This window comes from Lissotriton helveticus, chromosome 4_2 (genome assembly GCF_964261635.1).
Source record: "Lissotriton helveticus chromosome 4_2, aLisHel1.1, whole genome shotgun sequence".
NCBI lineage: Eukaryota > Metazoa > Chordata > Amphibia > Caudata > Salamandridae > Lissotriton > Lissotriton helveticus.
The window spans coordinates 124198315-124342493 of record NC_136064.1 but is presented as its reverse complement, the minus strand read 5'-3'; the positions used below and the strand labels follow the sequence as shown (position 1 = coordinate 124342493).

At 43.9% G+C, this 144179-nt stretch overlaps 1 pseudogene across 1 annotated transcript; it reads right to left on the bottom strand.

Moving 5' to 3' along the window:
* Positions 1-48931: 48931 nt before the first annotated feature.
* LOC144752091 (nicotinamide N-methyltransferase-like) lies at positions 48932-120027 on the bottom strand (annotated as a pseudogene). The gene is made up of 3 exons (XR_013594024.1): positions 119873-120027; positions 81347-81554; positions 48932-49611 (listed from the first exon to the last, which is right to left on the bottom strand). The product of XR_013594024.1 is annotated as a nicotinamide N-methyltransferase-like (transcript).
* Between the last annotated feature and the right edge of the window lie 24152 nt (positions 120028-144179).

Below are 144179 nucleotides of genomic sequence, written 5' to 3'. Positions count from 1 at the left end.
ACCCAGCTCTCTGCAGTCACTGCCACCTCTAACCTGGGTGTAGAACCTGAGGCTGAGAGGAAGAGGGATTTGACTACTCGCCAGAAAGCTGAGCAGTCTTTAGAGCAACAACTCTCATGGAGCTCTTCCCAGAGGTTCTTTTTAATCTCCCGTCTACAGTTCTTGATGGCCAAATTGTAGTCTTTCCTTAGATTTCTTACTACAAGTGGGTCTCTTATAGGGTTGCGAATAGCCTCCTTTAGGGATGAGAGCGCCTTTCGACATTGGGGATTAAACCATCTAATCACTTGAGATTTGTTTGAGTTTTGCTTACAAAAAAATTAATCTCTAATTATTTTGGTAATTTTGGCAAAACTGGTAAGAATCAGTTCCTTCGATGATTCTAGGTCTAAACATGTTTGTAATAGGGGGAGTGCTCTTTTTATTATGCTGGCAGACAGTACGTTCGGATCTACTTTCAACCATTTAACTGAATAGCCGTTCAACTTGGCTATGGTCAGAGCTTGCTGGTTAAGCAGACTAGGAAACCTAGGTTGATGACAAATACTCTGACCTGTAAAAGTGAGACTGATGGGATAATGGTCGCTACTAACATCCACTCCCATTGCAAAATTAGACAATTGTGCACTTGAGTTATGAGTACACAGTATGAAGCCTATAACACTCGTTAAGCCTCTCCCATGGAAAGTAGGAGACAAAGCTATTGAGGGGACTACCAAGTCGTTTGCAAAACCCAGATCTAAGGAAAAAAGATGTTCGTTCAAACAATTCCCAGGGCTAGAATGGGAGAAATGCGTTAAAGGACACCCACATTCATCCGTAATGCCACATTTTACATTTTCATAGTTTGCACACAAAGAAATATTAAAATCACCGCCCCAAATCACGTTAAAGGAAGATTTACAGATTCAGGTAGAGACAAATTGTTGTAGAAGTTAACCAGTAGATACGGGGACCCTTTATACACCGTAATTCTAATGATTTGGTAATTCTCGGCTACTTTCAATTCGGATATTTCATTAAGGGGGAGGTCATTCGATAAAAAAATAATTAGGCCTCCTTTCGGTCTACCTGAAGTGAAAGGACGGGCACTTGAGTGAAACGTCTTGTAACCCTGTAAATGAATAGGGGAGATCGACCAAGTCTCCTGGAAACATACTATGTTGTGTTTACGAATTGATTCGAGCCAGGAGCGTTGGTCGATCTTCGCACGTAACCCTGCTACGTTCCAGGAAATCACATTCATAATAAAAAACTTGGTGGTTCAGTGGTGTGGGAAGGAGAAGGAACTTGAAGGGCTTCAGTTACTGGAGAGCAATCAGTGAAGGAGGGATTGTGTGAGGGATTAAGAGAGCTGGCCGCCAGTATGGCTAGGTCCCGAGTCTGTAATTTAGAGCTGCACACTAAAGGGGGGTTATAAAAAAAAACATCCAAAATCGGAACATCCAATATAGGTGCATCTACAGCGTCAGTGCCTGAACTAGATGCGGGTGCAAGGACCTTTTGGGTCTTGTTGGGCTTGACATAAAGTCAGTCCACCCCCTCTAAGCTCGAGAGAGCCATAAAACGGTTGGTAGTAGCTATGTTAAAGGTGGGGCCTGTGTTATTCTTGGGATTCAATTCGACCAAAGGTCATGGGTAAAAATAACTTAGAGCTCTTGTTGATATACCTTCCTCATAGCTATCACTGTACCAGTCTCTAATAAAGCTTGTGGCCCTGTAATCTTTAAAATTCATTATTACGCAGTCCCCTTGTACATCTTTAGGTCTTTGGCCCAACCATGGTAACCTCCTAACGTGTAGTATTTTACCATTGATGCTTGCGGGTAATGGCCTGTTGGTACTTAGCCAATGCGTGACCTTATTCTTCAGGGTCTGGTAGTTTTCGAATTGACCCTGCTTCAACTCAGGAACCCCAGGTAATACTATTAGATATGGTTCTGCTTCCGGCGGTAGGTTTCCGTGTTGCACGTGCCCTCGATAGTTTTTAGCCGCCGTTCGCCTCCCCCAAAATTATCATGCACCTGAGCACTTTTATTAGGCTGCTCTGGTTCTCGGGGTTTTCTGGGGTTGGGGATTGGGGGAGCTTGCTTTAGGGTTGACTAGTAGGAGTAGTACCTTTAGCTATTGATTGAGGCTGTCCTCTAGACGGAGGGTCACAAAGGTTAGGTTTATCTCCCAGGTCAGAGGTGATCAGGGGATACCTATTTTTAGATAGTTCTCTGAGTAAGTTCATGTTAGAAATACCTGTGGCTTGGATGGACTCTAATTGGTCTGCTATGCGCTTGACCCTCTCTATGAGGGGCAACAATAAAGATTTCATCAAGTGCTCAATGTTTTTTATGAGAGCGTCTGGCAGTAACGTGTGCAGGGAATTTAGTTCCATCTTACTTTGCGGGGCATTGTTAGAAGTTTTGGAGGGTAATGATGGTTTAGAATTTTTTGCTATGGAACATTTTTGTTTATTGCGACCTTGTTTTCTTTTTATGGGAAGTGTTGGGGCTGATAATCCAGTAGTAATAGGTTTGATGGGAGCTGCTCTTCGAAAGAGCTGTCCGTAGGTGAATCAATTCAAATATTAGTAGAAGTGCTAACTCCCGTACTGGCCAAACATTCAGTAAGATCTTGGAGTTGGTGCGGAATACCAATTATTGGTGGTAATACAGAGCCAGAAGGTGGGAAAGAGGGTGAAAGAGCTTTCTGTATGGCACCAAGGGAGGAACATTTGTTTTGCCACTCTGAGGATATACGCCGTTCAGCCTGCTCAATTTCTCGTTCTACGACTGAAACGGCCCAGGTGATGTAATTGTCCAGAGTACCTTTAAAAGAAGTGGATGTACCCCCCGCCAACAATTTCCCACCCAGGCTAGATTTCATGGTCATATTAAAAACAGCAATGTTGTGGAACGGTATTGGGCTTAATTGTTCACGACAGGTCTTACTACTGAATTCAAGGTGAAATTAATGGAAAACAAAATACGAACGTGAGGGGGGTGGCCCAGCCCAGCTCTGGACAGCCCCGACTGCCACAGGCGGCCCGCCTTTTGCCCGGGCTTAGCCCTGCGATGTCCCGCGCACGTCCCGCGATGCGCATTTGGGGGTGTGACTATATAGAGGAAGGCGGTGGGCAGTCCTGCAACTGCTGCTGCCGCAAAATCTGGCACCAAGTTCGTCGATCCTCCGGTGGACTCAGCCCTCCGAGAAAAAGGAGCATTGATGGAAGGCAGTCTCAGCCCTCTGTGAAGTCAGCCAACACAATCCCACAGGTTTCCTTACTCCTTGGTCACGAGCGGCTCCCGCGGAGCGGGAGCCGCGAGGCGTTTTCTGCTTTCGGGAAGACAGGGGCGGAAAGAGGACCAGCTGCGGCAGATCAGGGGGCCGCAAAGCACGCTGGTCCTTGCAGTCCCGCAACTGCTGCTGCCGCAAAGTCCGACACCAAGTTCGTCGATCCTCCGGCGGACTCAGCACTCCACGAAAAAGGAGCGTTGATGGAAGGCAGTCTCAGCCCTCCGTGAAGTCAGCCAACACAATCCCACAGGTTTCCTTACTCCTTGGTCACCAGCGGCGTTCTGCTTTCGGGAAGGCAGGGGCGGGAAGAGGACCAGCTGTGGCAGATCAGGGGGCCGCAAAGCAAGCTGGTCCTCGCAGTCCCGCAACTGCTGCTGCCGCAAAGTCCGACACCAAGTTTGTCGATCCTCCGGCGGACTCAGCCCTCCACGAAAAAGGAGCGTTGATGTAAGGCAGTCTCAGCCCTCCGTGAAGTCAGCCAACACAATCCCACAGGTTTCCTTCCTCCTTGGTCATGTGCGGCGCCCGCGGAGCGGGGGCCGCGAGGAGTTTTCTGCTTTCGGGAAGGCAGGGGCGGGGAGAGGACCAGCTGCGGCAGATCAGGGGGCCGCAAAGCACGCTGGTCCTCACAGTCCCGCAACTGCTGCTGCCGTAAAGTCCCGCAATTGCAAAAACAACAAGTGATGGACTGAATGTGGATCAATGTCACACACTCCCCCAGTCAAAAGATCTGGGCCCAAATCCATCGATTTTTTGCACTCCACACCACCCTGGGTTAGACAATGGCGATATGCAAATCAGCTCTGACCCTGTTGCCCCATGGGAACAGTCCAGTCCGAACTACAAAAGCCATGTCCTTCCCAGAACGGAATCAAGCATCCGAGGACCGGACCGGTTTCGAGGTAACACCTCTCTTCAGCCCGGCTAGCTTGACTCCAAGTGGTGTGGAGTGCCTGGGACCCACGTCTGGGCATCCCCAGCGCACTTAGGGCGGCAATTGCAAAAACAACAAGTGATGGACTGAATGTGGATCAATGTCACACACTCCCCCAGTCAAAAGATCTGGGCCCAAATCCATCGATTTTTTGCACTGGACTGTTCCCATGGGGCACAGGGTCAGCGCTGATTTGCATATCGCCATTGTCTAACCCAGGGTGGTGTGGAGTGGAAAAACGATGGATTTTGGCCCAGATCTTTGGACTGGGGTGAATGTGTGACATTGATCCACATTCTGTCCATCATTGTTGTGTTTGCAGTTACCGCTCTAAGTGTACTGGGGATGCTCAGACGTGAGTCCCAGGCACTCCACACCACTGGAATCAAGCTAGCCGGGCTGAAGAGAGGTGTTACCTCGAAACCGGGCCGGTCCTCGGATGCTTGTTTCCGTTCTGGGAAGGACATGGCTTTTGTAGTTCGGACTGGACTGTTCCCATGGGGCACAGGGTCAGCGCTGATTTGCATATCGCCATTGTCTAACCCAGGGTGGTGTGGAGTGGAAAAACGATGGATTTTGGCCCAGATCTTTGGACTGGGGTGAATGTGTGACATTGATCCACATTCTGTCCATCATTGTTGTGTTTGCAGTTACCGCTCTAAGTGTACTGGGGATGCTCAGACGTGAGTCCCAGGCACTCCACACCACTGGAATCAAGCTAGCCGGGCTGAAGAGAGGTGTTACCTCGAAACCGGGCCGGTCCTCGGATGCTTGTTTCCGTTCTGGGAAGGACATGGCTTTTGTAGTTCGGACTGGACTGTTCCCATGGGGCACAGGGTCAGCGCTGATTTGCATATCGCCATTGTCTAACCCAGGGTGGTGTGGAGTGGAAAAACGATGGATTTTGGCCCAGATCTTTGGACTGGGGTGAATGTGTGACATTGATCCACATTCTGTCCATCATTGTTGTGTTTGCAGTTACCGCTCTAAGTGTACTGGGGATGCTCAGACGTGAGTCCCAGGCACTCCACACCACTGGAATCAAGCTAGCCGGGCTGAAGAGAGGTGTTACCTCGAAACCGGGCCGGTCCTCGGATGCTTGTTTCCGTTCTGGGAAGGACATGGCTTTTGTAGTTCGGACTGGACTGTTCCCATGGGGCACAGGGTCAGCGCTGATTTGCATATCGCCATTGTCTAACCCAGGGTGGTGTGGAGTGGAAAAACGATGGATTTTGGCCCAGATCTTTGGACTGGGGTGAATGTGTGACATTGATCCACATTCTGTCCACCATTGTTGTGTTTGCAGTTACCGCTCTAAGTGTACTGGGGATGCTCAGACGTGAGTCCCAGGCACTCCACACCACTGGAATCAAGCTAGCCGGGCTGAAGAGAGGTGTTACCTCGAAACCGGGCCGGTCCTCGGATGCTTGTTTCCGTTCTGGGAAGGACATGGCTTTTGTAGTTCGGACTGGACTGTTCCCATGGGGCACAGGGTCAGCGCTGATTTGCATATCGCCATTGTCTAACCCAGGGTGGTGTGGAGTGGAAAAACGATGGATTTTGGCCCAGATCTTTGGACTGGGGTGAATGTGTGACATTGATCCACATTCTGTCCATCATTGTTGTGTTTGCAGTTACCGCTCTAACAGCCTGATTCATGTACAATCCGTTTTGCGTGGCCCTAATAGCGAATCATAGCGATTCGCTATTGAGGACACGCAAAACGGCATTCATGTAGGAATTGCTACTTAAATAGCGATTCCTACATGTTCTTTATTTGCGAGTAGCAATTTGCTACTCGCAAATACTCCCCATTCATTCCTATGGGCCAAGAGGCCCATAGGAATGAATGGGGAATTGCGAGTAGCAATTTGCTACTCGCAACTAAGATAGCGATTTTAAGGGTGCCAGGGGTGTCCAAAGGACGCCCTGTAGCACCCCTAAAATGCACTTTTGGACAGGTGTTGCGCACACACATGTCCAAAGGACATGTGTGTGTGCTACATGCAACTTTGAAAAATGCTTTTAAAAGCATTTTTCTGAGTTTTTGCTATTTACCGACAGGTCTGACCTGTCGGTAAATAGCGGCCCCAAAAGTTCAAAATCGCTATTTCTTGATGTTTCATGAATAGCATTTGAGGAATCTCTATTAGAGATTCCTTAAATGCTATTCCTCGCATATTTGCGACTTCTTAAATAGCGATTTTTGCATTTGGTATCATGAATACCAAATGCAAAAATCGCACTCGCAAAGGGCCAGATTCTCAGAATCTGGCCCTTTGCGAGTGCAATTTACCTACATGAATCAGGCTGATATCAGCCTGATTCATGTAGGTAAATTGCACTCGCAAAGGGCCAGATTCTCAGAATCTGGCCCTTTGCGAGTGCAATTTACCTACATGAATCAGGCTGATATGTGTACTGGGGATGCTCAGACGTGAGTCCCAGGCACTCCACACCACTGGAATCAAGCTAGCCGGGCTGAAGAGAGGTGTTACCTCGAAACCGGGCCGGTCCTCGGATGCTTGTTTCCGTTCTGGGAAGGACATGGCTTTTGTAGTTCGGACTGGACTGTTCCCATGGGGCACAGGGTCAGCGCTGATTTGCATATCGCCATTGTCTAACCCAGGGTGGTGTGGAGTGGAAAAACGATGGATTTTGGCCCAGATCTTTGGACTGGGGTGAATGTGTGACATTGATCCACATTCTGTCCATCATTGTTGTGTTTGCAGTTACCGCTCTAAGTGTACTGGGGATGCTCAGACGTGAGTCCCAGGCACTCCACACCACTGGAATCAAGCTAGCCGGGCTGAAGAGAGGTGTTACCTCGAAACCGGGCCGGTCCTCGGATGCTTGTTTCCGTTCTGGGAAGGACATGGCTTTTGTAGTTCGGACTGGACTGTTCCCATGGGGCACAGGGTCAGCGCTGATTTGCATATCGCCATTGTCTAACCCAGGGTGGTGTGGAGTGGAAAAACGATGGATTTTGGCCCAGATCTTTGGACTGGGGTGAATGTGTGACATTGATCCACATTCTGTCCATCATTGTTGTGTTTGCAGTTGCCGTAAAGTCCCGCACCAAGTTTGTCGATCCTCCGGCGGACTCAGCCCTCCACGGGGTGCCGCTCGTGACCGAGGAGTAAGGAAACCTGTGGGATTGTGTTGGCTAACTTCACGGAGGGCTGAGACTGCCTTCCATCAACGCTCCTTTTTCGTGGAAGTTAATAAGTAAAATGTTTGCCTCTAAGAGGCTGTTAAATTCGCAAGTAAAGATGGTGCAGGGACCCTGTGGGCAGTAAAAAAGCATGCCATGAAAATATTGATTATCCATTATTTTCACCCAAAAAGAAGAGGCTTCACAGAAGGAGGGAGAAAGAGAGTCACAGCCGACTTTTATATGTGATACATATGTAAGCGCAATGCCGCCGCCCCCTTTGACCGCCCTGCCAAGTTTATAGAAAGCGTAGCCTTCCAGTAACGCTGAAAGACAATCAGGGTCAGATTACAAGTACACAAATATCTCTGTCACGAAGACCAGGGAAGGAAGATGAGTGTCAATCAAATTTAAAATTCTGCATTGTACCTAATCATGGATCACATATGTAACCGTCTACAGGACACGCCTAATTTAGCTTCTAGCTTGGGACATAACATTGCTTTCTTGACGATTCCTGTCGATAGTTGGCGTACCATAGAGCTGCAGAGAATTCCAACCATCAACAAGTATGGAAATCATTCTTAACTTTTGTTTTCATGATAGTTGGCTCCAGTTGGGTGCCCTTTGCATGCTTAGTTGAGGGGTTTAAAGCCATCAGTGCATCTTGTGTATAAATGAGTCTTGGAACCACTCTGTGCCCAGAACGGGCACAGTGTCTGGCACTGGTTGTGACTGGGACACTGACGGGTGCAGACGGGCTTGCCTCAGCCATGAATTGAGGGAGTGGCTAAGGGGATGGCTAGTTCGCGCTGAGTGTGTCTCATTCCAATTGTTTGAAACAATTGGCCAAATTAAAATAGTGAATAAACTGGGGTCCAGCAACCCCCTGGTTCCTGTCCCAGGCTCACCTGTTATCTTATGTTATAAACAATTTATAATGTGCACGTTCACCAACAGTTTCTTGGCGCTAAGCGGGGTCAATCAGGTGCTGGGACAAAAAAATTGAACTTTTAATTTATTGCCCCTGACAACAACTAACAAGAAACTATTAGTAACAGAAATTTAAACTAACAAAAAAGTGAAGAAGCAAACATCTAAAATAATTAAAAAAAGGAATAGAGCTTTTCAAGACAACCTGCACTCTTGTCCAGGAGCTGCGAACTTCCCAAAAAACGGGGGCAAGCAACCTTCAAGGAAAGCAAAGTTCAGGAGAAATTCCTTTGCAGATATCAGCTAAGAGAAGGTGATGACAGATAAGGTGATGGAAAGCAAGGTGATTGCAGACATTCAAACCAAAGTAAAGAACATTACCATTACTCAATGCAGCACAACTTAGGGCATGATTTACTGTTTGCAAGTTGGGGATCCCGTCTGTCATAGGAAATAATACCCATGTAATAAGGCAGATGGAATGTCCATGTGTCTAAATCAGGCCCCATGTTTGGCTTTTAATACAGGTTGTGAGAAATAATCCATGATATGGCAAACAATCTGTCAACCTGCAGACCTGTGTAGTACCACATAAAGGAACACACCGCTGACTGAAGTAAGAACTAAAAAGCACAACCTAAATTACAAAGAGAGTCTTTGGCTAATGTAACAAATGTTCATGCAGTTCAGCCACCCTGCAGTGCTGCATGAAAAGGGAGAGAGCAGGAATGCCCTGCACAATGTGCTGCTTAGCAACAATGCATACACCCCTGCACCACGGTGTGAGAGCCTGCACTGGAGGCAGGATTGTTAGGGTGCAGGAAGAGGCACCTTGCTGTGCACCAAAACACCATCAGGGGCATTTTACTCTTTCTAATTACTATCAAAATGCAGCACACTTTGACAGAGGAAACATCAAGGGAAATAGAGATATTTCTCCTTAGTGCACCTCTGGTGGAAAGGCCTATACTTCAGATGCATTCCAAGGTCTACTGCTTTTGGCAAATTTGGAAATTTCAGAATACATGGATGTATGTGTGGGGGCACCCTCATGTCACCCATGTAACACCCTGACTAGGCTTTGCGTTACAATAGATTTACCAAGGCACACAGGGTGCCCTAATGTGGGTTGATGAGTCTCGTTGTATGTTTTCCTTGCGTGGTGCTGGGCAATGCAAAACCTATAATAAATAAGACATAGTAGGTAGTTCATTAATGACCTAAAACAAAGTAATTATCCTTGAAATCCTGATACAAGAACTGACTTCCATTAAAACCTCCATTGATTTGGTATTGGATGCACCCCTGAAAGAGATGTTAATGTATAGTCATTGATTACGGACTTGGCCAAATTCCTATCCTGGAAAGATTTTAGAGAACAAAACAGTCCAGACCCATATTAGAAACCAAGAAAGGTCATTAAATCTGCCGTAAAGCAAAAGACCCATACTTTTTTTAATTTAAAATCCTGATATTTGTATTGACCTGGCTTCTCATAATAGATATCCTTAAAATGTAAACAATATTTGTCCCGCTGATTCAGAACAAAGACTTTAAGGAGCGAGAGAGGATCTGGGAACATTCCTGGTCTACGTGAAAGGTCTATTTGGGAACCTACAGGAGGAGAGGCCACAACCACTCCTGAGGAAGACCCTACATTGGAATGGAATTGGACCGAAAGAAGTGGAGATGAACAATGGGAAAGATGGTGCTATCCCAAAAATAAATTGTGAACGTTCAGGTTCAGAACAACATAGTTTATATTGTCAGCTGGAAAGGCTTAGGATTATTCGTATAGATTGATAATAGGGGGCACAAAAGATGCTTAGGGCCACATGTATGAAACAATTTTGTATTTGTAAACATTGTGAATCACAAAATGTGGCCATTTGTGAATGTAAAATAGCCTTTCATGCTGTATGAAAGGCTTTGTAGTCACAATGTTAGGTAATTGTAAAAATTGTGATTACCGAAAACTGTGACTGTAAATATTATCAATTGTATCAAGAATTTTCTAAATGCAAACTGTGAATTTAGGGAAATGCTATTACCATCAACTGCAAGTTGATTGTAACCCTGTGCACATTCTAAGAAATATACAAAATGCATTTTTCAAAGTGCTGTGTAGAGCACTCATACCCCTAGGGCATGTGTGCGCTTTACAAGAGCAAATTCTTTTTTGAGGTGCTTCAGGCAGGACCTAGGCCCCTGGGCACCTTTGGCTTTGTATGACCTAATTTGTGATTACCAATTTGGTAATTTCAAATAGCTTAGGCGAAACCATTCGCCCATAGGTGCCTGTAGCCTGATAGGAACAGAAGGAGTAGTAGCACCTAATAGCAATTACCTATTTCCCAATTTGCTATTTTGTAATATTAAAGAATCGGTAAATCGATTGTGAATCCTTACATCCATAGCATTTTTTTGATTACCCAATAGCGTTTTGGTAAACATTAGGCCTGGAAGGTGAACGCCACTTTGTTTGTGGAGTTTGTTCAATTTGTTGCATTCTGCAGATCATTCAAAGTGCTTGCTAAAGGTAAGTTGCTTAAAGAGGAAAATATAGCACTAGACCTCTTCTCAGTGAGATTTCTCAATGCAGGTGTTAGAAATGGGATTTCCAGTTGGCTGAGGCTTGCGCCAACGTCAGGCAAAAACCACCACTCTAGTCAGGGCAAGGGAGTTACACGCCAAAGATAACCCCTGCTCACCCTCTAGGCAATGTGGCACGAGCAGTAAGGCTTATCTCGGAGGCTATGTAAGTTAAGTATTTGCGCACGCACCAAGCAACATCACCCAGGACCCCCACAAAGGAAACTCCACACAAGGTTATATATAAAAATATCCTTTGTATTATAGCAAACACATTAGATAAAATCACACACTTTACAATGTGCCAACAGGCACGGGCAGAATTTACAGGGGATATATGTACAGGACAGGGCCACAAGGACCACTGTCAGGTATAACACTTTTAGAACTAGGATACTTGTTAGAATTAGCACTTAGAAAATATAATAACTGTAACATAAAATAGAGCACACAAACAGTAACCACTGGTAAGAGGTAAGTACCACCTACGCAATCCTAACTGCCTTAGGAAAATATCACGCAGGGAATCATGAACTCACTAGCATAACCTTATGCTAGGAAAAACAACCTCCTAAGCACCACAATACATTCAGAGGTATAAAACTTTACACATGATGCAGCAATGACATTAGGCAGGTACTCACAATTGTGAAAAATATCACACAGGGCATAAACGTGTACCCCTAGCAAGGGCACAACACCAGTACTGTCCTCTAGGCCAACTTGGCCTCTCAGTGGCTAGGACGCCCTGTGTCCAGCAAGGTCAGGGCAGACTGCGCAGGCAGCCAAGGAAGATTGCGCCAGGGTACCTGGGGGCCTAAACGAAGCAGCTGCCCACTAAGTGCTGGGCAGCTGGAGATCTCCTCTGGGCTTTTTTTTCATGGAGGCAATGGGGCCCAAAACAGCATGGGAGGTGGGGAGCCTAGTGGGCTGTAAACAATAATGCCCCTGACGTTGGAGTCCCCCCTCTGGAGACTCGGGATAGCAAACTGCCCACTGGAGCCTCGGGGCTCTACAACAAATGCCCCCAAGACATGGGAGTCCCCCCCTCTGGTTACTCGGAAGGATAATGGCCCCTGGAATCGTTGGAGTCCCGCTCTGGGGACTCAGACTAACCAAAGTGCCGGGGATCCTCGTAGGCTCTAAAACAATGCCCCCTAATGACGTTGAAGCGGCCTGCTCTAAATTACAGATTCCCCCGGGGTCGTTGTAGTCCCTCTCTGGGGGACTCGAAAACAACAATGCCCCCGGGAGCCTTCGCGGGCTTGAACAGAACTGTGCCCCTGTTGACGTCGGAGAGGCCCGCTATCAAGTGGGGCCGCTCAGGGTAGAGGCACCGGCAGGGTGTGACCTCACTCCTCCTCCCCCAGCCGGCGTCTACTCACCGGCTTCCTTTCGGGGGGGGGGGAATCTTCTTTCAGCACTCCGGTCTCGTGGCGGCGGTGGCGCTCGGTCGGGATACACACGCAGGGCTCACACCGCCAATGCGGGACACCTGCTTCCCGTCTCTTCCGCCACTGCGGGACTTGGGAGTTCTCCCACGCCTTTGGCCCAAGTCCAGTGCGGGGTAGGCTCCCACCTGGGCTCTATGTCCCGTGCAGTTCTCTTCTCCCCACCGGAGCGCGGGGTAGGCTCCCGTCGGCTTCTGGTTTCCTGTGAAGTACTTCCGGGTCATCGCAGGCAGTGCGGCAGCCCGGAGGGGGGGAGAAACAGCGGATCACAACAACAATCCGGGGTAAGCAACCGGTGGTGAAAAATAATGCGGCAAGGTCCCTGGCGGGGTGGGAAAACGCTCGGGACGCAATAAATCTGCAAATAAGCAGGGTGGGCACCCACGCCGCAACAACTCAGCTAACTGGTGGGGCCAAATGCAGGGTGGGCACCTGCCTCGAAGACCAGCCAAAAGGGGGATCCCCACACCAGGGAATCCCTCTAGGAAGGGATCGCCTGCACCAGCGGCACAACGCGCTATTTTTAGGGGGAGGCCAGCACTCCCCAGGCACTGGCAGGCCACCCAAGTCCCCCCAGGTCCAGGGATAAAGTCCAAAAAGAAGTGAAGGCAGGGGGGGGCAAGGCTGGGCCCAGGGTCCAGCTCACAGGGTCCTCCAGGCAGGGAGGCAGTCCCTAGTGGTGGTATCCTCCTGGCACCCAGCAGCAGCAGGCCCCCCTCAGCAATAAGACTCTAGAACGCCAAAACCATTAATCGTGTGAAAGGGTGGCCTAGCCCATTCCAGTAAATTCTTAGAAGAAGACAACCTACCCCTTGCGGATCTATTAAAGTATTTGTAAAAAAGTCTCAGGTATCAACAATTACACTCCAAGCTGTAGAAATACTCAAAATATCAATCAAATATTCCGTACTAGTGTAGTGTATCTATTCACCCTTGAGGGTATCCCGGCACTGCAGTCTTGTGAATCTCCATCGAAGAGCTAGGTCTTGAGTCCCTGTCTAAAGTTTGCAAGTGAAGGTGATGTTTGCAGGTGAAGGGGTAGGTTGTTCGAGGACCTGTTGAGGGGGTAAATGAAATAACAGCCTCCACTGTAAATTTGGGGAAGGTGGGGGACATATGAAGGGCAAGGGAGGCCAGAGCAGTTATCTTGTAGGTAGGTGGAAGTTCACACAATGGTGGATGTATGCTTGACCCTGCTTGTGGAGGGCCTTGTGTTGACAACTCAAACTGACATCTCCTAAATTCTGGGAGACTGTGGAGGTTCCTAAAGTGTGGACTGATGTGGGTCCATTTGGGGACATTAAGGATGACTCTAGCTCCTGCATTATATATAGTCTGGGGTGTCTTGATGATTAGGCTAATGGCTCCTCCTGCTTAGAGTGCATTTCCACGGTCCATCTTGCTAGTGATGAGGGCTTGTGTGACACTTTTCCTGGTGTTAACTGGGATCAAACTTAAGGCAGAGAATACTGTATTGACCTGGCTATTCATGGTGCTGTCAAAGGTGATGCTGAGGTTGTTGGCGAGGTCAGTTGTCTTATGTGTGTTGAACGTCAGGCAGTTAGTCCTCTACCAGTCTGAGATGCATTACAGAAGCTGGTTCTGGCGGTGGTGGTGGGGTCCTTCATGAGTCAGAGAATGCATAGGATATAAGGTTGAGTTCATGGTTTCTGACGGGAGAGGTGTGGCGCCGCGGCCAGGGTGATTGATCCTGGAACCTGGGGACCACGGTTCGATCCCCGGCTCCGGCGGCAGGTTAGCCCAGCACCATGTGACTCTGGGCAATAGCTCGCTTAATCTCCCCGAGGGCCCCCAGCGCCTAGAGACCCTTACGGGTGATTGTGCGCTTTACAAATGTGGACTTTACAATGACAGCTGTGTGTCATATAGATGCTAAATAGGACAGCACTGAGAGAAGAAAATTGTGATATGCCACAGATGTTGCATCTTGTGCTTGTAGGTAAAGGGTGGCAGGCTGATTCTCTGGGTATGTCCTGTGAGGAAGGATGCATTCAATTTATGAGCATCTCCCTGGACGCCAACAAGGTGAAGTCTTCTTATGAGGGCGTGGTGGGATAAGGGGTTGATTGCCACTGAAAGGTCAGGATCAGGGTTGCTGTCTTAGAAAGGTCGAGGAGGGTTCTGATCTTGTTAGTAGAAGGTTATCAGGGCGGTCTCAGTGCTATGGTTGTCACAGAATACAGATTAGGAGGCATTGAGTAGGTTGTTTCTTTCTAGATGTTCAGCGAGCTTGTGGTTGATGGCTTTCTCAAGAACTTTGTCAGGAAACAGAAGCATCGAGATGGGGTGGTCTTTTTTGAATTTGGTGGGGTTGGCGGCGGTTTTCTTCAGAAGAAAGTCCGACCTATGTGTAATTCCATGTGTTAGTGAAGTTGGTTGTGTTGAGAATGGAGTTGATTGCACCGCTGATTTCTTGATGTCCACTATTAAGGATATGGTGGGGTCAGGGGCCCATGGGTGCCTGAGTGAATGGAGGTCTTGATGGCGGTGGTACTCTTCATGGTGAGTATATTCCAGGTACTGAGCAGGTGCCTGTGGGAGGTGTATGTTAGTGTGAAGGGAATTTCAATGTCGGGGTTTGGGGATCGGAGTTGCTGTAGATGGCGGATATCTTTGTTGTGGAACAGTTCTCTATTGTGTCATAGACTTCTTCGGAAGGGCGGACTGTGTTCTTGGTGGCCGAGGGCGAGGAAACATCTCTAACAATGCTGAAAAGTTCCTCAGCGTCGTTGGTGCTCAATGTGGTTGATCGGATCGGGGCGTCTCTTTTTTTATCCTTTAGGTTTAGGAGTATTTGTTGAGAGATGACGGTGTGTTTTTTGTGGGAGTGCCGTTATCATTCTAGTCACTTGCATTTGCATTTGATGGGCCAGAGGTCTGATGTGTACCAGCTGGCATGTTTTGTGGTTCTGTTAGCATTGGCAGGCATCATAGTTGAGACTGTCAGTGCAGTTTTAGATCTAGGCAGAGAGGTTCTAGACAGCCTTTTGCCTGGTGGGTTGTGGTGTTGGCCCAGATGATGTTGAGGGTGTCCATTCATTGGGATTCTGTTAATTTATTCCAGTTTTGATTGGATGAGCTCAGGGGTTTGGTGGTGGTACCCTGGGACCCTACTATGGTGAAGTGAATGAATGCATAGTCGGTCCAGCTGAGGTCAGTGACATGGCTGTACTGCACTCTGTTGCTGGGTGTGAAGCTCACATCCAACAGAATGTCTTCTGGGCAAAGGAGGGGTGCAGGAAAGCAGGCGGCAGGACATGCAAAATACTTTGGGGAATGAGCAGTGCAGCGCTCGCTTAAAGTGGGAAAAAAACAGGAAATGCATACAATACCAATTCAGAAAAAACATATACAAGTCTGATGGCAGAATGCTAGCTATGTGTCAGAACTCCTAAGCAGGCAATACATGTAGTATTCTCCTTATCCAGTAAATCCCACTGGATCAACAAAGGAAAATGCCCCTTACATAATGGATGGAGTAATTGGAGTCACAAGTGGAACTCCAAGATGGCCTCGACCACAAAGAAGATGTTGCATTCTAGTGTTTCAGCTTTCTATAGGTGCAGAACTTCAGGTGAAGCGCGCGGTGTAGAGGTAATGCGCACTTCACTGAAGAGATTCCCGGAAAAGGACTTGCTTCCCAGCGCTCTGGTATTTCAACGTTTTAGCAAAAACAACAGGTGATGGACAGAATGCAGAACAATGTCATACATTCACCCCAGTACAGAGATCTGGGCCTAAATCCATTGTTATTTTGTACTCCACACCACCCTGGGTTAGACACTGGCTATATGCAAATCAGCTCTGACCCTGTGCCTCATGGGAACAGTCCAGCCCGAACTACCAAGCCATGTCTTTCCCAGACCGGAATCAAGCATCCAAGCATCCAAGGATCGGTTTCTGGCTATCAGCCTTCATCAGCCTGAATAGCTTGACTCCAGTGGTGTGGAGAGCCTGGGACAAATTAGGTTTAGTGCTTAATAAGGCATATCTTTAGGTAGTGTAGGTTAGGTTAGGTATTTAGAATATCGCTTAGAATCAATTTAAGAAGATAACTGGAAAGATTTAGGACCACGAAGCAACCTGAGATGTTCTGTTACTGCGCAAGTTTGGGAGTAAGAGTTCACTTCAGATCTGACACTATGGAGTAATAGAAATAGCTAAAAGAATTTCATATGGAGCATGCCATTGCTAACAAGTTAAACAGAGGAGGAAAATGCTAATGAGTGAAGTTAAAATACCATACAGTACCAAACTTGCATGGCTGGAGTTGCATGCAGTAGATAGAAAGCAGCCCACAGGGCACCCAGCACATGGCAACAGGGAGGCAGAAGAGACTGTGAGGGGACTTGTCACAGGACCTGCTCAATTGGGTCACGCTGTGGCATCTATTATGTAGGAACATGGTAGGGAGGGGCACTGGGTGGCGGGTGGCAGTATAAAAAACTGCAGGGAATGAGCAGTGCTGAGTTGGCTCACTTCCTGTGAGAAAAACAATCAATAAAATAAATATATAAGTTCAATGGCGGACGGGTAGCTATACTGGAAAAGAAATGGCTAACAGGCTGAACAGGGGAGGAACCCACTGCTGTGCAAGGTTGAAATACTGTACACTGCCAACAATGCTTGATGGGAGAGGGGAGTGGCACACAGGCAGCCCAACACAGGGCAACAGGGAGACAGCAGAGGCTGCGAGGGAAGTTGCTACAGGACCTGCATGCATACAACGCATACATGAATAATTAGCTACCAAAGTATTCATATTTTCAAGTAGCAAATGCCTACCGAACTGTGGGGCATATTATCAACACAGGCGATAAAATTATCGCTTGCTTTATCGGCAGAAAACTGCCGCAAAAGCGGCTTTTGCGGCAGTTTTCTGCCGATAAAGCAAGCGATAATTTTATCGCCTGGGTTGATAATATGCCCCTGTGGGACTTGTCCCACTCTGCAGAGTCACCCCAAGCTTTTAGCTTTCACCCATCCTGTTTTGCAGAATTCATTTTTGTTGGCAATAGGACTTTTCACACTTTACTATTGCTAAACAGTGCTAAAGTGCTGAGCTCTCTCCTTTGAGCTTGCTAAAATTGCTTACACCTAATTGACACTTTAATGTGCGTTTAAGTTCCAGGAAAAGTGGAACTATATGTGCCTGGAGCACTTATTTTGCCACCTACTAAAGTAACCTTTTTAAACATATCTCGCGCCTGTAATAACAGTCATTTTGTGCAGTTACAAACTCCCCTTTCAACCTGGCAAAATAAATATTTTTTTTGTAATTCAGCAAAGAAACACTAGTATAATAAATAATAAAGCATATTCATGTTTCCAACATCATGTTTCTTTTTTAGTATTGCCTTTTTCATTAAATCTTCTTGAATACAGAGACCACACAATATCCATGAACAATGATCTTGATAAAATAATTTTACGGCAATAAAAACAAAATCATGACAACACATTATATTATTTTCATGCTCCTAATACATAGCTGTTTGGGATGCTCTCAATTCTTCAGGCCTGTTCCGGATAACAAAAAATCAACAAGTTCGCCTTTGACTCAGCAACAACCAATACATATATATTCTTCTGTTTAATTTAAAAACCCTGTGAATAAATGGGGTTTGTGTTGATATGTGATCAAAGTCTAAAGCGTGTGATGCATGTGGAAATTTCAAAAGAACAATAGAATCAAACCACCATGTGCTGATCACAGGAAATTAAAAGCACCAAAACTACCACAAAAATCATGTTAAATCCAAATAACCAGTTAACAACAATAATGGGCACCAAGTGTTAGCAATGTCACAGACTTACTAAGTTCCAGTGCTGTCAACATACTCCAGTTTACATAACTAAAAGTAAACTATAATAAATCTAAGTCATTGGTACGTAATTGTATTTCCTCTATTAAAATGATTGCAGTGAATGCAATTATGACACCTTTAAGTTCCTGTCTCATTTGTTTTACTGCCTGTGTTACTCAGCCTTAATGCTTCTTTCAAATTCTTTGTACTTATGTAAGCAAATAGTGTTTTTTAACAATCCTTTAAATTCTGGTTAATTTTGGAATAATGCCTATCTTTGATTTAGACTCCTTTTGATGATTAATGACTTTTGTGGAATATTTAGATATGAACACCAGTCTGTTGGATTCACCTTTAGATTGTTTTTCTGTGAGTCCATTTTCATGACCTTTTCTTCATTGTCTTCAAGCAATTTCGAAAGGTAATTTGCTTTGGATACATTATCAATTTTTACCGTGTCACAATTTCCAGTTGAAACTTAGACACAAATGTATTAGCATATTCTGGAGCCCCCGCAAATTCCATGGAAGTTCCTATGAGCTGAAGGTAAAAGTAGCTGTGGTGAAGATTGTATGTGCCTTTATGGATGGTTTCTTCGATAGTGCCCATTTTACTGCATCTATACCTTCTTGATGGGAAATGGAGGTGAACAATGATGAATCATTGATTGTCCATAATATCTTATTTTGTATGTTGTCTGCTAGAAGATTTTCTAGTTTTTGTGTAGTGCATGTGCTCCATGTTTGCATGAACAGTTGTAGAAAATATCTCTCAAATAATTCAAACAATGATTTGTATCTTAATACCATAATCAGAATTGTGGATTTATTATATTTTTGTTTATCTTTTTAAGCATGTATAGCTGTGGTCTTCTGGGATGTGTTGTTGTTATAAATGATTTAGTAGACTAACTAATCCATTCCAAATCTTCTGCTTTGTGTAGTATGGTTGCCAGAATCTGAGTCATTTCAATAGTGGGATATTGTTCTCGTTCAATGTATGTTAATGGGTCATTCACATGTTCATCAGCTTTAGATGTGTTGCATATTGTATCCATAAGAACCAATGCTCCAACTTTGTCTTCTTGCTGATTACACTTAGGGCATCAACTGAAACCACAAAAAGGTGATTCATGGAATATGTAAATTAAATTCAGCTGCTGCTTTTTCATCCACCATGCCACCTCACTTTGGACCAATACATATGGAAATCAGTTTCGATTGGACCAGGCCAGCCCAAACTGCCACTGCGCACTGCCCCAAAAGCAGTAGAACAGGAAGTCAACAACTTTGGTATTGGAGAACAGTTCAAGCCTCTGCTTGCCAATAGGAGGTAGGCTTCTTTGAGTTCATGTGTGCATCTTATTCTGCCAAGAGGGGTCAACATTCTTCTTCCAGCATGGCCATCCTATTTAGATGGAGCCTTCCAAGGTCCAGGAATTTTCATAGGAGGTGGTGGTGGTTTATCCTGTGCACTAGAAAGTAATTATGAAAATTAAGTTGGCCAATCCTAACAATTTAACTGCAGAACCCAGCACTTATTCTTTGCCTTACCGTAGAGATATTCATGAAACACTTGATGCAATGTGGAGAAACCCAGCAGTGATTGTGCAGACCTGTTTTAAGCTCATATTTAAGCTCATATTTGACTCCCTCCAATCCTACTGATATGAATTCTTCTCTGACCTGAAAATGGTCTGTGAGGCGGCTTCTAGGAATAAGCAGGAGAAACATTCAATACCACACACAAGTTAAAACAAGTAGTTCTAAGGTCCCTTCTTTTCTGTGACCTATTCCTACCCACTCAAAGCTATGACTTCACTTTGAGTCAAGGTTTGAAAGTTAAACAGATAATGTTGTTGAAACATTGGCATAGTCATAGAGAAAGGGAGTTAAAAGTGTAATCCCATCAAGGCTTATTTTTGAAACGTCCATGTAGGTCTGCATAGTAAGGCTGATAGGGCTCGGCCACTTGGCCACTGACAATAAGGCCTGCCTGACTCCTGGTAGCTGTGTCGGCCCAAAGAATAGAATATAGCATCCTTCCAGGGGGCATCCAAGCTTCTGCTCTGTACCTCACCACCCAACAGAGGACTTGACACTTTTTGCGGCCTGTTTGCAGGTCCAGGAGATCACAAGGCCACTGGTTCTCTCTGGATGCCTTCTCAGAGATGGCACTCATGAGTGGAGAGGTGACCCTTGTAGTACCTTGCTGGCATGGAGGCCAACTCCTCCCCCTTGCTGAGTATTGTTCTTGGCTTTTTGTGATATATGTCCTTAATGGCACAGTGTCCATGCACCACCCGCTGTCTGCAGCACATCAAGGTGCATCATTCTGAGGCACTGCTGATTGTCCTTGCTGGCTCTAGGTCCAACATCCAAAGGCAAACTCAAACCCACTGCCAAGTGGACACTGCCTTGGTCATCAATGCTCTACCTCCCCTGAACTTAGCTACCCACTTGGGTGGGGGTTCCCCTCTCCTTTCTTGTGGGTGCTGGTCTACTGGTCTGGGATGACAGATGCAACCCCATGGATCCTAGAATACATCCTGCCCATGTACCATGGAGTATGGGGGCCCTGAGGCTGGACATATGGCAGAGAGCACCAGATAACTTGGGGCTGGCCTTACAGGGGGCTGTCCCGGGCTAGACTGGGGGCTTTATCTGGCATACTTTGTGGGCCGAGGAGCAAATGGCCATCCTTTGCGGCTTGAGCGCTTACACCCCCTCATCCTCCTTATTGCCCCACCTGAACTGGCTTTGCCCATTCTGCCTGCTGCACCTGCACCCTGGTGGAGTATTCCTGCAGAACCTGTCTGTCCATCTGATTGGGTTGAATGTTTCCCTCCTTCTGCCAAGCCACACAGATCTCTTGCATGCTCCTCGTTGTACCACTGGACCTGATTCATCAGCTTGTTGGTGTTGGCCCCCACTCTGCTTCCACTGAATTCTGAAGTCTCCTTCCACCTTGCTGCTCTGAAAAAACTCCAATCTCTAGCTGGTCTTTTACAGCCTCAAGGGCTCTGGGTTATGGAGTTTTATTTTGCTGCAACATGATGCTTCCCTTGCTTCTCCTACCCACTGCTGTCCATGGCACCTCGTCACTAAAGCTGTGGCCACCACAAAGCCCGTACATCGGGTCTATCCGGCCACTCAGGTAACCCAATAGATTGTATACTGCAGGAGATCACAGCGGTGTGCTAGAAGCTAAAACTAATGGATACCCAGATAAAGGATCTCAACAATGATAAGAAATCCATCTGGAAGGAAATCAGAGTGTTCCAAGGCTAGCTGAATGATGTGCAGACCCCCCCCCACTATGCTGGAGTCACATGTAGAAAATTCCTCTGATCCATTTAAAGTTTGATTAATGACCTGGAAGGAGGAATCCAAAGGGATAACGTTTGCCTCTTTGGCTTCATGGAGAGGGTGGTGCTGGATGCTACACTGCAAGCACTCTATTTCTATCACCCTCCCCTGAAGGGTGACGTAGTGATAGTAGTGTTAAAACTACATTCAACACTGAGGGGAGTGCAAATTGTACCATGATGCAAAGGAGCAAACTATTCTGGGATATGATGGAGTATCTGGCCACATTCTTTTCACTGGCCAAACCGAGTTTCATGACCTCCTCTACCATTTATCACATGTTCCTAATGTTTCCTTTTATGCAAATTGCATTCTGGCCCATTAAGAATACTTCATCTGGCCCGAGCCAGAGAGTACGACTCAAGCCGAAAGTACGGCCTGACCCGGAGTGTACAGCCCGGATGCTGAGAGTATGACACGGGTGTGGGGATCCCGGCCCGACTACAGATGTGAAGATGTAACTTGTGAATGATTTCTGTGAATGTCAACAGTTGTAAAGCTAAAGTTTTGTCTCAGATTACCTTTGAGAATCAGCCCAAATATATTTAAACTGTTCAAGAGGTAAGACAGAAGATGTCTTGATTTATATAATGTCATACTTTAGGAATTCTTGTGTCTGTAAAGACAGGTGAAAGATGAAATATACATCAACAGCTGTTAAGAATGTTGCTCACTGTACCATCTACGATCGAGTGCTTTAGTGCTTGCAATGCTAGTGGCATTTCTTTTAGGATAGCCTTCTGCACAGCAGTCAGTATTTGCTCAGTGGCAGCCAAACTCATTTCAGCACTGGAAAATAAATGAAACGTATATGCAATCAGCACTGTTTTACGTTCAATAAAAATATTATGGGTAAATTCAATTGCACCTGCTAAAACCCGGATGATCATGTTTTTAGTATTTACATGTGTATGTAATTGACTTGTGGAAAGTAAATCAGATTGGAATGATCTGAGTCTATCCGTGTGTCCACTGTGTATTGGAAAAATGAGGAATAGTTAATATGAAAATAGGTTTATTGCATTGTGCACAATCTGGTATGTATGTGCTGCCAAAATGAAGAAATCCTGGCAGTGAATGCAATTTTTTTTAATGTAATGATATATAAAAAAAATGAGGTGCAAGACTTTTTTCCCATGAGAAAGTTCATATCTTAGGAAAAGGACTGCATTCAATTTCTTGAAATCGAACTTGTAGCCAAGTTCAGCAAATCCCAATACTGTGTAATCTCTTCTGGATAAATGTTGACTTAGTTCATCATCTGTGAGGTAAATGTCATCAACTTAGGACATACGAAAACGCGTCTGGGTCAATATTGTGTAGCATTAACATAATGCTCGCAGTAAATAGCCCTGGGCTGTTCTTATAGCCATTGGGAGTCTTGTGTATTCCATTAAAAACCAAGTGCACAGAAGGCTGGCTATTTACTGCGCATTAGGTCAATGTTACACGATATTAACCAAGACATGTTGTCCTATGTCGATGATATTTAACTTACGGATGACAAACTAAATCCACATTTATTCAGAGTAGATTGCAATGTCTGCTTTCAAGTGCTAGATTGTGATTGAAAAATATGTTGGAACTATTCAAGGCTTTTTGTATTTTTTTCTATTTACAAGTACCATGCTATGGGTGTTCCGTATTACAAATTACTTGCTGGCTGGACTTTATAGGTATAACATGATAAGGAGAGTCTTTATGCCAACATGATTGTGATATAGTGCAGGGGCGAGTGCAAGAGCCCATTCTGCCAAACAAGCTTGTGTAACTTGGTCCAGGACAATGGCAGAAAGGAAGGGAGTATGACATCCACACCCTGAGTGGATTTCTGCAGGAACTGTGGATGCCAGTCGATCTACGTCGGAAGAATGTCATAATACAAATGTAAGTGTTCCCAGAATATTGCTTCTATGGTGCGCTGTATGTCATCCTCGGTTTGTATCATATAGTGAGATAAAGCACTGCACAGCTCTACATTTAATTACTTTGAATCTGATGCGTTCAACTGTTGTGTGCCCTGAATTAGGTGTTTTAAAAGTTTTTTTAAATTTACATCTGTCATTCCAATAGGACTGAACTGTTAGTTTGGGGGCTGAATGTGTATGGAGAAACAACAATAGAGTTCCTGTGGGCTGCAATACCATAGAGACGCTAAGCAGAATTGTGTTTTAGTTGTTTCTTGGTCCTATAAATGGGAGCTGGGAAACGGGCACAGTACTAGCATGCCGAATGCATACCAAAGAGGTACTTAGCCCTCTCTGCCACCCCAGTTCAGACATGGCCATATGCAAATCACTCTGATCCTGTGCCTCATGGGAACAGTCCAGCCCGAACTGCCAAGCCATGCCTTCCCTGAACCGGAAACAAGCTTCCTAGGACTAGTTTCTGGCATTACAGCCGTCTTCAGCCCGGCTTGCTTGAATCCAGTGTCAAAGTGAGCAAGGGACTCAAGTCTGAGCATACCCTGCCAACTTATGGCGAACAAAGCGGTACAAAATAAGGTGGTGATGGACGGAGCATCTGAACCGATCAAATACTCACACCCAGTCAAAAGATCTGGGTTTGATCCATCACTGTTCTTTAGCCCACTCTGCCACCCCAGTTCAAACATGGCCATATGCAAATTAGCCTGACCCTGTGCCTCATGGGAACAGTCCAACCCGAACTGCCAAGCCATGCCTTCCCTGTATCGGAAACTATACATCTGCCATTCCAAAAGGCATGGACTGTTAACTTGGGTGCCGAATGTGTATGGGGAAACAAAAATAGAGTTCCCGTGAGCTGAAATTCCATAGAGACACTAAGCAGAATAGCGCTCTAGTTGTCCTATAAATGGGAGCTGGGAAGCAGGCACAGTACTAGCACACCAAAGGCATACCAAAGGCAAGCCCATCTGCGGCTGTCCATGCCTAAATGGGCCCTTGAGCTAGGACCACTGGCCGAACCACCCCAAAAAATTTGAGCTACTCTGTCGATATGCGTCTTAACCGTAGGCCAATATGCTTGGTCTTAGCATGCACAGTTTTGGGTTTTGAAAAGGGGGTACAAAAGAGCTCCCAGTGTAATTTTACTTTGACATGCGTAAAGTAGGTCAGGGCCACTGACACAATGGTTACACAATGGAGCTGAGGGCTTATAAACTGTAATCCCCTCCTCTGCCATGAAGGCAGCCTTATTAACCCAATCGAAGACCTGTTTGAGATATTGTTCCTTATGGAGACCTGGCTCCAAGAATAGTCCACACCTGATAATAATCGGGCACTCCCCCTGCCATTATATCTGTATAAAATATTGGGTACTGCCATTATTTTGAAAGAGACCTATGAATGTGAACATACACTTCTTAACATACCTGACTGTGAGAATTTGACTTTTACCATCAACCTCTCTCCGACCTTCTGATTCTTTTTTATTTTAATTTACAGACCTCCTGGGCATTGCCCAGGGTTTATGGAAGCCCTACCAGAAATAACAGCTGTTTTTTCACAGAGAAAATAATTTCAATTTAGTGAAAGTCTTTAATTCACATTTGGAAGAAACTAAAAATCCAAGGATTACAAACCTCCATCAGGATCTAGGTTGCATGCTTCTGACGCAAAGGGTGGATGGGCCTACTCATGTGGAAGGTGTCATTTTAGACCCAGTCTTCAACAATGAGCCCAGCCTTATTATTATGATTACTCAGCCAATGGCTTGGACTGGCCATGCTCTCATCTCCTTTAGGGTGGAAGGGACCCTCTCTCTGGGAGGTGTTAAGCCACCAGTGAGTCAAAGCCAGAAGTGGCCCTGGCTGGAAATACTAGCCGATTCCAGACCTGCATTAGGAACTGATCCTCGGGGACAGAGACATGGAGACTGAGTGGATCAATTACTCTCTTAAAACTGTGATACCCGAAGGCACTAAAAAAGGGAAGTAAATGGAAATCATCTCCTTGGTTTGACAAGTTCCTAATCTCTTTAAAAAAGGATGTAAAAAACTAGGAAGAAAGTGGAGAAATAATTATGCTCATAATACATAACTTGGTTACTGAGCAGCCACCCGACAGTGCGACCCATATATGAAAGGGATCCAAGCTGCATATTATGAATAACTACTACGTAAGCTGGCTACGGTCCTAAGGAGCTATTTCACATTGTAAAATCATCCTGAAAGCAGTAATTCTCTTCATAACCCCTCAGAGGGAAGCTGTAATAAACGTGCATCATGTTTCCAAAACAAGATGGCTGCATACACAGTGATTTACAAAAAGCAGGCTGAGCTCATTATACTGGGCCAGAAATTCTGTCACTGCAGAAGCGACACCATGTCTTCATACCTTTGCCCTTAACATGGATGGTGCATTTCTCAATCTATTTAGGAAAGTGAAATTGGGCTCCACACTAGACACGGCCCTTGTCCACATTCTGTCAATGGATGTCTAATTACTCTTCCCCATGATTCAGGAACGACAAAGCAGGTCCATCTCCACCATAATAGTCCCATAAGAGAGAATCATGTGTTAGTTCAACTTTTGTTAAAGAAAAACAATTCTTGACCCTGCTTCTCCAAGGAACTTCAAACCGATATTGATGATATTGGTGTTCAGGAAAGTTCTAGTGAAGCATATCAATCAGCATCTTTCTAAACATCAGGGAGACAATTGGCATTTGGAGAACTCACAGAACAGATTCCGTCCAAAGCAGAGTGCAGAGTCGGTACTACTTGTGGTAGGTGAGGAGGTGAACTTAATTCCAGATAAAGGAGGAGCCGCGACCATTATCCTCCTCGACCTGAGTGCAGCATTTGAATAAGTTGATCAATATACTTTGGCACTAAGGGTAAGGGAGATTGGCGTTGGAAGCTCTGATTTTGAACGGATACTCCATTTTCTTAAAGAAAGAGCATTCCAGATGTGTACCCTCAATGCTACTCTGAGGTGGTCCCTTTAAAATGGGGGGGTCCATAGGGCTCAGCGCTCAACCCTACCATTTTCAATACCTATGAACCACTGTTCGCCTACATTGTCAACACATTTAGATTTTAAATTGTGTCCTATGTTGACAACGATAAGCTTGTAATTTCCCTTTTGCTGAATGGTTGTTCTCAGCCTCGGTTACGCCCTTGCCTTGAAAAAGTGGCGTACTGGTTCTGGAGAATAATCCTCCCCAATATAATTTTTGGGTTGGACAGATAGCCTAGAGGCTCGAACTGTTCCCTTCTTCCCTATAACAGCCTGGGGATGTGGCTGAGCAGCTCTCCTTCAATGGAAACCCAAGCCAGAAAACTGAGCAGTTCATGTTTTGTCATGTTGAGGATGTTGAGAAAAATCCTGGCGCTGCTGCCGATGTCTTGGAGTAGAGTGGGGGCCCAGTCATTGATTGATTCACATTTGGACTATGGAAACTCCATGTACATGTGAACTCCCCATAATCAGTCCAAAAAGGCCTCCAGGTGCTGCAATAGCCGTGGCCAGAATAATTTTTCTGTGAAGAGAGCCTTGAGCGTTTTACATTTTATTTCTGCAGAGAATCAAATTCAAGGCATTATGTCTTAAACATTAAGCAATAAATGGTATGGGCCCTCATAGGGTTCTAGCATTATTGGCCAGCTATGTTCTGAATAGTTGAATGTTGAGATCTTCTTAATCTGGTCTTTTGACAATTCTACAGATGTATAAGACCAAATGAGGTGAAAGGTATTTTTCTTACCTTTCCCTCTAAGCCCAATACCAATCAGTCTGAGGACGGATACAGATGAGGTACCATCGATGCACGCTCTGACTCTCACAGCTCTGGTAAGCTTTAGGGTACCGATGCGCTTTATAAGTCAAGATAAGATACGGTCAGATTTAATCTGTCTGGAGGGGCTACTTTTCCAGTCTGAGGTCCTAATAGTAATACAAGTATCAGTTGCTTTCACTACCAGAAACTCCTGGAGATTCTGGCACACTATGGTAACTTCTGCAGCGCTGTTGAGGAAAGTCACATCAAAACTCCTTTGAAGGAGGTGGGTTCTCAGTGTCTGAGACATAGTTAGTGGTTGTAGCCACAACTTTCTTTTTCTGAAAACGGTCTTTATATATAGAGGTGTTTTTTCCCCCTTTTTATCCTCAAGTCGGATGAGCATTGCGTCTATATTTTCGGTTTCACATACTCTTCTTGTCTGCGTTCAGACCAGATATCACAGGAGTGCCATGACTGAGAGTATACACATCAGAAAGAACTGTCCTCCAAATGTTACAGTCTCCAATAGAGGGAACCATTCTGTGGGGTAAGCACATAGTCATTGTCATTCTGCAGCACACAACGAAAGAAGAAAACACCTCTCACGCTTCTATCAGTGCAGGAAGTTGCCCCTTCTTGCACAAAACAGTCCTGCCGACAAACAGGCACCTTTGTACCAAGGTAAATATTCATTAAAAAGATTAAGGGGCTCATTATGATCGCGGACGGACTTGAGTCCGTCCGCGACCATCGAGGAGGAGGGAACCTCCGCATGGCCTACGGAGTTCCCTCCTAGCCAATTAGGATGTGACCGCCACCCTGGCGGTCACATCCTCTATGTTTAACATTGCGGCGGGTGCAGCTTCAAGCTGCATCCGACGCAATGTTAAAAATGCATACATTGCATTTGTATGCAGAAAGCGACAGGCACCGCGCGGTGCCTGCCGATTACTGCATACAAATGCAGGGGGGTACCATAGGTACCCCCCATGTGCACCCCCCACCCCCCCTTCACCCAGGGGGCCCGCAACGGGCCCCCGCAGTGAAGCTCCATATGCTTTTCCACGGCGGAAAACCCGCCGTGGAAAAGCATTTCTTTTTGGGCATCCTAATATGGCTGGCGGTGTCTGAGAGACACCGCAACCATATTAGGGCTTTTCCGCCGCGGTTGTAAGCCAATCGCGGCGGAAAAGCTGCGGACGTAAACCTGGACCCACCAGCCATCCTAATGTGGCGGTGGGTCTTTGGTGGGTCCGCTGCGGTTTTTCCGTATCCTCCGGGCCGGCGGTGGCTTCCGCCGGCCCGGAAGATACGGAAAAACCGGTATCCTAATCTGCCCCTAAGTCTGATTTAGAGTTAAGTTAATGGGTTACTCTGTCACAGACGTGCCGGATATTATAAGTATGTTATATCCTATGGCACGTGGAACAATGTGGATGGGAAATCTGCAATGGAGTAACCTCTCTGCCAAACTTACAACCATTTCACATATGTTTTTCTAGAGATAATGGATTACCTGAATTCCTACCTCTATGGATGTGGTGAAGAATTAGAAAGAAGGTCTTAGTAAAAGGCATGCACAATTAGTTCTCCTTATTTTATGAACTCCTGGAATATTTGTGAGGAGTTAGTGCAGTGCAACAAGTCACTTTTCTTTGCTGCACTGCGTCACAGGGAAAAGGTCACAAATGTGCCACTTTGGCGGTCTCGGGACGGTAAGAAGACATGCCAAGACATGGTGCCAACGCAGATGTCTGGGGAAAGGCAGTCACTGGGTGTCATCCCTGTTGTCAATGGGGTAGTCCTAGCTGCCCCTCCACTCCTTTGCCACCTAAAGTCACCATCAGCAGTATGTGGAAGCCATTCACAGAGTGATAGTCGAGCAGTGTTTGAGCTGTCATTTTTAGCTGCAAAAGTTCTTATAAGTTGTGTTTTCGGACTGTGACGGGTGGCACTCAGAATAAGTATGACACTAGGTGTCACGGCACATGCACATGGGGAAGGACTGAGTGTTATGCTAAATCTGTTGGGGGTAGGTGGGACAGGGGTGGCCTCTGGACATCACTCCAGCTGCATATGTGATAGTACATTCCAGCTAAGTGCAGGTGAAGGAGATTATTCTGCAGGCAACAAAATCAGAAAAGTGCATGGAAATAGTCACAGCATGACACTCTAGTCTGCTAATTTGTTCAACTTAAGCAATGCATGAGAGAGGTGATGGGTGTCACATGTTAAGTATATTAAGTCTTACCGCAGACATTTGCTCATATCAATAATCCATAATCATTATAATTTATGAACGTCACATGCTGCTTTCTGCTTTGCTCCTTCGAGCCATCTTTATTAGGTATTTAACCAGCAGATGACAGTACAACACCCCATTCATTTCCCCTGATGGTATTTACCAAAGTGCTGTACGGCTTTGTGCCATGTGTTATTCATAAAATGCTTGTGTAGAATGGAATGCCTAGTTGTTGCTGCCCAGCAATTTAGCCCTTGTTTTTTAACCTTGACTGTGCAGAGAGTTAAATAATCATAAGGTGCTTGACTACAATTGTGCAGTACAATTCTACCTATCACTGGCATGCTGTGCTGATGTAGGCAATCAAAGCTGTTAAACTGATACTGCAAAATCCCCTCTGTAGTGTAGACCAATCTTACACCCAGGCACCACAGGGGAGAACATGGCACCGTCTGGCCAATGACCGTGAAGCACCGCAGAGGCAGCTGGGGCTGAACCCTGTCCCTCTAGTGAAATACACATGGTGTTGGGGTAATACTGCTGAATTTTTACAGGAACTTCATGGCCTAGGATTTCCAATATGTACCGGAGAAAAAATACACAGAATAATGGCAAATTGATTGTAGAAAGAGTGGATCACCCTGTGGTGGAATTTGTATTTGCTGCATTATATACCCGAAAACATGGTCCCCCTTCTCCGGTTGTTTTGCCTGAAGTGCTGAAACAGATCCAAAATTAGTACAGGGCAGCACCTGCTCTGGACCTGGGTAATTAAACTGTTGGATAACTTTTCTGCAGTGCCCGTCATAATATTGAGCAACAATAAAGGGGAAGAAGCTGCATTAGCTATATGCCAGCGCATGAGGGATTTGACTCCTGCACCCGATTCATCCGATAAACGTTCAGAGAGAGGAGGACGGTCAGGAGGGCAGATCAGAAGAAGATATGAAACCAAGGAAGGACTCACGGCACTCAACTGAATACATAATTAAGCAGGAAGAAAAACCTAAAACATCTAAACCTCAATTCCAAAAATAAAGAAGGTAGCCAGACTCTGCTTCTGAATGTGGAATGGGCATTGACAATGCTGGGCAGTGTGGTAGAAGTCACAATTGTTTACCAGACCCTGATGGATTGTCTGTATCTCTGAGTGAGTAGATTACAATGCTAACACTATACTCCAGGTCAAGTTTTCCACATTGTTTATACAAGTTCCACCTACAGTTGAAGGGGGACACACCCAAGTTCATTAATGTCCTTTTTTGTGATGAACTTACTCAAGGGTATGATATTCCTTTGGCTGAAAACATTAGCCACCTGACTTCATAATGGGTTGCCCAATTGGAGAACCTGTAAGTTTACCAGCCTTTTCTGACCTTATCCCAGAATCAGTAACGCATTCAAATGCCATTGAGTAGGCCCAAGATGTATCTCCGGCGTTATAACACAACCATGTGGGGTAGGATGGCGGTGCACCTCATCATGACATTCCATTGAGAGGAACCCCACAACCTCAAAAGCAATATTCAATGAAAAATGAAGCCAAACAAGGGAGGGAAATTGTACACCAACTTGAAAGCCAAGGTGTAACGGAAAGATGTGCTTTTTCTATGAATAATCCTTTTTTTCTGGTCATGAACCCAGATCATTCCTATCCAATAGTATTAGATTACAGACATTTAAACTCAGCTAACCGTACATTTGCAGTACAAAATGTACACAGTGCTGCACTAATGAATATCATTGTGTCGGAAAAATACAAAACAACATTAGATATCTATTCCAATCCAATAGCTTTATTCGACGTGTAAAGTCATAAAAGCGCAAACATACATTTGGATCCATTCACACGGTATCTATATGCAATTCATAGCTGCTCTAATTCAATGCATACCCCACTGATTGCAGGAAACATAAAATTGTAAAATCTATATACAAAACTAAAATGTTGTTAAAAATGAATATGTTAAAAAACGTTGTAAATACGCTACAATACATGCTACCATTATTATCAGTTAATTAAAACGGAGCAAATGATTATACACACAATGCAATACAGCCTGATAAAAATTCTGTTGGACAGATACCTCGTCATGGGACCTTGCTCTTATCTCCCACACCCACCCCAACTATTTAGCCATGGCTATAACAATCGCTTCAGTAGTGTCACTTCTTAAGATTCTTTCAGCCTCATGCACCCTACTTGTTCACAAGAGCCTGCAAATTGGAGTCAACCAGGCACAACGTGGTGCTTTATACCCAGTGCATTCAAACAATGCATGGGCCGGTGACTCTTTTCCAATCTGGCGGACCGGACACAGTTCATTTCTAGGTGTTGACCATTTGCTAGTAAACACTCTTAGTGGCAGGGTACCCACCCTGAACTGGAAGTATCATTTCCGCTCAAGGGTTTTGTTACAAAGTCCCAATATTGCTCTAGCCCCGGAGTAGTTTTGCAACCCAGAAAAAGCCCTGTAAGGGAAGAGGACTCACATCTTCTCACTATGTTGGATAAGGCCATTTCTCAATATTTGGCCTTCAAGACCTTTTTTGCTGGAAGAAATATGTTTTTGGGATCATCCCACAGAGCGCTTATGCCCATAAATGTTAGGGTTGCTCTAAGTTGTCTTAGCCATTTTTTTAGGTGCAGTGTGTCCACCTTTATCAAATCTAGAAAGCCAGCCGTGTACTCTGCAAGCTCTGGAGTAGACCATAGTCTAACCCAATACAAGGGAGGACGCAGTTTAGCTGTTTCTGTGATTAGCTTTCTCCCAGGGCTCATGGCTCCGTGTTGAGCCCAACTCTATTTAACATCTTTATGAGAACCGAGGAAGATGGCGGCCGACTTAGACGCTCGGTCGCGAGCTCCGGAGACGCCAGCAACCAAAACCTGATGTCTGCATCCCCCTAGAAGAAGAAGCAAATGGTTGGGCTTAATCAGCTATGATCGGGTCAAGGTGAGAGCTACATACCCGATAGTCCACAGACTCTAATTTAATTGAAACGACCCCTCAGGAGAGGCACTTCCTCCCTCCCTCCCTCTTTTCTCCTCTCCCCAGGTAAAGTAGCTCACCTCGGCAGCACGCTAAGCTGAGTATAACGAGGAGCTCAAAACCACCGAAACTCACCGAGGCTCAGGAGTCAAGAGAGGGCGAGCTGCACGGTGACAGGCGGTGTTGCTACGGTGCTCAACGGGCGCCTGTCAGTTGTGGTCGGGGGCTGTAGTCGGCATAGGACCGCATGCTGGAGTGGAGACAGCACGGCTTCCAAGCAGCAGCGGCAGAGCTCTGGGTGAGAGCGAGAAACGCCGCCCAGTGTTGCAGGAGGGCACTTGGAAGAATCACCTTCCCCTTCCGGGGAAGAAGGAGCGGAGTCAGCAGCGCTGCCCTCGGAGCCTGCATAGAAACACGCTGCTACGAAGGAAAACAGGGTAATCAAAGCAACCAAAGCAATAAAACAAATGATCACAATTGTAAATACAATAAGGCTAAAAAAGCTAATATCCAGTGTTTTATAAAAGTGAAAATAAGTGTAAAACTGAACAAAAACCAGGAGCACTATAAAGATTTACAAATAATACAAACATTAAATGACTGGCACTGGTATTATTACTAGATGATTAGAAAAGGAATTTGGGTTGTTCCTGAAGACAAGAACTTAACTGAACTTAAACTACTGTATGCTATTTCACAGGGGGAGGAAAAAGAAAAGGAACAGTGCCAGAACGCCAAAGAACACATTCCAGCAGGAGAGGACGGTGCTGCCTTGGAGGCAGAAAATATCAGCGAAAGTCTTACCCCTGCATTTACCCCTGCATTTACTTACACCACTAGGTCAAAAAAACCACAAGTAGACAAAACAATATTCACAGTTTCATTAGACAAAAAAGAAGAGGAAACTGGAAGATCAGTCTACTCCCTAAGAAGCCGGAATTTACCTAAACAAAATACACCGTTAATCCAAAAGAAAAAGAATATTACTCCAAGAAGTACAAAGAAAAGAAATTTACCGCGATTGGATGAACTATCAGAAAATATTAAAGGCAGAGTTTCAAAAACGAAAACCAGGGGGGAGAAAGTTAAAATCACTCCGTCTCTAAGGTCTTACTTTAAAGTGCAACAGGTACTACAGATACGAGGGGGACAACCCGTGGCAGAGATTGCAGCTGTGAATACCTCGACAATCACATCTACGGCAACCTTAGACAAAGTTGGAGGCAAGGGTAAAGAACTTACTGGTGAGAACGAAGAAGAAGAGATACCTGCACTACAGTACTTGGAGGAAAGCACAGAAGAAGAAGAAGAAGAGGAAGAGGAAGGAGAAGGCGAAGACATACAACAAAAAGCCTACCAAAAAGCCTACCAATCCTCGTTTGAATCACTTCAGACACTACATCAGCCAATATTAATAATGAGTAATTCAATGACACAACCCACAGGCAAAGAGAATGAAGCTGAACCTGAAGTTGAAGCGGATATAACTCCACAAGAACAACAAGAACAACAAGGGGAAGCAGAGAGGCAACAAGCGGTAAAAGAAAAGGATGTAATCCGGCAAGAATTACGGCCAGAGGAGCAAGACTCAGAGCAGCATACAGATCAGGCGGGTGTAAGTAAGATGGAAGTAAGTAAGATGGAAGAAATAATGGGGGCATGCTTGGATAAAATGATGGACAAAATTTTGGGGGAAATGAGAGAGAAATTCTCAATATCGGAAGGAAATCAATCTAAAATTCAAGAAGTAGTCGAAAACCTTGATCAGAAATTGAACGATTTAGGAGTACGAGTAACGGCTGTGGAAAATGAGATTGGCTCTTTAATCAAAAAAGTAGATGCAAACCAAAGAGAGATACGACAAATAAAAGACAGTGAGAGGGCCATCAAAGAAAAACTTGAATCCTTGGAGAATCAAGGAAGACGCAATAACCTCAGACTATTGAATATTCCTGAAAATTTGGAAGGGTCAGATATAAAATCATATGTTATATCTCTGCTAGAGGAGTTCTTTCCATGGGTAAAGGACTGTGAATTACCAACGGACATTCAGCGAGTGCATAGGGATGCCTTCAGGAAAAGTAAAGACCGGAAAGCCCCAAGGAAAATACTAATAAATTTCAAGACTTATTCTCTGAAGGAAAGATTACTCAATGAGGGTTTAAAAAGCGGATCTTTCAATAAAGACAACTGGTCATTTCGCGTCAGGTCTGACATATGCAAGGCAACGCAAGATAGACAGTGGGAGCTGGGGCAACACATGCAAGAATTAAAAAGTCTGGGAGCAAATGTTCAACTGAAATTCCCAGCTGCTTTAAGAATAATGTGGAGAAACAAAATGCACAACTTAAGAGAGCCAAAAGAGGTAGAAAACCTCATCCAGCAGATAAAAGATCAAATTGAAATCGACAAGATGAATCAAGTCTAATGAAATAGCAGGAGAAAATTAACCAACTCCTTGGCAGCAAAACATGAAACTGATGTAAAAAGCCAAAAATTTAAAATGAAAGGGGAATGTGAAGGCATAACAACCACTTAATATACAATAGAAAGGCTGGCGCCACCGAGCACGAAAAGGGTGGGGAATACCACCTGAAAAAAGAAGAAGGGAGGCTTCCTCAGGGTGGGATGTTTTGTCGGCACTGAACAATAAATATGTAAGATATAACTATAAGTGGGTGGGGAGCAAAATAGGGAAAAAAAACAAAAAAATAACCTCAAATTTGGTAAACAAAGGTTTTCGGAGGGGACAAGATGGTCCATTTTTCTTTTCATTTTTTTACTTTTTTTTCCTTGTGTTTTTTGTTTCTATCTTCTCCAAGTTTTTCTCTAAAACGGAATGGCGAAAGAAAAGATGATAAAAATACTCTCATGGAATGTCAATGGTCTTAGAACTCCCAAGAGAAGAAGAAGAATCTTGGAGTACCTAAAAGAAGTAGAAAGTGAGATAATTATCCTTCAAGAAACTCACCTAATAAAATCAGAATGGTCTCAAATTGTGAAAAATTTACATTGGATTGGCTCAAGCATTCATACATCACAGGATTGCAATATAAAAGGAGTGGCAATTATCATAAAAAAATCTTTGAATGCTAAACTGGAATCAGAAGAGGTTGACAGAAAGGGAAGATGGGCAATGGCCAAAATTAGAATAGAAGGCTTGTCACTTATGATAGTAGGCTATTATGGCCCAAACATTGACGACCCGACGACACTCAAGAAATTATACTCACAATTAATAACATCCACAGTCCCAATAATTTTAGGAGGAGATTATAACATAATATTAGACCCGACCGTAGATAGGCAACCTCCCTCTAAACAAAGAAATTCACCAAAGATGAGGGAATGGTTGGGAATACTTAAGAGAGATCTAAACATAGACGATATGTGGACACAAAAAGGAGAAAAAGCATACCCGTTTACTTTTCACAATAAAAAATTAGGACATAAATCTAGGATAGATTTCTTCTTAATAAGCAACTCACTTCGAGATAAGGTTAAAAGTATTGTACATCAACCAGCACACCTATCAGACCATTCGGCTGTCCAACTAAAAATCTCACTAACATAAAATTTAACTCCAACCAGATGGACTCTGGATCGATCAATTCTAACAACGGATGAGAGTGTGGAGCAACTGTTAAAATTGACAACTAATTACTTTGAAGACAATGGTGAAGAAACCTCCAAGAGAATTAAATGGGACACATATAAATCAGTAATAAGAGGGCATCTACTTAGCTTAGGTGCACATAAAAATAAGCAAAGGAAAACCAACATAAAAAATCTCGAGGCAGAAATTAAGGAAACAGAAGCACAACTGGGAGCCATCCCATCACCAATTTTTAAAGAAAAAATAGTAGAGAGGATGTGTAAGTTAAAAGAGACCGTAACAGATTATTTGGAAAATATAGTACAAGAGAAATGGGAGAACAGTAAATTGGCTAAACACGAATATGGGGAAGACTGCGGGAAAATGTTAGCCTGGAAGTTGAAAACAGACCAGACAAGGAATACTATATTATCCGTATATACCAAGGATCAATCAGCCTTATGTGAAGATGATTCCGCAATAAGACAAGAATTTGCTGATTTCTTCTCAACAATTTACAAAGAGGATACAAATACAACAACTGAGATCATTAAGGAATATTTACAAGGAATACTAATGCCAAAACTAACAGAAGAGGAAGTCGTTTTCTTAAATAAGGATATAACACCCGAGGAAGTTAGATCTGCCATAGGTAGCCTAAAGAAGGGTAAAGCGGCATGACCAGACGCACTACCCAATGAATTTTATATAGTTTTAAAAGAGCCTTTAATTGATCATCTTGCAAAAGTCATGAATAAGATATACGTAGAGCATGAAAAAACCCTGATTCATGGAACGACGCCACGATAAGTCTTATATTAAAACCAGGGAAAAATCCAAAAACTTGTGACTCCTATAGACCAATATCTTTACTTAATTGCGACTATAAACTATTTATGAGCATAATAGCGAAAAGACTATCAAAGTTAATGCCGAATCTGATTGATCAGGATCAGAAGGGTTTTATAAAGGGCAGACAAATTCAAGAAATAACACATGAATTACTAGCGACAATAGACGTAGCCATATCAGAAGAGTTACCCCTCACGATCATCACCTATGACGCAGCAAAAGCCTTTGACCGAGTAAATTGGATATTTTTAAATAATATCATAGAGAAAAATCATCTGGGATGTAACTTTGGTCATATGGTGAAAGAAGTCTATACAAACCCTAGAGCAAAAATAATAGTGAACGGGTCTCTGACAAGCAATATCAACATCCAGAGGGGTACGAGACAAGGCTGCCCCCTGTCTCCATTACTTTTTAATTTATATATCGAACCCTTAGCTTGCTCAATTAGAAATAATATACAAATAACACCCTTTAAATACAAAAACTGGGAAAAGAAAGTGGCATTATATGCAGATGATCTTATGGTGTTCACAGACAATTACAATAATTCAGAATCAGCAATTAAAGAAGTAATGAATGACTTTGGCAAGGTCTCAGGTTATCTGATAAATATAAATAAGACAGAGGCAATGAGTTGGAACAGTACGACAAAACCTGCTTTCTCAAAGGAAAAAATAAGATATTTAGGGATCACGCTAACTGAAGATCTGAATAAAATTCCCCAACTAAATTTAAACTTAGTAGTAAAAGAAATGAGAAGACTTCTTAAAACATGGTCTGGTCTACCACTAAACTTTCTGGGCAAATCAAACGCAGTCAAAATGACCATCATCCCCAAATTCACATATCTTTTTAATACGATTCCGTTGGAGTTTAATAAAGCTGCACTAAAGAAAATACAAGGAGAATTGTCCAGCTTTATTTGGTCGGAGAAAAGCACAAGAATTGCGTGGAATAAACTCAGGAGAAGGAAGAACCAAGGGGGCATTGCAAGTCCTGACATTATTGAATATTGCAGGGCATTTCAGTTTAAAAATTTCAGAACGTTGCTAGTGAAGCACGGTAATTTCCCAATTTTTTTACAACATATAACTAATGGAGAAGACTATTTCCTTTTCAAATTCGGCCATCCCAAATTTTTTAAGAAAATAAAATTGAAGCTGTTAGCTAATGCGGCCAAATTATGGTCCCAATTTAGAAGTAGTTTGAGGATCCCATACTATAGCAATTTGGCCCCAATCTGGGACTCACCGGGAACACCAGAATGCCTCAAAGATGCACTATCCAGTGTACTCAGACAATTGGGTTTTGAAAATGGGGACAACTTCTATGCGAAAATGAATTAATATCATGGGAACACCTACACACAATAACAGAAGGGAAAGTGTCAAAGTTCAAATATTATCAACTAAAGAGCTGGGCGAACACCATCCCGAAAGAAACAACAGATCCAGGAAACTTTGAAAAGGAAATGACAAAGAAATCCATAATAACAAAAGAAATATCAAAATGGTATTGGGCGTTAATTGAAGCTGAAGAGGAAGAGCAATCTATATCTGAAAAAATATGGAGAAGAGAGTTCTCTAACGAAGAGATTAATTTAAATATGATTTGGAAAAAATCTTCGGAACAATGCTGGGAGTGTGTAAGACCGGCCGCTCTAAAAAGAAATCAGCTGTTTTCATTGCATAGAGCCTACTGGACTCCAAAGAGGTTATCAAGTTTCAAAGGCGCATCAATAAAATCTTGCAGTAAATGTAGCGAAGAAAAGGCAGATGATACCCATATGTTCCACCACTGCCCGGCACTTGCGCACTTTTGGCAAGAGATTGGTAAGACACTCTCGGATCTAATGAGAATCCCAATAACTGTAAGTACCTCTCTAATTATTTTTGGGATTGCCTCAAATACCATTAGATTAAGCAAACATCAGGAAAAGTTAATGTTTGTATTGATATTACTGGCACGTAGGGAGATCTGTATAAACTGGATAAAACCAACACCCTCGTCATATGAGGATTGGTTAAATTCCGTAATTAGGATATGCAGGTTGGATGGGAAAGGCAACAGTAAAAAAAGAAAACAATACTGGGAGATATGGATAAATTATTTTTGCCCCTAAGTAATTGTTTTAAACCTTCTCTCTTGTGTTCTGATCAGTTGTGTTTGATTTCTCTTTTTTTTCTTTTTTCTTTCTTTTTTTTTTGCTTACCAATGATTAAAGCAGAGACAATAATTCCTAGGCAGGACTGGTTTTCTGCCGAGTAGCTCTAGGGCTAGCTCATTCTAGAACGTTGGAATTATTGTGCTGGATAAAGGTAAAGAGGTGAATTTTGACAGGTCTTGAAAAACAGCTGGGAAACTCCGCCCAGGTTTTCAAACAGAGATCCGGGGTAGTGAAGGTATACAACTTGAATAGACCGTAATTTTCCCCCGAACACCTTATTATTCACATTCTCCCCGCAATATGAGGTTAAGAAAAAAAAAACATCTTTATGACCCCTTTGGCGACATTGGTGGAGTCCTTCGGGGCCCAGATCGTATCCTATGCCGATGACACCCAGCTTCTTTTCACCTGCCAGAAGGGTGAAGATTTTGATGGCGAAAGTATCCGTGGGTGCCTTGGGGCTGTTTTCAACTGGTTCCAGTTGAACAGCCTCAAGTGCAACTCAGACAAATCCGAGATACTTTTTTTCGGTTGTCCATCTGATCCGGATTGGCATGGGTGGTGGCCTGCCGACATGTTCCCTCCAGCTCATTCATCCCAGTCAGCCAAGAACCTGGGAATTAAAATCGACAATGGGCTGACGCTCAAATCCCAGGTGCTGGCTCTTACAGGAACATGTTTTGGCATCCTCAGGATGCTCCGGAAGTTCTTTCCGTTGCTCTCTGAGGAACACAGGAGACAGTTCAGGCCCTCATTGGATCCAGATTGGATTATTCTAACATCCTGTATCTTGGCCTCCCGGACTACCTATTACAACGTCTACAGGTGGCCCAGAATGCTGCCGCGCGAGCCATCTTTGGCCTCCATAGACGAGCCAGTGCCTCTAGCCTATTGCAAGCTCTACATTGGCTCCCCATCCGGAAACGGAGAGCATTCAAGGCTTTGACGCTGGCATACAAAGCTCTACATGCCATGGGAGCTCAATACCTGCAAAGGAGGCTGGCTTTTTACCACCCGGCACGATCCCTGAGATCGGAGTCCCTCTTCTTGGCGGTAGTCCCCCGAATAAAAAAAGCCCGCATTGGAGGACGGTCATTTAGGCTGTTAGCTCCGCAGCTGTGGAACTCCTTACCTCTGTCCCTGCGTTCCATGCCTAATCTACTTGCGTTCAGGAAGGGCTTAAAAACTTGGCTCTTTACCTGCTAGAGACCTCCTGCCCTGTCTGGAATCGTGACTTTCTTGTTCTTATCTTTCTGTTATGTTTTGTTTGTCTATTTCTAGGTCATGTAGTACAAAGCGCAGGGACACTCCTAGGAGTAGCCGCGCGCTATAGAAGACCTTTGTAACATAACATAACATAACATCATGCAATAATGTTAGTGTTGGGGAACTCTGGTGCAAGCTAGTTATGTTTCTATGGAACTTATATTCTGAGATAGTAAGTTTAGATAAGTTCACATGCCCCCAGAGTTCTGCAGCATCTAAGGCAGAACTGATGACTTTCATATTGTAACTCTCCAGAGCAGGTCTAATTATCTTAGTATAAGAAGTGTTATATATTTTTTGTAGCACCCCAGCCAGCTGTTGATGTTTTAGGGAAGCTATATCGACCTGATGTGACCAGTTTAACCCCTCCCAAATGTTGACCCTAGATTTGTAAACTCCTTGACCTGATCCAGCACGGCGTTGTTCAGCATAATGCCCCCCTTAAAGGCCCTGTGTGGATTAAAGGTCATCAATTTTGTTTTGGACACATTGACCTCTATTACTCGACTAGCACAGAACTTTTCAAAGATTGTTAGTACCATCTGGAGACCACTCAGTGTTTTAGAAAGGATCAATGTGTCGTCCGCAAACATTAATATAGGGACTTTTTTGCCTGCTAATATCGGTGCATCAGCGGGGGTTAACCTCATAGAGTTCACTATCCCATTGAAGACAAGGAGAACAGGGGCGGGCCAGAACACATCCCTGTCAGACTCCCTTCTCTATTGGAAACAAATCTGTGACTTCATCCTGCTTATCCCATCGAATCTTAGCTTTATTATCTTCATTTAGCCTGATGATGAGTGTCAGCAAGTCAAGTTGTAGCCCCATTTCTTGTAATGGCTGCCAAAGTTTGGCATGCGGTGCAAGGTCAAATGCTGACGTAAGATCAACAAAGACTGCGTACAAGCTACCCTTCCCTAAATTAGCTGTTTTCCAACACAACAAGATAAACTTAAACACTTGGTCAATTGTGCTGGTAAGAGCAGTAAACCCTGCTTATAAGTGCGATAGGATACTACATTTGTCTATCCACTCTTGCACTCTATTGAGCACCAATCTGCCCATCACCTTTTGTAAAGAATCAATAAGGCTGATTGGCCTGTAGTTCCCTGTAGTTCCCTGGGCATTATTTATCCCCCTTCTTAAAAACAGGAATAATCTCTGCCCATTTCCAGGATTCCGGGACAGGCACGCCCTGAACAATAGCCTTTTACAACAAGTGAATGTACACGGTCCATCTCACTTTATCCTAGATGAATATATCACCTGGTATTCCATCTAAACCCTGGGCCTTCTCAGCCATAATTGATTTCAAGGCTACCTTAACATCTGTCTTACTGAAGACCGCCAGTTTAAAAAATTGATTGGCATTAGATATCTTTAACTGATATAATATTTTAAAAATATAGCATCAGGAAGCAGATATTTGACAGCACTAAGTGTGCTGTGTTCTCAAAAACAATTCTGCTGTTTACACCAGGGTTATAGGAACATCCCAGGGCTAAAGTACATTTTTAGGAAGATCATTTTATGGTAAAGCTATGAAAAAACTGATTTCACTTTAAATCAAGTTTTGAAAGTTACAGATAATGTTGTTGCAACATTGGTGTAGCCATGGAGAAAGGGAGTTAAAAGTGTAATCCCATCAAGACTTATTTGGGAAACGTCCATCTAGGTCTGCATAGTAAGGCGGGCAGGGCTCGGCCACTAGGCCACTGACAATAAGGCCTGCCTGACTCCTGGTAGCTGTGTCGGCCCAAAGAATAGACTATATCATCCTTCCAGGGGGCATCCAACCTGTGCTATGTACCTCACTACCCAACACAGGGCTTGACACTTTTTGTGGCCTGTTTGCAAACCCAGGAGATCACAGGTCCACTGGTTCTTGCTGGATGACTTCTCAGAGATGACACTCATGAGAGGAGAGGTGACCATGGTAGTACCTTGCTGGCATGAAGGCCAACTCCTCCCCCTTGATGGGTAGAGTTCTTGTCTTTTCATGAGGGCTGCCCTTAATGGCACAGTGTCCATGCACCACCCGCTGACTGCAGCACATCGAGCTGCATACTTCTCTGGCACTGCTGATTGTCCTTGCTGGCTCCAGCCCGAACATCCAAAGGCAGACTCAAACCCACTGCCAAGTGGGCACTTCCTTGGTCCTCGATGCTCTACCTCCCCTGTACTTAGATACCCACTTGGAATGGGGGATCCCCTCTCCTTTCTTGTGGGTGCTGGCCTACTGTTCTGGGATGACAGATGCAACCCCATGGATCCTAGAATACTTACTGAGGCCCACCGACCTGCCCTTGGAGTCCAGGTACCATGGACTATGGGAGCCCTTTGTCCAAGGGTAAGTCTGATGCTGCACTTATGGCAGAGAGCATTGGATAACGTGGGGCTGACCTTACGGAGGTCGGTCCCTGTCCCTGGCTGCACTGGACTGGGGGCTTTATTTGGCATGCTTTGTGGGCCAAGGAGCAAATGGCCATTTGCTGATGCTTGAAAGGTTATATCATCTCATCCTCCTTAGTGCCCCAACTGAACTGACTTTGCCCAGTCAGCCTGCTGCAGCTTCCCCCGCGGTGGAGTAGTCCTGCAGTACTGGTCTGCCCATCTGATTTGGTTGAATGTTTCCCTCCTTCTGCCAGACCATCCAGATCTCTTGCATGCTCCTCGTTGTACCACTGGACCTGTTTTCCTAGCTTGTTGGTGGTGTCCCCTACTCTACCTCCACTGAATTCTGCAGTCTTCTTCCACCTTGCTGCTCTGAAAAACTGCAATATCTAGCTGGTCTTCTACAGCCTCAAGGGCTCTCGGTTACGGTGGGGGTTTTCCTCTACAACAAGAGGCTGTGCTTGCTGCTTCTACCTACTGCTGTCCATGGCTCCTCTTCACTAAAGCTGCGGCCCACCAGAAAGCTCATACACCGGCTCTATCCAGCCACTCAGGCAACCCAATAGATTGTATACTGCAGGAGATCACAGCGGTGTGCTAGAAGCTAAAACTAATGGATACCAAGATAAAGCATCTCAACACTGATCCATCTGGAAGGAAATGAGAGTGTTCCAAGGCTAACAGGATGACGTGCAGACCCCCTCAACTGTGCTGGAGTCACATGTAGAACACTCCTCAGGTTGGATGCTGAACCCCGATGCATTTACAATATGATTACTGACCTGGAAGCCGGAATCCAGAGGGATAACATTTGCTTCCTTGGTTTCATGAATAGGGTGGAACAGGCTGTTACAGGGCACACACTCTATTCCCATCACCCCTTCCCATGAAGACCTGCCACTGATGGGACCAACACCACCCTAATATTCCTAGACGGAACAGTCAGGTGGGCAGACTGCATGCGAAGGTTCTGACACCCCACTCCACTCCCGCAGTGGGAAGACCAGATCCATCAGGGTGGTGATTGCACTCCCAAAAGAGATGTGCAGGGACAAATCTCATTTGCCACTGAAAACACCTGAAATGCCTGACCCAGATGACAAGGACCACTGGGTGCCACTCTGACCTCCTGCGTACCGACTGGATGAGTACTCACAGCTGTTATCTGGTTTCCTCTGCCTCTGCATATGTGTGTTAAAATGCCTGTGGCTCCTGACTGCATGACAGACTGTTTTCTCTGTTCTTGCTATTGCCAATGTTGATGTATTATCCTTGGTTTTTCCAATGTCAAGTTACACTGTTCTTGACTGTTCTTCTTGTTTCTATTATATCACTTTGTTGGCATCAAGCTATGGGGACCCACTTCCCTTATACCCTCTACCAATTGGCTGGTGGTGTCCCAGTGAACCCATGCGTCCTTGCTCTCCGATCTGGAGCCCATGCACGGCGTGTGCAGGGGCCCTGCTCATCCATCAATCCCTGCCTCACCCCCATTGCAGTTTCGATTGCACCAGTGGTTCCTCCCCTACTGCATATGTCCCTAAGCCTGGCAAAATCAGTTTGGGCAAGTAAAAGGGTGTACAGCACATCCAAGAAAAGTCTGCTCCTTTGCATCATGATACACGCAGTGCACAATTTGTGCTATCATCAGCATTGAAAGTAGTGTCAACACTACAGTCAACACTAAGGGGTTTACCCTTAGTGTTGAAAGTAGTCTTAACACTACAGTCAATGCTGAGGGGAGTGCAAACTGTACCATGATCAAAAGGAGCAACTTATTCTGGGATATGATAGAGTGTCTGTCCACGCCCCTTTCCACGCCCAAACTGATTTTCATGACCTCCCCTACCATTTATCAAACATTCCTAATGTTTCCTTTTGTACAAATTGCATTCAAGCTCATTAATTATACTTCATCTGACCCTAGATGAAAAGTACTGCCGGAGAGTATGGCCTGGGTGCAGAGAGTACAGTCCAACTGCAGAGATAAGGATATGTCTTGTAGATGATCTCTGTGAATGTCAAAAGTTGTAAAGTCAAACTTTTGTCTCAGCTTTAACTTTGTGAAACAGACCCAATATATTTAAACTGTTCAAGAGGTAAGACAGCAGATGTCATGAGTTATACCATGTCATACTGTAGGAATTCTTGTGTCTGTAAAGACAGGTCAAAGATGACATCTACATCAAACATTTCCCCCTGTATCCATCTAGGTAGGAGAGCTTTAGTGCTTGCAATGCTAGCCTTTGTGATCTCCTCTGAGGCTGGCACAAGAGTGATGATAATAATGGATTTCCCTTGTGCAAGTGGCCTTTTCTGTGGAGAAGTGTGGCTCACTGGTTAGAGGAGGCAGACCTGGAAGCAGAGGTCAGCCCGGGACCAGGGTTCAATTCCCGGCTCGGCGGGGTCTTGAGTCCTAAAATGTCCATGGACTCGACAATTCTCGCTCCGGTGCCTACTCGATTCACGGGTTCACACTCTGCAACTCTGGGCAATAGCTTGCTTAATCTCCACAATGGCCCCTCACAGTGGGATGCCTGGCTTTCACCTTGCGGATACCCTGCCGGGGTTATCTCACAGGGGAATACCAGGACGGGTTCCCTAAGCAAGCGCTTAGAAACCGCTCGGTGATTTGCGCTATATAAATTCCTGTACATTTACATTCTTTAAGAATGGCCTTCTGCACAGCAGTCAGTATTTGTTCAGTGGAAGCAAAACTCAGTTCAGCAATGGAATATAAGTGCAACTTATATACAATCAGCACTGTTTTACGTTCTTTAAGCCCTTCATTGCTGGTGACGAACCCCAGCCATCACGCTCCTTGGTGCTCGTGTGCGGCTGGGGTTCGTCGCGGCCCCGCCCTGTTCGTTCCGTGGCCGCACACAGGGGGAATTGCGGCCGCACGGAAGGGGTTAAAAATATTATAGGTAAATCCAATTACACCTGATAAAACCCAGATGACCATGTTTTGAGTATTTACACGTGTATGTAAGTGACTTGTGGCAAGTAAATCAGATTGGAATGATCTGAGTCTATGCGTGTGTTCTGATGTCCACTGTGTATTAGAAAAATGAGGATGAATTATTTGAAAAGAAGTTTAATGCCTTTTGTTCAATTTTGTATGTATGTGCTGCCAAAATTGAGAATTCCTAGCAGTTAATGCAATTTGTTTATTATAATGAGGTGCCAGACTCTTTTTGCCATGGAAAAGGACACTTAGAAAAACTGCATTCAATTTCTTTAAATTGAAATTGTAGCCAAGTTCAGCAAATCCCAATATTATGCAATCTATTCTGCATAAATGTTGACTTAGTTCGTCATCCGCAAGGTAAATGTCATTAACTTAGGATACAAGAAAACGTGTCTGGGTCAATATTGTGTAGCATTAACATAATGCGCATAGTAACTAGCCCTGGGCTGTTCTTGTAGCCATTGGGAGCATTGTGTACTTCATTAAAAACCAAGTGCAATTCTACATGATATTGACCGAGACATGTAACCTACGTCGATGACATTTACCTTACGGATGATGAAGTAAATCCACATTTATTCAGAGTAGATTGCAATGCCTGCTTTCAAGTGCTAGATTGCGACTGAAAAATGTGTTGGATATATTCGAGGCTGTTTTGTATTTTTTATTTACAAGTGCCATGCTTTGTGTGTTTCATATTACAAATGACTTGAAGGCTTGGCCTTATAGGTATTACATGAGAAGGAGAGTCTTTTACCCAGCCAACATGATTGTGATATAGTGCAGGGGCTAGTGCAAGAGCCCATTTTGCTGCATAAACTCGTTTAACATGGTCCGGGACACTAGCAGAAAGGAAGGGAGTATTACATCCTCACCCTGTCTGGATTTCTACAGGAACTGTGGATGTCAGTCGATCTACGTAGGAAGAATGTCAAAATACAAAGTTACGTATGTCCAGAATATCGCTTAAAGGGTGCGCAGTTGAATGTCGCGATCATATCGTGAGATAAAGCAATGCACAGCTCTTCGTTTAATTACTTGTGTGCTCGAAAGCTTTGAATCTGTTAACTGTTATTTGACCTGGATGTGGTGTTTTAAAGGTTTTCAAAAACTGCCAGCTAGTTTAATTACATCTGCCATTCCAAAAGGACTGGACTGTTAGTTTGGGAGCTGAACGTGTATGGTGAAACAACCATAGAGTCTCGTGGGCTGAAATATCATAGAGACTCTAAGCAGAATAGCACTCTACTAGTTTCTTGGTCCTATAAATGGGATCTGGGAAGCGAGCACAGTACTAGCACGCCAAAGGCATACCAAAGGCAAGCCAATCTGCAGCCTCCATGCCCAAATAAGCCTAATGGCTAGGACCCCTGGCGTAAACACTCCAAAAAAAGGGGACCTACTCTGCCGATGTGAGACTTGACCTTAGGCTAATTTCCATGGTTTAGCATGCCCAGTTCTAGGTTTTGAAATGAGGGTATAAAAGAGCTCCTAGTGTAATTTTACTTTGACATGTTTAAAGGAGGTGAGGGTCACTGACACAAAGGTTACACATATGGTTCATAGGTTATGAACTGTAGGTCCCTCCTCTGCCATGAACACAGCCTTATCAACCCAATAGAAGAGCAGGTTGATGTATTGCTCCTAATGGTCCACACCTCATAATAATCAGGCCCTCCCCCTGCCAGTATTATATCTCTCAATATAAGATACGGTTTGATGTAATCTCTCTGGAGTGGCGACGTTTCTGTCTGGGGTCTCAATGGTAATAAAAGTATCAGTTGCTTTCACCACCAGAAACTCCTGGAGTTTTGGGGGGCACTATGGTAACTTCTGCAGCGCTGTCAAGGAAAGTCGCCGCCAAACTCCTGTGAAGGAGGAGGGTTCTCAGTGTCTGTGGCATATTTATCTTTTTCTGAAAAGGCGCTTTATATATATAGAGGAGGTTTTTCTTCCCTTTTTTTCCTCAAGTCGGATGAGCATTGCGTCTATATTTTCGGTTTCACATACTCTTCTTGTCTGCGTTCAGACCAGATATCACAGGAGTGCCATGACTGAGAGTATAGACATCAGAAAGAACTGTCCCCCAAGTGTTACAGTCTCCAATAGCGGAAACAATTATGTGGGGTAGGCACATAGTCATTGTCATTCTGCAGCACACAACGAAAGAAGAAAACTCCTCTCACGCTTGTATCAGTGCAGGAAAGTGCCCATTCTTGAAAAAAATACAATTCTGCCACCAAACAGGCACCTTATACCACGGTAAATATTCATTCAAAAGCTTAAGTCTGATTTAGAGTTAAGTTAAAGGATTACTCTGTCACAAAAGAGCCTGACATTATGAGTATGTCATGTAATATGACACGTGTAACAATGTGGATGGGAAATTTGGAATGGAGTAACTTCTCTGCCAAACTTACAACCGTGTCACAAATGTTTTTTCTAGAGGTAATAGATCACCGGATTTCCTATCTCTACAGACCTTGTGAGGAATTAGAAAGTAGGTCTTAGTAAAACGCATATACAATAAGTAATCTTTAGTTTACAAACTACAGGCATATTTGTGAGGATTTAGTGCAGTGCAGCAAGTCACTTTCTGTCAGAGTTATTAAAAAAACTTAAAATGTGAGTTAGTGTAGGAGTTTTTATGAACCTTAGACCCTAGTGCCACCAAGTTTGGATGGAGACCCACACGTGATAGATACATTGTTTATCACACACATAAGGAGCAGCTACTCTGCCCTTTCTTCGCTGACCGGATAGGGAATCCCCTTTTCTGAACCCCAGGGAAGCCAACCCTAGCCCTGGAAAGTCCTGGACCTTTATGGCCGCATATGGACTGAAACATGTTGGCACTAGGGTCCTAGGACCATAATACTCCTACATTGACCCGCATTTTAAGTTTAATAACCCTGACTGACCCAAAAATAAAGTGAAACCGGGGATCTGTCAGGGATTTTTTTTCTTCATAGTCCCCCTGGTCTTCTATAACTTCAAAGAGCTTCCAACACTGTGATTGAGCCCTCCCCGACTTATAGGCATCGGGTAGACCCGATGATGAAGCATGACACCACTCGGGGTGTGAGGGTAACTAAACAAAAAGGAATTGCTTCCTTGCTCACCTGTTGGTGACCTTAAAATCAAAACATGTGAAGTCAGTAGTACTCAAAAAGAAAGGCATGTAGACTACGTAGGATGGCGTCATTGTTTAATGATTGGATTTATGCATCAACTACTCACAAACAGTTCTAATTACACTTGTCCCTCAACTTCTTATAATCAGCTTGATGTAACATGCTCAGCTTTTAATAATATTTCAGAATGATTTAAATGAAGTAATAAAGATATTATGGTGAAAATGCTAAATAAATGCCATACTCTCCTAGTCTTGCTTTTCCATCAGTGTGCCTTATGGTCAGTTCCTCTACAGGAAGATTACATTTCTCTTTCTTTGCGTGCTTTTAAAAAGACAAGATATTTATAATCTGTTAAAGAATACAACTTTTCTGAATGCCGACCATAAATGTGAAACCCCTCAATGACATACCCAGCCCCCTTGACAGCATCCTTCAGAAAATCCTCCTCCAACCAGAAAAGAGGAAACTTAACGTCACCACACATGTAAAATGTTGTTTGGAGAAGTGCAGTCATTATTAGATGTCCTCCTGTCTTTAACAGTGTAGATACATTTTTCAGAGCTTCGCAGTAGGACTTCTTGTCTGTGACAAAGTGCTCCAAACAGTGTGCCAAGACCAGACAGTCAGCCTGGGAGTGGATGCCGGGAGACAGCGGGTTACAGCTCATGACATCATGTTTGAGAACTTCTTTTAGTTTTGTTTTTAACATATCTTGCTTCTCAATCCATTTTTCACTGAAAGGAATAGATACACCTTGATTAGCATGCTTTTAGTTGCTTACTCACAATTTTTTCTAAAATATGCTGCCTTGATGGCTGTTATTTAACAATTCATAGAAATGTTCAAGTTTGCTGCCTCCACGACCAGTGCTTCAGACTTTGTACCACTCTGAACAATTTACAATCTATGAACTCATCATATATAAACCTTTGCATTACACCCTTCACTTGCTTCCAAATAAACATACTGCTGTCAATGTTGATCTTTTTGAATGAGTTGTCTGCTTGATAGAAAAGAGCATTGTGTATGTTCATGAGTAGACTCTTTAGCAATTCCAAAACTTAGGCATTTTGATCAAGTCATTGATTGATTTGTTACAACCAGTGCATCTTCCATATGACAGATTATACGTGCAATTGTAATGGGGCAGTCATTTCCCCTCGCTGTTAATCAACCTTTTAAGCAACTAAACTCTCTCACCCACACAAGAAACATCATGGGAACCAATTTCAACTACTTCCAAACTGTTCTCTGAGCACATTGATAGACTTTTGCTTGGATATCAAGATGCAAAACAAAATAGTCCCCACAGTAACTCTTTCCAGATACTGGTAACACCTAACACCAGGAGACTGGTGTCCCCCAAGTCTTGGCCCAATGGTACTCACCCCTTAACCTCATTCAGGCAGCCAGAGCATCCACTGAATCCTTTCCTCTTCAAATGTCTACCGCAAATATTACACTCAATTTCAAACATAATTTTTACATTGTAAACTTGATCCTCAAAAATATCCTTAACCCCCTCACCTCTCAGTCCTCTTTTTGATAACCCGGACTTCCCTCCCGGTGCTGATGCGCTAGCTTTCCCTCAGTGGCGTGACTCGCCATGCAGATCACGGGGTCACCTTTTTGATCTTCAGGGCTTCATCCCTTTTTCGGCTCTGCCTGATTGGTACAATATTAAAGATCCCAAACGATTTTAATACTTTCAGCTCAGCCACTGGTTATTCCATCCTGATATGCGCCCCGGAGTTAGCCGTAAACCTTCGAGAAATGGCTCCTTTCCAAGCACTCAGATTGTAAAATGATCTATGAATTGTACCCCATGCTGCTCCCTCCAGTGCGGCAGGAGAAGTCGGTGGGCCAACGCCGGTGGCAAGAGGAACTGGGCCATAGTCTCTCTCCAACAGAGTGGCAACATATCTATCACAGGACTCACCTCACACCTTGGAATGTTCGGAGCAGGGAAGCCACGGTCAAGGTCGCCACCAACTGGCATCTAACGCCGGCCCATCTACACCAAATTAACCAAGCTCACAGCTCTGAGTGTTGGAGGGGGTGCGGGGAAACCGGAGCTTTGACTCATTTACTTTGGGAGTGCAGGGAGGAGAGGGGATTTTGGGATGGAGTCCGTACAGATGTAGACAATTATTGTGAAACAGAGATTCCTCGATTCCCTGCCTACACTCTCCTAGGCTTACCTAATGCACTCACCTTCCCACTTAAATCTATATGGGGAAAACAAATGGGGATCCCCCTGGGGGCAGCTGTACATCACATCTTGTCTCTCTGGGGCTCCAAGAATAGACCCTTGCATACAGGGCGGTTGCATAAGTTGTAGTATGTGGTTGGCATGGAGCGTATACAAGCCACCCTAATGGCCTCGACAGGCTCCTTCCAGGAGGTATGGCGCCCGCTCCTTGCCTTGCTGTCACAAGAATTTAATGAAGTGACTTGCCCTAAATACCTGCCACTGCTCAGACTCACAGAGGCTCCGACTCCTGCCGGGGCGTCGCAAGATGGATAATCCATGGTATTTGTCTTTTTCTTTTTTTTGCTTGCGGCACACCGGTTCCGGGGTTTTGGGGTGGGTCAAGGGGGTGTTGGGTTAGGGTGGGCATGGGGGGAGGGGTGGTTAGATAGGAGCGGATGGGGGTAGACTTGTTTCTTGATGGCCGCAGTACAACAGGCATACATAGACCGGGGGCAGGTACTCCACTTCTGTCCTGGGTACATGTCGGTGGAATATCGAATATGTAAGCTGGGGCTTTAGGTTTTTTTGAATTTTGAATATGCTTGTTGGTTTAGGGTGGGGGAAGTGGGCGGCATGCCCAGATGTGCTGTAATGTTGTCTGCCTGCTTTGATAAACTCAAAAACAAAGTAATTAAAAAAAATAAAAAAATATCCTTGACCTGCTTTCCTTAAGAGAAACCTGTTTACAATGTCTCCTCCCTTGCGATATTGGACAACCCCAACCCCACTAAGTGGCACTCATTCACAGAAACCCATTTCAGAGTATGAAATATAAACAGGTTTACCTATTAATCTCTATCAGCACACGTGAAATCTGCAAATGAGGTACAACAAATTTACACCAGCTACCACCATCCCAATGATAACTCTCTCTTTGCAGAAAAACTGATAGAATTCAGAATAACAAAATCAAACCTGTCCTCCTAGGGGACTCCAACTTGCACTAAAAGGTAGAGTTGACAAAGCTGCTTTGAAATTCAAGCTCTATCTACTCATTGAAGATCTTTCTTACCTACACCTCACGCTCACTCATGTTAACATCCCACACTTGGATTGATAATCACCAAGGAAGTAAGCCTGAAAACAGAGCTGGATCTCAGTAGATGATCAGAGCTCCAGTTAATTAGTTCCCTCTCCTCAACATGGTGATTACTGAACACCAAAAACAACCAAGTCCATCCTTGCATCTCATGCCACTTCCAACCACAATAGGAGCACAACTACTACAACTAAACAACATCAGATGTCATGAAGAATTGACACCCAAATCTAGAGAGACAAAACATCCAAATGGTTCTCAACCAATCTAAACAATAAAGAGGGTGACTCAGACTGTCAGACAAAGCTAGGCATTATAGACAAAGACTAAACAAAATGATAACAAATTTGAAACCAAGGCAACAACCAATTTGAGGGAAAATTACTCTTCAACAAAACAGTCCAAATAAATTATAAGAGTATGTAAAACTAAACACAGACATTCCATGTCAGGCAGCAGAATTGAAAGTTGTCAAAAATGCTCACATTTATTTAAGGAGAACTCCATCCACTCAGGATCTCCGTCAGCCCCGTGCCCACACCACGTATTCAACAAAGCAGATGCAGCCATCGCACCCCAACTATGGAAGGTCATCAACATCTCCTTCAAAACAGCGACATTCCTGGAAAGCTGGAAGCACGCCGAAATCAACACCCTCCTCAAGAAGCCCAAGGCGGACCCCAAGGACCTCAAGAACTTCCGGCCCATCTCCCTGCTCCTGTTCCCGGCAAAGGTCATCGCGAAGATCGTCAACATGCAATTGGCCCACCACCTGGAAGACAACAACATCTTGGACTCATCCCAGTCCGGATTCAGATGAAACCACAGAACCGAGACAGTCCTCATCACCGCCACAGACGACATCAGGTGCCAACTAGACAATGGCGAAACATCAGCCCTCATCCTCCTGGACCTGTCAGCCTCCTTTGACACGGTCTGCCATCGCACTCTAAAGACACGTCTCCTAGAAGCCGGAATCCAAGAGAAGGCCCTTGACTGGACCACGTCGTTCCTCTCCGGCAGAACCCAGAGCGTCCGCCTCCCACCCTTCCGTACCAAAGCCACCAACATCATCTGCGGTGTCCCCCAGGGCTCATCTCTCAGCCCGACGCTGTTCAATGTCTACATGGCCCCCCTTGCACAAGTGGCCCGCCATCACAACCTCAACATCATCTCCTACGCTGACGACACCCAGATCATTCTCTACCTCACCAAGGACCCACACACCGCCAAAACCAACCTTCACAAAGGAATGAAGGCCGTTGCTGAATGGATGAGGAACAGCCGACTGAAGCTGAACACGGACAAGACGGAGGTCCTCATCCTCGGACACACCCCCTCAGCCTGGGATGACTCCTGGTGGCCGACCACACTGGGAACAGCACCAACACCCACTGACCCTGCATGCAACCTAGGATTCATCCTCGACTCCTCCCTCTCCATGTCTAAGCAGGTCAACGCCGTCTCCTCCTCCTGCTACAACACCCTCCGCATGCTGAGCAGGATCTACAAGTGGATCCCGACCGAAACAAGAAGAACGGTGACACAGGCCCTCGTCAGCAGAAGACTGAACTAAGGAAATGCACTCTACACAGGAATCCCAGCCAAACACCTACAATGACTACAACGCATCCAAAACGCCTTCCGTTGTCACCCGCCGCAGCCACATCACCCCCTACTGCGAGACCTACTCTGGCTCCCTGTCGACAAGAGGATCACCTTCAAGCTCCTCACCCACGCGCACAAAGCACTCCACAACGGCGGACCAGCCTACCTGAACAGCAGACTTAGCTTCCACACCCCCACCTGCCAGCTCTGCTCAGCCAGCCTCGCCCTCGCCGCTGTCCCCCGCATCAAACGAATGACCTCAAGTAGCAGATACTTCTCCCAATTCGCCGACAAGACCTGGAACACCCTCCCTACCCACATACGTTAGACCCAAGACCTACTCGTCTTCAGAAGACTCCTCAAGACCTGGCTCTTCGAGCAGTAGCAGCACCACCCCCCCTCCCCATAGCGCCTTGGGACCCCCACGGGTAGGTAGCGCGCTTTACAAGTACTCTGATTGATTGATTGATGTAGCGTTGGGAACACGTTCCACACTGAAAAATCTGTGTGAATGGAAACACATGGTGCACCAGAGGGCGCAGATACTCGTTTTGATTTTGCTGCAACACATGTAGATTTTCTACATAAGTGCCAACCTTCTGACCGCGAATCAAAGTGACAATACGCAACAACCTGGGTTACAAAAATCACAGTGAATGTCCTTCTAGGGACTGGAAATCATGCTAGGGGAGGCCAAATGTCACTCACACTTGCCATCTTACAAACCTGGAGCAATGCATGAGTAATTATTCTGTTGGATAGCGATTGGCAGAATTTGGCTAGAACTGATCCAAGTGGAATGCTGCAACTGCACATATCACAATAAAGACCTGCACATCTTTAATAACAGTTCAAGAGTCAGGGACAACCAAACCATCATGATTTCTTGTTGGATATTTAAATTTTCTTTCCTTTTTAGAATGTTATTGTATACTGTGAGAGGCTGGTGTGGTATATGATGCACTCTATGGCAAGTGGGCATCCTGCACCAGTCTAGACAACGTTAGAAGTTCTTTAAGTGGTAGCTGTGGATAGCAGCTTTCAGGCTTAGTCCAGAAGGAGTGTAAAGCAGCTTGTATAGATTAAATGAAAATGATCCACACAGTGTTGTTATAAAAATAGAAATTTATTGTAAAACACTGACTAACACATCCAGATATCCCCTAGCTGGAGATATACACAATATTTGCAAAAGAAACCGGCAAGTAGCACAGAATACACAGTGGTCGGCCTGGGGTGACCGAACCATATACCAAAATAGAGGTGTGCGAACCACGACTCGAGTCAAGACCATGCCCAGAAGACGTAGCGCCGAAGACCCAAGGAACCACCCAAGGTAAGTAACCCAGAGCCCCACGGAGACTGTGTACAGTGTGAGAACATGACTGCAGGATCAATGCAAGTCAATGGGTAAGTCACATTTGCAATTTTAAAGAGGAAGGACCCTTCCCAGAGGACCCCAAAGAAGCCCTTTGGAAGTCAGATGGTAGGAGAGCCACCCTACCCGTGGGTACCTTAGGAACTGTCATATAGATATGCTTTGCCTACACGCTGTGTTAAGTTAGCATGAGCTTATTAGGAGTTTAAATGCCATTTTACCTTTCTGCTGCTTTTGCACACGACACATAATTGTTACTTTAGCTTTGAGCCTAGTAGAATGTTTGGCTTCACACGAGAATAATATGTTGTTCCTCTGATATCAGCTTTGCTTGGTGAGCTGTGTCTGTACAGTGAGTGCCGAGGCCTTCAAGGATATCTCAACACAGTGGTTGTTGTGTGGTCTGATCTTCGCACATCCTAGACAGGGGTACGTTTCTCGGATCAGACTAGGGATACTGGCATAAAACTTGGTGAGAGTACAGACCAAGTCTTGAGAGATGTGAAGAACCACCACCTGTGTTGCAGAAACTTTATGAGTCTGGAAGAGCTGAGCGCAGAAGACCGGTCAGCTTAGTTGAGGTGCCTGCAGATGCAGGGAAGTGACTCCTTTAATTCAAGGGAGATTAATTCAGGTGTCTTTGATGCCCACATGCCTTGGAAGGTTTCCTGCATGGAGCACAGGCATGGACGTTGCAGGAAACGAGCAGGACAAAGAGATCAGGATCAGCAGGAGTTTTGACAGTGGCAGCCTTCATGACCAGAGCAAAGTCCAGCGTAGTCCAGACTGCCCAGATGGTCGAAGTTGAAGTGGTGTCTGAATTGGATTATGTCCCACAACGAATCTAGGGACCCACCCACAGATAAGCCCTTAAGTTCTCAAATGAAATAGATGGGATGATACAGGGGTCCCTCCCTAAGGAGGGCTGGACAATGGGTAGGATACTCCCCATATCATTTGTCCAGTTGTATCAACCTGTACTAGTTTGAACTGACCATGCATGGAAGACATCAAATCTGCCCTGCACAATGATTATGTGGCACTGGCAAACACACACACACTGACCCAATTTACTAAACCCTGTCTGGGAGGTGGTCATACCTCCCTTTGACAAGATGCCTATGTTGCTGTCTAGGCTCAACAGCAGAAGGGCAAAATAGTGTCTCTGGTCAGCAGCAGCCATGTAGTGCTGTCTTGATCTAGAAGACTGGTACAGGGAGCACTGAGGGCCCAACGGAGGACCTTTACAGTGCTTGGAACCATATCCCACACCGTTTACAGTGTGGCTGTATGATTCCAACATGTTTGATACCAAACATGACAGGGTTTGTTACAGCCAGATTCAAGATGGTCATTGCATAATGATGCGGTGCTCGTCTATATGTTATATGGCTGTCTCACTTACAACCCAGAAGATTGGATTCCGAAGGCTGAAGGGGTGTCCCACTCATACAGGGGCACTCTAACTCTTAGAACCAAGCAGCCTGCCTCCCTGTAGGGGTGACCTATAGGTTTTAGGTGCAGTGACCACAAGATTGGTGCTAAAAATCAGCGTGAGCAGTTCGTCATGCCTATTTCCCACCATTGGCGTTCCTACTGATTTTAATTATTTTATTCATATTCAGTGAACACAATTATAACTGCCCTGTTACAGTGTGTATTTAAAGTTGTAATAATTTGATGTTGTTTACAAATTTCCCCTCTCCCACCGGACTATGGAAGGTTAGAAATCCAAGTGGAAATTTTATTGCAAAGAATGGTGGAAATGTAAATTCTTGCAAAAGTGGTGTTTCATATGTTTCTATCACAGCTGGTGGTGTTTGATTAGTAAGCCTATGTACCTTCTAGTGGGTATTATGCACACATTTAATACAAACGTGTTTTGTTCTGTTGGAGGCAACTTAATTCTACATATGCTGGGAAAGGCCATGAGGTTCCAATTTTGCCTAGATTATCAGTTATCACAGGCCAGATTGTTATGTTGGTGTATAGAGACCTCCATTTCAATGGGAACCAACCTTACCAACAGAATTTGATGTCAGTGGAGAATGCTCTGTCTTAGCCATGGTCAAACCCCTGGGATCTGCGGACAGAGTAAGGGCCGTCTGAGGATTTGCTGTATATCCACACAACTAAGTAGGCATACAGCCAATTGCCAAGGAAACCCTTATGGTAAGGGGCAATGAAAAGTGCTCAATGCCCCACTCACGAGGGGAGGAAACTCCTCTGGCAAGGAAGCATTGTTTTCTTTTATTTTCAAAAATAAAATCCTGCATAGGGATTTTCTTTTTAAAAATAAAATAAACATTGTACGTTTGTCATAGGAATTAGTCATGTTGACGGAGGTGTTTCACAAATGTACAATGCATTGGTGGGAATCACTGTGACAATAGTTACTGTCAAATGCTAAACATGTTAGAAGGACATCTGACATTTCTAAATTTTGTTTGTAATTTGCTATGTCGCACTCAGAGAGAAATCATCCACCCGGCAATATATATCAATTAGCCCTTTCTGCAATGCGTGTCCCAGTGTCCTTCTTCCCACTGGGGCCAGACTTCGAAAGAACTAATAGTTAACAATATCTTCTTTGGGATCCCTGTATCAATACCAAGGCTAATGAGTCTGCAGTACCTGTTTATCTGTACCAAAGATGCTCTAAGAAACTTGTCAAAGTTTGATAATATACAATAGTAATAGTTCCATATGTTGAACTTTAGCACAATATAGGTCGGTTTCTGCTTAGTTTTCATCTCAGCTTTTCTTTGCCTCTTCAGCAGAACTGCCACTTTCTTCCATAATTCAGTATAATTTCTCCATCCAATGGGTTTATCTTAACTAAGACTGTATTTCATCACCGTATAGTTTTACCCTCTACTTTCTAATCAACAATCCATTTTACACTTCCAGTCTCTTACTCCACCATGTTTTAGTATCAAGGAGATCTTTATCTAATCCATACATTGGCCACATTCACAAATCATAGGAGCAAAAGTTTGTAGATCAGCAATCACAGACGACTTAAGCTCAGTGAAGTCTTAGTAAATAACATCACTGACCCGCCTATGTAACTATAATGGAGCTCCCAATTAAACCAGAAGACCTCTATAGAACCGGTGTCAGATTTCATTAAGCGGAACCCCATGTTCTATTATGCTTGTAATGAAATTTTTTTCTGTTCTATATAATTGATGATGACATTTATTCCAATATAGTATGCATTAACACATTTCGTACATGGTGGCAGGTGCACTTAAGATCTCCAACAATGATAACATTGTGTTTGTCTATGTTTGATGTTCTATTAATGTTTTTCTTTGAATGCTTATAACAGTTCTCCTTGCTTACATCTGGTTTGACAGTGAAGCTGTTAGAAACAAGAAAAGAAACTCTAGTGATCACTACCAACGAAGGGCTTATTCTGCAGCACACATAGAAGGAGGAAGATGCCTCAGGGATTGATGTTGTGCAGGAAAGTGTCCCTTCCTGCACAAAAACAATCCTGCTTACAAAGCAGACACCCGTGCACCATTGTGAGCCAGTGGTGGGAAATGACAGGAATGAACCATATCATGTTAAGTGAGGTGCATTCCTGCCCTTTCTCTTTCCCTATCATATGTACTATTAGTTTGTAACCTATTGTAGGAATTGTCCAGGTGAGCCACTGTAGTTACTCAACATCCTCAATGCTACATATGTAATTTGCATGAAACTGCATGATTACTAGCTATCCATACCTACACTAGAAGAAATTCTCTCTTATGGCTTACACACTATACCCCTGCCCATATGCTGCATTGCTCACAAGATCCCAGGTTCATGATGTTTATAAGTTACTTTACATAGCATTGTATGTAACATTTGATGTATTTCTTGGATATCAAACAAACAATGATATGTGAATCTGACACTAAACCAGATAGCCAGTAATGCTACAACTGCTGCCCAACTTGAGAACCCAATTGGATATATATCTGACTGTCTTTATTACCTACTGGCGGTCGCCAGTAGGTATATATAGTTAGGATTTTTTCTCTATGGGATTTTTGAAAATTCTATGTCTAATAACTTTGGCGTTTGTGGACGGAATTGGCTGAAATTTTCAGGAAAATGGCACATTTTGTTTCTGAGCAGCCCTTGAAAATTTGGGGGGGGTTCGTCAAGGGGGGGCCGAGAAAAAAGGGGGGTCCCAAAACGTGTTTTTAACATTGAGTTTTCCATAGGGCGGTTGGCCTCACTTTTAGCCCGAACGGCTGAATGGATTTGCACGAAACTTGGCAAAATTGTAGGGACTGGTAGCCCGATGTGCCTTTTGTAGGTCTCAATATATGTGCTCCAGTGGATTTTGAGAAATTAACGTTTAAAAAAAGATATATATCTGTAACAGCGGACCTGGCAGCGTCCCAGGACGCGTACTTTACGCGCAACGGAGCTTTGTGAAGCGAAGCTGATTGGTTCTCCGGCGTCTGTCAACATTCCAAACAGTCCGTAGCAGCCGCCATCTTGTCTCTCGGTAGGATCGAGAGACAAGAGAAGGCCAAAGCGAAGGGGCAAATGACCATAAGGGGGCATAGTACATTGTCGCTCACCCCCTAGGTTTGATGTGGAGGTTTTAAAAGGGCCCCGCGGGGCAAAAAAAAATAAAAATAATAATAATCGAACAGCTGAATGGATTTGCACGAAACTTGGCAAAATTGTAGGGACTGGTAGCCCGATGTGCCTTTGCTAGATCTCAATATATGTGCTCCAGTGGATTTTGAGAAATTAACGTTCAAAAAAAGATATATATCTGTAACAGCGCACCGCTTCGCGTACTTTTCGCGTTACGGAGCTTTGCGAAGCGAAGCTGATTGGCTCTCCAGTGTCTGTAAACATTCCAAACAGTCCGTAGCGGCCGCCATCTTGTCTCTCGGTAGGATCGAACAGCTGAATGGATTTGCACGAAACTTGGCAAAATTGTAGGGACTGGTAGCCCGATGTGCCTTTGCTAGGTCTCAATATATGTGCTTCAGTGCATTTTGAGAAATTAACGTTCAGAAACAAGATATATATCTGTAACAGCGCTCCGCTTCGCGGAGATAAAATTATATGTGTATTACCTAGCTGTTGCTAACACCAGTTAGCGACGGCTAGTAGAATATAGCGACCATCTTGGGCCCCACTTTGCATGTGAGTGATATTTATCACTAATGACATGCAAAGTGGGCATGCCAAGATGTTAGCGACTGGAAACAGTCGCTAACATCGCTATCTCCTATTATCAACTTTTGGAAATATTCGAGATAAGCGCGAATATCTCCAAAAGCTACCACCTGCCCTGAGCAGTTCTTAGCCATGTTATCCAATGGGAGGTGGATAACATGGCTAAGAGCATTAGCTCGGTAATGCATGAATATCGCTGAGTTTTCAGTTATATTAATGCATTGCGGTCGTTTTTTATCGTATTTCCGATAAACCTTGATAATAGCAAGGTTTATCTGCGATAATTTCTGACGGTAAAAAAATCGTTGCTAAGCATCGTTAGGGATAAATATCGCTTAACTTTGGTAATATGCCCCAACGTCTGTTAACGTTCGATTAGAAGGAAATCAGGAAGTGTTGAAAAACATTGTCTGCGCCATCTTGTCTTTTTTCAAATGCCACACTTTTGTCGTGCACGGCAGCCATTTTAGATGCCTTGACCAGACCCACTCTGTGCACGCTGTCGATCCTTAGCATGGCTCCCCACCCTCGCAAACATCTCCCCCAGGCAGTGGTCACCCCCGCTCTCTGTCTTATGCATGGGTAATAAACCTCCCCCCATCTGCGCTGCTCTTCCCTGAGAATCACACCCTGTGCCCGCCCGACACCTCCCTTTCGCCCTATTCACTACCGCACCCTCTGACACTCCTTTTCCTCTGTGTCCGATTGTCCAGGCTGGTCCTAGGGTATCAGCTAGCCCTGCAGATGTAGTTTATGGCCACAGCTGTAAAGAATCACCCCTCTTCAAAGGAGTTATAGTAGATCAAGGCCCACACTCGATGAGATCCGTCACAGCAGAAGCGTTGCTATTATCTGAAAACCATCCTGTATTGTGATTGGGGAGGGGACCGAGCCTGAAGCGGAAGATTCCAGGGATGACTCTTTGTACATCAAAGTTTTTACAATTATGTGTCACATTAAAAATATATAGCACTCCGACAAAGTAGTAAGATTATAAAACTTTAATAATTTATAAATATATACAAGAAAACAAAAATAGTAATAACATATAAAAATTTTTAGGGAAAAACAACGAAGTAGCGGTCGGCTGTGCGAATAGTCCCAACGCAGCACAACGTCCAGATTTCCGGCGTGGGGCGTCGCGGGGGGTGGGTCATCAGTAGCAAACTGTTGTGCGAATAGTTCCAAGGCAGCAGAACGCGCTGAAATCTAGATGACACGAAAGTGATGTCTAGTAAGTTGCCACCCAGCAAATAACGGCATGTGGTGTCGCGGGGGGTGGGTCATCAGTAGCAAACTGTTGCGCGAATAGTTCCAAGGCAGCAGAACGATGGCACCAAGGTGATGTCCAGTAAGTTGCCGCACTGATTTTGGTATCCTACAATGCTGCTCCGAATAACGGCGTGGGGCGCCCCGGGGGAGGCGGCGTGAACGGGCCTCTCCAGGTGGAGTGTCATCTGTTGTAGTGGGGCGCCCCTTTACCGTTTCAGTTGCCATTCCGTCCGTTTTTGGTCCACTGTGTCAAAAGCCGCAATTCAGCTGAGTTGCGCCCACTCTTGCGGTGCAGCGATAGGCGGCTGTCACAGGACTCTCAAAATGGCGGCAGGCTGTTTCCTTTTTGGGCCTGGTCCACTGAAATGGCCCTGGGACACCTTGGAAATCGGACGCTTGTCTGGTAGGTCTTGGACCCCATTCTCGAAAGCGTCCCCTCCGCCTTGAGAATTCATCAAAAGTTTTGGGGGCTCCGACTCCTGCAGGATTCTGGTGGGGAGCGGCTGCCATGATTGCTCGCGGAATGACCACGACTGAGCTACGAGATGGTGGTGCTCTCATGCTGACGCCAGCTTCAGTCTGAAACATCCAGAAACAAGGTGGGGCTTTCATCGTTTGGGAAAAAAAAAAAGTTTTCATTCAATGAAAAGTGTTGTTTTTAGGTCACATGATCAAGCCTTCCATCATTAGGAAACCAAAAGTAAAATGAACCAATGAAAAGTTTTATAAACAAGTCACATGACCTGTTATGCGGCATAGGGTGTAAAATGCGGAGAAAATACGTTGGCACGTGAGGCGGCGTCAGTAGCGGACCGATGTGCGAATAGGCCGAAGGCAACACAACGCGCCAAGATCCGGATGGCACCGAGGTGGTGTCCAGCAAGTTGCAGCACTGGTGTGGCCATCCTACAATGCTGAAAGTCGGCGTGGGGCGCCCCGTTGGCCTGTGAGTTTGCGTCAGTAGCGGACCGATGTGCGAATAGGCCGAAGGCAGCACAACGCGCCAAGATCCGGATGGCACCGAGGTGGTGTCTAGTAAGTTGCCGCACTGGTGTGGCCATCCAACAATGCTGAAAGTCGGCGTGGGGCGCCCCGTTGGCCTGTGAGTTTGCGTCAGTAGCGGACCGATGTGCGAATAGGCCGAAGGCAGCACAACGCGCCAAGATCCGGATGGCACCGAGGTGGTGTCTAGTAAGTTGCCGCACTGGTGTGGCCATCCTACAATGCTGAAAGTCGGCGTGGGGCGCCCCGTTGGACTGTGAGATGGCGTCAGTAGCGGACCGATGTGTGAATGGGGCCGAAGGCAGCGCAACAATATTTTCGGAATAGAAGACACCACTAGGCGCTGAGATTCCAAGATCCGGATGGCACCGAGGTGGTGTGTAGCAAGTTGCCGCACTGGTGTGGCCATCCTACAATGCTGAAAGTCGGCGTGGGGCGCCCCGTTGGCCTGTGAGTTTGCGTCAGTAGCGGACCGATGTGCGAATAGGCCGAAGGCAGCACAACGCGCCAAGATCCGGATGGCACCGAGGTGGTGTCTAGTAAGTTGTCGCACTTCTGTGGCCATCCTACAATGTTGAAAGTCGGCGTGGGGCGCCCCGTTGGCCTGTGAGATGGCGTCAGTAGCGGACCGATGTGCGAATGGGGCCAAAGGCAGCGCAACAATATTTTCTGATTTGAAGACACCACAAGGCGCTGAGATGCCAAGATCCGGATGGCACCGAGGTGGTGTCTAGCAAGTTGTGGCACTGGTGTGGCCATCGTACAATGGTAAAAGTCGGCGTGGGGCGCCCTGTTGGCCTGTGAGATGGTGTCAGTAGCGGACTGATGTGTGAATCGGGCCAAAGGCAGTGCAACAATATTTTCTACAATATTTTCGGAGTAGAAGACACCACAAGGCGCTGAGATGCCAAGATCCGGATGGCACCGAGGTGATGTCTAAGTTGCGGACCGATGTGCGAATGGGGCCAAAGGCAGCTCAACAATATTTTCTGAAGAGAATACACCACAAGGCGCTGAGATGCCAAGATCCGGATGGCACCGAGGTGATGTCTAAGTTGCGGACCGATGTGCGAATGGGGCCAAAGGCAGCTCAACAATATTTTCTGAAGAGAATACACCACAAGGCGCTGAGATGCCAAGATCCGGATGGCACCGAGGTGATGTCTAAGTTGCGGACCGATGTGCGAATGGGGCCAAAGGTAGCGTAACAAGATTTTCTGTATGGAAGATACCACTAGGCGTTGAGATGCCAAGATTCGGATGGCACCGAGGTGATGTCTAGCAAGTTGTGCCACTGGTGTGGCCATCGTACAATGGTAAAAGTCGGCGTGGGGCGCCCTATTGGCCTGTGAGATGGTGTCAGTAGCGGACTGATGTGCGAATGGGGCCAAAGGCAGCGCAACAATATTTTCTGACTGACACCACAAGGCGCTGAGATGCCAAGATCCGGATGGCACCGAGGTGATGTCTAAGTTGCGGACTGATGTGCGAATGGGGCCAAAGGCAGCGTAACAATATTTTCTGTATGGAAGATACCACTAGGCGTTGAGATGCCAAGATTCGGATGGCACCGAGGTGATGTCTAGCAAGTTGGTGTGGTCATCCTACAATGCTGAAACTCGGCGTGGGTCACCCCATTAGCCTGTGAGATGGCGTCAGTAGCGGACCGATGTGCGAATAGGCCGAAGGCAGCACAACGCACCAAGATCCGGATGTCACCGTGGTGGTTTCATAGTTGAGAGGCACTTCATCTGCAGTGGGGCGCCGAGATCCGGATGGCACCGAGGTGATGTCTAGCAAGTTGCTGTACTGGTGTGGTCATCCTACAATGCTGAAATGTAGTGGGGCGCCCATTTACCGTTTCAGTTGCCATTCAGCTGAGTTTCGGCTGCTCTTGATGCTACAGCGACAGGCGGCTGCAAGAGGACTCTCAAAATGGCGGCCTGTTCTTTGGATTTGGGCCTGGTCCACTAAAATGGCCCTGGGACACCTTAGAACTTGGACGCTCGATTTTTTTTTCCTTTCCTGTACATGCAAAAAAAGGTAAATGCCCGGTACGTTACACGCTTCATCTGCCACGATGAACTCTCCAGAGGAACCGAAAAAAAATATAGTTGTGGTAACTATACCATGCATCGTCATATGGAGAGGTGGCACCAATTAATTATAGTGCTGCATAAAAGAGAGATTTGGAGGAGAACCCCTGACCTTCTAGTACATTCATCAAAGAAGTGGCACTGAGAGCTTCAGAGGCAAGGGAAACGGTCCCAAATATTTAGAAGAACTTTGGAAAGATTAAAATGACATGTTTAGATTGTGGCAAATTAATTTCATGTGGACAGATGAGTGTTACTCTAATAAATACAGCATATGAACATGATCATAGTCGATGGTTGGTAGAGACATTTTGACTATATCCTGGACCTGCCCGTCCTCGCCCAAAATGGCGCCGGAATAAATGGGACTCGTAACTCCTTGTTGTGTACTGGTTGCAGAACCTTGAAATCACGAGATACGTATGCAGTTTTGAAGCACATGGCGGGCGGGGACGAGAATTGATTGAATATTTCGACATCCCTATTGATATTAAGTTCTGATGTGTTATTGATTACTGTACTGTTGAAAGTTCGAATTAACGTCACCCATGGTACTTGCCCGCAAATGTATATCTAGATAATTTTATTGTAACTGGCCCTGTCGTATTTTAATTATAAAATGTACGTCCACCGATTCCGTAACTGTTAGACACCTTAGTTCTTGCAACCTAATGGCCCGCCCGTTACGTTCCTCTACAGTGTAAATGTCTATTCATCATATACGATTACAGTTCGCTCCGTGGCAGGCCCACGTGGTTATAGGCTCGTATTTGTATAATGAAATTTTCACAATAAAGGTTTTTAAAAGAAAACATGGTAGTAGTATATACATTGGTAAAGTTTTTAATAATAGTCACTGTTTTAGAATCATTAAAAGGCAAGTGAAATAAAGCAGACCAATTACATGAAGGGTAAAAGGTATAATACGAAGGAACGCAGTAAAGATAAATGGTCAAGGGCTGTTGTGTTTTCTATTCCTGCAACATAAAGTGATCGATAAGAATCTCATATTCAGGCGTATCGGCGACTAAGACAGCAGGTCGACCCTCTTTTGCTCAACGGCTCCGTCATGGGACGAAGAAACGCTCTTTTTCTCGAAAAAAGAATATATTTTACTTGCAGGACAGTTGTAAAATTTCCGGGAAAGTACATTAGCCTGGAACATTATAACATATATTTAAGAAAAAATAATGTTCGGAAGTAATTAAAAGCGTAATTTTTAGGTGATATGACCAAGGGTTTCATCATTAGAATAAGAAAAGTAAAATGAACCAATGAAAAGTTTTATTAACAAGTCACATGACTTGTTATGCTTACGTTACGCGCTGCGCGCCCCGGATGACTTCCGGATGCGCTAACGCGGCGCGTCATATGACGCATTACGCGACAACGCAGGTCCAGAATATAGTCAAAATGTCTCCACCAACCAGCGGTCGAAACACAACCCCTTTCAGCAGGCTAAATAGTTCTGTTAAATGACAACAGAAGGGACAGGCAACAAGAACCATCAGTCAAAGAGGGGAGGGCTAGTTCTTCTCTACCGGGTTACATTGGGGCGCTACCGGAACTGATCGAATTGGTAGTCTACAGTGTTTCTGGATGTTTCAGACTGAAGCTGGGGTTAGCATGAGAGCACCACCATTTCGTAGCTCCGTTGTGGCCATTCCGCAACCAATCATGGCAGCCGCTCTTTATCGTTATTTTGGGCGGGGTGGGTGGCGGAGCCGAGCTGTTTTGCAGCCATCATTGTGTGGAGTTCAGTTCATCTCACTAGTTTTGTATTTGTCATGAGGGGTTGTTCCTAATGTTTCTATTTTAGCGAGGTCAAAAAGAGATCCCATTAGTGGCCTACTGATTTTGCTCGATTCCTTTTCTTTTTTTTTACACGATTTTTCGTTATCTGCAAAGACTAAACAGAGTATTGCGACTCTGTGTTTGTTTGTAAATAGAGAATGAACCAAAGAGAACTAATTCTAAAACAGTAAATACTTGGATAACAATCAATCAAATGGAGAGAGAAGCAGGCACGACGGATTACAACGGGGGCAAAGGCCTGCGTTAACTACCTTTCACTATCTGCAAAGAGAGAGTACTCCTAATAGAAATGAGGGGGGGGGGGGCACCATTCAAAGCAGATCAGTGTGCATAAACACGAAAATGTTTTCACTTACCACGTACTTGACATTCGACAGCTTATGATATTTGCTATTAAAAAACCATTGAAATTCACTGAAAAAACCATAGGTTATAGACCATATATAGTTAGGAATTAGCATTTACAAAACCTTGAAAATTCACTGAAAAAACCATAGGTTATAAACCATATATAGTTAGGAATTAGCATTTAAAAAACCTTATTTTACTCAAACAAAACCATTGAAATTCCATATATAGTTAGTTGCACTAACTATATATCGCGCACCCGCAATCCACTGCTGATCATGTCACATATTACATCATTCATGACATGGTCAGTGACATCACTGATGACATCACTGATGACATCTCAAATGACATCACTGATGACATCACTGATGACATCTCATTTGACATCATTCTTGTGCTAATACGATAAACCTCTTCAGACTCTAATATAACCTTAGATACACTCAGTGTATACAGACACTCACACACTGCCACTCATCCATGGAGTTACTCACACACCCAGTCAGTCATGCAAAGAAACAATCTCACCTCCATTTCTTCAACTATACAGTTAAACACACCTTACTTATTGAAACATATACTAACACATATTTACTCTCTTATACAATCCCTGATACAAGTTCACAATGATCGATACAACCACTCACTCATTCAGTGGCTCTCATGCACAGTTATTTATATATGCCAACTCTCACATGTACTGTGTTTTACATATGTACTTACTATGACATGTAGCATTGAGATATCCATTCACTCATCAATACACTCATGCACACAGTCAACTGCCCATGTAGCTGTTTCCACATGCACTCTTGAACTCATACACCTAGTGAATAAACTGCTCACACATCTATGCATAGAGTCACACACCTTCCAGCCACCCCCACACAAACTCAATCTGCCATAGAAATACTTGGGCAACCAATTAATAACACATATAGCCTCTCGTATAGCTAATGATCAACACATGCAGCAGTTTACAGAACAACAGACATAATGATGCACAAATTAAGACAGTTTAGTCACTAACCCATGCACTCAGTGAGACACATTTAATCACTCACTCATACATTCAGTCATGCACCTACTAAATCCTTCGTCCAGACACTTATACATCTACTCATTCTTCAATATGTAAAACATATTTAAACTTTACAGAAACACACAGTCACTGGATGACGTCATCAGTGATCTCATCAGTGATGTCATTTGAGATGTCATCAGTGATGTCATCAGTGATGTCACTGACCATGTCATGAATGATGTAATATGTGACATGATCAGCAGTGGATTGCGGGTGCGCGATATATAGTTAGTGCAACTAACTATATATGGAATTTCAATGGTTTTGTGTGAGTAAAATAAGGTTTTTTAAATGCTAATTCCTAACTATATATGGTTTATAACCTATGGTTTTTTCAGTGAATTTTCAAGGTTTTGTAAATGCTAATTCCTAACTATATATGGTCTATAACCTATGGTTTTTTCAGTGAATAAAATATAAATGAAGAAATACTTTTTTTTAAATACGTAACACACAAAAGTGAAGTTGGTATTCCAACACATCACTTATGACATATTCAGATTCACTATTTTCTTCATTTCTCTCTTTAATTCATCAGAGGTGTGCACTCTCCCGTTGAGGTGCATTTGCCAGGTGAGCTGAATGCTACAGCACACATAGAAAGATAACAATGTTTTACCGGATGGTTTTTGAGCAGGGAGGGGCCCATTCCTGTATGAAAACAATCCCATGGTGCAGTGGTGCCTGCATTGTGACTAGCCAGAATTATGTGAACTACTACAAGGAAATGAAAATAATGGGACTTTTAATGTTAAATATTTGTAGTCCCTGCCCTTTATCTTCTATGCAGCGCAGCACACCAAGTTGGCTTGATGCCCTGCATGAAAGTTTGATAAATCTGCCCCTAACATTTTAATTCCTAAGTCACACTAAGAGCTGCAAGAAGTTAACAGTGGTCACCAGGGTCCTGTTAACTTTCTGTTGTCGGTATTGTCTTTGCAAACAATATGGGCAGGGGTCACAAAGGTATTTCCAAGGGTCACAAGGGGCAAGCTAATGGCCATCCCTGCAACCTTAACTGACGTCCATACATTGGGGAAGCTCAAACGTTTAGTGTTTGAATTATATGATACAAAGTTCAGCTTATATCCGCATTGAATTATCTGTATTGAATTATGTCATTCTATATGTTTTATTTGTAAACGTTTTTTAGGATGTTATGGGTTAAATGGAATCCAGTCCTTATCTTAAGGACACCTTGTGCCCTATGTTTTACTAATGAATGTCTGTCTATTGCATTTGATTATATTTTGGTAATTTAAAATCAATTCTTTTCTATTGATAAACTCTATTATGCTGCTAATTGTTTTGAATGTGTCTATCTAATTTTTAAATGGCCATCATTACAGCGTCAGGAAGGTATGGCTTGCATGGATCCCCCAGCATTTTCTTACCATGCAAAACTCAAATTTAGCACAAAGAAAATATATATTCCTCCTATTTCTAGCAGTGATCAAAGCGCTAACTCAAATTTCCTACCACCCCTCGTTCCCCGGAGTAAAATTAGACCTCACTTGTGTGAGTGGGCCAAGGGCCTGCGACTGGGAAGGGCAAAAACACATAGGGATTGAGAGAATAGCACAGCGAGCTCCAATTGCTAAATTTCTTTTATGTGTCTTTGCAGGCTGTCTCTGCATTGGACACCCACATCAGTGAGGTATCATTTTTATCAAGAGACTAAGGCGGAAAACTGGGTGGTAGGACATTGCTGCCGGCGTAGTGATCCCAGGCAGAAATCGAAGGAAAATGTCATTTGTTTAGCTAAATGTAAGGTTTGCAGGGGTTTATAGATAGGAATTATTTGAGGGATCCATGCACGCCACACCTTCCTGCACTGCCCTTTGTGTCTAGTATTCAGACCTGACTGGGTTTGGTAGATTTCCATAGATGCCCGCCGAGCCCAGGACCTAGCAAAACCAAGTCTTTTTGTGATCGATTATTTTGAGCAGTATAGAATACAGTTCAGAGATACCCAAAAACACAGACCCGGTACTAGGTTGACTTTGTAGATTGTGCTACTAAGGCTCTGTAGGGCTGGCTACTGGGCGGTAACGTGTGTGATTATACAGGATTGTCTAATTTGAGCATGAGGGAGCAGATCCTTAATAACTGTCAGAATCAGCTGTTGCATCAGCACTTGATAGACTCTGATCTGACCTCTCCCCCAGAATTGGGAAAGAAGGCAGATAAATGGGTCAGAACCAGGGTGAAGCAATAGGTACAGAACCAAGGTGGTGACCAGAAAAAACAAGATCCTAATAAGGGTGGGGAGAAGGGAAAAGACCAGAAGTCTTCACAAGGCCCCCAAAAAGCTTCTAATTGTGAGGATTCCCAATCTTCCAAGAAGAAAGGCCAAAAGAAACCATGATGTAACATATGTAAACAGAATAGCCATTGGACTATTGATTGCACTAAGAAAGATGCAACTCCAGCCACCATTGCCCCTAAGGCAAATGTTCCCCCTAGTTCAGCTTCAAGTGGTGGTATTCAGCAGAAGGGTGTAGTAGGGTTAAACTTGGGTACTGAGATGGGTTCTGGCCTAGTCAGAGTGCCAACTTAGGCTGTTCTGATCTGTGATGGAGGCATGGATATGTCCTCCTCTGTGAGTCCCAGTAACCTGGGCAAGTACAGACAGCAGCCTTTGATCAATGGAAACAGGGCTTTGGCCTGCAGGGACACTGGGGCAAGTGTCACTATGGTAACACAAGATCCTGTGGACCCTGGACAAATCATACTTTCTGAACTCTACCAGGTGACCAATGCTAGCAATGTCAGGACAAACCATGCCCTGGCAGTTGTTAATCTCTCCTGGAAAGGGGTAAGTGGCCTTAGGAAATTTGTGGTAAGTGCAGACCTCCCTGTAGAATGCTTGCTTGGCAATGATATAGGGACCGCAGCCTGGTCTGAAGTGGAGTTTAGGACCCATGCAGAAATGTTAGGTATCTCTGCACATGTGTTTGCTCTGACTAGGTCACAGGTCAAAAAGTCTGACACTGAACAGGCCCTGGATTCTGGAATAATGGACCAGGTACCTGCCAAGAAAAGGAGTAGTAGGGTTAAGGCAGTGCCTTCCCCCCTGACTCAGATTGATGATCAGTTTCTTGAGGGAGATGATTTTTCTCCTGAAGAAGGACCTGTCCCCGAGGAGCTTGAACCTGATCAGGTTGAGTTCTTGGGAACAGGGGGCCCTTCCAGGGCAGATCTGAGCCAGGAGCAGCTGAGCTGCCCTTCTCTTGAACTCCTCAGACAGCAAGCTGCTGCTGAGGCTGCTGGGAATATTAGTGGCACCCATAATATCTATTGGGATGATGGACTCCTGTATTCAGAGAGTAGAGACCCCAAGCCTGATGCAGCCAGGAGGTTGGTTATACCTTTGAAGTTCAGGGGCTTCCTATTGACACTAGCCCATGATACTCCTTTAGCAGGATACCTGGGCCAGAACAAGACTTGTGTCAGAATTGTCCCTCACTTTCTCTGGCCCCACATGTCTGAAGACACAAAGGAGTTGTGTCACTCCTGTGTCACCTGTCAAGCCAGTAGGAAGGCAGGTGGAACCACAAAGGGCCCCCTGATTCCACTACCTGTAGTTGGGGTTCCCTTTGAGAGAGTGGGGATTGACATTGTTTTCCTCAGGCAGCATCTGGCCACAGTTTTATCCTAGTGGTGGTGGACCATGCCACTAGGTAACCAGAAACTATACCCTTTTGGACCACTACAGCACCTGTTGTGGCAAGAGCCCTCCTGGGAGTGTTCTCAAGAGTGGGTTTCCCTAAAGAGGTAGTATCAGACATAGGTTCAAACTTTATGTCTGGCTACTTGACTGCAATGTGGAAGGAGTGTGGAGTGGACTAAAAAGTCACCACACCCTATTACCCATAATGCAATAGTTTAGTTGAAAGATTCAACAAAATCTTAAAGCGTTTGATCAAGCGTCTCCCAGAAAAGTTTAGGGGGGATGGGACATCCTACTATCCTGCCTTTTATTTTCATACAGGAAGGTTCCTCAGAAGGGGGTTGGCTACAGCCCTTTTGAACTTCTGTTTGGGCATCCCGTAAGAGGCCCATTGTGCCTTTTGAAGGAGGGATGGGAGTTACCTCTCAAACGCCCTAAACAGGACATAGTGGACTATGTACTTGGTCTCTGCTCCAGGATGGCTGAGTACATGAAAAAGGGAACGAAAAACCTTAAGGCTAGCCAGGAATTTCAGAAAGCCTGGACAGAAAGTTGTGTTTACCAGCCAGGACAGAAAGTGTGGGTGTTGGAGCCTGTGGCCCCAGCAGCTCTCCAAGACAGGTGGAATGGACCCCACACTATTGTTGAACAGAAGGGAGAGGTTACCTATTTGGTAGATCATGGAACTCCCAGGCGCCTCCATAAGGTGCTTCATGTCAACAAACTGCAACCATATGTTGACAGGTCAGACATGGGCTTGCTCATGGCTATTGATGAGGGGCAGGAGGAAGAGAGTGACCCTCTCCCAGACCTGCTCTCACAGAACCCTGATGATGGGTCAGTAGATGGTATAGCCTTGGCAAGCAGCTTCAGTGATCAGCAGCAAACTGATTGCAGACAACTGCTCCGTCAGTTCAGACATATGTTTTCTATGACTCCAAGTCAGACTACCTGGTGCGCTCAGGAAATGAACACTGGAGACAGTCTGCCTATTAAAAATAAGATGTACAGATAACCTGATCATGTCAGGGACTGTATCAAGAAAGAAGTCTGGAAAATGTTTGATTTGGTAGTTATTGAACTCTCAGATAGCCCTTGGGCTAGTCCAGCAGTCTTAGTACCAAAGCCTCCCACCCAGCGTGGTAAGAGAGAGATGAGGTTTTGTGTTGACTACAGAGGTCTCAATACAGTCACTAGGACTGAGGCCCATCCAACACCAAGAGCAGATAAGCTTATAGATATTTTGGTCTCAGACAAATTTGTGAGTACATTTGATCTTACAGCTGGCTACTGGCAGGTCAGACTAGCTGATGAGGCCAAGCCAAAGACAGCATTTTCAACCCCTAGAGGGCACGATCAATTATTGGTAATGCCCTTTGGTCTGAAGAATGCACCTGCCACTTTTCAAAGGTTGGTGAATAAAGTCCAAACAGGCCTGGAAGACTACTGTGCAGTATATCTAGATGATATTTCTGTCTTTGGCTCTACGTGGGAGGATTACCTGGTCCCCTGAGAAATGTTTTGGAGGCCTTGGAGAAAGCAGGACTAACTATTAAGGCTACAAAGTGCCAGAAAGGGCAGAGTCAGGTTGTATTCAACCATTGCAGAGCAAACTCCAGACCATAATAGACTGGGTTGCTCCCACTACCCAGACTCAGCTCGGAGCTTTCTCTGGCCATACTGGGTACTACAGGAGATTTGTCAAGGGGTATGGATCCATTGTGACACCCCTGAATGACTTAACTACTAAAAGCATGCCAAAGAAAGTTCAGTGGACAGTTAGCTGTCAAAAGGCATATGATGAACTGGAGCAGGCCATGTGCACTGCACCAATTCTGCAAAGTCCTAACTACTCCAAAGAATTAATTGTCCAAACAGATGCATCTGAGTTGGGGTTAGTGGCTGTGCTATCACAATTGAATGATGAAGGTCAGGACCACCCAGTAGCTTTTATTAGCTGAAGGCTGACCCCTAGAGAGAAACGTTGGTCAGCTATTGAGAGGGAGGCCTTTGCTGTGGTTTGGCTCTGAAGAAGCTAAGGCCATACTTGTTTGGCACTCACTTCACTGTTCTGACTGACTATTAGCCCCTCTTATGGCTAATACAGATGAAGGGTGAAAAGCACAAAATTTTGAGGTGGTCCATTTCCCTACAGGGAATGGACTATACAGTGGAACACAGACCTGGGAGTAACCATGGCAATGCAGATGGACTCTCCAGATATTTCCACTTAGAACATAAAGACTCAACTGGTCAATGTTAGTTTAATGTCTCTGCGTTTGGGGGGAATTGTGTAGGAGAATAGGATCTGCTTACTATGGTTACCCCAACTTTTTGCTGGTGTTTCCCTGTTTCTCAACTTTAGTCTGGCTGGGGCCCTACCATTCAGGACCCCAGTCAAGCTGGTTGCTCTCTAAATTGATTGCATGTACATTAGTTCTGGCGGCGGGGGTAGAATTCCACCTTTCTAGAGGGAGAAGACATGTACACACTTACCTAACCAGTAATAGTTTAAAAGAGCCCCAGCATCACAAAATGTATGCTGCAGCCACAGACATGAATCTGACCTCCTGCTGCAGGACAAAACTCCTGTAGGGGAGGCCTGGACAAAAGGTTTAATGTCACAGGGAGGTGTAACCACCACCCAGACAGGCTTTAGTGTATTGGGGCTGGGTGGGTGCATTCAGAGAATGCTTTTCAGACAGTGCTGGGGCACACATCGGGGCAGATTTACAATTACTGGTGCATCCCTGCATTTAGGCAGGGAAGCGCCTGTAATTGTGCGCCGCAGCTCCGCCACCCTTGATGCGCCGCATTTACAAAGCGGCGCACCATGGGGCAAAAACGGCACAGATGCGTGACGCATCTGTGGCGTAAAAGCGGTGCATTGCTGGAGTTGCGTCGCAAGCGAGACGCAGCTCCAGCTGATCCATGATCAGGGGGGCCCTATGTGCACAATGCTGCGTCAATCCTTACGCCTGCTTCAAGCAGGCGCAGGGTTTTGATGCAGCATGGGCCCAAAAGTGACTGAGTGAAATCTTGTAGATTTCACTAAGCCACTTTTGGGAGGCGTTCCTGCGGCTTTACAACGTGACACATCTGGGAGATGTGTCACGTTGTAAATACCCCGCACCATGGTGCATCTTTTGCGCCGCCGCTGCGTCACAAAAGTGACGCAACGGTGGCGTAAAAGCGGCGCAAGGGACTTGTAAATCTGCCCCTTAGTGTCCCTGTGCATACCCCAGTTCAAACCAGTTGCAGGGCCACTCAGCCCCTGCTCTGGCACAAAACTGTACAAAGGGAAAAGGGTGTTACCACCCCCTCCCTGAAACCTCCCATAGGTGAGTCCCTGGAGTATGTCCAACCCCCTAACTTAGAATAAGTATAGGAACCCAGTCCTTAGGACTTCAGATTACACCAGGATGAAAATCTGCAACATATATCCAGGAAATTCGACATTCTTCTTCGACTAGAAGACAGAAGAATCTCCCTTGGGGTCAAAGAGTGACTCCCCTGTTCAAACAGGCACCAAAGAACCATCTTGCTGGTCTGCATTTCCAAGGCTCCCACCAGATTCCGATAGATTTGCGACTCAGCATACAGACTTCGAGACTTCTCAGAGGGTGACTTGAGACCCGCAGCCCTCACGAGTGACGTGAGACAGGATCTCCTGGACACCGTGCACATTTGCAAGTGCATCAACTTTTTGTGCTTTCCCGAATTTGTGCATTGGGCTACTCATAGTCCGAGCCCCGAGCACCATTTGCACCAAAGGTTGTGGGCCTACACTTCAAGAGTGTTCCGTGGGCCCGCTTCTAGCATTTCCACTCGAGGCTCATTCACTATCCCTCGTCCGTCAACTGGTGGGTCCCCATGAAGGTAACTCTTCTGTTTAATAGGCTTCCCTGGTTGCTCCAGACATACCCTGACTCCCCTCCAAAGGTTTAGTCCCTCAGACCTTGCTGGTCTGCACCAAAGCCAATCTTTGCTTTCTGCGTGGGTTGCTGTTACTAAGGCTTGTTGTGTCCAATCCGGAATCCGACACCGCAGCGCTTGACATCCTTTGTAGGACAACTTAAATCCAGCTCCTGGCCATCTTCAACACCTCCTGGTCCTCGTGGCTGAAGAGTCAAGCTTCACCTTCTTCACCTTGTAGTGTAGTTCCTATATTCCCAATAGGCTCTGCGCAGTGGAATAACATAAACGATAGTGTAGAGGTAGGACTGAGGTCAACTAGGTCTCTATTGAATATGTTAGACTTAATTGTGTGTGCCAGCTAGCTCAGAGGTCACTAGAAACGTTCTCGAGTAAACAAGAAGGTGTTAACTTTCCTGAATAGACAAGAAGGGATTAGCTTCTGACAACCATATAACATGACAACTTTGTTCCCCCGAAATAAGGAATATCTCCAGAGTCACGGAAACAATAGATATCTATTTCACTCAGTCAATCGTGCATGCTTAGTTTCACCAGGAGTGCAGAGAAATAGAGAGACAGGCGTTTTCAATAAAAGGGAAATTTATTGAGTAGTCTTCTTTCTCATGCAAGAGAAGTGAATTGCCACAATTGCAATACTTGTCATAAAGTAAAGTGCGCACAGTAAAATGAGTATTATGAAATAATACTGTAAAAGCATTTATATGGTTTCTAAGCCATAAGATACTTAACATGGATAAAATACATACAATGATAAAATAATGACTAAACATACTCAACTGGTGTTTCTAAGATACGCCTACCCCAGTGTACCTAACCTAAGCCTAGTACAGGGAAGGAGTAGATGAGTTATAGTTTTTGCCAAGAATCTGAATCAAGCATTCTCTAAGGGTCTAATCAGCTCCGTACCTTGGGTATAGAATGAAGGAGGTCTTGTATCTCTCTCTCAGGACTCAATCTCCCAGTAACCCGCGAGGGTGACAAGGAAACACTGGAGCTGGATTTCTCGGCAGGAGAAAAGACAGCGTCTCTCTCAGTGCGTCAGCAGGAAGGGTCGGCTTCCTTGGGCACTCGTATCAGCAGGGCGTCAGGCAAGTAGATAGCCGATCTGCTCCAAACCACCGTGTGTTTCTTAAGGCAGATGTTGGTATATTTATACCTGGAAGGTGCCGAGTTTGACGTAAGGTTGGGCATAAGACGTCACTAAGAACTTGCAGTTCTTTCAGGACTCCAGGAGTTTTTGGACAAATCAAAACAGAAGCACTGGGAATTCCCGGGCTGCTGGGGGCTTGGTTTGTTTAAAGAACGTGTTGTACTTTCTAGGAGTCTATGGGAGTAGCCTTGTCGTATTTGGACTGCATTGGCTATGACTTAATATGGATATGATTCTTATGCCTTTATAAGGATATGATTTGTTATAACCACATGAGGGCATAAATCGGGAATATCTAATTAGGGTCCTAGATACATTAACAGCAACCTGAAATCACCCAACATCGGTGGGAATCTTGTCATTGCCTTCCTGGTCACTGGCTACTGACACAGACTCAGTCCCCTCTGCTTTCAGGTTCTTCAGATCTTTGATCTACCCGGACACTTTCAACTTGGTCACCTGCAGCACTTTTCAGCAGCTCGCCATTGAAATCGACGAGCGAGTTTAACCTGTTGTCATCAGCAGACTGTCATCAGGACCTCCATCTATAAAAGGACAGGGGGTACAGCAGCCAGAATGGGAAAACTGCTTAATACTCATCTTAAAGTTAAAATCCCCTGAGCCCTTGCCAAGGAAGCAAAAGAGGTAGTCCGATTGGCCAGTTAAGAGAATGCCTCCAATCTGCTTGGCCTTGACTTTACGCTGGAGTGTTCAGAAGAGGAGGATCTTTCCATTGTTGCATCTTTGGAACAGGTGGGCGCGGTGGACATGGCAGACGGGGCAGACAAGAACGATGTTACAGCTATGCATGCAACATCTCCACAGGATAACGTGGGGTCCGAAGGCCCTAAAAAGGTGAAAGTGACAAAAGAACAAAACAAGCAAAACAATTTGCACTATTTCTTAAAAAAAGCAACGCTGCAATCTCCCTCTTTGAGCTCCAGCTTAGCTTCAAAACATTTAAAGGAAACCTCAGCCGCTACAATACCATTAGCTCCGGTACCAGCAGTAAACTTGGCCTCTATGAGTCATGATAACGTGCAAGGTAGCCTGAGAGCCGATCCCCTTACAATCATGGAGACATCTATTGGACAAACTCCTAGTCAGGACGAGCTGACCTCCTTAATTTCGTCGACCTTTCAGATCGGGAGTCACGTGGGGCAACCAGGTATAACAGAAACATCTGGTCAGACTGCTGTTGTCTCCAGTGAGACTCAGATGCAGCTTCAGACTCCTCTACAAAATGTGGTTCCCGTGACTGACCGAGGTCTCCTGAAGGGATTATGGCAGGGGATTTCTCTTCTGCTCCTCACGTTTTCTCCAGTCCAAATAGAGAGCCAGCTGGTGACTTTCAGATAAATATCAAAGATCATCAACGACTAGAGAAAATTGAAGAGTCAAAGTCAAGTTTTCCTATTAGACTCCAGGAGGCTGAAGCTAGGATCTCGGCTCTGGAGGACCAAATGACTATCGTAATGGGAGAAGCCAAGGGGGCGGCCAAAAGCAAGAATCTCCTCGAGAACAAACTGGAGGAATTAGAAAATCACTCCCGGGGATCCAACCTCTGCATAGTTGGAATTGAGGACTCCAAAACCTTGCAGTGGTTTAACTCATTCATTAAACAAAGGGTTATCTCAGAGTTCGAGGGTGATCTTATTATCACAAGGGCCCATCGTGGTCCTGCCCGCCCGTTCCCCCAACTCTACGATGCCAAGAACACTATTGTTAAATTTTGCAAGATTTTCGCATAAAGGAGAGAATACTGACTAAAGAATTCCAACAGAGACAGTTTGCAGTGAATGAGAATGTAGAATGTCGTATTTACTCCAATATGACTCCTGTGGCGGCGAGGAGAAGAAAGGAATTTGTGAAGATCCTGCACCTATTCAAAGCCAAGGGTCGCAAGCTTCTATTGCTCAGCAGTCTAAATTGAGAGTTTTGGTTAAGGGCAAATTGTTCATGTTCTGTCAATATAAGGTCGAGTTGTTTGCTAAATTGTTATTTGATGATAATTTGAGGTCCCGTCCCCTATAACTTATCTTTGCTGGCATTTTTCATTAATATTTAACAAATTTGAGAAATGCTGTGGGGGATAGGGGTAAGATCACTCGGGTGTAATTACATGACACCCAGGTTAGAGGGGGGTGAAATGTGGTTAGCGGGGTTGGTGGGGGGTTTTCCACATTTTGCGGGGAGGTGTCACGAGGGGTGGGGTGGGAGTATGAGGGGGAAAATGAAGTCCTTTTGTTGCAAATTCATTCAGGTTTTTTTACATCCATATCTTAGTTTGACTCTGACTAGGTTGTTAAACGGGCGTAAGTTCTGGCTTGACCTCAAGTATGGCTAGTAATTTTTTTGAGTTCACCCCACGAGCCAGGTACTTTTTAATTAATCACTCACGTATAACCCCACCACCCACTCACATTCAACCCTCACACGCACCATGCATAGTCATTGAATAAGTGCTCCCGCGAAGTCGTAGGTAGTAGCACGCCGCATCCCGTAGAGGGGTGCGAAGACCCCAATGATGAAGCATGACAGCAAGGGTCCTTTTGGTGTGTGAGGGGTATTTTAAAAACACTATGTGCTCCCCACCAGTGTAGGGAACACTTGGCGCTGATTCTTGTTGTTTATACACACTAGTTTATTGAACTACCATGGCTTAGGCAGGAGTGATCGACTTATCTTGAAATAAATTTTGCCATCCATAGCAAATACTTTAGTAAGTACAGTTTTGTGTATGCCATGTTAGGGATAGGAAAACCAGTTACCAATAACTAATACAATAGTTGACAGTAAGAACCATTCAGAATGGGACATTATAGATGAAATATGAATTATAACTCCCAATGATTTTGTTAATTCCAGTGTATTGGTCATCAGGTACCTACAGAGGTCACCAACTTGTGGCAGGTGAAATGTTCCAGATGGGAATCTAGAGTGCCTATTTCAACACCTCTTATGATTTCTATTTCATCTATTTTTGGCCAAATGATGTAGACCTTTATGTTGAATTTTGCATCCCTGCTCATGGCCTACAACTTTTCATCCTATCTATGAAGTTGTTGATGTTCACTTACACTACTGGACATTCCCGGGGATATATCTTTTATGGCATGTGCTTTATGTGCATAAAATGATGAAGTTAATCCAATGTTACACTTTATTTTTCCTTTAGTTTTAAATGGCACATTTTAGAAGCAGAAAGAGGTAACCCTTTGCACATGTCCTTTGGTCTGTCCATATGACAATTGGGCATGTCATTGCGAGGGTAAAATTGGCCATTCTCATATTGTCAGGTGTTACATTTGACACAAAAAAATTTAACATAGTAAAAATTTCTATTTGAGTTGGTCCAAAACCGTTTTGATGTGGTAGCGTTGACACAAAACAAAATAAAAATTAAGTTTGCCAAGCTACAGACCCTGCATATTGGGTTTGTCCAATGGATAGACTGCTGTAAAGAATGCCACATTATGTGAATGAGGATTCATCATTTGAAATGGTAATCCAAAAAATGTTTAGTAACCAAGTTGAGGATTGTACTTTGCGTATTATCACAAATAAAATATGGCAGGAGACAACAAGCCAAAACATAATCTCTCTATCACTCCTACTTGCTTTCAACATTCATCCCACAGGCTGAGGACATGAAGGAACCACTATATTTTTGTGTTCATGGAAGTGGTGGATTGATCAGAGCTTGATTATAACTTTTATCAGGATCTAGTACTGATGTGGAATGGTATTGGAGCATTTATGTGAGGAAAACTATGTTAAAATTGAATCATTGGTAGCTTAGCAAGACTTTGGTTCATCTGTGTTTATTACTAACTGAGTCAGTGATCATAGATGCCCATGTATATCACATAGAATAGTGGGGCATATTACCAACAACTAGCGATAATTATCGCTATATTGGCCTAGCGGCAATATTTTTATCGCCGAGCTGAGGCGATTTTTATCGCTTAGGAACCTTGCTATTATTGAGGTTTGTCTCCTAAGCGATAAAAATCGGCCGAAATGCATGAATATCGCTGAAAAGTCAGCGATATTCATGCATTACCGAGCTAATGCTCTTAGCCATGTTATCCACCTACCATTGGATAACATGGCTAAGAACTGCTCAGGGGCAGGTGTTAGCTTTTGGAGATATTCGCACTTAGCGCGAATATCTCCAAAAGTTGGTAATAGGAGATAGCGATGTTAGCGACAGTTTACAGTCGCTAACATCTTGGCACGCCCACTTTGCATGTAATTAGTGATAAATATCACTGACATGCAAAGCGGGGCCCAAGATGGTCGCTATCTCCTACTAGCTGTCGCTAACTGGTGTTAGCGACAGCTAGGTAATAGGGAGATAATTTTATCTCCGCTTTCTTGGCTTTTAAAGCCAAAAAAGCGGAGATAAACCCCGTTGATAATATGCCCCAGTATTCCTTCTTTTACACCTCACAGCAATGACATAACATTTTTCTTTTTTTAATTCTCCCCCTGCCATGTCTGCTCCACTCTATGAGCATTAGCTTTCTTTTAAGGAGATCTAAAAGAAGGTGAGAATAGGTAACCTCAGGAGGCCAGGCTTAATAGAGAGAAGGACTCTTACCCACAGCCTTGAAGCTCACAAATCAGCTTCATTATGTCACTCCAGTCCAGGGCATCAGGTTTATTCTTCAGCCATTTTTGTATCTCCTGGATGGAGTTGTCATCTGCGCAGGCAAAGGTGATCTCGTTGAAATTGTCACAGATTGGGAGAATGTAATAAGGAAAGGGACCAAAAGAAAGTGCAATCAAGGTTTCTCCTTTAAGATCACCTGTGTAGATTAGAAAAAGGTTCATGCTTAAGCAAACTGAAAACCAAAAATGTCACATGTTGTTTCAGCAAACAACAATAAATGGATTTGAGAAATTGCGTTGTGGGTTGAGGGGGGTGTGAGCCCTTCATAAGCATCAGGCACAGTCCTTGTCAGGGTGAATATCAAAAGTCAACAAATTACCTGTGCTTAACCCTCTGGCAGCTTGCCTCAAAAGCAGTCAGACTTAATTTAGCTGCAATGTATAAAGTATTTATGCAATGCTAAGTCAGTAATTAGCGTAAAACACAACACAAGAAAAATCCCAAACCGATTTCCAAAAATAGAGCACATTTTAATAAAGTGTTTGACACTGAAACTATAAAAATACAATCAGTAGAACTGGAGTTAGGAATTCTTAAAGTTTTAAGTGAAAAATATCACTTAAAGGAGCAAAGCACCAACCAAAATGGAGTGCAGTTGGGATTTATTAAGGGGGCTCTTAAAAGAAATTTCAAACTAAAAAATCTGAGACAATACATTTCAGCAAGACAAGGTAGCCAGCGGTGTCCGAGGAGGAGGCCTTGTCATCAGGGAGATACTGGAGGAGGTCATGGTGAAGATTTCTATGATCTGACGTAGTCTCTGTTTTGGGAGTCAAACATCTCCGGTGTGGGGAAGTTGGAGGATTGGTTGACAATGTACAGTGTACAATAGGGTATGGGATGGGTTGAAATCAGAGTTATGAAGTTTTATTTGCTGTGAGAGATTACACGAATCGAACGCAAAAAAGTTCAGTTTCCAGCCTATGATTTCCATCTGATCTGATGTGAGTAATCTACTGGATCAAATACTGAATATCGGTCCAGAACTAAGGGAAGACACCTTTCTCCATTGCCCTTGATGAATAGAGCATCATCCATTACTTGTAGCAACGCTGTCAACCTGCTGCAGCCAGATTCAAATCCTGACTGGTGCTCAAGGAGGAGTATGTTTTAATTGATCAAAGATAATTTATTTTGGGACAAATGTCATCAAGCTATATAGACAAAATACATAGCCACAGGCTAAACATAAAAATGTAATACTTGAAAATGATCCTTGAAAACAAGGTTGTTCAAATGCTTAAGTTATGAAGTTAGCTTAATCGCTATGAAATGAGAGAAGACATTTTTTTGAGAGCGCTGGACTCATTATAATGTGTTAGGCAGCAACTTGTCGTGCTGCACTGTGTTGAACCAAATAATAGTAAATCTGCCTCTCTGTGTCAAGCGATGACTGCGGTTGTTGAATTTCCAGATTTTCTTCATTGGAGACAAGAAGGTCAGGGTTAAGACGAGAGTCCTCCGCAGACTCTAGAGCGTTATTAGTGACAAGAGGTTTAAAGTCGATCTGGGCACTGTCTGTAGTTGAGGTATTTAAATTACAAGCGGCGGGCAATCAGGGGAAGAGGCACCAGCTGGGTGCGAACAGAGGATGCTGGTCCTCGCAGTCTCCCAAGCCCGTGTCCACGCTGAAGCAGTCCAAGGCACAGTTCCACACGTCCGGCAAATAAAACAAAGGTGTCCCAGCACAAGCCAAGGGTCAGAGTGTCAGGAAGCAAGCCGCGAACGGCTCCCGCAGAGCGGGGGCCCTGAGGCGTTTTGTAGAGGCAGGCAAGCGGCGGGCAATCAGGGGAAGAGGCACCAGCTGGGAGCGAACAGAGGATTCTGGTCCTCACAGTCCCCCGTGTCTGCACTGAAGCAGTCCAAGGCACAGTTCCACACCTCTAGCAAATAAAATAAAGGTGTCCCAGCACAAGCCAAGGGTCAGAGTGTCAGGAAGCAAGCTGCGAATGGCACCCGCGGAGCGCGGGCCGTGAGGCATTTTGTAGAGGCAGGCAAGCGGCGGGCAATCAGGGGCAGAGGCACCAGCTGGGAGCGAACAGAGGATGCTGGTCCTCGCAGTCCCGCGAGCCCGTGTCCGCGCTGAAGCAGTCCAAGGCACAGTTCAACACCTACGGCAAATAAAAAAAAGGTGTCCCATCACAAGCCAAGGGTCAGAGTGTCAGAAAGCAAGCTGCAAATGGCACCCGCGGAGCGGGGGTCGTGAGGCGCTTTGTAGAGGCAGGCAAGCGGCGGGCAATCAGGGGAAGAGGCACCAGCTGGGAGCGAACAGAGGATGCTGGTCCTCGCAGTCCCCCGAGTCTGTGTCCCTGCTGAAGCAGTCCAAGGCACAGTTCCACACCTCCGACAAATAAAACAAAGGTGTCCCAGCACAAGCCAAGGGTGAGAGTGTCAGGAAGCAAGCTGCGAATGGCTCCTGCAGAGCGGGGGCCGTGAGGCGTTTTGTAGAGGCAGGCAAGCGGTGGGCAATCAGGGGAAGAGGCACCAGCTGGGAGCAAACAGAGGATGCTGGTCCTCGCAGTCTCCCAAGCCCGTGACCGCGCTGAAGCAGTCCAAGGCACAGTTCCACACGTCCGGCAAATAAAACAAAGGTGTCCCAGCACAAACCAAGGGTCAGAGTGTGAGGAAGCAAGCTGCGAACGGCAACAAGGTGTTTACTTATAGCATACTGTAGTACTTTCAAAGCCCTTGAATGTAACATATGTGCATAAATATGTTACAAGTCTATGCTTCCCTTTGCACTGCTGGTGAAACTACCTGGGTGAATTTGTAAGTGTTAGGGGCAGATTAACAACCTCCTTCTGCCTCTTTTACATCAAAATTGCATACATTTTCTGACGCAGCGGTGGTGCAAAAGATGTGTCATGGTGTGTGGTATTTACAATGTGATGCATCTGGGAGGTGTGTCACTTTGTAAATTCCTGTACCAGAAGGAGACATTCCTACACGGGGGAATAGGGGGCGTTCTGGCGCAGGAACACCTCCTTAAAGTGGCTGAGTGAAATCTACAAGATTTCACTTTGTCACTTTTGAGCTCATGCTGCGTCAAAATCCTGCACTTGCTTGAAGCCGGTGTAAGGAATGACACAGCATTCTGAGCATAGGGTCCCCAGAGAATTCCTGGAGATGCGTTGCACTTGCAACGCAACTCAAGCAATGCACCACCTTCACGGCACAGATACATCACATATCTATGCCATTTTTGCCCCATGATGCACCACATTGTAAATACGGTACATATATGGTGGTGATGTCACAGTGCACAATAACTGGCATATCCCTGGGGATGTGCCAGTTATTATACATCTGCCCATTAGTGTTTTAATGTAGTGAATGGATTACTACACACTGATCAATGAGTCACTACAAAACTATAACAGGAGTGACAGAGTCTTTGGTGGAAACCCTTACGGGTAGCTGTCGCGCTATATAAACTTAATAAATAAATAAATAAATAAGTGTAAGGTTAGTGACCGGGGAATTGAAGGTATAAAAGACAAGTTTGCAGGTGCATAGAAGAGTGCATGCATAGTCTATAGGGGTTGGAAGCAGTCATGGCCTAAGGCGTACTTTGCTCCATGAGTACTTGGGTACTTACTCAATGATTACAGTTCTGCAAGGAGAGTGTCCGGCTGAATGTATAGCAGCTTCACTTTTAGAACAGTGTATAGATAATCACATACAGTTGTATGGCTCACTACAATATTGAAAAAACAGGGGCAGAGTATTTGGAGGGAGTGTAAAGATACAGACTGGGGAATTGAAGATATAAAAGACAAGTTTGCAGGTGCATAGAAGAGTTCATGCATAGTATAGGGGTTTGAAACAGTCCATGCCCTAAAGACCACCTTGCACCATGAGTACTTGGGTACTGGCTGGATGATTACAATTCTGCAAGGAGAGTGTCCGGCTGAATGTATAGCAGCTTCACTTTTAGAACAGTGTATAGATAAGCACATAGTGCTATATGGCTCACTACAAGAAGTAAACAGAAGTGTGTAAGTGTTTAGTGGAACTGTAAGGATACAGACTGGGCAATTGAAGGTTTAAAAGACAAGCTTCCAGGTACATAGAAAAGTGCATGCATACTCTATAGGGGTTTGAAGCAGTCCATGTCCTAAGGCCCCCTTTGCTCCATGAGTACTTAGGCACTGACTGGATGAGTACAGTTCTGCAAGGAGAGTATCTGGCTGAATGTGTAACTGCTTCACTTTTAGAACAGTGTATAGCTAAGCACATACTGCTTTATGGCTCACTACAATACTGAATCAGCAATGACAGAGTGTTTGCTGGAAGTGTAAAGATACAGACTGGTGAATTGAAGGTTTAAAACATATGTTTGCAGGTGCATAGAACAGTGCGTGCATAGTCTATAGAGGTTTGAAGCAGTTCATGGCCAAAGGCCCACTTTAATGGATGAGTACTTAGGTACTGACTAGATGATAACAGTTGTGCTAGGAGAGTGCCTGACTGAATTTATAAGAGCTTCAGTTTTAGCACAGTGCATAGATAAGGACTTTCTGCTGTATGGTTCACTACAAGACTGAAACAGAAGTGTGAGAGTGTTTGATGAAAGTGTAATGATACAGACTGTGGAATTGAAGGTATAAAAGGCAAGTTCGCAGGTGCATAGAAGACTGCAAGCATAGTCTATAGCGGTTTAAAGCAGTCAATGGCCTAAGGCCTACTTTCCTCCATAATCCTTTGGGTACTGACTGGATGATTACACTTCTGCAAGGAGAGTGCATAATTGAATTTATAACAGCTTCATTTTTAGCACAGTGTATAAATAAGCACATACTGCTGAATAGCTCACTAAAATACTGAAACAGCAATGTCAGAGTGTTTGGTGGAAATGTAAGGATACAGACTGGGGAACTGAAGGTATAAAACACAAGTTTACAGGTGTATAGAAGACTGCATGGATAGTCTATAGGGTTTTAAAACAGTGCATGCCCTAAGGCCTGATTTACTGCATGGTTGTTTGGGTACTGGCTGAATGATTACAGTTCTGCAAGGACAGTATCAAGCTGAATGTATTACTGCTTCTTTTTTAGCATAGTGTATAGGTAAGCACATACTGCTATATAGCTCACTACAATACTAAAACAGCGCTGGCAGAGTGTTTGAAGGAAGTGTAAGGATACAGACTGGGCAAAGAATTTAAAGAATGTATAATTGAATCTATAAGTGCTACACTTTTAGTACAGTAAATGTTTTAGTACTTAGAACTCAAACCATTATTATTATATAACAAAACATTTATTCTTGTAACGTCTCATAATTTAATAGAGCTTCTAAAATAATTTCATCAGATATTTCATTAATATCAATTTCCTGATTATCATTTTTGGAATTTATATGATCAAAAAACTCGACATCATCTAATGCTTCCACAAAATCAGCATCTAAGCTTTCGTCTAGGAAATCACAGCTGATATCTGCAGCACTAATTTCTTCTTCATTCGTGCTGCCTGTGAAATGTACGTTTAGCTCTTCTATTAGACTCTTGCTAATTTCCAAATGGTCTTCCATATTGTTCTATTGTTTTTCCATAATCAATTTCTTATGTTGTAGGACTTTGTACAAAAACATAAAAACTTAATTTTATCAGTTTTCCTAATACATAATACAAAACTAGCTTTATCAACTATGTTGTCCTTAAAAAAAAAATATACAAATACTATTCTCTACTACTTTACAAGGTTATATAAATATAATTATTTATATGAATGTTCTGTTTTTAAATTGTCTTAAATATTGAAAGCAGTTACTCCTTATCACTATAGAAAAAGACTCAGGCTGTTATAATAAAATGCAGTACTAAAAAAAGAACAATATGTCTATTCACCTATCCTGTTCCAAACTAGTAAATGTGCTGTAGTAAAATGCACGGAATACTGGTACACTCAGTATATATATTAACTTTTTCAAATGTCATTAAAAGATACAAACCATCTTTGCAGAGATATGTACTCCATCCATCTCTTGTTACTTCAGCTCTGTAGAAGCACAACCCATCGACCATTTTTAACAGTTAGTTATACTTACCTTAAACATAATAAATAAGAAAGAAAATATATATTATAAAATTAGCAACTGTGGAACACAAAAAAACAAATACAGTTACAATATATATTTTACAACACAAAATAATTTATAAAGCATTTCATTTGCCTTTTTTACTGTTCTCAGAATATATTGAATTTCACTACAAACAGTGAGCACAATAGCACTCATCACATAACAGCGGGCAAACAATAAGATTATCCTAAAAAAACACTCAACATTCTCAATAACAATCTAAAAAATGGAAATAAAACATATGTTAAAGGTTTTTTTCTAAGAGCAATTTCTTACGTACGTATGAGCTATCTCAAACAATCTTAAAATAACAAAACACTATCATTAATTTTCATACACTGCAAATACAGTTATTTACAAATATATGCTGACAAAATATACAGCAAATAGTCCTTCATGGTTTTACATACTTTTCTTCATTGCCAATTAGTATATCTCAAATTCTTAGCTTGGAAGTTCTTCAATAGTAATCCTCAGCATCCAACTCCCACCCTACTGATCCAAAACCACCAACATCATTTGCGGCATCCCCCAGAGCTCATCCACCAACCTGACGCTATTCAACATCTGCATGGCCACACTCACACAAGTGGCCCACCATTACAACCTGAACATTATCTGCTAAGACGACGACAAGCAACTCATCTTCTCCCTCACCAAGGAGCCACATACCACCGAAAGACGTTGCTAACTGCATAAGGATCAACTCTCTAAATCTTAACTCGGACAAACACCTACAAGGTCTACAATGAATCCAAAAAACCTCTGCTCGACTAATCATCAATGTCCCCTGCCGCAGCGACATCGCCCACCACCTGAGAGACCTACACTGGCTCCATGTTGACAAGAGGATCACCTTCAAGCTCCTCACCCTCACTTACAAAGTACTCTACAACAACCTACCTTAACAGCAGTAATCCTGAAAGGCCAAATTTTGTTCCTAAAATGTAGGCTTTAAAAATATTGGGTAAGAATTTGGTAACTCTTTAGGCAAACTTTGTTTAAAAACCAATTGACTATCATTACGATGTATCTAACCTTTCAGACATTTTAAATAAGCAGTGTAATGTTCAGATGTTGTAGAAGGACCATCATGAAAAATAATTGCTACAGCTGGAGAACCGCAGCCTTAACGCCGGGTGGCACAGGGTACGCCTAAGATGCACGGGATTCACCTGCCTTGTCAAATACAGAGACACGGACTCTTCATCTGGCGTAGAAGATGATATTTATTAACTGCAGCTAGTACAGTGGTCTTAGAAGTCGTCAGTTTAACGAGGTTCAAAAAAGACTGCCACTTAACTCCGTTGCGCACAGGTTTATATATGGTACAATACAATGCAAAATGCAATCATACGAGAGCAGGAGACATAAACAAATGTTATAAACAATGCATGAAGCCCAAAGTAACTCAAGTTTCCCGGTTGTGTTTGCTACTCGACCCCTTGAGTAAATTATCGAGTGAATCCACACAATTCGATTTACAAGCAGAGAAAACACAGCTGTATGTGTTAGAAGAATAGTCGTAAAACAGGAGAATAAATGAGACATGTAGCGAAGGACAGCAGATAAGATAACATGTAGGAAAGAATGGTGTGAGCCAACAAATAGTCCAGACGGGGATTAATCAGCTCAGACAGGAATTAGTGTACTCGGCCAGACCCTGACACTCGTTAGTAAACCTAAGCGAAGAAGCCACCTGACACGTAAATGCAGAAACGACAAAAACATTGCGTTCGCCTTGCTGCCTGAGTGAGGGCAACACAAAATGGCGGCGATTACAAAATGGAGGCTGAGCACGAACGAATTCGTAATTTACAGAACCTCAGGTCCTCCTTTTGCCATTACTCAGGCTAAAAACAAACCAACTCATGCTAATCTGAGTCGGAGTCAGCATCGATGTTCATAAAATCCTCAAGCTGTTGCTGCACCATCATCCTAATATTCTCTGCCTTCTGAGTTGCAGGTTGTGGAACACATAAATTAGCCAACAGGCCACACACTGCGGGACCACATTGAACACACAGACAACAAGAGAATATGATGGCCAAAATTGCTCCCAGGAACGTTAAAATCTTCCATCCCCATGTTGACAATATTCTCCAAAACCATCCCATAAAAGACCAATCCCCTTCGTCGTGATGAATCGACTCGGAGATGGTATGCAATTTGGAAATGGCTTGATATACTGCTGGAGCATCGTCTGGAATATAAATGCAGCAGCTAGATCCGATCAGTTTACAGACACCTCCTCGGTCTGCTAGGATCACATCTAACGCAATTCGATTTTGCAACGTCATAAGACGATCAGCCTGAAGCTCTGCTGTGATGTTACCTATTGCGCCTGAAGTAACATTAATAGTAGTCTCGACAGCACGAACCAATTGCCTGATGTGTCTGCTGTTAATCATCGGGCCCCAAAAGGGGAGGAATCCTTTAAGGAAATGCCCTCCTTCTTGGGCCGACGTGTCCGTGGCATCAAATATACCTCGGCTATATCTAATTCTATGGTGGTCTGACGGAGCCGAATATGTAGGGGGAAGAAGGAAGGCTACATAACAGGTTTCAGAAAAGTTGGAAGGGAGCCAGGTGTAAGCTCTATCTTTACAAACAAAATATGTTCCTTGAGATGGAACCAATGAAGGGAAATCAGGGGACGAGAAAATGTAGGTGTGTAAACAACTCTGCTTATTGTCAGTTTTCTTACTGTTGACTTGGAGACAAAGATTACCTTGATAGGGGTACAGTCCATACAGGAGAAGACTCACCCTTCTTAGTTTTGTCACCAAGACTAGAAACATAGTGGGTAACATTCCATCCTTCATAAGCTCTCTTCTCATCTAACGGAATTTTGCCCTTTTCTATAATCTTAGCCATCACCACTATACCTTTAATCAAAGAACTGTGGCTGAAATCCAATCCAGTCCCAGAAGTCTTTACAGGATTTCTAAGTTTGTTGTGGTATGCGGCCGAAAACATAGTCAGATAGGCCCAAGCTGAACCTTCATATGAGAAAGGGAGGACCAAATTAGGCATTCCCTTCTGTGTATTATGTGGCATAAGACCGCACACCCAACAGTCAGTCATATTAATGGCCAACTGGTGTTGGTGCAACAACTGGATGAATGTATTATTCATATATTCAGCTCTCCTTATCTGTTCATGAGGGGGTAGAGCATGCATTTTATGTGAAAAGACAGCAAGACGAGAGGGCAAAGAAGTTGTAGAGTTAGCAGCATTTCTCGTGTGTAGAACATGGACAACCCAACCTATGCAGGCTAATAAAATACACAAAAACATAAAAATACACAAAGTTACGCCAAATCGACTGCGCAATGATTTGCAATATTTCAATCTCATTTCTTGTTTCCTATTTTCCCTACCTATGGTTGTTGTACCATCCATCTTTATCTAAAAAAAATGTCGCTCACGGCAATCTTCTTCAATCACTCAGCTATGTATTTCTGTATATCCTGAGGCAGTAGCCACTTACTAAAAGAACGAAAATCTGGTTACAGTCTGAGTCTCCTACCGTGACCCTGCGACGGAGACGGATGGCACATCTAATACTAAATATCACACAAAAACAAGGAGGCAAGAGATCAGTACATATATATATATATAAAAAATGTCTTTGAATAATAGAGAAAAAGTGTTCAAAATAATCAGTTCTTCTGGTCAGCTCTCGACCTTAGGTTGTAGCGAGTTTTGCTCGGACCAGTCTGGTCCTTAAATAACGTTTTTGGATTCGTAGTGTCTATTCGAAGGTGTGCAGGCACAGCGGCTTGAAGAATGTCGTCATTCACTTTCTCAGACTGAATTCCATAGATTTGAGCATCACTGAAGGGAACAAAAACAAGGGACTGCTGCAGTATCCGATTCTCTTATACCACTGTGAATCCACTGGTCAAAGGGTAATGGCAATGGCACTTTTTTTTACAGTGCACGCCATGCACCCAATTTCGCTTGCTGACCACTTTCACAGCCGTGCGGGTGACGAGCCAAACTTGCGTAGGTGTAGACCAACGAGGCTCCAGATTCTTAGTCCGTTGAAAGTTCTTAATGCAGACCCAGTCACCGGGCAGAATGGTGTGACCTGGATCCGTGGAGACCTCTGGCAAAGCACTTTGTACCTGTTGACGAATAACACTTGATTTAGTAGTCAAATCATGCAAATAGTCAATTAACAAAGGATATGGTACATCAGAATATCTCTTGGGGCGAGGGACACCCCAGACATTAGCTGGGCATCCAAATACCACTTCATATGGGCTAAGTCCCATACGAGAGTGTACAGTAGTTCTGGTTGACAAAAGAGCTAGGGGCAAGGCATCTGGCCAAGCAAGACCCGTACTGGCTTGAATCTTAGCTAGTTTAAGTTTGAGTGTACCATTATAACACTCAACCAAACGTGCTGACTGTGGATGGTTTGCCGCATGGAATTTTTGTCTGATCCCAAAACCAGAACATACTTTCTGCATAATTTGACTCACAAATTCGCTTCCATTGTCACTCCAGACAATTCGCGGCAAACCAAATCTGGGAAATAACTCTTTAAGTAACACCTTAGCAGTTTACAGAGCAGTGTTATCTTTCAAGGGGTAGGCCTCTATCCATCGGGAAAAGGCACATACCACCACCAGAACATACTTAAGGTTATTGCATCGATCCATATGAATGTAATCTATCTGCAACACTTCAAAAGGATTTGACGGGGGAGAAAAATGACCTGCCGGAGTTGGGGTACCCTTTCCTGGGTTATGCATTAGACAAACAATACAATGCTTAACCACGTTCTCTGCACATTTTGGAATTCCTTCATTCTGCCACACAGGAGCCAAGAGCTTACAAATGCCTTTTGGACTAATGTGGGCTGGACCATGAGCCATAGTTACAACCGGTAATACATAAGCGTCCGGTAATAACCATCGCTGATGTTCCGACAATTCCGTCCAACAACGCGTCGAGTCAAACATTCCCATACTTTCTTTCCACGTTCTTAATTCCTTTTAAGTTGCTTCTCCCTGAATCGTTTTCACACTCTCATCGTGTCTTCACACATTCCAATTTCCCTAACCCAGTTTGCAGGACCTGCCATGTACATTCGAATAGCTATATCTCTAGCTGTAGTTCTTGCTACTTCGTCTGCAAACGCATTTCCACGACCCACATCATCTGTAACTTTCTTATGTGCACTGCACTTTATGATTGCTATCTGTGCAGGTAAGGTAAGTGACTCGAGAAGATCAGTCACTAACTGACCATGCTGGATCTTTGTCCCGTGAGAGGTAAAGAATCCTCTCTCCCTCCATAACCTACCAAAACTATGTGCAACGCCAAAAGCACACTGGCTATCTGTGTACACATTCACTCTCTTTCCCTTTGAAAACACACATGCTCTAGTCAAGGCTATCAATTCAGCTGCTTGGACTGAATTATGTCCGATACCTGCCGTCTCAACAATTGTGCATAAGGTGGTAACAGCATAGGCAGAAGTAGTCTCCCCATTTGGAAGCTTGAAACAAGTACCGTCTACCCATAGGATCCCATGCGGGTCCTTGAGCGGAGTGTCCTTCAAATCAATCCTACCCTTCGTTTCTTCTTCCATTCAAATAAAACAATCATGTTTTTCCTGAACATCTTTCTCATCTGGGAGTGGCAACAGTGTAGCTGGATTTAACGTGTTACATCTTTTGATGTACACATGACTCGCTAGAAGTGTCAGCTGGTATCCAGACAAACGAGCACTCGTAAGATGCTGTGTTCAGGTTCTATTCAACAAAGTATCCACTGCATGCGGAACCATAACAATGAGTGTGTTATCCAACACTAATCCAGCAGATTGTCTGATAGAAATCACTGCAGCTGCTGTGGCTCTGAGACAACTGGGCAAAGCTTTAGCTACTGGGTCTAATGTAGCGGAGAAATAGGCACATGGTCTCTGCTTATCTCCAAATAACTGTGTCAAAACTGACAATGCGCAACCCTCTCTCGCGTGAACGTACAGTGTAAAGGACTTGCTATAATCTGGGGTACCCAACACCGGAGCAGAACATAGAGCAGCACGTAGGTCGACAAAGCTTTTCTGACATTCATCCGTCCAAGGGAGCGGATATGGCTTATTTTTCAACGTTAGTTCCAACAGTGGTTTAGCCAAAAGTGAAAAATTGGGAATCCATTGTCTACAGTAGGAAGTGATACCCAAAATGGCACGTACTTCTCTCTGCGTGGTGGGTACAGACATCTGTGAAATAGCGTGAATACTTTCTGGGGTCAATCGTCTTCCCTCCTTCGACAAGAGATGACCTAGATAGGTAACCTCTTGGCGGGCATATTGCAACTTAGAGGGAGACACCTTATGATGTAGACCAGACAAATGATGCAACAACGCAGCAGTCACCTCCTTACACACATCTTCCGTATCAGCAGCCACCAACAAATCATCCACATACTGAATAAGTGTAGCGCCAGGAGGTAAGGAAAAAGCATCCAGTTGTGACTTAAGAGCCTTACTATAGATAGAGGGACTTTCACAATAGCCTTGAGGAGCTCTCTTAAATCTAAAACTTCGGCCACCAAGAGAGAAACCAAAGATATCCCTACTTTCTTCAGCAATAGGAATACTAAAGAAAGCATTCTTGAGGTCTATAACTGAAAACCAAGCTGCCGAAGCAGGAATCATCATCAACAAAGCTGTAATGTCCGGAACAACAGGAAACTGTGGCACAACAATTGTATTGACCTCCCTAACGTAAATAACAAATCGATAGACAGGAGGCTGTGAAGGGTCAGTTCTTTTAAGGATCGGAAGAACAGGAATGTTACAAACATTGCCTCTCGTCTCTTCAACCACACCTTTCTGAATAAAATCATCGACAATAGCCAAAAGTGCTCTCTCTCCATCACTGGAGATACGGTATTGGGGAATGCGTGGCATCCTCACATTCTCTTTAATTGTAACAACATACGGTGGGATCGCAAGACAACCCAAGTCATTTGGGCCTGTAGCCCAAAGACTTTCAGGAAGAGAAAGCAACTCAGATGGGAATTCGTCCCGAGACAGATACACAGAAGATGTCATTTTCTTTCCCAATGTAAGATGCACACCCGAAGGGGAACAGTACAATGTTGCATGTAATCTTTTTAACAAATCCAAACCCAGCAAGTTCTCACCGCAACCAGTTGTCAGAATAAGCGGAGCATTCAAATCATAGGGACCAATCGAAACAGGCAAGGGACAAGAAACTGGATTACGAACTGGGGCACCAGAAAAGCCTACAGAAGTATTTATTAAGCCAGACAAAGGTGCCCCAGGGAGTTTAGTATGCATAATAGAACTTCTCATCACACCAGTATCCAAAAGAAACGGTTCAGAAACACCCATAGTATTAATCGTGACATATGGCCCATTTTGATCTACTGGAATCAACACAACTCCCTCACTTCGTCCATGGCTGTCCTATTCGATCTGAAAATCATCAGCTCTTTCTTCACAATAATCGTCATTGTAATACTGCGCGGACTGAACTCTCTGTTGATCAAAATAATTCCTAGTAGATGGAACAGTAGAACGCTGTTCCTGAGAGGACACACCTCGTTCTCTACCTCTAGATCTTGGCTGAGAATTTCCACGTCCTCGTGGAGCAGACATCCCATTTCTACGCTGTAATAAAACAGGACAACTATTCTTGAAATGTCCCTCTTCTCTACAATACGCACATTGATTAGGACCCAACGGAAGATGAGGCATAAAGTACTCAGGCTTCTGAAACACTTTCTGAAACTGTGGGGGTTGGGAAAACTGAGGCTGTGCAGAACGCGGAGGATAAGCTTGCTGTAAAAGAACCTTTGTTTTCAAATCTTTATTTTTCTTCTCATGTTTCTCTTTCTCCTCCTTATCTCTATTCTCATAATATTGTGCAGTAGCCTGTATTTTAGCAGGGGAAGAGACAGCCCATGCACTTTCAAAACTCTTTAGTTTATTCGACAATTCACGAAGAAAGTGGTATACAAACTTGTCCACAAACAACCGTTGGCCGCCCTCTGTACTCAAATCCTGACCACTATGATCAATAAACGTCTCTTCAAAACGGGTGAAGAAATCCAAAACGCTTTTGTCTTTCTTTTGCTTGCATGCGGCCAGCTTATCCCAATTAACTCGCACCGCCGGCATCATAGTTTTCATCAATTCGATTATTCTGCCTGGTAGGGTGGTAATCAGATCATCGGGTTTCACACCACCCACTTGACCTGCATCAGCGGCTCTAATAGCAGCCCAATCACCACCTTATTCAGCATTATGATTTTCCCTATGAATCCGTGCCCACAATGCTTGTGGAACAACATTCCCAAACAGCATATCAATATCGGCCAAATTCATGATACAAGCGTCAACTGTTTGAGACAATTCTTTATAATATCCAGCCGGATTTTTACGAAGGTCCGGAAGAGTTTGTTTAAGCGCCAATACTTCAGACCTTTTCCAGGGTTCGTGGACCCATATACGCTGAAAATGAGCAGGGACAGGAGGCGGACCAACTACTGCGTCCCTCCATATGGGAGGAACTTCACGCATCAAATAATTCTTAATACCTTTATTTTTGGTAGGACCAGTCTTGGAAAGGGACAAAGACAAAAACATTGTTCGAAACGCAATGAGTTTATTCACCGTGTCTTCGACTCGTGGCCCTACAATAAAACCTTTATCGAAATCGGCTTGTTACTTCAATAGCTCAGAAGGGACTATATCTAACTCCATATCTTCCCAACCTTTAATAAGAGTCTGACACATGACATTAAAAACATATCTCTGTGTGGGCTCTACCCATTGGTGAAAAGAACTCATAATATCTTCTGTAGTATAGTCTAGTCCTCTCTCAATCCATTTACGAGCGAGGGAACCCAAAACTACTTTCTCGTCCGTATGACGAAGTTGACAACGAGATTGTCGTCTAGAGAAAGCCGGAGACAGATTCAAAGACCCGAGAAGAGGAGAAAAGTATTTGGAGACAGCATCAGCTAATCTCCTGTGCGACGTAGGGGAATCCCTCGAGAGAATGGGAGGCAATAGAGATGCAGAAGGTAACGGAGACTGAAATGTAGCCGGCTGATGAACAGGAGTCAGGATTTGTAGAGGTGGGGGCTGAATTGTAGGCTGTAAAAACGGAGCAGAAACAGGCAGGGAAGCATTAATGGGCTGAACCGGTTGCTGAATAATCGGCAATTGAGCAACCACTGATTGAGCAATAGGAGGGGGCAACAAAGGTGCAGTAGGATTTTGGGCATAGGGCGGAGGTGAATTCAATAAACAAGACATTAGAGAATCTTCTTCTAATTCCATACTTTTATCTGAAGAGGAAGTAGGCAACACTGGATAGCATCTATCTATCGCCATGCGATGTTGTCTTTCTGATATTTCATTCCCACCATCTGTTTCATTATTTTTAAACTCCTGAGCAGCCTCTATGATTGACATATTTTGTGCTTTCTTATCCTTTTTCGCTTGCTTAATTTCTTTCTGTTTGGCTTCCTTACGCCTAAGGTGAAAAGAGTCAAACATTGCCGGCCGGACTTTTCGTCTAAACAGAATCGTTTCCAAATTATCTAGGATGGCGGAGTCAAAACTACCATTTTGGGGCCATCTCAAAACTCCACTATTTTTCGTGTATCGGACCCATGTCTCATTAAAGGTAATGGGACCAATACCATGTTTAGAATATAACTCATAAGTGGGAGTTCCAACTGGAGGAATCGGACATGAATCCTCCAACTGGGAATCCCTTCTACAACCTAAACAACAAATTCTTTTAAACTTACTTAACCCAGGCATCGTTACTTCTCTAGGCTATTCACAAACAACAAGGGGTATAAATCAATGGAACAGTACAAACGTACTTACCCCTTGGCTTCAGTTATTGCAATGACGTAATCAAAACCCAAAAACAAAGTAAAACAAAGGATTCTGGGAGCGACCCACCAAATACTCAACTAAGGATCGTCCTACACCAGCGAAGGTCCGTCTATCGTCTCGCTTTACCAAACATCATCAGAAGGGTCCAAGGCAGGGCGACAGTCAGGGCAGCAGTCTTCGGTAGCCGTCGGAAAGGAGTAGCCGCGCTGTCAAAGACCTTCGGTCCACTTACGACATACAGGGGTCGATCACGTGGTGCGCGTCCTCGAGAATTTTCTTGCGGGGCTCCTCACGACCCTCGGGCTTAACCGCTACCTCTGAAGTTGCCCCACATTGGGCGCCAGTTGGAGAACCGCAGCCTTAAGGCCCGGTGGTGCAGGGTACGCCTAAGATCCCCGGGATTCACCTGCCTTGTCAAATACAGAGACACGGACTCTTCGTCTGGAGTAGAAGATGATATTTATTAACTGCAGCTAGTACAGTGGTCTTAGAAGTCGTCAGTATAACGCGGTTCAAAAGAGACTGCCACTTAACTCCGTGGCGCACAGGTTTATATATGGTACAATACAATGTAAAATGCAATCATACGAGAGCAGGAGACATAAACAAATGTTATAAACAATGCCTTAAGCCCAAGTAACTCAAGTTTCCCGGTTGTGTTTGTTACTCGACCCCTTGAGTAAATTATCGAGTGAATCCACACAATTCGATTTACGAACAGAAAAAACACAGCTGTATGTGTTAGAAGAATAGTCATGAAACAGGAGAATACATGTGACATGTAGCGAAGGACAGCAGATAAGATAACTTGGAGGAAAGAATGGTGTGAGCCAACAAATAGTCCGGACGGGGATTAATCAGCTCAGACAGGAATTAGTGTACTCGGCCAGACCCTGACACTCGTTAGTAAACATAAGCGAAGAAGCCACCTGACACGTAAATGCAGAAACGACAAAAACATTGCGTTCGCCGTGCTGCCTGTGTGAGGGCAACACAAAATAGCGGCGATTACAAAATGGAGGCTGAGCACCAACAAATTCGTAATTTACAGAACCTCACAGCTACAAAAGTTCTTCCTGATATTGATCGTTGAGTAGCTACAACATTTTTTATTAAAATTTTCAATTTTCTTCCATCAGCTCAACAACGTTGCAGCATTAAAATTACATACTGTCCATACCTTTGTATAGATAATGTTGATGACATTTCTGATTTACATTGGCTACACTCCATGTTTTGACTTGCTCCTCTAACTAGATTGTTACAAGACACTGATTCACAGTCTGGTAAAGTCAAATATATAAATCTTTCAGTGTCTATGTTAGTGCTACATGTAAAGAAAAAATGTTCACTGTCATGTTGCCATTTATAAGAAAGGCCAAAAAGGTTTTCAATATCTATACCTTCATCTTCCAATACAACAAGCCTATACATTAGAAATTCCTGACAATCTTGCTGAATATTCTGCGTAAATTGAGTAGAACCAGAACATATGTCCAAAACATTTCGAATATCATAAACACTTTGTATTTTACTTTTATCACTACTACATTTCTCATAAACAGAATACAACAACAAACAGAATCTTTCTTCCCGATTTTCAACAATTTGCTGTTGCAAACTTTCCAGAAAAAAAACATTAACAACTACATTAGTATAGCAGTTGACACCATAACTATTTTCAAACTGATAACCAACATTCTCTTCAACACTGTCCTTTTTCTTTTTGCTTGCAATCACAACTTCATCTTGTTTTTTTTCTGTCTCTACAACTTCACTACATATATTCTCAAATCTTCTTTTTCTACCTACCACAAGCTTTTCAAATACTGGATTTTTACCTAAATTGGGTGCATATTATCTTCTTAACCTATTATACTCTTTCACAAAATTTGCATCTGCACTAAACGTTGTCTGATCAAAATCAATCAAGTACAATCCAGATAAAGTTCTCACTCGAGACAAAGCAACATATGCCATACCCTCTTAAACATGGTACTTCCAATATTCACTAAAGCACTATCGACACTTAAACCTTGAGATTTATGAATGGTCACCGTATACGCCAAAGAAATAGGAAACTGTTTTCTGCGAACATACAAATCTTTTACAAGCAAAAACTGAGCTGAAACAAAAGCCAAAATTGTTGTACTTTTGCAATTTCATCAAATTTGATTTTCAAAAATTCAATACCATCTCTATTTACATTATAACGAAATCAACAATTTTACCCATTGCTCCATTTACTAAACCTTTTTCCACATTCAAATTACGTCGTAAAATTACCCTACAGTTTACAAATGCATATACATTATTTTCTAAAGCAGCAGTTTTACTCATCTATTTCTCTAAAGAATCCAATTTCCTCTACTACTTTTCAGTCAAAATAATAGTGATTCCTTCATTTTCTATTTTATCAATAGCTTCCAATTTTATAATTTCTTCATTTTCCAACTTTAAAATGTCTTCATTGAATATAGAACATTCACGCAGTGTTGGCATTAAGCAGATTACAGATTTGTTTACTGCAATTCTCATATATATTTTCTCAGAAACAATATTTTCAATTGGAAACAAATTGGAAAGTAATGGTCTCTGTAAAACTTCTTTGACATGTTCAGTCACTTTTGCAATTCTTATATTTTGAAGAATAGTTCCATAATCAGCATAATTTGCCTGTCGCATATTTGTAATAAGTTCCTTATTATAAAAATATGACCAAATGTTAACATTTCCAATGCTCCCCAAAGACTGTTTGGTATCTTCATGCGCCATTGTTTTAAGCACTGGTTGTCCTTTTACAGGAGTAAGTTGTAGTAGATCTCCAAAAACTATGACGTGTTTACCTCCAAATAATACGTCACACTCTGTTTTAAGAACTTGCTGCATTCTTATTCAAATTTGGGAGCATCTTTGATCCATATTAGCATATGTATGTGAGGAGCACCTCTCTCTTGATTTCTCCAAAAGAAATCCAGAACCTCTCCAAGAGGAGGATTTTTTTATTGGTGATAAAAGAGATCATAGCTTCAAATCTATGATTGAAATCCCAGCATACATTAACTGGACCCAAAGAGCACAATTCTCCAGGTGTCTTGTATTCAATATTTACTATATTTAAATATGCCTCTCAAAGAAATTGAAGTAAATCATCCCAAGCATATTCAGCACAGCTTAGAGTAAGGAACCCTGTAGGAGTTCCTAAGTTCCTTAGCATACATTTAAGTTCTCCATGAAGACTGTACCAGTACTCATTAGTACCATGCTGACATGCTGTGAGATTAATCAGCTGAGATTCCAAAAGATTATCTTCCTGCTGTACTTTATCCATAAATTCCTTTGCCAAATTATTTTGCCTATGTACACCTGTTTTCAATATATGGTTCACTGTATAAGAAAGTCCAGACAAATCACTCTCAAACAAAAGATGAAACAAATACGGAATACATTGTCGAAATCTTGGATCTTCTGCATTCAATCTTGATGTTCGGTATTCAGATGCAGGAATCTGCACAGGTCGGTCATCATATCGTCCTCCTTTTCCTGTTGGAAAAAACTGAGGGAAACAACGAGCTTCCAAGCTTTTTTCCTATACACTAATGGGACTTCCCCTTGCTACTTTCATTTGGAATTACTCAATAGTATTCCCCATCACTTCTTTGGAATGAAGTGGATGAACACTGTAATGTTCGTAGATTTCTTCAGTTCTGGACACATCCACTTTTTCAATTTGTCCAGATGCGAGTCACTATCTTCTTCTACAGTTATTTCTTCTTCTCCCACATACACATTTTTATAGTATTGATTATTTTTTACCAGGTACAACGTTGCCTTTTTCACTTTCCTAACATCCACTAATTCTTGCCAGATTTTCTTACTCTTAGTAGGAACGCCATTAACCAAATAACTAGAGGTTCATCTTCAACATTTTCTACACCAATTGTTTCAATATTTTTCTTTAAATCTAGAGGCAAATATACAACTCTTCCCTTTATTCCTCTCTGTAAATCTGAAGGAGGCAGTTTCCCTATCTTAGGCTCCATACGAACAATAGCCTGAAATGGATGCACACATGGAATAATAATAGACTCATAGGTATTTACATCCATCAGTTCAGAAGGAATATTTACCAACTCAAGATTATTATGCACAGCTCTAGTAGGCATTTTGTTCTCGTCTAATTTGTTATAACAATATTTACAAATACGCTGATCAGAACTCAAATCAAAACAATTCTCTACCAACAAATAAGTTGCAAATTCCTTCCACTCGCTATTATTTTCATTTTCACTTTTTAAATACAGATCAACAGTCCTGTTCTGATTTTTATAATGAGTTCGTCGACAACAAATACAAGAATATTTTGGCCTTTCACCTGAAATCACTGCAAACTTCGTAATTTCTTGCTCACAAATTTCTGTACTACAATGTTGTACATTCTCATCCACATTTCAATTTTTAATGTATTGATTTCTGCACTGTCTTCCTCAGGACCAAAGTAAATAACCTGAATTTCTTCACAAACATTCATTACATCTGATACAGATCCACGCAAAAGAGCACTGTTGAACTTTTTTTAACATTAGTGCTGGACTTTTTGCATAATACAATCTTTCGAATAATTTCCTCATTTGAGTATGATGTACTGCCAACATCCTGAAATGGTGAAAAACACTTCGACATACTTTTTTAGAAAGACAAGCCAGAGAATGACCTTGCAAACAAGTAATTTCCCTCACTCTGCAATGGTTTAGTCCTTGCAACATCTTAATCTTTTGTTTAACACTTTTCTTAGTATAGTTACGTAAGAAATTGCATAAAAAATCAATAGATTCCTGCCTGACACTACATATACTCCTTCAATTCCAAGTGTACACTGGATCTTTAGGACGTCTCTCTTAAACTTCATCATCTAACACCTCTTCTGCATTTCTAGAAACAATTTTCTCTTTCTCAATAGGACAACCATTTCTAACCTCATAAGCACCGCCCCTAGTGTCAACTGCACACAACAAATAATTACTCTGAAGATAACTCTCTTCATTACAAAAAGTCTCAGAACTTGAACTATGTTTCCATTCACCCAAAAAACGTCAGAAAAATGACTTCTGTTAATTACTCTTCTCCACTTACTTTTGGCCTTCATTAAATGGATTGGCTTATCTAGTGATCGAATTCAATTGAATACTAAAATAAACAACTTGTTTTGAATTCGAAAGCTTTCTCAACTATATTTTCTATACGTTTCTTCTTCTTATAAAATGCTGTTTTTTTTAACATTTCTCCACTTCCTTGATCAAATTCAACACAACTCTATTATAAAACATTCTTTTTCTAATTTCCTGAAATTGATTGTTCCTCCTTTTACTATACAGTGTTTTTTTACAAGATGATTTCCCATGGTTGTTCTCTTTTCTCTTGTTTTTCCTTTTTAGTTGAAGATACACTATTTGTATTTTTGACATTGTTCACACTACTCCTAGTGTTTGATAAGTTCTTCAAACAAAACTTCGTTCTCTTACCAGGACTTTTTTTCTTTTTGTTCACACATTGTTGTTCAGGTAAATCTTTTGGATGACTTCTCTTTAAATAATAAGCTTCATTATGTTGTTTCCTCTTTTCACTTTTTGAAGGCATGATGAATTTCTTTCAGTGTTGATAAATAGAATCTGATATGAAAAATATATATAACATTATAAAAATAAATATATGAAATATACTATTCTATTACTAAATGACTACAATGTAAAATTACTAAGTATAAAAAACAACTGTATAACTGATAACAGAAGTGCATATACACTGCATAAATCTTTCAAGACCTACATCTGGAAGAATACCTTAATGAAATTATCAGTAGTTCAACTGTTCAGCAGTGAATGGATTAGTATATGCTACTAAACGCATCACACAAGTTTGCAGGTGCATGGAAGACTGCGTGCATAGTGCATAGGGGTTTGAAGCAGCCCATGGCCTAAGGCCTACTTCAGTACTTGGGTACTGACTAAATAATTACAGTTATGTAAGAAGATTGCCTGGCTGAATTTTTAAGTGCTTCAGTGTTAGTGCAGTGAATGGATTACCACAGACTGCTAAATTGGTCACTACAGTACTACAAGATCAGTCACAGAGTGTTTGGTGGAAGTATAAGCATACAAAGAACTGAAGATATAAAGCACAAGTGTACAGGTTAATAGATTAATACATATATACTGGATAGAGGTTTGAAACAATCCATGGCCTAAGGCCTACTGCACTTCACCAGTACTTGAGTACTGACTAAATGATTACAGTTGTGTAAGGAGAGTACCTGACTAGATATATAAGTGCTTGAGTATTAGTGCACTGAAAATAATAAAATTATCACAGACTGCTAAATGGGTCACTATAATAGTGCAAGAACAGTCACAGATTGTTTGATGGACGTATAAGGATACAGAATGGAGATTTAAAGATGTGAAACACAAGAGTGCACATGGATACAAAAATGCTTATATACTGGATAAGGGATTCAATCAGTTCATCTGCTAAGGACAAGTTCACTGCATCAATACCTGAGTACTGACTAAATGATTACACTTCTGTAAGGAGAGTAACAGGAAAGAGGATGGAGTATGAGGACAGGGGTGAGTGTGAGGGCAAAGAGGGGAGAATGAGGAGACAGGGGGAATATCAGGAGATAAGGGGAGTATAAGGAGAGAGAAGGAGAGTGTGAGGAGAGACAGAAGAGTATGATGACAAAGGGGAAGTAGAAGCAAAGACAAGTGTGTATGAGGAGAAAGCAGACAGTATGAGGAGAGAGAGGAGAATGAGGAGAACAGAGAAATATAGGGAAAGAGGGGGTGTATGAGGAGAGAGGGAAGTGTAAGATGAGAGAGGGGGAAGTATGAAAAATGCAGGGAGTATGAGGAGAGAGAAGGAAGTATCAGTAGAGAGGAAGGAGTAAAAGGACAGAAAGGGGAAGTGTGAGAAGAGTGGGGTAGGATGAGGAGAGAGAGGAGGAGGTGTATGAAGAGAGAGGGGGTAGTATGTGTAAAGAGGGATGTATGACGTTACAACGCATACTTTTACAACGCCTACCTTTACAACGCAGTTTTTACCACGCATACCATTACAACGCATTGCGCTTTGGGGTGCTGGATTGTGAATAGTTTAATTTACTATTCCAACTCCAGTCCCCGTGGATAGTAGGGAAGGTTATTGGATAGTAAATTAACCTATTCCCTATCCTAGAGCGCCCCCCAGAGCAATGCGTTGTAATAGTTTGCGTTGTAAAATTTGCGTTGTAATGGTAGGTCGTTGTAAAAGTTTTGTTGTAAAGGTTACATACCGTAAAGAGGAGTGAGTATGAGGAGAAAAGAGGAGGATAAGGAGATAGGGGTGTATATAAGCAGAGAGGGGAGAGTATGAAAAGAGTGGGAGGGAGAATGTAAAGACAATAGGAGTATAATGAGAGAGGGGGTGTATGAGGACACTATGTGAAGAGTTGGAGGAGTATGAGGAGATGAGGGAGTATGAGGAGTGAAGGGGAGAGAGGGAGGAATATGAAAAGGGGGGAAAAATGAGGAGGGGGAGAGTATGAGGAAACGGGGTATATAAGGGGAGAGGATGAATGTAAGGAGAGGAGAGAGTATAAGAAGAGAGGGTGGATTATGAGGAGAAAGGTGGGAGTATGAGGAGAGAAGGGGGTATAAGGAGAGAAGGGGGAGTATGAGACAAGGGAAAATATGAAGAGAGGGCGGAGTATAAGGAGACACTGCAGTATGAGGGGAGAAGGGGAGCATGAGGAGAGTGGAGAGTATGAGAAGAAAAGGGGGAGTATGAGGAGAGAGGTGGGAGTATGAGGAGAGAAGGGAGAGTATAAGAAGAGAGAGGGAGAGTGTGAGGAGAGAGGGGGGAAGTATGAGATGAGAGAGGAGAAAAAGGAGTATAAGGAAAGAGGGGTGTGTATAAGGAGAGAGAGGAGAGTATCAGAAGAGAGGAGGGAGAATGTGGGTAAAAGGGGAGCATAAGGAGAAAAGGGGTGTATGCAGACAGAGACTACAGTATGAGGAGAAAGGGAGGATTATGAAGAGTGAAAGGGGTCTGAGGAGAGAGGGGGGAGTATGACACAAATTTGGTGTAATTCCGTTCAGCAGTTCGGGTTGTAGCCTCACTTAAAGGTCCCTATAGAAAATTGCATGGGAAAACATGTTTTAGGACCCCCTATTTTCTTGGTCCCCGCTTCACGAAACACCCCAAAACTTTCAGGAAAGGAGCGGAGCAGAGCAGGCCATTTTCTTGGAGAATTTCACATGTATTCGTCAACTGACGCCAAAGTTATTCCAAATAGAATGTTGCAGATTTCCTATGGAAACTACGTCCTAACTATAACTACCTACTGGCGACCGCCAGTAGGTAATATATATATATATATATATATATGAAACAACTGAATGCCATTTGGTAAATAAATCCGAAGGAAACTATTGCTGACATCGTGAGTGCGTTTTCATTTTTCCTTCCTTGAAGGAGAGTTGGACACAAATATATATATATTCACTGAAAAAACCATAGGTTATAGACCATATATAGTTAGGAATTAGCATTTACAAAACCTTGAAAATTCACTGAAAAAACCATAGGTTATAGACCATATATAGTTAGGAATTAGCATTTAAAAAACCTTATTTTACTCACACAAAACCATTGAAATTCCATCCACTGCTGATGATGTCACATATTACATCATTCATGACATGGTCAGTGACATCACTGATGACATCACTGATGATATCATTCATGTGACAATACAATGCATCTCCTCACATTTTAATATAACCTCTGTTTCACCCAGTGTTAAAAACAGAGTATAATTTTTGAAACCATTGACACACCAATACTAGTTACTACATACGTACTCACTGATTCCTACGTCTACACACACATTCACTCATTCACCCATACAATCATTCATACATACAATCACTCATGTTTACAACACAATCATATGCACTCATACACCTATACAGACACTCACACTCTGCCACTCATCCATGGAGTTACTCACACACCTAGTCAGTCCTGTAAAGAATCAATCACACTTCCATTTTCTACTCTATACAGTTAAACATAGAGCACCTTACGTTTTCAACCATATACTAACACATACTTACTCTCTTATACAATCATTGATACAAGTACACATTGATCTGTACAGAGTCACACACCTCCCATCCAGCCACACACACACTCAGTCTCCCATGCAAATACTTGGGCAATCAATCAATAACCCATATAGTTACTCATATAGCTACTGATCAACACATGCAGCAGTTTACAGAACAACAGACATAATGATGCACAAATTAAGACAGTTTAGTCACTAACCCATGCACTCAGTGAGACACATTTAATCACTCACTCATACATTCAGTCATGCACCTACTAAATCCTTCGTCCAGACACTTATACATCCACTCATTCTTCAATATGTAAGACATATTTTAACTTTACAGAAACATAGTCACTGGATGTTGTCATCAGTGATGTCATCAGTGATGTCATTTGAGATGTCATCAGTGATGTCATCAGTGATGTCACTGACCATGTCATGAATGATGTAATATGTGACATCATCAGCAGTGGATTGCGGGTGCGCAATATATAGTTAGTGCAACTAACTATATATGGAATTTCAATGGTTTTGTGTGAGTAAAATAAGGTTTTTTAAATGCTAATTCCTAACTATATATGGTCTATAACCTATGGTTTTTTCAGTGAATTTTCAAGGTTTTGTAAATGCTAATTCCTAACTATATATGGTCTATAACCTATGGTTTTTTCAGTGAATTTCAATGGTTTTTTAATAGCAAATATCATAAGCTGTTGAATGTCAAGTACGTGGTAAGAATTTTTTTTTTCGTGTTTATGCACACTGATCTGCTTTGATTGCTGCCCCCCACCCCTCATTTCTATTAGGAGTACTCTCTCTTTGCAGATAGTGAAGGGTAGTTAACGCAGCCCTTTCCCCCTTTGTAATCCGTCGTGCCTGCTTCTCTCTCCATTTGATTGATTGTTCTCTTTGGTTCATTCTCTATTTACAAACAAGCACAGAGTCGCAATACTCTGTTTAGTCTTTGCAGATAGCGAAAAATCGTGTAAAAAAACAAAAGGAATCGAGCAAAATCAGTAGGCCACTAATGGGATCTCTTTTGACCTCGCTAAAATAGAAACATTAGGAACAACCTGTTGAAAATAGCAATGCGTATGTATATAAGCGGCGTTCATTTGTGTTCACAGTACCCCTTGTTGATTGTTTCAATCGAGCATTGAATTGTTCGAAGTTAATTCTCTTAACGATCTTCTCTACCTGCAAACGAGGAAGAATAGGAATATTCTATCTCCCTTTGCAGATAGTGAAGGGTAGGTAACGCAAGCCTTTAACACGTCGTACCTATTTCATTCCTCATTGATTGATTGATTGTCCGAACATTGACTGTTTGGGAATTAGTTCTTTTTGGAGGTATTCCCTGTTTGCAAATAAACGTAGGAAAATCTTTGCAAGTAGTGAAAGGGTACGTAATGCGGACCGTTCTCCCCCGTTGTAATCTGTCATGCCTATCTACTCCCCACTGATTGATGCACCTTTTTCACCCGGACCATTTACTAGAGATACGTCATCTGGCCCGACCAGAGAGCACCCCTAGTGAAAAGGACATATGCAATAATAACGAAGTGATCACTGTATCCTGTTAACAGAAACTTTACCATGAAACAACCTGGAAAGAAAAAAATAGGAAAACGAAAATCAGTAGGCCACTGATGAACATGAACTTTTATTAAACAACGAACAAAGAAACGATAACATAACGTAATGATAAAACCTATTAATGTCCTAGAAACAAGAAAACGTTAAAATATGCCAGTGGTGAGAGACCAGAAAAACAGTAAGAGAAACCAAATCACCCCTCGCTGTCCCACCGCCTGCCACGCCAAAAAAATCGATAGACTAGGGAAAATGCAAGTCAGTAGAACATCCACCCCCACTCTGGAAACTTCCAAGGTGGGGCAGGGTTCCGGCTACGCCCAGCCGGGAGCAGCCCATATAAGGCAGGTCCTGCTGCCACGCCTCGGCCAGGAGATCCTAACGTAGGGTGTAGCCGGAGGAGAGGCCGAGACCAGCGGGACCCGGCCAGGGGATTGCCTTTACAACGCTGAACAGTTGCAGGGGGGGGGAATGTCTCCTCGACCCTCCCCTCTCTCTCCCAGTCCGGCCGCGGTGGCCCTTGAGAGTTGCAGGTAGTCCCGCCACATGCTCTTCCGGTCCGACCACCAACGGTCGGGGGGCCGAGGCCGACGGGATCCGGCTGCAGCCGATAAACCAAGAAACCCGTTCATGGGGCCAGAGCCAGGGGCGTCCGGCCGACATCCACCGGAAGCCCGGCCCGAAGACGGACGGGACACTTCTTTCTTTTATAATGGCTGCGACAACACTGGAGGGGGATGTCTTGCACATGCCTCCGACCCCCCCCTCGTCCTCATCGCCTGGTCCGGCCATAACAAATCTCAAGCGAGACGCCGTGGGGTGCACTGGGAGGGAGAGACGGTGCGAACAGGCCTCTCCCGCCTCCCCAGGTGGAGGCTTCCCAGCTGCACCCTCAGCGCTCCAGGCGGTGGCATCCTAACAACTACAGTGCTGCACAGTTTCGGAACGACCTAGATAACGGTTCTTCCACTGTGGCCATGCTGCAACGTCTCGCCCGGCAGGGTGGAGCCCGTCCGCTCATGTGACCCCGCGATCGCCGGTAGCTGCCGAACTCTCAAAATGGCGGTCGACCTGGCAAGAGCGGGCCCAACATAAAGAAATGGCCCGGTCACTGGTTGACTCCACCACCGTAGTCCTCCACGACCTTGAAGATTCTAGAGGAGCCGCGGGAGTCTCCGACCCCCGATGGGGAATGACTGCCATGATCGCCCGTGGAGTGACGAAACTGTATCCGCGGGACGTCGGCGCTCCCATGCTGGCGCCAGCCTCACTTTGAATTACTACAATCCTGCAGACCTTACTTCCGGTGAAAGCACAGTGTGACCCGGTAGGAAAAATTATTGCACCCCCTCCCCTTTTTGACTGATAGTTCAAACCACCGATCCTTTCCTTTGCCCTTTTAACGGAACTTTGGACTGCCTCCCCCTCTTTTACATTTTCTAGAGAAAACAAAACATTAACCACTACATTAGCATAGCAGTTGACACCAGAACTGTTTTCAAATTGAAAACCAACAACATCTTCAACAGAATCCTTTTTGTTTCTGCTGTGACCCTGCTACAGCACAGGCATTGTCCCCAGCAGTAATTCTGCAATGCCGGTAAGAATAGCTGTGGTGCCTACTGGACTCACTCACCCCCGCGGCGCCCCACGCCGTTTTTTGCTGGGCGGCAACTTACTAGACATCACTTTCGTGCCATCTAGATTTCAGCGCGTTCTGCTGCCTTGGAACTATTCGCACAACAGACCGCTACTGACAAGAATATTTCATTATTGGTGCTGTCAATTTCAATAAATCTATTGGATAATTAAAAAGAAATTGCCACGGTCTCTTCGTTGTTTAAATGTTTTTACTGTTTTTGTTTTGTTGTATATATTTATATGTTATTAAAGTTTTATATTCCTACTACTTTGTTGGAGTGCTATATATTTTTAATGTGACACATAATTGTAAAAACTTTGATGTACAAAGAGTCATTCCTGGAATCTTCCGCTTCAGGCTCGGTCCCCTCCCCAATCACAATACAGGATGGTTTTCAGATAGTAGGAACGCGTGTGCTGTGACGGATCACATCGGGTGTGGGCCTTGATCTACTATAACTCCTTTGAAGAGGGGTGATTCTTTACAGCTGGGGCCATAAACTACATCTGCAGGGCTAGCTGATAGCCTAGGACCGGCCTGGACATTCGGACACAGAGGAAGAGGAGTGTCAGAGGGTGCGGTAGTGAATAGGGCGAAAGGGAGGTGTCGGGCGGGCACAGAGTGTGATTCTCAGGGAAGAGCAGCGCAGATGGGGGAAGGTTTATTGCCCATGCATAAGACAGAGAGCGGTGGTGACCAGTGCCTGGGGGAGATGCTTACGAGGGTGAGGAGCCATGCTACGAATCGACAGCGTGCAGAGAGTGGGTCTGGTCAAGACATCTAAAATGGCTGCCGTGCACGACAAAAGTGTGGCATTTCAAAAAAGGCAAGATGGCGCAGACAATGTTTTTCAACACTTCCTCATTTCCTTCGAATCGAACGTTAACAGACGTTGGGGCATATTACCAAAGTTAAGCGATATTTATCGCTAACGATGCTTACCAACCAATTTTTTACCACTAAGCATCGTCAGAAATTATCGAAGATAAACCTTACTATTATCAAGGTTTATCGCAAATGCGATAATAAACGGCCGCAATGCATGAATATCGCTAAAAAGTCAGCGATATTCATGCATTACCGAGCTAATACTCTTAGCCATGTTATCCACCTCCCATTGGATAACATGGCTAAGAACTGCTCAGGGCAGGTGTTACTTTTTGGAGATATTCGCGCTTAGCGCGAATATCTCCAAAAGTTGGTAATAGGAGATAGATATCTTGCATGTTGTAATGCAAGTTATTGTGGTATATGGAACTCATACCATAATCTCTCAGGAAAGCAGAAACTGATCCTTTTGGGACCGCCTAAAAAGGCCTAGGGGGTGAGGAGTACTCTACTTTGCCCCCTTTTCACGTTCCGAACTATTTTATTTTACTCTCTTCTGTAATTACACAAAATACCAGCGATAAGATGCATCGGAGACACACAGTGAGAGAAAGGAGGCCGGAGATGAAGAAGACATGTCAAATACACATTGGAGATAATATAGTGGCAGAAGGGAAGTAAATATGAGTAAACTTACCATGTAACATAAAAATGTTGCACTCTATACTATAAGTCTCATTTTATACTACAATCACTTCGCTACAACCTCATAAATTAAAAATAAAAATAAATAATGTCTCAAACAATTTTTGATTTCTAAATATAAATTTATTCTTCAGAATTTTCTAAATTTGAAACAACTAGTAACATGTCCTCATCAGTAATTTCCTCTTCAATCATCTCATCTGGAATCTCCTCATTAAAAGTCTGCAATGATGATTCTTGTAACTCTATGGTCTCCAAACACTCGATAAATTCGCCATCAAGAGATTGATCAAAAAAATCATTCAAGTCATCTCCTCCTTCTGACAATATTTCATTATTGGTGCTGTCCATTTCAATCAATGTAGTGGAATCATTCAAGTCATCTCCTCGTGACAATATTTCATTATTGGTGCTCTCAATTTCAATCAATGTAGTGGAATCATTCAAGTCATCTCCTCCTTGTGACAATATTTCATTATTGGTGCTGTCCATTTCAATCAATCTAATGGAATCATACAAGCCATCTCCTCCTTGTGACAATATTTCATTATTGGTGCTCTCAATTTCAATCAATGTAGTGGAATCATTCAAGTCATCTCCTTGTGACAATATTTCATTCTTGGTGCTGTCCATTTCAATCAATCTAATGGAATCATACAAGTCATGTCCTCCTTGTGACAATATTTCATTATTGGTGCTCTCAATTTCAATCAATGTAGTGGACAATTCAAAAGAAATTGCCACGGTCTCTTCATTGTGAGCCATTTTATTTTGAAATTGCTTGCTGTAAATTGCAGAAAAAAATAATCACTTTCATTTATCGTTTTTAGTAATACATAATATAAAACTAACTTCATCAAGTATTTAGTATAACAGAAGGACTGCAAATAAATAACAGAAAACATTTTTCAAATTATCTTCAAGTGTACAACATAGTTCCCCTTACAAATTAACAACTCACCTTTTTAAAAGTAGCAGAAGTGTTAGTACTGTGTAAATCAAACACCAGAAATTCACCACCAAAAATTCCTCACAAATGTACCTCAGACAGTAGTATCACAAAATGGCTGTGGTTTCCTCTCATTTGTCATATATACATAACCAATTAACTTTCATCACACACAAATACAAAACCAAAGTAACATTTTAATTGGTTCTAAATTTCAACACTTTCAAATGTGTTTTCCCCATGCAATTTTCCATAGGACATTTACATACGTCTACAGCCTGAATGGCTGAACGGAATTACACCAAACTTGGCAAAATGGTACATCAAACCTAAGAGGTCAGGAAGGATCTACTATGCCCCCTTATGGTCATTTCCCCCTTCGCTTTGGCCTCCTCTTGTCTCTCAATCCTACCGAGGGACAAGATGGCGGCCGCTACGGACTGTTTGGAATGTTGACAGACGCCGGAGAACCAATCAGCTTCGCAAAGCTCCGTAACGCGAAAAGTACGCGAAGCGGAGCGCTGTTACAGATATATATCTTTTTTTCAACGTTAATTTCTCAAAATCCACTGGAGCACATATATTGAGACCTAGCAAAGGCACATCGGGCTACCAGTCCCTAATATTTTGCCAAGTTTCGTGCAAATCCATTCAGACGTTCGATTATTATTATTTTGTTTTTTTTTTGCCCCGCGGGGCCCTTTTAAAACCTCCACATCAAACCTAGGGGGTCAGCGAGGATCTACTATGCCCCCTTATAGTTATTTCCCCCTTTGTTTTGACCTCCTCTTGTCTCTCGATCCTACCGAGAGACAAGATGGCGGCCGCTACGGACTGTTTGGAATGTTGACAGACGCCGGAGAACCAATCAGCTTCGCTTCACAAAGCTCCGTTGCGCGAAAAGTCCGCGAACCAGAGCGCTAACCGGTCCGCTGTTACAGATATATATCTTTTTTTAAACGTTAATTTCTCAAAATCCACTGGAGCACATATATTGAGACCTACAAAAGGCACATCGGGCTACCAGTCCCTACAATTTTGCCAAGTTTCGTGCAAATCCATTCAGCCGTTCGGGCTAAAAGTGAGGCCAACCGCCCTATGGAAAACTCAATGTTAAAAACACGTTTTGGGACCCCCCTTATTTCTCGGCCCCCACTGGACGAACCCCCCCCAAATTTTCAAGGGCTGCTCAGAAACAAAATGTGCCATTTTCCTGAAAATTTCAGCCGATTCCGTCCACAAACGCCAAAGTTATTAGACATAGAATTTTCAAAAAACCCATAGAGAAAAAATCCTAACTATATATACCTACTGGCGACCGCCAGTAGGTAATATATATATATATTCACTGAAAAAAACATTTAATTTAAAAAGGAACAAAATGGGGGGGTATATTTTGCCATAGAAAGTATGATTAGTGCTGCAGAAAGAAAAATTAGGGCACATTTTGAGTGACTTCTCAAATCCTCTTCTATTTCATTAAAACATTCTGACATGCAATCTCCCAAGATGGCCACCAGAGACAAAAGAGCCCAAATGTAGCCCAAGTATCAACCAGATGTAGCCCAATGCCCAATGATAGAATGTCCCAGAATAAATAATGCGTCAGATCCTCTAAATGCCTCCCCTTCATAAAACTCTTCTGGTCGTTGTGAATAATTGGGCCAACCATTCGCTCTAACCTTTTATTAACCACATGAGCGCTAGCGAAATTCCGCTCCTGTGCTCATGTTTTAAAAAACGCACTTTACATGACGAGCTGGGCTCGTCATGAGCGTGCGAGGAGGCTACCTCATGACGAGCCCAGCTCGTCATGAGCGTCGAAGGGGTTAAGGATCTGTGTGTATATGTTGTAGTAGCTGTCAAGCAGCGATATTGGTCTGTATGATTCACATACTCTGGGTTTTTTATTGGGTTTGAAAAGAATGATAATGGTAGCCAAATCCCAGGAGGGTGGAGGGTCTTGTTTTAAGATATATGTAGAGCTAAAGAGGTCCAACAGAATTGGAGCTCAGACTTCCCTCAGCAAAAAATAAATCTCGGCGGGAATGACATCAGGGCAAGCAGCCTTCCCCTTTTTCAAACCTCTGATTACGATTTAAACTTCTTCCTGAGAGATGGGAGCCGCTAAGTTCTTTTTGTTTTTGTCACATAGCTGGGGGATTTCTATATCGCTAAAAAATGCGTCTGTCTGATCTTTGTTTGGGAGTATGTCCTCTGTATAGAGGTCCTGAAAAAACTGGAAAAATTCCCGCTCTAAGGCTTTATCTTCAGTGATATTGTCGCCCGTATCTCGATTTTTCAGATCTGTGATGTTGTTCCTAGTTCTGGCTGTTTAGGCCTTCTAGGCAAATAGTTTACAACTACCCTACCCATATTCATAATTTGCTAGTCTACTCGCTTCCCATCTCTTTTTTATTCTAAGTTCTAAAAAGTCAGCTAGTTTGGCCTTAGCCTTAACAAGATCTGCTTCTAATAGGGGCTTCGTTATGACCTCTGAAGTTTGGTGGACCTTCCCTTGAGCTTCTTTTATCTGCTCTTCTAAAAAGGAGAGTTATTTTTTCCTTTTCTTGTTTTCCAACTCATTGCGGCTAATCAGTATGCCTCTAAGCAATGCATTTATATTTTTACACCAACCACTTTCCTTTATATTTATGTAGTGGCTTATTTTGCATTTCCACTTAATTCCTGAGCTGGTAACATACTTTGGCATTTTAATTAGGCAGCTTACACGCAAGTCATATTTCCAGCGTTTACTGTGCCTCTTCATTCTTCAAGCGCACTATATCCTCAGACCTTCTTTGTGCTGAAAATTGTATGCTTACTTCCTTCAGCTTTCTGGCTTTTTTTCTGGACGTTACCTATGGAATGGAGTAAAAAACAGCTTTTTACTAATAAAAGGTCTAATATCAGTGCTTCTGACTCCTGCGCTTCTCACACTACTTCTTGAATACAGAGTACCAGCATGATGGCACAATTGAGTTCCTTGAGATCAGACGCCTCGCCGACATCTTCAATTAAATCCTAAAATCCATCTTCTGCAACCAAACGTCTTAAGCAGGATCCTCCTTCACCACCAAAGTCAGTCTCTCCTGTTTCCTTGGACACTGTACTGGATCAAATACGTGTTCTTCGTCCATTTGATGAAGAAACAAATTCTCCTTTGCAAGTCTTGGATAGTAAAAAGACATGCATGAAGTCTCATATTTCAATGTGGAACAACATGTTGGAGAGGTACAAAACGTGGCTGTCAAGGTCGCTACCATAGAAAAGGAGGTCCTCCTGTTGAAGAAATCTGCTGAAGATTTGGAAAACTGAAATAGACACAATAACCTTAATTTATATGGCTCTCCGCAGGGTTTGGAAGGTGATGAGCCTGGTAATTTCGTCTTCACCTTTATCCCAAAACTTCTGGACCTCTCTCCATCTACAAATCTAAGCATTCAGCGTGCTCATAGTTTGGGCCCTCAGTTGACATCCACGTCAGCTCCTACGGAACCAAGAGATTTAATCTTTCTCTTTTAGAAATTTACTGACCTTCTACAAGTTTTGAGCACTCTAAAGCCAAAAAACAACTTGCTTGGACTGGTTCCAAATTATTAATTTCTCAGGATGTTTCTTTGACAACTGCCAAGCGTCGTAAGGATTTTCTCGCTCTTAGTCTCTCCACAATGGGTGCAAGATACGGTTTATTTCACCCTTGATTATTTAAGGTGACTTTTTAAAACAAAACTTCCTCCTTTGATGATCCAACAGACTTGAGAAGATCCATTTATTCCCACTCTACATCGTCAATGGAAATTGCTGGTCTTTTTTCTTCTGCAACTCCGATAACTTGACTGATTTCTCTTATTGCAATATGGTTGCTCCTAGTGTTTTACTCTGATACTTTTCTCCCTACAGGTTGCTTATTGTTTGCTGACACTTATTTGTTGTTATCTGTTCTATGGTATGATATTTTTTTCTGTCTGTTTTTATCTTACCACAGAATTTGTCTTTGATAATTCCTTATATATCCATTTCCTGCTTGTTTTATACACCTACCTGTTGTGGTTTGTTCTTCATGTTGGGGTATGCCATCATCCCTTGTGTCTCACTGCTCCATGTACTTTTACTTCGAATCCCCTCCCTAAAAGGTACGTATTATAGTCTTAAAATCTCCTTTGTCCTATTCTTATTGTTACTATAAATGTCTTTTTATTAATGGTTGACTTGCACTGATTTTTTCTTACTATCCCTTCTTTTTCCCCTTGTATTTCCTATTTTTTGCCTTCACCTTCTTCATTTAATACCTTCCTCTTCTTTCTTTTCTACTTTTTTTCTTCCATCAATATTGACCATGTGACTCATTCTGTTTACAGTCAAAGTTATCTTCTGGAATGCAAAAGGTTTTATTAATTCCATGAAGAGGCAAAGAATATTATTGCATTTAACTACAAACAACCCTGATCTAGTTCTACTGCAAGAGACCCATCTGACAGTGTCAGTAGCTTGGAAACTCAAAAGGCAATGGGTGGGTTTAGTCTTAGTTTCTCCTGTATCTACGAAGAAAAATGGGGGAATCATTTTAGTACATAAACGTTTGAAATGTTCTGTTATTTCTAAAGAAACGGATTCAGATGGTAGATGGCTCATCAATTATATTTCTTTTACAGTTTTTAATATTTATGGTCCAACTCAACCAGACTCTTCCTTTTGGCCTAATTTTACAAAAGAAAATTATTCAGGATAAAGATGAGTGTTTTATTTCGGGTGGCAACTGCAATCAGGTCATGGATCCTTTCATTGATCGACAATCCCAAATTTGTTTCATACCTCACAAAACCCACAAACTCTTTCAAAATACCATATCCCAGACCCATCCTATACAAGCATGTACCCTCTTTAACCCCGACATCTCTGAATTATCCCTTTTCTCTCCCCCTCATGGCACTCTGTCATGATTAGACTATATATTTATTGCTTCTGTCCTAACACTGAACCTTATTTCTTCATCAATTCAACCCATTGTTATTTTTGATCATGCCCCGGTTGTTGTTGATTTCGATTTGCTCTGATCACATCCCAAATCTTCTAGATGGAGGCATAATAATTCCCTTCTGCAAGGATTCAGTTTTCTCCCCCTCCTTTACCTTATTTTCAGAGGAATTTTTTAATTTAAATTCTTCTCCTGACACCTCTCCTTCACTACTTTGGGATACTTTCAAGGCTACAGCTCGTGGCTTTAGTATAGCTTATGTCTCCAAGAAAAAGAAGAATTTAGTTGGTCAGCAAAAAGTTCTGCTGGCTAATATTAAATGTTTAGAGCATCACTTCTATACATCCTCTTCTGATTCTATCCTTGCAGGAACTCGTTCATTCCAAACTTGATTTTAATAAAACGTCTACGGATAACACCTACTTGATTCTTATCCGCTCGAGCGCTCGGTACTAAGGCAACCGTAACAAGTTTGGCAAACTTCTGGCTAATTACCTTAAATCTCGGAAAGAATGTGTATTAATTGATTCTATTCAGTCTTTGGATGGGGAAATCCTTTTCAAGGATCAAGACATCTTAAATGAATTCATGAAATTTTACAAAACTTTATAAACCCCAGCGTCTTCTCCACTTCCCTCTTCCATTGACTCATACCTTAATCAAGTTTTACCCCCTTCTCATGCAGATCTTGATTTTGGTCTCTAGAATCTGATCTCTCTATTCAAGAGTCCCGATGGTTTCACATGGATATTTCTGCATCCACAGATTTTCGAGGATCTATAAATCTGTGAGTGTCAAACATGTCCACCTTCCCAGAGCAGGTGTAACAAGATGAAATATCTTTATTTCATTGCCTTGGTAACTGCTTCACACATAGAAAGAGAAAACACCACCACGGTTTGCTTTTTCGAAAAGAAACTATCCTTCCAACAAATCAACATGTAGACACACTTGCACCATGGGGAAACGGTGCCTGCATTGTTGCTAGGCGCCAAAGTGTGTGCCAGTGCAGTGCAGTGTAGTGCAGTTTTGCATAGGGCTGCTCAGCGTAAATACTTGCGCCACTGCTATACGTCAAATCATTGTAATCGAGAAACCTAGGGGCTTGGGTTGCCTTGCGTTACCTTGCATGATGCAAGGGCAGCACACGCCCTTTTTAGAAATATACTCAAAGTGTAACTCTCATACATGGTTTGGGAAGGATTTGGTTTAAGGATTGCTTCAACAGTACAATGTGCAAACTACTGGGCGCATAACTAGGAGTATCATTTTATGATAAACTAGCAGCCCGTCCCGACGTTGTCCGGGGATGAAATAGAATGTCTGCAATGCTTTCAAATTGCAAGGCAATTTATTTTTAAAACGTACTCTGAATCCCCCCATCACCGGGCTCAGGCCCCGCGTTTTTTAAAAACTTACTCTGAATTGCCCCATCACCCGGCTCAGGCCCCGTGTTTTTAAAAAAACGTACTTTGAATTGCCCCATCACCCGGCTCAGGCCCCGTGTGTCCAGTGTGAAGCTGTGTCCTCAATGGAATATGGAAACGTTTGTGTCCGCTGCAGGCGCGAACAAGCTTGTGTGCTCCACCTGACGCACTGCTCCAACCGACGGCAATGTGACGCCCCACACCGCGTCAACGTGCAACACCCACAACAATGGTAAATGCATCGACCACTTGTATTGGGACGATGCCCACTCGTATTGGGACGTCTCGGCTCCATCTGACGGAAATTACACGCCCCACATCGCGTCAATGGCCAACGCCTACAACAATGGTAAATACAATGCCCCCTCGTAGTCCCAGCAGGCCGCGCCCATCGCTCTATGCACACAACCAAATGGTAAATGCAACTCCCCCTTGTATTGGAACGGCAGTCCCAGCATGCCGCGCCCAATGCTCTATACACACGCCCATGCACACGCCCATGCACACGCCCATGCACACGCCCATGGCTTTCCAGGAGAACGCCCACGCCCATAATGGACTACTTTTCCCCTAACTTTCTTTCCCCCTTATAATGTATATGGTGGCCAGTTGTATAGCCTATGTCCATCTGCTGCAACTGTCCTTTCCAATGCTGTATTGGGTGTTGTGATTGGTGCTGTGGTTCTTGAGATTACCCGCCTCAAAGGTTTGGGCTCTCTCTTTATTATATTAGTATAGATGATTAATACAAAATGTATAATATTAGGCATTCAATTATTTCTATGTGTAGCGTATTGCTATTACATCATTCCCACTTGAGCAGTTGTAAAAGTTGAAAATATTAATAAAAGCTTTATAAAAAATAATGATATTGATGACATGAGAAGCAGAATTGATCCCTGGATGATCTCATTCTCTAAGTATATCTATCAATCTTACCTTAATTCTTCAATTCCCTTTTTGCCAGAGTGGAGTTTTTTTCACCTTCCGTTCTCCAAAGAGATTGGGAGCTGCAAATACGAATCGCTGCTCCATAAAAACTTTGTATTTTTTTTAACACAGTCTTTATGTCAGATGACAGTTTTGCTACTATGTCCTGGTACAATACCCTGAGTTTTTCTGCTTCCAAAAGAATAAATAAAAAAAATCTACTGTGAATGAGCAGGGACATGAATAGTACATACCTGATGACAGGAATTTGATGAAAAGAGAAAGTATTTCAGCAACCCCATTCTCAAAAAAGCTGGATCCATGTGTTAAAAAGGTCTTCCAAAATACCTTTGCAGTAAAAAACTTTTCATGGAGTTCCTTTAGGTCCATGGTGGAGTCTCAGGCTTACCTTTCTTCCACTTTCTGCCGTTGTTACTGGCACGCATAGTATAAAGTCTGAAATCTGACTTTTAAATGATGTTCAAACAGACAGAACTCTGTGTACACATGCAACACATGACTGTCTGCGAGTTTGTACCATTTCAAAGTAAGCATATTTTATCTAAAGAATCTCAGCATTTCATTGGTGATTTGGTGCCTGTATAATGCTCTATGCAAAAAGAACAGTTGAATGCAGAAACATGTTGTACATTGACCCCAATGCTCCCCATTCCATTCCATTTTAAATCCAGCCATATGCAAATAAGTATTGACCCTGCGCCAAATGGGAGCAGTCCAGCCCAAACTTTCATGCCAAGCCCTCCCTGGACCGGAAACAAGCATCCCGGGCTAGCTTGACTCCAGTGGCATGGAAAGCAGGGGGCCCGCGTCTGGGCATACCCGTCCCACTCGGGGTGATAAATACAAAAATAACAGTTTGTGGATAGAATTCAGAACAATGTCTTCCATTCATCTCAGTACAGGGATCTGGGCTTAAATCCATTGTTTTTTTGCCCCCCCCCACGCCATTCCAGTTTGGACCCAGCCATATGCAAATCAGTCTTGACCTTGCGTCCAATGGGAACATAACAACAAAAAGATACTACCGGTCTGTACATAAGAGGCAAAGTAAGACAGAAAACTCAGTGAGAAACTAAAGACAAAGAACACAGGCCATTTGATTTTTAGGAAAAAATCCCAGGCAGAACTTCATCATCTGGGATTAGTGATGAATTACATTATCAGTGCAACCGACTCTGTGAAGTAGGCGGCTGTCATGGAATGTAACCCCAGAAGTGGAAAAAGGCCACAAATCGTTAATACATGGTGGTGCTGGAAAATTTGTAGTGCTAAAGAATATATAAAGAGTGCAGTTTAACATTGACTACATATTATACCAAATACCTTTAATATACGCTATCATAGTGTCAAGCTTAAAAACAGTGTGCTGATAGTTTTGAAAAAATAGCTATCATCCTAGGACCGCAGGATAGCTAGACTCCAGTGGCATGGAGAGCACAGGATCCAACTCTGGGCATACCAATCCTACTCGGAGTGACAAATGCAAATAGAACAATTGGCCAGGTCTAAACTTGGGTGGCATGACCCTGACCTGCCATCTTGTCCATTCCCTTGTCCTTTACCCTTTTCCCTCATTTCCCCCTTGATGATCTTCAAATGTTTCTTCCCTTTTCTGTTTTGCCTTTTCTCCATACCCTTGTATCCCTCCCACCCTCCCTTGGTGCTGTGATTGCAAGTCCCCTCTAACCCAACTTAATGGAACTCGGCTCTCCTGGTTTTTTTTGGGGGGTCTTGACCTGAGAAAATCTACTATATGTATATATATATGTATATAGAGATAACTCTAATCACTAGTATATGCAGTAGACATTTGTACTCTCTACCATACCTATGCGACTCTTTGAGTATATCCATTTGTATCTCTTGCAGTTTTTCCGGTTTGTATCTTTTATGTAACGCATGTAATCCTAAGTCCTTATGTTTTGCAACTGGTTCTTATGTAAAGCGCTCTGACACCTTTGGGTAAAGTTCGCGCTATATAAAATTGCATTAAATAAATAAAGATGGAATGTTTTATAAAGGGACCTTATATGTATTTAGCTATGCAGCACATTAGCCTGGGTGCTGAAACATCTACTGTTCTTTAACATGGACGGAAAGTTGTTGGCATCGGCATCAGTGAGGTCATCAATGACGGCAGTGATGTCAGTGCTCATTTCCTGAGTGGTGTAATATGTGGCGTCGTAAGCAATATATGCACATATAGAGAAAATATATATATATATTTGGACCCTTGGGACGAAATTTCTTTATATGGGGAGTGGGCTTCCTCAAGCTGCCACGGCCCTCCGCAGGGCCCAGGGAGCTCCAGACGGGCCACAATGTATTTATATGGGAAGGGGGCCACAGGACACCCACTCATTGGCTGAAACATTACAAAATGTGGAGGGGGCCTCCTAGCCCTTGTCACTGAGCCATAAAGGGCCCCAGGAAGCCCATCCCATGGTCACAATTTGACAAAAAGGTGATGGGGCAAGAGCTTCAAAAGGCCCCAGGAGCCCACACTAGGGCTGATTAATTTAAGGGAGGGGGGCACTCCTTGAATCCTTAATGGCCCAAGGTACCATACCAGGACATAGAGGTTTCTCTGCCTTACTTGTCTGGAGCATTTTTTATTTCCCACCAAACAACTGCAAACATATAGTCTTCTCCCAACAGGTAGGAGCTTTGAATATGTTCTCACTTGCTGGGAGTGGAGTTTTGATTGTTTCCCTGCCTGCACTGAAGCGGGCAGTGAAAGAGATCAAAATATTGGTTCAGCCGACAGGGAGCAGCACTAGGAACTGCTTCCTGCCAGCAGGAGCAATGCTGGATCGCAATGAATGCAGGGAGATGGCTCCCCTGAGTCCCCCAATAAAAGTATGGTGGTGCACCAGCGCGCCCATATTTAAATGTAGAGGGCACCGAGGTATCGGGTCCCCAAGGGGAAAATATCCCTGGCAGGGGGGCATGTGCCCCGCTCCACATAAAAATCACACTAGGCTCAAGGGTATGGGGTCCCCGGGACTGAAATCAGCACAGGGATGGGGGCTGCATGTCTCCCTTCCTCTGAAAATCAATATGGGGACTAACACAGTTCAGAGGAGGATAACGGTGCACCACCCTCACCTTTATTTAAATAAGTGTGCCCAGGGGGTAAGGGAAAAGGACTAATATTAGCTTGACAAAAGGAGGCCAGAGCTTCCCTTCCCTTTATAACAAATACAGCTGTAAGGGATGGGGTAACCAAAGCTGAACAATGTTTGCAAACCACACAGCCGCTCTCCCCTTTTTTGGATATATTTTGGGTCCTGGGGCATAGGGTCCCATGGGCTAAAGAAGCTCTCTGGGGCCTATGTTAGCCCAGAGAGTGGGCTGAACATACTCCTGCCTCCTAATGGAACAATGTGGCCCCAGGTCCCTGTTTTCATTTATTGGCCTTAGGGCTCTTTACCACTTCTAACCAGTGCTACTGTTTGTGATTACTCCGTTAAAACAAGGAAGATTGGATTAGAGCCAATTTATATATTCAATTTACTTGAAAGCCCCTTGAAGAGTGATTTAACATACCCAGACCCTGAAAATTAAATGCCAACAGCGGCCTCCAAAAGAAACAAATGATGCACCAAATGCTGAAAAATTAAAACATTCATGCCAGTCACCAAGATCTGGATTTAAAATCCATTGTTTTGCTCACTACGCCATCCTGGTATGGTCCCAGCATTATGCAAATCAGTTTGACCCTGCTTCTCATGTGAACCATCCAGACCAAAGCCAAGCCTCGTCCTCCTGGCCTGGAAACAAGCATGCTGAGACCTGTATTAGTGCATCATCCCACATCAGGCAGGCTTGATTGAATCCAGTGGCGCAGTGAGCAGGGGATCCACATCTGGGCATAACATTGCGCCTTAGGGAGACAAAAACAAAAGAAACAAACGATGGACGGAATGATGAACAATGCACACATACACCTCCAGTCATAAATATCTAGGATTATTCCATCATTTTTTTGCTCACCCCTCCAGTTTGGACCCAACCATATGTAAATCAGTCTTGATCCTGTTCCTCGTGGGTACAGTCCAGCCCAAACTGCCAAGCAAGGTCCTTCCTGTACCAGAAACAAACATCCTGGGACAGGTTATGTCTGTATTGAAAAGCAGTGTTTCATGTGAAAGAACAAAGGAAAGGTATGTGACACAACACAACATACAATAGAGTTTCAAAACACAAAAAACAACCATTTATAAATGAGCAATGTCCTCCGGCCTTTTTAAATCATAAAAGAGGCCAGACGTGGTTTGTTATTATGAGAAACAACTTCCCAATCCCATAAAGCATATAGGTTTCTCCTTCGACATCCCATTTACGAAATGAGCTCGTCATTGTACATGTTTTTTTCTAAATATATTGTATGCCCAGTTCCTTGTGAGAAGGGTTGCCCTTTTCTTTCTAATGTGACTTGCAGGCATTTTTCTGCCCTTAGACTTCTTGTGCCTGCAGCCTTTCTTGGGTCACATGGCTGGGTGTATGTGACAGACTTTAGGAATTCCTCTCAGCATAGTCCTACTTGTACCTGAATAGGGAGAGCTCCGCTCTCACACAAAGGACCTAAAACCTCCATATTGTCACTGCTGCCAGCTTGGAGCCCGGGCAGGAAATTCCATGCACTTCAAAGCCACTGTCTGGTAGATTTTCCCACCTTCAGAGGAGGGCACCAGAATATAACAAGCATTTGCGATGCAATCGGTCTCGCCTTTGGGACCTTATATATATTAAGCTATGCAGCACATTAGCCTGGGTGCTGAAAGATCTACTGTTCTTTAACATGGATGGAAAGTATGCACCGAACTACGTGACACACCAAAAATGGGAACACATGGAGATAAATATTGCCTTTAAGCGGGAAATGGCAAAGTCGAAAGCTCTGTTTTTAACATAAAATCAGGGTCTTCGGTGGTCATATCACTGAAAATACAAGATTTGAAATAAATATTATTGTATACAGGTGCTCGTGGAAGACAAATTCTATGGACTGGAATCCAGAGAATGCTAAAGTGCTTCTGGTATTTTACTGACCTCTGATGGTCGTTTTCTATCAAGATAGTTAAATAAAGGCAGTTGAACAGGCAAAAAGCAATTCAGGTATTTTACAGACCTTTACTGGTTGTTTTCTATCAAGACTGTTATCTAGAGGCAGTTGAACAGAAAAAAGTCCCTAAGAGGAAGCAGACAAGTCCTAGGGATGATCTCCAGAGCCCAAAAAGTACATACACATATACGTATTTACAAGCATTGGAAATTCAATCGGTCTCGCATCTGAGTTAGAGCTATTGGCATTGTGAATGTGTTATGGAGTGTTTGTATGTGGTGTGAAGCTGAATTGTGTTGGTTGGACTGGATTAGTTATTTGTATAAGTGTGTGACTTGGAATTGTGTGATGTGGATTTGTGCTGTGGAATTATGTGGCATTGTGTGTTGTGGAATTATGTGGATAGTAATTATGTGTATTGCGTGTACTGGAATTATGTGGAGTGGGATTGTGTGTTGTGGAGTGGTGTGTTGGGGAGTTTAAAATGTGGTGTGCTGTTGAATTTTGTGGCACAATGTCCAATTGTTTGCTATGAATTGGATAAATGTAGTGAGTTGTATAATGGTGTTGTTGAGTTGTATTATGTGGTTTGGTGTTGAAAGCTATTGGCATTATCAATGTTAATGTGATTCAGCCATGTGTTATGGAGTGGATTGGATGGATGTGGTGTGAATTATGTTGGTTGGATTGGAATTGTTTAATGTGTAACTGTAGTTTGGAGTTGTCGGGTGTTAAGTGGAGTTGTGTGTAGTGGAATTATATGGCATTGAGTGTATTTGAATTAAGTGGAGTGGGATTGTGTACAATGGAGTGAAAATATGTGAAGTGGTATTGTGTGTTGTGGCATGGCATGTATCAGAGTGGAATTATGTGATGTGGAATTTTATAGCACAATGTGGAATTATGTGCTGTGAATTGTATATATTTGGTGTGTGGTAAAATTGTATTGTATAGTTGAATTATGTGGCTTGGTGCAGAATGATGTGGGGTGGAATGGAATGTTTTGGAGTTGAATTGTGTGGCATGGAACTGTATGCAGTTGAGTGACATTATGTTGTGTGTAATTATGTGTTATGGTGTGAAGTTTGTTGTTATGTGGCACAGAGTGGATTTATGTGGGTTGTATTGATGTGGTATGGATTAGAGTGTAACTAGGTGGAGTTGAATTGTGTTGTTGAGTGGTATTATGTGGAGTGTAAATATGTTTTGTGGTGTTACACAGCTGTCTGATTTAATCCTGGTTGTATTGTCACATCGCCGGCATCCAAGTCAATACCTATACAAAACGGCTCAAGAATGCTGATTCGGGTACCAGTCACTACCGTGAGTTAAAAGACAGTCACAAGAATGTACAGCAAATTATGAAAGGAACAAACAGAAAAATAAAGGCTAGAAAATGTATGTTCTGTGTGAAAGTAGTGGCTGTGTCTTGTTATTGCACTATGTCACCCTCCCCCCAAAGTTTGGGTCTAATTGCGCTCCTGTGTCTCAGCAACCACTATCTGATGTGAACCACCAGCAAACACCAAGCACAATGTTCCAAATCCACCCGTCACTGGTCAATAGTAGACTATGAGTAATGAATGGGTGTCTCGATGACTAAAGAGCCATGAGGCACTCTAGAAAGTAAAGCTGTACTACACCGATGGTTGTATCACAACCGAACATTTAAGCAGAATTCATGTGTTCTTTTTTTAGCAAAATCACAAGATATATTAATGTTAAATGAGTTGCATATAGTGCTCAGCTACTCCGAGGAGTGTCCCAGTGCTTTGAACCTGAACCGGAACAGAGGCAGGAGAAGAGATGCCAGACACTACTGAACAAAAAGCCAGGACTTAAGATCTTTTCTGAAGGCAAGCAGGTTAACAGTCTTTCTCAGAGAAACCGTCAAGGCGTTCCACAGCTGAGGCGCTAAGCGTCTAAAAGAACGGCCTCCTATGCGGGCACGACTTATATCCGGAACAGAAGCCATGGCCAGCGAAACTGACCTAAGCGATCTAGATGGTTGGTAGAAAACCAGCCGTTTCCTGATATATTTGGCGCCAGTGCCATGGAGAGCCTTGAAGGCCAGAGTGAGCGTCTTAAAAACAATTTGTTTCCGAATTGGAAGCCAGTGCAAGGTTTTCAAAAGGTCTTTTGCACTGGCTCTCCGGTGAAGGCCAAAAATGGCATGAGCGGCCGAGTTTTGGACTATCTGCAAACGTGAAAGAAGATACTCCGGAAGTCCGAGATAGAGTACGTTGGCATAGTCCAAGCGAGATCCTATAAGGTACCTTATAGGGTGCCGCTCGTAGCCGGAGAGTGACAGAGCCGACCAGGAGTTCCTTGAGGCGGGAGAAAGCGGGAGTAAAGCGGCAACTAGCGCTTTGTGGCAATTTGGTCCCCCAGGATTGTAAGGGGCTGTGTGGACTGTGAGGGCGGGACTGCGAGTCCCAGCAGGAGTAGCGCTCAGGACAGCAGCGCACCTGCGACTCTTCCCGCCCTCCCCCCTCCTCCCTCCTCTGCTTGCTCTGCTGCATAAAACACTGCTCGCGGCTCCCGCTCCGCGGGTGCCGCTCGTAGCCGGAGAGTGACAGAGCCGACCAGGAGTTCCTTGAGGCGGGAGAAAGCGGGAGTAAAGCGGCAACTAGCGCTTTGTGGCAATTTGGTCCCCCAGGATTGTAAGGGGCTGTGTGGACTGTGAGGGCGGGACTGCGAGTCCCAGCAGGAGTAGCGCTCAGGACAGCAGCGCACCTGCGACTCTTCCCGCCCTCCCCCCTTCCTCCCCCTTCCTCCCTACTTAGCCCCGCCCATTAACGCGCACGCAGGACGCGCGCGGGTCGAAGCGCGGGGCTAAGCCCGGGCAAAGGGCGGGCCGTTTTAGGCCGTTAGAGGCCGGTAGAGACCGGACCGGGCCTCCCCTCTAACGCCCCCGCTGAATTGCCCTATTACTTACCCCACAATGGCGTCTAGAGCCTTACGGAGTAAGTCTGCTCAACAAGGCGTAAGCACGCTGGAAAAATTCTTCCCCAAGGCGAGCTCCCAAACTAGTAAATGTCACCTAGCCACGGACTCTCACCTTGAGATGGATCCCGAAAGTGTGTTTTTGGACAATGGGGAATCTCTCTCAACTGATGCTAGTACACCCATCCCTGTGGACGTTACCCATATGACACTATTGGACAGCATTGATCAGACTATTGAGTCGGTCCTTCAGCAGCTAAGAACGCCTTTAACGCAGAGGGATCGAAACTCTTCACGGCCATCTGGGACTTCTCACCATTCTGCTATTTTGGATAATATGGGATCAGACACGCCTGAAGCGGGACAGGCGGTCTTGCTTATAGACCCTGCAGATAGTGGGGTGGTACAGCCTTTAAAAAGGAAAAGGCCCAGGGAAATAAAGAGGGCAAAAAGGGCAAAAATTGATATAACTGAATCATCCCTCGAAGAAAGCACAGATATTTCAGTTTCCCCGGAGCTTGTTCTATCTGGGTCTATGCCGGATCTCATGGCATCTCCAGTTCCTGGGCCAATATCACTGGCGGCGGGGCCATTTATCTTTGGTGGGGTATCCTCTAATAGTACAGATACAATAATCAATTCGCTTACAGTTATTATTAAGAATCTGTTAACTCCCATCTCAGCTAGACTGGACGCCATAGAGAATCTACTCCAGTCCCTGGAAAACAACCACACTAGGAAAAGCCCTGGCTTAGCTACAAATGCTCCCATAGCTACCGGGGATCCACCTGGGAATAGTTCACTTCCCTCTGTATTGCCCCGGGTCTCCAATAGGGCATCGCCGAGTACAAACGGTGCGTCTGCTTCTCAGGCGCGCCCTTTGTTACCTCCAGCGCCTAGGCCCCCTGTTCCGGCTCCCAGGAGATCCAAGCCACCCCCTGCGCCGCAATTGGCGTCGCAAACTGGGGCGGTAGTGGGTTCCAAAAATGGCCCGACTGATGGTATCGCTCCCCCCCCTGATAGGCGCAGGGTGGTTAACCTGCCCCCAGAAGCAGTTCCATATACGGCAATTATGGTGGGAGTTCCTGAGATAACTGGTGGTGTAAGGGAGACCCAAGATTCTCTACGTAACAAGGTCATAAGCTGGCTTAGTATTAATAGGCCGCTGCCCCCAAACTTGAAAGGTGAGGTTTTGATGGTAAGGAGGATTCCATGGATTGGCCCTACTTTAAAGAATAGGGCAGGGGATTGTATCATTCTAAGCTTCAAGAGCCCACACGTTTCAAATTACATCTGCAATTGGCTTGTAAGGCCTGACAAGTCCAAAATTGAACTTCTACCCCTCTCACACTTCTATCCTAGTGATAGCAACACGGTGGCAGGGAGTGAGAAGGGGTGGACTAGGGTAGGCTTTGCTGTAGATGGTTCCCGCTATAGACCAAGGCTCTCCTTACCACCTGCCCAGGCTAATTTCATACATCACAACAGGTTTTCCTGTTTGGACCAGGTCGATTGACCACAAACCAGGGAAATCTTGTCTCGTCCGGGGAAGTTGGTGGATGATGTGCAAAGACGTGTGGGAGCAGGTATAGTCCCTGTGACTGAACTCACCTGGCAGGATACCGCTAAAGAGCGATTGGTTGACACGGACGATAGTCTGTGCCAACTGGGACCTTCACCTAACATCGGACCTGCCCATATTTTGCAAACTGGGGCGGCGGAGGTGGCGGGGCCTCCCGCCATTGCGGTCTGCGGCATTGGTCCCCTAGATGCCAATTCACCCATGGTCACTCCGCGACCTCCTACCGGAGGCCAGGGCAACCTGCCACCTGACCCAGGGTTGAGAATTCTCTCCTGGAATGTGGCAGGAATTGCAAACAAGGAAGGTTCTCCCAGTCTAGGAGAGGGTTTGAAGTATTTGAAATCCCTGCCAAATGGGGTGGGAGGGGGAGGCCATCAGGTGGCTTGGCAATCTGGATTGCGAGTCATACTGGGTGCCAGGCGGAACAGGTTTTCACGTGTTCACAGGACATCCAGTGTGTTCGGCTCACATGGCCTGGCAAACCTCCGTGGGCCATTGTTAACGTCTACTCGCGACCAGTGGCCTCGCCAAATGAATCACCAACCCTAAATGATCTGTCCTCTTTTTTGGGCCAACTTCCGGGAGATTTCAAGGTGGTGCTTGGAGGAGACTTCAATTGCCACTTTGAACCTCTGGAGGGTGTACTGGATGGTGCCCTTACGGCCGAGGATGACCACTGGGGGGTTCCACCCTCGTCTTCTCCATACGCCAAAGCCTGGTCCCCTCTAGCAATACAACTCATGTCCCTTACCCTGAATTGCGCACTGAGGGCGTGTAATGGTCGTACCCCTTCCGACACCCCCTCAGTGTGCACCTTCAATAGGAGGGGCCATGAGTCGAGGCTAGATTACATCATGGTGGACATTACACTCTGGCCAAAAGTCCTCGACTTCAGGGTAATAAATAGGACAGATAGTGATCATAACGCCCTTTGCTTAAATATCTTGTGCCCCTTGCCTCCGACGGACCAATCCCCAGTTGATCAGGGGGAAGACACGGGGGATTTGCTCCTCACAACAAATAGGCGCCGGGTTAAGTGGGGAAAGCTGGTGAGCTCAGAAGAGGCCATTAACAAATTATATGAGCTGGCACTTCCAAGGTTCATGGAGGTGGACGCACTTCTGGATGAACCGAGAACCCCAGATTATAACGAGAAACTGGGAAACATACACCAGGATCTAGTGAGGGATTTGGCTGAGGTATTCCATCCGGTGGTCCCAACTCGAAAGTAAAAGACCCATGTTCCCACCTGGTACACCCCCGACTGTAGGGCAGCAAAATCTGAGCTTATTGCTGCAATAAAAGAGGGGTCCGATAAGGCCAATGTACGTGACCTTAGGAAGCACTATAAATCAGTGATGGCGACTGCCAGGACCGAGTGGGATTGGAACCACTGGCAGGACCTTCATTATGCCCTAAAAGCTAGGGACGCCCGGAAATTTTGGGCCCTTGTAAACAATGGGATAGGGGAATTAAACAAAGCAATTGAACCTAACATAGCCCCCGCGGTGTGGGAGGCCCATTTTGGGGCACTTTATCAAGATACTAATTCCTGCCCGGACGTAGAGTTGCAACTGCCCCTGAGTTCTCAGGATTTTGGCATGGAATTATCCCTGGGGGAAGTGGAGTCTGCCCTAGAGCGTTTAGCAGTGGGGAAGGCGCCAGGTCTGGATAGGATACCCGGGGATCTATTCAGGCATCACCCGGACATCTGGGGCCCATACCTTCTCATTCTTTATAATGCCATTCTTGGAGGTATGGCGATCCCTGGGTCGTGGCTGGGGGCAGAGATTGTACCTATCCACAAGAAGGGATCTACTCTGCTCCCCGCCAACTACAGGCCTATAAGCCTAATAGATGTGCCCCAAAAGCTCTTTGCGCGCCTCATTTTAAACCATCTCCTAGACTGGGTCGAGGATAACGACATCATGAGCCCCCTCCAGGCTGGCTTCAGGAAGAACACGTCGACCATGGACCAAATTTTTCGCCTCCTTCTCCTGTATTGGAAGACGGTAACGCTAGAGGGAGGTCGATTGTACATGGTCTTCGTGGACCTGAGGTCAGCCTTTGACCTAGTCCCCAGGGGGAAGCTATGGGAGGTTCTGCAGAAGCTAGGAGTACCCCCCCACCTGCTTAGTACCATCATTAGGCTACATGAGAACAACTTTGCGCAAGTGAGGTGTGGGAGGGATGGAAAGCTCTCGGGCAGATTCCCGGTCCGTCGAGGTGTCAGACAGGGCTGTGTGTTGGCTCCGACACTGTTCTGTCTGTACATTAATAGCGTCATTCAACATCTTGACGCGGTTGAGGACAATGATGCCCCGGTTTTGGCAGGAAGGAGGGTCCTGGCAATAATGTTTGACGATGATACCCTCCTTCTTTCCAAATCCCCTATGGGGATCCAGAGGATAGTGGACGGTTTTGGCCGTTTTTGTCGCCAATACGGGTTGGAGGTGAACACGGAAAAGACTAAGTTCATGATCTTCAACCCCCCCACCAAAACTAGACCCAATCCAAAACTGGGGGAAACTAGTCTCGAAAGGGTCTCGACGTTTATATATCTGGGGGTATCACTTCAAGAAAACTTGGCATGGGACTCCCAGGTAGCAAGATCTAGGTTGAAACTTTCCCAGTTATCGGGCGCACTCTTGAAGGTGTCCAACAAGTCCACCTTCAAGCCTGTAAGCCCGGCTTTGGAAACGTACAGGTCCCAAGCGAAGGCAGCAGCCACTTATGGTAGTGAGCTGTGGGGACACAAAGCAGGGAAGGTTATGGCAGGGGTGGAAAATTGTTTTCTGAGACGTTTACTTGCTCTCCCGCAAGGCACACCACTCCTCCCTTTAAGACTTGACCTGGGCCTTCCCTTTATTGCGGAGGACCTACGGTCGAAACCTGTGAAGTTCTGGCACCGGATATGGACCACCGAGGAACTGTTTCACTACAGGCAGGACCTTATTCATGTCATGAGGCTGAATGCTAACTGTAAAATTCCTTGGCTGGCATTTATTAAGTCGGAACTGTTCAGCCTGAACTTGCCAGACTTATGGGATGATCCAGCTCAGGGTTGTCGAAGTATCTCGCGTAAAACCCTTGCCCAGCTGTACAAGACTAAAAACCTTGTTGACATGGTCAATGCTCATGATAGTGGCACTCTGACGGGACGTTTTATGGATTCCAAAGATTCTTATATGTTTGAACCTTTTATGGATTTTATTTATCCTCTCTTGGCGAGGAAACTGTTCCTGCAATGGAGGTTTGGCACACTCCCTACTAAAGTATTTACCTATAAATGGTCGTTAGGGGGTGATAAACTCTGTCCATGCTGTAAAGCCAATGACGAAGATGATTTGCACATAATGTTCTGTTGTCATGCCTACCGGAGCCCGAGGAGGCGCTGGCTAGCTCCTCTGTGTCGAAACCTGGGCTTTAGGAAGTACCTACAGGCCTACAGGGTTATGAAAACCAACACCCTGGGCCACATTGTGTTTGCGTTTCTAAATTCTTAATGGCAGCATGGATAATAAGGAAGAAAATGTCTGGCTAATTTATACTACTTTGTATTTCTTAACATTGCAGGTCCAGTAGGATTTTTTTATTTTTTATTGTAAATATTGTGTTTTAAATGTATGTATTTTCACTGCATCTTTTATGGCCCATGTGGCCGAAATAAAGAATTTTTGGAATTGGAATTGGATAAGGTACCTGCACAGTGATCTTTCTATGGGCCAAAGAAAGCATGGGAAGGAATTTCCTTAGCATTTTAAGCAGGTCGAAGCATTTCCCAACTAGGCCAAGAATCTGGGGCTTCAAGGTAAGGCCATTGTCGATTTTCACTCCCTGATTTTTGGCCGTATCGGAAGCGGCGGAGGGAGGAAACATGGCCTTGGGCCACCAAGACTGCCATCGAAGGTCGGAGGGACAGCCGAAAAAGAGCACCTCGGATTTGTCCAAGTTGCACTTGAGACTATTAAGCTGGAAACATTCGAAAACAGCCTCGAGGCAACCTCTGATACTCTCCCGTTGAAATCTGAGCCCCTCTCACAGGAGTAGAGGAGCTGGGTATCGTCTGCGTACGAGACGGTCTGGGCACCATAAGACTCCGCCAGTGCCGCTAAGGGGGTCATAAAGATGTTAAAGAGAGTAGGGCTCAAAATAGAGCCCTGCGGAACTCCTACCTCCAAAGGCGGCACCACGGCGGAGAACGGGGGGGCCCAGACCGTCTGACGGCGGTCCCCTAGGAAGGACGCAAACCAACTGAACGCCGCCCCCCGCAGACCAATCACCCAGAGTCTAGAAAGGAGACCGCTGTGGGAGACGGCCGCCGAGAGATCAAGCATCACCAGCATTGCCTTACCCCCTGAATCCAAGACCTCCTTAATTGCCTCCGTTACTTCCAGCAGCGCTGTCTACGTGCTCATGTTGGTACGGAAGCCAGACTGAGTGCAGTGCAGGATGTTATTGGTCTCCAGGAAATTGGATAGGCAATTATGGACATGCCTCTCCACGACCTTGGCAAATACAGGCAGGAGAGAAATGGGCCTATAATTGGCGTAAACTAAAGCTTCCAAGCTGGAGGGACCACTCCCGTGCTAAGGGTTAGATTGAGCACAGGATTAATTAGGGGATTGATCGCTTGTGCTGTTTTGGCGTAAAATTTGGCCGGACAGGGATCCAATGGGGAACATGATTTTAGCTTGGTAAGAAAGTCCAGCCAGGCTGAATGAGAGAGAGAAGGGAACTCTGAAAGTGCGAGACCCACAGCAGTCAGGGACAGAGAAGGGAAGGCAGGAGTGCAAAAAGCTACTTCAGTACCAGGGGGAGGAAAGGAGATAGTGAAAATCTGCTGGTGTTTTTTTTGTCATAAATGTTATTTATTAGGTATGCGAGGCTAGTAGGTGGCGCCACAGTTGATATAAACTGTTGAGGGGGAGGGGTTAAATAGTTGAAAATGAAGATTCCAAAATGTTTACTCCAACATAGCGAATGCTTGTATGAGTTTTTCAATGGCTGTCTCAATCCCGTACATTTTCAACAATGTTTCTTCTTGTCAAGTGCAAATGGCCAGTATTAAAAATAGTTGAGAGGGTAGACACTGACTCTGTTCTGAAATTCATGGATAAAATGTGTGTAATGGAAGGCCCACCGGCTTGTGTTTTGAGTGCAACCAGGAGTGCTAAGGAATATTTTTACAGAGTGAGCATTGTCATATAGAGTGCCTTTGCCTTCAATCTGTGTTAAGTTAGCATGAGCCTGTTAGGAGCTGAACGCCATTTTATTCTTTCTGTTGCTTTGGAGCAAAAATCCTCAAAGGACGGGAGGGGGAAGCTGTTCAGCCGGGCTTGCCTAGCGTCCAACTCCAAGATCTTAAGGGTAGTCCCCAATGCAGAGTTAGACATGGCTTGGGGAGCAGAGGTGACCGGAGTGCCAAGATTGCTCAAGATGGAGGTGATCTTGTCCTCAAAAGGTTGTTGTGGAGACAGCTGATACCAGAGTAGCTCCCCCTGATAGACTTCATGAAATTGTCCTTTTAATTGAGGGTGACATACAACGTACAGTAAAAGGGGTATTTTGGGAAAATCTTACGCCTACCTGTGACATTTTGTTAGCGGAGGCTGACTGGCCCCCACCTTTTGTTCTCTCAGCTCCGAGAGGGGAGGAGGTAATCCTCCCCAGTTTCGCGCACACAGTCTCGAAGGAGCATGCGCGGAATTTTGCAGAAGAGTGGGCTAAGTACCTTGCGCCTGCTTTTTACCGCACACACTGTGGTTGGGATACATTTTCCCCACACCACAAGATTCCTTTGCGGTTTATGCCACAGCCTCAACCCCAATATCCCATCCGACGTAAAGCTAAGGCTTCCGTGGCAGAAATCCTTGTACAATTGGAATATCAAGGTGTAATTGAAACTTGTGTGTCACCGATGAATAACCCTCTTTTTACTGTGACCAAACCTGACGGATCGTACCATTTGGTATTGGATTACCGGCATTTGAACTCGCATTGCCGTACCTGCGCAGTACAGAATACCCATGCTCTGCTTTAGTGGATAGTCTTGAGTGTAAAAGGTTTAAGACCACGCTAGACATATCCAAAGATTTTTTTGCCCACCACTTGGATGGCTTAAGCTCCCAGTGGATCAGTTTTACAAGTGGCGGTAAAGAGCGCCACTTTACACGCCTCCCGATGGGCTATAAGAATAGTCCGGGGGTGTTTGCTGCCCGCATTGTCTCTCTCTTAGAGAGGGTGGACCCAGATACGTTCTCTTATGTGGATGACATTTGTCTCACAGACGACGAATTGTGGGCGCATCTGTGTCGCGTAGACTGCATAATTTGTTGCTTTGCGGACTTCGGTTATAAATGTAATTTTGCTAAATCCCACATTGCTGAGTTTACAGTGTTGTTCCTGGGCTACGAGCTCAACAATGAAGGTCGAGGGTTAGCCCCTCACTTCTTGGAGAAATGCGCACAATTGCATGTTCCTACAACCCTGAAGAAACTACAATCTTTACTGGGCTTCTTGAATTTCGGGCGTACTTATATTCCCGAATATGCCCAGCGTATCAAGCCCTTGTATGCTTTGAAACAACCAACGTTTACCAAATCTTGCTGGCTGCCAGAACATTCAGCTATTTTGCAATCTTTGCAGGCTGATCTTTTAGAATCTAAATTCTTACTGACTCGTGATAACCACACCAACTTGGTGATAAGAATCAACCCTGGGGCGGTGGGTTTCACTTACCTGACTTTTAACGAAGGTGACACAGTACCTATTGCTTACAAGCCACACTTGTACACTTCGGCTGAAATGCGATTTTCCTCTGTGGAGAAAATTTTAACAGCAGTGCAGATGGAGATTCTTAAAGAACGTGCACTGTCACAGGGAAAACGCATGTTGGTTGTTACCCCGTATTCTGCACTAGTGGCAGGTGTACCTAATTCTAAAGCTTTTCACCATCGGTGGATTCAGTGGGCAGCATCTTTGCAGTCTCAGGAGTTGTTGCAGTATGAATTTGTTCATCCTACGCCTTTAACTATGAGGCCTTTGGCCATGGCATTACATGAATACCTTGTCCTTGTTTGCAACGTTAATTTGACTGACAAGCAGCGTTTATTGTCAATGAAAGATGCCACCTTTTCCATGTTGCATATTGAAAGATTAGAACCTTTACCATTTTCTGTGGCAGAGGCAAATGCTGCAACATGGCTTACACATGGTTTAATTTCACTGCCTTTTGCTTTATTTCGTTTTGAAAATTGCATGAGGTACTATGCCATAGGTAGATATGAGCCTGTCACGGGTCCAGCAGTCAGGAGCCGAGTACCCCCAAAGACTGGTGGTCCGCCACCCCCCTCTTACCATGCACCTTCTCCCCACAGCCGCAAGCCTGCACTTGGTACGAGAACCCCGAAGACCCCGAAAGTGATTGGCCAGATGAGGATGCCGTGGACGGCTCCTTTAAGGAACTGGCTCAGGACTACGAGACTCCGCCCCTCACCTGGATGGTGACGCCAAAAGGCGGAAGTGCCCGGAAGCGGACGAACGGCGATTCCCCGGAGGAGACGGAGCGCGAGGAGGAAGGAGGACGGTGTCGAGAGGAGAGAGAAAGCGAGAACGACAAGCCAGGAGGCCAACGGTCGGATGCTTTGCCCTGCCACGCGCCCGCGGGAGGAGCGTGGCTTCGAGAGGTACGGGGCCGGGTCGCGGGTTGGGTTGGGAGGTGGAGGCAGCCCCCGGTGTGAACCCTGTATGCGACTTACCCAACGTAAGCACGAGCACTCCTCAGCATACCCGTTTATAACTTGAGCACGTTACACGGTCTCTGTGTCCTCACTCCCGGCCCTTACCCCTATTCCCAGAGTTCTGTGCCTGACCCGTGTTTCTCCTTTCATTTACGGTACCCGACGAGAGGTCCCCGGTGAAAAGACGTCCTATACAGGAAGAAGACCTCCAGGACCACGAAGCTTCCTGAAGTACTACCCTGTCTACAGACTGAGTTCACCCCCCCAATCTTTTGTTAATGAAAAAAACGTACATCCCAATAAAACCTTCACTAACACCCTGATTGAAGGCACCACTGTTTCTGTTCACTCCGCCCACTCCAGTTCAGGTGGTTGAGAATCCGTCCAACCCGGCACCCCCGGGACAGAGCCTTTAGGGACAGCTTTTCTCGATGAGGCATGGTTGCTACCATATACATATAGATGCATTAGAGAAGGTAAAGAGGTTTTCTTGAATTATGCACCGAGACTCCCGACCATTCATTAATGAGCAAGCATATTCAATTACATGGCTCTTGCAATCAAGAGGAACCAAATTTGGCATGTGTTTTGAAAGGTACACCAGTTCCAGCAATTGTTTTCACATTTACTTTGCTGGCAAACGGGAGTTATTTACTTTTAAATAATGAAGATTGCTGTGGGATGATGGCCGGTATTAGTTATGTGATAACAGTTGGTGAGCGTGTTACTTGCTGTAAGAATGTAATGTATCCACCCCCGCATGGGAAACTAGATGTTTCCATCTGGCCTACGATTCCGAACTTGAAAGCAGAGTTCAATAAGATGAGTCGCATAAGAGCTCTTTTGTCTCAGAAAGAAGTAGCCCTCACGTCTGCTCGTGAGACGTTATTCCTTCACGTGGCAAACACCCGCACGGGGGTGCATGCTTTATTAAATACTGATTTGCCCTTGCATTTCGTTGAGTTGGTTAACGCTATTTTTAATGCGTCCTCCAACATGGGCCTTACACAGTTTTTTAAAGTAGTATGTGGGGGCCTACTAACTTCCTTTCATGCTATTTTTGACGTGATCCCCGCCTTTTTGCATTCTATTTTCTCGAGCCTTTTTGGTAGATTTCCCTTAATGCTAGCCCTGGTCGCAGGCGTCCTATTTCTAGTCTGTTTATTCAAAAATGGATGCCCCTCATGTCCAACACGAAGAGGTGTCGCGGCTGTCAATACTTCGTAATAAGATGCTTGAGTACTTTGGAGTGCTGCCTCTGGCGAAATTGAGTGCAGCTTATGGATTATCGTTTCCTACTTCACTGGTGTCCAGCCGGTATTTCATTGCCTAAGTTGCGACTTCGACTGGGCCCTGGATTTGGGTCTCTGAAATTCGGTGTCTCCCGATGTGGATTATAACCAACTCATGGGCCCCTTAGTTGCTCACGATCTGCTTTGTTCTGGCGGAGGGATTATGGCCGGTGCAACGATGCATGAAGTCCTGGGTTGTTAGAATATATTCGCAGCGGTGCAAGATTTCTTGGCACACAGCTTTATTGAGAACCCACTGAGTTGTCCTCTGATGGTGCAAGAGTCTCCGGTGTATGTTCTTTCCCTCTATTGAACTGGATGGCTGAACTTTTCTCGGATGCGGACAATGACTTCCTGTTGGAGGCTGTTGCTGCATATTTCACTTATTCTTTAATGGACTGAGATGTGCCTTCACTTATATCTCTTCCATGACTGTGTTCGCAAGTTGGACATCGGATATTTTTTCTATGAAGTTTTTTTCAAGAAGCCTATTGGTTTCAAATTAAAAATTTAGGATTTGAACATTTTCTTGATCTTTTTTGACTCGTGTTCTTTACCAATGCAAATTTAGGACTGATTCTGACTGTCGTTCTTGAACTCTGCTTTCCGAAATTTGCCCCTGATCTTATCTTATCTTATCCGTGCTTGGATCAAGGGAGGGTGTCATATGGAGTGCCTTTGCCTTCATACTGTGTTAAGTGAGCATGAGCCTGTTATGAGCTGAACGCCATTTTATTCTTTCTGTTGCTTTGCACACGGCCCATGATATTATAAATGTTTGGGTTTTAGCTGAATATTTTGCTTCACACGAGAATAATATGTTTTTCCTATAGTACCAGACTAGCTTAGTAAGCTATGTCTGCACAGTGAGTGCCGAAGCCCTCAAGGTTACTTCAACATAGTAGTTGTTTTTCGGTCTGATCAGCGCACATCCTAGACATAACATATATGTAGCTGTGGGTGGCTCGAGTTTTCAGCATGTTTAAAATTGCACTGCGTAGAGCATGTAATATCAGTCTGACGAACCTTTGCATGTAGAGAGCTGGTGTAGAATATGATGTGATCTCATTCTACTAGAACCTAAGGTATGGGGCCGCCCTTGTAATCCCAAGAGAACTTCTATAGCTCTAATACAATATACTAGCAAGGGAGGGTAAGATTTAGGTACCTCTAGCCTTCTGACCTTTAGCATTTAACATGCTTTCTCCCTTTGTATTGTACGGAATTGTAACTATGCTGATAACCTTGTTTCTTATAATATGTTTGTTTTTATTAGCTAAGATACTGTACCTGAGAACACAGCATTAGAAATAAATATTTCAAACTATCACGTGTCCTCATTTACTCCTTGTTTTGGGCTGTTTACTAAGTAGAACGAAAGAGTGTTCATGTGTTCCACGTTTCCTGAGGTGTACTAAGTCCATGTTCTGGGCTGACTAATTATTGGGGATTTGTAAGAACCAATAAGACACTGATTGCTAGTCTGGTAGGGGATTTTGGGTACTAAGGCGAGTTTTGGCACACCCTAACTCACCAAGGTTCCAAGTCTTTGCGCACAGTTCTGCGTAGAAGCAGGATCCCTGCGACAGCATCAAGCACAAAACTACATCTCTGTACAACGGCATTGTGGGAGTGGGTCACCACGCCACCGCAACATTTCCACACCACCAAACAGGGCCATCTCCCACCAGATGACAAGTGAAATCATCCTCTGGTGGGCGGGCGATGTGGCGGTCCTGCAGCGACATTGTCTAAAGGCTCAAATCCGACCTTCACACACCAACATGCATGGGGATGGGGGCCATACAGTCTTTTTTCCTGAATGACAGCAGTTTTATGGATTAAAAAGCACCATAGGAACGCGTGGGGTCAGGAAACTTGTAATATGCATGGCACCATCAGCTTATTGTGAGGCCCTGACCACTGACAAACATACAATAAAAGAGAGGTGGCCTGTAGACTCCCTCCCGAATATTCAAATGGGATTGTGAGACCAAATCCATAAGGTCTAATGCTAAATACGGGAGGGCATGTGGCCCTACTCCCCAAGCAACTATTGGGGATCCAATCTCCCTAGGGCAGTCTCTAAAAAAAAGCAAAGTAGACGCATGCCACCCTTCTTGAGCTGATGCTGGGCCCCAAGGATCCTATCCCCCAGGGCCAAATTTCTTGAGATAGGGGAGGTGTGGCAGGTGCCCTCTCCCTAAACACGTATCCACCCAGGAATCCCATACTACACAGTGTTCTAGGGAGCCTATCCCTCAGTACACTGAGGTACTAGTACTTGATACAGTAGATTTGACTTAGACTACCTAAGGTCTGAAGGTGATAAAGCTCATATTACCTATGGCCTTCATACTCAGGTGAAGACAAGGCAAAACAAGCACACACACATAGCTCAATATGTGATGTACACAGTTTTCCATCTTACGTACAAATTGTCATGCTAACACAAATCTAACTAATGTCTAAAGGGTGCCTAAAATACTTAATTTGTTGTATGTACAATATTTATCTTGTTGCAAATGTTTTTCTACAGGGCCTAAACACTTAAGTGGAACATAATGACCCAAATTGTCAATAGTCACCTACACATGGGGTTACTCTTCAAAGCAAATATTTATAATGTCAGCCCACCTATGATGCATTATTAGCACATGTATTTTGTAAACAATTTCACCCATAACCTTGTTGTACAAAAATAGGTAGAAAGGTAATTTGGTAGTTATTTGCCCCATGTAAACCATCAAATAAATTATCAAGGTTTAAAAAAATAAAAATAAAAACAGATATTTGTTATCATATCTAACTATGACGTTACTTTAACCAAGGAATGAAGGTCATGTTACTTGCGTCCTTCAAACTAAGGTAAAAACTTTAAAGATACCCTTCTGGTGAGGCAATTCAAGTACAAGTACACGCACATAGTTTAATACCTGGTGCACACAGTTTTCCATCTTACATACAAATTTTCATGCTGACAGAAGTTTGTCTAATGTCTGAAGGGTGCTTAAAATACTTAGTATGTGTATAAATCTCTATGGGGGATATGTACCAAATTCCGTTATTGCGATTCTCAAATAGCGATTTTTAGAGAATCGCTATTTGAGAATCGCTAAACGGGATGTAAACAAGAATTTGCACATTTTTTGCAATTGCTTTGCATTCCTTAATTGCGATTAGCAAATTTTGAATCACAATTAAGGAATAACTGGGCCAGGAGGCCCATAGGAATGAGTGGGAACACATTCCCAATTTGCGATTCGCAATTAGAGAATCTCATATTGAGAATGCAATTTCAAGGGTGCAGGGTGTCAAAAGGACACTCTGTTGCACCCCTGAAATGTGCATGTGGGCACATGTGGCACACAAACATGCCCTAAGGGAATGTATGTGCGCCACATAACCCTTTGAAAAATGCAAAAAAGTGAATTTTTCAAAGAAATCGCAAATTATCACATATCATATTGAAGTTGGTGGTAATTTGCAATTTCTTAAGAAGAAATCGCACAACTTGGGTGCTTTTTACATCGAATTTATGGAATCACAATTTACAATTCCTTAAATGCTTTAGCAAAATAAGGAATCGCAAAATTTGCGATTCCCTATTTTGCGAGGGCTGATTCTGAGGATCGGCCCGTTTACAATCGGGAAATGGGCTTCATACATATGCCCCTATATCTTTAAATAAAGAATGTTACTCTAATTAATTATTTAATTTAAAATAAAGATAATAGTGATATATAATTTTCCTAATGCGGATTTACATTTAAAATATACACAATTATTTTACAAACAGTTATTTTTACTTATTTTACCAGTTTAATAAACTTTTTATCAGGGAGCTCTCTGCCTTGTTTCTTCCTAAGACAAAAGTAATTGAAACTTGCAGCTAAGTGATATGTTGGAATTTATTTTCCAAAGCAAATCATGATTTTTGCAGAAAGTTGGCTAAAAGATTCCAGTTTGCTCTAGTTTTTGGCAAGGGTAGGTTCCATGGGTGGTACATTGCTGTGTCCATGGAACCACCCAGGTTTTGACACATTATCCCTATCTATTAACATTTGATGGGAGGGATTTGTGCCAACAAAATGATGCTTCCGCGAGGCAGGCATAACAGTGCAACTAATTGTAGATGTCCCCACATTTTTGGAACTTGTCATGTGTGCTGCACTGTACAGAACAAATACAAACAGTAGAAAAGTATGAAACCATAGTTTTTGTGCACAGGTTTATGTGTTGGAGTAGGTATACAACGTTTACAACGAAACTTTTACCACGCACTACCATTACAACGCGGTCATTACCACGCAAACCATTACAACGCATTGCGCTGGGGGGCGCTCTAGGATAGGGAATAGGTTAATTTACTATCCAATAACCTTCCCTAGTGTCCACTGGGACTGGAGTTGGAATAGTAAATTAAACTTTTCACTATCCAACACCCAAAAGCGCTATGCGTTGTAATGGTATGCGATGTAAAAACCGCGTTGTAAAGGTATGCGTGGTAAAAGTATGCGTTGTAACGTCATTCATCCGTTGGAGTATGGCAGCCTACAGCTTGTTAACAGTTTTGCACCAAAGGACAGTTTTTTACTCATCCTTTGGTGCTGCACTGCTCCAAAGTGTAGTACATTTCCCCCTAATGCGCTTCTACCATGCAATACCATTGTGAGGAAAACAACAGAGAAACATGTAAAAGGTAAACGGACAGACATGAAGTCTGCATACATTATCCAAGGCTGGGTGTGACTACAGAGTTAATGATCTTGCTATGTTAGATGCCATTATTTTGCAACTCACACAAAAACTTAACAAATGCAAATGTGAATGTAAAGCAGAAAGAGGGGAAGTGTGAAATACTTTGGGGAAACTTTGCCTGTCAGAAGACATGACATACAATATGTGGCTTTTTATTGAATAGATTATCACAACATCAGAACGCTCTAATATGAAAATATATGCAAGTATTGGTACCATTGTTAAATGTTTGTCAAAACTGTAACTTTGCAGTTTACAGAGGACACAACCCTTATCAAAATGTGTTTCAAGGCACTGAGAAATGGGAGGAGTGTTCTTCAGAGGAGAAGGCTCAGTATTTCGACTTCTGTCTTCCAGCTTGAAAGTAAAACACAACCTCTGCGGTGGCTCTTTGAAGTGCTCTGTCGAGAAACTTGTCTGCTCTGGGATGCAGTGGAGGGAGTTAAAATCTTTTAATTCTTGGAAAAGGTACTTTGAGGGGTCAACTGTGCGCCCGCTTTAGGGCCACTGCACTCAGTGTCATTTTTTTATAGCATGTTGAGCACAGCACCTGCTTTAGGGACACTGGGCCTCATTTATGAGGCCTTGCGTCAATTTTGTGCTTCCGATGCGTCACTTTTTGTGCCGCATTGGTGGCGTAAAACATGCCTCCTCATGCGCCCTATTTACAAAGTGACGCATCTAAGCAGATGCGTCACTTTGTGAACCCCTGCGCTACATTATACCTGCGCCAGGTATAATATATGCAGAGGGGGCATTCATCCGCAAAAAGCCTCGTAATAGTGACGCAGTGAAATCTATGAGATTTCACTGCGTCACTTTTAGGACGCTGTTGCGTTAAAATCTTGCGCCTGCCTCACAGCAGGCGTAAGACTGGCGCAAGCCCTTCACATGGGGCTTTCCCCATGTGAAAGGACGCATTGCTGGAGTTGCGTCACTTTTGTGACACACTCCAGCAATGCGTCACTTTTGCACCTACAGATACATCAGAAATACTGACGTATCTGTAACTCCTTGTGCCATGATGCGTCATACTGTAAATATGATGCATCATTGGTCTCGCAAGGAGGGCGCAGTGAAAAGTGACGCATCACTGTTTTCACGCAGCGATGCGTCACTTTTCATAAATGAGGCCACTGTGCTTAGTTT